The 139,137-nt window shown below is 41.0% G+C and overlaps 1 protein-coding gene across 1 annotated transcript; it reads right to left on the bottom strand.

Annotated features, from left to right (window-relative positions):
• Window positions 1-17,803: 17,803 nt before the first annotated feature.
• LOC140212248 (protein mono-ADP-ribosyltransferase PARP6) lies at window positions 17,804-129,421 on the bottom strand. Its single transcript, XM_072282969.1, has 23 exons — window positions 129,392-129,421; window positions 129,017-129,133; window positions 121,471-121,548; window positions 101,984-102,078; window positions 100,254-100,314; window positions 87,311-87,401; window positions 85,073-85,139; window positions 82,146-82,295; window positions 79,029-79,179; window positions 76,873-76,926; window positions 72,615-72,710; window positions 71,301-71,393; window positions 67,642-67,767; window positions 64,533-64,598; window positions 54,716-54,783; window positions 48,781-48,829; window positions 48,401-48,513; window positions 46,356-46,428; window positions 41,547-41,616; window positions 40,114-40,193; window positions 34,837-34,900; window positions 22,257-22,341; window positions 17,804-18,006 (listed from the first exon to the last, which is right to left on the bottom strand). The coding sequence occupies exons 1-23, from the start codon at window positions 129,419-129,421 to the stop codon at window positions 17,913-17,915; spliced, it is 1,971 nt and encodes a 656-aa protein (XP_072139070.1). The 3' UTR covers window positions 17,804-17,912.
• Between the last annotated feature and the right edge of the window lie 9,716 nt (window positions 129,422-139,137).

Here is a 139,137-nt window from a genome sequence, read left to right as displayed (position 1 = left end):
CTCCCAGAGTGTTCAAAACAATATATCTGGATCAATAACCCTAACTTAACCACTGCACAACCATACTCTATACTAATGAATTCTAGTCACTCTGACACAGGTCTTTAAACATAAGACTATAAGATATAGGGGTAGAATTATACCATTCGGTGCATCAAGTCTGTTCCGCCATTCTATCATGGCTGACATTATCATTCTCAACCCTACTGTCCTGCCTTCTCCCAGTAACTTTCGACATCCTTACTAATCAAGAATCTATCAACCTTTGCTTTAAGTATACCCAATGACTTGGCCTCTACAGCTGTCTGTGGCAATGAATTGCATGGGTTCACCACCCTCTGGCTAAAGAAATTCCTCCTCATTTCTGTTCTAAAGGGATGTCCCTCTATTCTGAGGCTGCGCTCTCTGAGTTAAATCTTAAAGCAGTGAGTATATTTTCATTATGAAAGTGTTCTGCTGGGACAGGTAGTTAGGGTTACTGAGTGGTCAAAATCATCTGCCATTTCGTTTAAGCTGTTTAACCAGGAATTGTGTTTTGAAGGCTTCCAGCTGGGTAAAAGTATAATCGATACCTGCACCTGTCTGGAAGCCTGTGGCAAGTTTGTTTGTCATATATGCCGGAAAGCACCAGATCCTTTTTGAAGGCTTCTGTGAGGTCTAAATCATCACTTTTTTTTTCTCATGGAATCCTTATGAGTACAATCAGATTTGTAATCTCCTTCCTGCAAAAAAAAATCTTTAAGAGCATGTACAAGAGATGGATGCAGGTACTCGTCACAGCCCCTCGATCCTAATTGGCATTCAGCAGGTCCAAATAAGAACCTGAGTATCACAGCTGCTTTTCAATCAGTACTCCAACAACTGGATTCACATTGAAGATAAAAATAGAAAATACTAGAAATACTCACTGGGCACCTTCAGTAAAAATCCTTATCCCACCAACAACCTGGGACAGTAGGAAATGGTTCTGACTGCTCTGGACACATTTCTTCTCTAGCAATTGACTCTCCGTTCCTCAGCTGATGGATGCATTGTCTCCAGATGATATCTGATGCAACTACCACTGTGTAGGAGAGTGGTTCAGTTCTGTCCTTAATCTCTCCAAAGAACCACTTTTGATCACCTCTGTAGTTCCTAGCCAGGACTGCTTGCCCAGGAGTGAAACGTCAGTCCTCCTTATCTGGGAAGCCCTCAGTTTGTCTCAACTGTTTGTCCTGCATACTCCTTATGAGAGTGGATTTGAGGAGATCCAAGCTTGAACGCAAGGGACAACCCAGGAACAGTATAGCTGATGAGTTGCTGGTCATGAAGTGTGCTACATTGTGATGTGCAAGGAAGAAATTGGCAAGCTTCTCATTCAGTGCTAAGTGTAGTCTGGTCTGCTGACACTGCTTGAGGTGCGTTCTTTAGATACTGGACAAACTTTTCCATAAAGCCATTGTAGCTGTTACTGTGCAGATGTACTAAGTCTTATTCCATTCATTTTCAGGAATGACTGAAACTGTTCCACAGCAAACTGTGGCTTATTGTCACTGACTAAGTGTTCTGAAATGCCAGTCCTTCAGAAGAAGCTTCTCAACACATCAACTGTGTGCGAGGCTGTAGTGCATGTTATTGGGAACACTTCTGGCCACTTTGTAGCTGCATCCACTACTATCAAGTAATTTGTGCCCGTGAATGGTTCAGCAAAATCCACATGAATCCTCTGCCAGGGCAATGCAGAGCATTCCCAAGGATGGAAAGGTGCTGCTCTTGGCATCTTTTGGAGATGTTGGCATCCTGAACACTGCATGGCAAGCTGCTTGATCTGCCAATCTATCCCACACTACCAGACAAAGCTCTGAGCCAACACTTTCATTTTAACCATGCCTAGTTGACTCCTCGAACATTTTAGCTGTCAGCTAGGATGATGCTCAGCTCTTAATTCCCTCATAAGACAACCCCTGTCAAGTCAAGTTCATCCCAGCACTGATAAAAATGTGGGAACTGAAATTTCTGCTGTATATTCCATCAAATTTGGGTTGCCATGTAGACCTGATACAGTGCAGGGCCTTTTCCGGTTTCCCTTTGGATCATCTCTGCCGTAATAAGGAGACTTCCAATTTGCATTAGGGAGAATACGTTGTGAGGAAATTTTGCAGGTAATTCCTTTTCCAAGGATAAATGGGACCATCCATCAGCATTCCATGAATAGTCATCCTCTTGAATTCAATTGTATAATTGTATCCTCCAAGAAACAGAGCCCATCTCTGCATTTGTGTTGCTACTGTTAGTGGAAACACGCTTATGTGAATTGAAAATGGACACTAGTGGTTGATGATCAGTAATGAAGGTAAAGCGTCTCCCATACAAGGACTGGTTGAAATGTTTCACACCCCAAACCAGACTCAAGGCCTCTCTGGAATTTCTTTTTCCTCTGCGGTAAGGGAACATGAGAAAAACTATGGGCATTCTCTTCCATGTGACATGTGACATGATTGTTCCTATACCATAAGGTGAGGCATAACAGGCAAGCTTTACTGGATGATGGGAGTCATAATGTTTGAGTGCAGTGTCTGATGTCACCATTTCCTCTGTCTTTTGGAAAGACTCCTCACATTATAGTAATTGACAAGTCCTCAAAAAGGCCACAACTGTGACATGTCCTTTGATTCTGGGGCATCCACCATGGCTTGAATTTTCTCAGCATTCTTGTGTAATTCATGCACATCAGTGATGCTTGGTTTAAAGAATTCACACTTGTCATATCGTGCTCTCAGCCTATAACCTTCTAATCTTTTTAACACTGTCTTGAGATTTTGAAGATGACCTCCCACCACAACAGTAACACAATTTGTGTGGACAGGCAGGATTCTGCTTAGATGTCACAATTTTGTTCACGCTGACTTCCATTCCTGAATGCAACTCAATTATGTCTCTAGCTGCTGTTTCCATTGATACAGCGATTTCAATTGTTTTTTTAATGTGACTTAGGCTTCAGTTAGGAGATATTTTTGACTGCTTTCTTGTAAGATTACAAAAACTAAATGATCATATGCCCATCACTAAAATGACAATCCTTGAATAATTTCTTCAATTCAGCCACATAAGCTGAAATGGACTCCCCTTCCTTTTGATTCTGCTTATGAGACCTAAAGTGTTCTATTATCATCAATGGTTTTGGTTCTGAATATTCCTGCATTATTTTCACAATATCAGCAAAACTCATTTCGGCTGGTTTGGTTGAAGTAGTTAAACTTCAATGCAAAGAGTATTCTTTTCCACCTATTGCATTCAGCAAAACTGTCACTCTTTTCTTATCAGTTATTCTATTTGCTTTAACATTGGCTCAATTTCTTCAGTATACATTCATCCAATAATATATTGTGCAATGGAATGCATCTATCTTTCCGATATAGCCAGCCATTTCTGCTTTTTTAATTTATTGTTTTCACCCAGTACCCGCTTTTTATGAAACTGTGAATTTTGTCCATTTTCTACCATTTTAACTCGTCCATCTCTCTCCCCCTCTGTAGAAACATGTGATGTGTTTTTTTTTAACTCATACGTTTCTCTCTTCCCCTTCCAAAATTTAAAAAAAAAACATGCTCCACTTCAGCAGATAGGTGATAGTCCGGAGTTTATTTTAAAGCAACCTCTATGCCACTATTATGTTGTGCAAGTAACTCCAGAAATTAATCAAAAGAAAAATGCAAGAACATGGGATAATATGTCTATTTGAGTTTACTTTAGTGAGGTGCTCAAATATCATGTGATGGCGTAACGATGTATGCCATTCACATACTTCTTACATACTGGATAATCGTAATGGATTACAAAGAATGCTTAATTGAACAATATATTTACAATATTACTTAAATATGACTGAAATATTAAACACACTACACTTCTGTTCCCCAGCGAGCTTCTTAATTGTTAGCTTATTTATTTTCTTCCCCCCCCCCCTCAATTTTTTTGGCTCCATGTGTCTTCCAGGCAAACCAGTGGCAAATAACAAGTCTAAGCAATCCTCTCTCAGCCTGCACTACCCTTAACTGTGTCACTTGGTCTTCATCCTATACAACCATTCCCTTTGTTCCTTCTACACACTCTCTACAGCTTTAAGCATGCTTAACTTCTCAGTCTACATTTTTATGAAAAGTCATAAACTTGATACTTTGTTTCTTGCTTCTTTTTCTGGCCAAAGTTCTTTGCATTTTAGTTTTGGGTCCATCACCGATTGGGATGAATTTACAGTGGCCAAATAATCGACCTACTCACGTGCGCTTGGGATGTGAGAGCAAACTGGAGCGCCCTGGAGAAATCCATGCAGTCACAGGGAGAATGTGCAAACTCCACACAGGCAGCACCAGATGCCAGGATTGAACCCAGGTCTCTGGTGCAGCTGTGTCACTGTGCCACTTTATTCAGAAATTGTCTCAGGATCTCTGTTTCAGAAAAGTACCTACTAATCAACTGAGTGTAAGTCTGTTCCTGTCAGATGCCATTAATATGGTGATTGGTAGACATGTAATTCTCTGATATATCCAAAGCAGGAGCCACAAAGCCTTTCAAATCCATTGTGACATCTTTTCCCAAGCACGCGGTCAAGTTCGTCTTCATGTAGTGGACTGATGAGCCTTCCGACTTCATGCACGCACACTTTTAGAGAATGCGCAATGTGCCATGGTAAATACATATCTTGCCTTACTGCACCACATAAGTAGGGGCGCCTCAGGGAAGCACACTGAGCCCCTGCCTGAATGCTATCCAGTTCAATTGTCTGCTCCAAGTCCTTCTCATACCTGATGCCTTTAGTGTCACCAGAGAGACAAACACTGAATGTAAAACAAAAATCCACAAACAAATAAACGTTGTTGGGAATGATATTGACATTGCCCTACTCAGCAATGGTACCTCTCATTTACAATATTGTTCTGTTGTATAAGAAATCTTACCCTCATAATGTTGCACTATCGTCTTAGAGAAGTTCTGCAGGAATGAAGCTGACTGAAGAAATGGAATTCTCGAGAAGATTTATCTCTATTTATCATCTTAGCTCCTTTGTACAGTGCACTGAGTCTCCTGTGATAACCCAAATTTCATATGACAAAATTGGCACTTTCTCATTCTGGAATTAGAAGTCAGATCACAATGAAACGTGTCCAAAATCGCAATCCTTAATAAAATTTGAACTGCAGTGACACTACAAGAACTGCTAATCGCCCACCCTCATCTGGAAAAGAAGGATTCACACATATCAATATTTAGTAGATTCATGCAAATGAAGAAGAGCAAACAAAATATAATTTGACCCAACATGGTTGCTCCATACAGCTGAGATACATTATGCATTACCTCAAGATGATCTTCCTTCCAGATCAAACTGCTAGCACAGTTTATCAATGGCAGAGTTTCAAGTAACAACTTCTAACTGCTGTGTTGTCTGTAAATTTGTTCTTTTAATGCCATGCTACCTTTAACTGAATTTGAAAAACATGATGATGAGAAGATTCTTGTTTATATCGAAGAATTCTCTAAATTCTGATGTGTAAATGCAACTCATAGAGAGTGCTGTAAATTTCCTTGCAAACTTGAACAAGTTTTTTATATCATTGTTCAATTCATTTTCTGATTGTCAGACCTGTTTTCCAATAAATGATGGAAGACCATGAAGAAGAATCCTTATCTAACATAGGCAACCTTTCTTTAGTAAACTTGTAGGCCAATTCTTCCATCAGAAGTCTGTTGCCTCCTGACAAACTTACAGAAGCCTCATTGTGATCTATTTCTTGGCATTTCAATGTTTGAACAACCAAAGGGCCACAACAAGGGAAAGTACAGAACAAGTGACTTAAAGCTTGTTCCCTTTCCAGCTTCTCAAGGTCTGCCTGCATTTGAATCTGCAGCCAAGCTAGATATGGATGCCAGATTTAAATTATAATAGTAAGAGGAGAATATACTGCCGATTATGTCTATGCCAACTAATATTGTTTTGGGTCAAGGTTACTTCTGTAATAACATGATAACTGTTACAATATTATAATCCATACAGTCCTGGACAATTCAATACACCAGGAGATCAGTCCTTTCCTATAACCATGGAATGAAATGTTCTTGTTGTTAAAGTCAATAGTTTTGTTCTGAAAGAGGTGGTGCCAGAAGATATCGTGTACTGTTATATCAGCACTCCTGAGGACCCACTGAGAATCCAACCCATTGAGTAATCAAGTGGGAGTCAAATAATCATTAACTTGTATTAAATCTGCGCTTTAAGATGTGAGGTATTAAAACAAATCTGATATAAGTTAGTTATACTTCTAATGCATTTATTAAGTGGCATATATATCATCATTACATTCCTTTTTAAAATCTTATACTTGCTGCCCGCATAACCTTTCCAATATACTTCTGCTCTTATTTGCTAATCTCCTTATAGATTCTTGTGTCCATTTTCAGAATGAAGAAGCATGTCAGTTTACAATTCTCAATGACAATCATGCTGTATTGTGTTGTGTTTGCACCTCTTAACTCCTCATTTACCCTGCAGACAAACTCCCTTGCACTTATCCATGCATATGCCTTTTGAATGAATTTGTGTCTCATACTTGATTTAACTACCCTGACCTTTAATCCCTTTTTGTCTGAAGGTCTGCATCAAAATAATCGACTGGGCTTTAGACCATACCTTTAACTCTCCTCCCAATATCATACAGTGCCAAGTACAAGTTAATAGTCTCTTATAAAACCTGAGAAATACCTCATATCAATCAATATTTCTCTTCTTACTTAACATAGTGGTGTTCTTGAGTAGGAAAAGTAGTCTAATGAATAAAAATGTAGCTTACTGATTGGTCTAGATAGCCAAAGCAAGTAATTTTGGATTATTTTAGAGGAACACTTTAAACAATTTCTCTCTTCTAATTGTAAAATATTACAACAGCTGATTTTGCTGAAAGGTTTTGCATTTGACCAAGAGTTCACAGAGGAAATTTAATTCTAAAATCCTTTGTCTTGCATTGGTTTTCTTCAAGAGCTGAGCAAAACATCCACTCCAGTGCTGGGCACTAACTTTAGCAAATTATAAATTGGTTGTTATATGGATTACTAACCAATTGTAGAATTCCGAAGTGTTTAATTATGCCTTGAGGCACTAGCTATGTGTGCCATTTCCCATTCTTTTTGCCCCAAGAGTCCTGATATAAAATTTAAAATTTGATCCAATCTGTCCCTTTACTAAATGAAAACACTGAAAATATCCTCAGCTTTCTGTGTGTGGTAAATTGACCCCAGAGATGTCCTTAAATCAAGTATCTGTTTTTGTGTGGAGTGTTCCTTTAAATTAATCCAAAATTAGCATTACAAAAAAAATCCACTATACATGGCAGATCAACAACCACTGTGATATTCTTCTAATTACATACGTTTACATAGGAGAAATAGCACAGAAGAGGCCATTTGGTCCAAACAGGCCATGCTAGTGTTTATACATTACTCCAACCTCTTCCCATCTTTCCTCAGCAAAACTATAATTGTAACCCATTAATCACTTTTTCTTTATACACTTGTCCAGCTTCTTCTTACATCCATTAATACTTTTCCCCACCTAGTTCCTATGTGATCAAGAGCCACATTTTCACTACATTTTGGTCAAAAACGTTCCTTTGGAGTTCTTCATTAGATTTTGTGGTGATTATCCTATACTTATGGCCTGTAGTTATGATTTTCCACACAAAATGGAACGCTCCCTCTTCATCTGCTTCATCAAGAACTTTCATAATTTTAAGTCTCTATTAAGTCACATCTCACTCTTTTCTCAAAGGAAAAGCGACCCACATTGTACACCTTTTTGGACATGCACACCCTCCCACTTCTCCAGTCATAGCTGCTAATCTCTGCACCTACCCCAGCACCACAATATACTTTATATAATATGGTTCCCATGTCTATGTACAATGCTGTATGTTAACATAACCAAGGATGTTTACATTACATTGACAGTCCTACTAATCAGTTCTGTCCCTCTAAAAATAAATCCTCATGTTTTCTTTGCAACTTTCTTGTCCTTACCCGATGAGAGATGATACCAGTACCAAACTGCCAGGGAAAAGCAACTTCAGATGCCCGGACATTGCTCTTAAGTGCACAAACCCTCTTATGGAAAACAGTAACCTGATTGTTTAAATTCACGAGATAAAGAAGTCCTGGTGAAGGTTTTCAACCCAAAATGTCGAAAAATCCTATCCCTCCTACTAATGCTGCTCAAACCCTCGAGTTCCTCAGCGGATTGCTCGTTGCTCCAGATTCTGACACCTGCAGTCTCTTGTGCCTGCAGAAAAGAATGCTATCTATTTGCTGAATGAGTGCTCATGACCAGTTAGTTTTACTTTCAAAGAAGGTTCGGATAGCTCAGGAGAAACAATTAGAAATGGAAGCACATGTAGAAATAATGGAAAACACTTGTTGCAATTTTACCACAGCTGCAATGTTTAGGAGGGATAAATAGGGCTGGTTACTGGGATTACAGTCCAGGTTCTGTTGATACACTGTTAGAAGTTATTTACTTAGAGATATAATGCAGAACATGCCCTCCCAGCCCTTCAAACCGAGCCACCCAGCAACCCACATTTTTAACCCTAGCCTAATCACAGGACCATGTACGATGACCAATTAATTTACTAACTGGTGCATCTTTGGACTGTGAGAGAAAACTGGAGCACCTGGAGGAAACCCACACACACACACACAGGAAGAACGTACAAACTTTCTTACTGAGGACAGCAGAACTGAATTCCAAACTCCAGTGCCCCAAGCTGTAATAGTGTCGCACTAACCCCTATGCTACCATTGTGCCCACAACCTTGAAAGATACTCCAGGTCAGGATGCCTACTACCCATCCCTTAAGATGCTTTTCTGAGTGTAAGGGCTAAAAGCCTTGAAACTCTTCTGAAACCCATAAGGAGAGCATAAAGAATATGTGGCACTTGCCTGTTGATATGACTACTATCTCTGGTCATGAGTATTCATTACTGAAATAGATAACATTTTTCTCTACTCAGTCCTGCTTAATCCTGATGCAAGGCTTTGATCCAAAGTATCGACAATTCATTTACACTTGCAAATGTTGCTTGATCCACTGAGTTCCTCCAACAGATTGTTTGCTGCTCCTGATTCCAGCACTTGCAGTCTCTTGTGTATAGCATTCGTATCTTTTTGATTTAAGCCATCCAGTTATTGCTTTTCATTTTATGAGGGTTGGTGCTTCCACGGTGACATTGAAACAGCAGCCTTCCTTTACCACGAGCCATTCTTGCACAATGTAAAAGTGAGAAGTGGGAATAAAAGCCAGACAGCCCATCAATTTTAGCCTTATTCTCCTGGATCTGGAGTGATTATGATCAGGCACCTCATCCCACCCCATTCCTAAAATCTTTATTTATTATTTTATTTAGAGATACAATGTGGAATAGGCCCTTCCAGCTAATGAGCTGCATCACACAGCAACGCACCTATATAGTACTAGCCCAATCACAGAACATTTTACAAAGGCTAGTGACCTACTAACTGGTAAGTCTTCGGACTGTGGCAGAAAACCAGAACACATGAAGGAAACCCATGTGGTCACGAGGAGAAAGTACATAGTCCTTACATATAGTGCCATATAGTGAACCCTGGAACGCACCGAGCTGTAATAGTGTCATGCTAACCACTACACTACTGCGGCATTCCCTCAGACTGCTCCTGAAGGTTTTGAGTTTATAATACCTGGATTGCTAATCCAGCAACCTGGCCACAAATTAATGTAGTGCACTAAAGCACATTAATTTGCCTCCTGCACTCCCCGGGTTGACCAAGTCATGAATGGAAGTTTAAGGGTAAGAAGTAGACACTACATTGCCTGAGAAACAAATAAGTTAGACCTTATTTTAGTCATTTTATATTATGAAGAAAGACAGTAGACAGCAGTAATGCATCAAAAGTCAGCTTCTTACGAGGAAGAATAACATATCTTACATTATCACCAACATTGGCAATGCCTTTGCTTCTGATCTCTGTGGACTTCAGAACAACTGAGGATGGTCCAAATAAAGGAGAACACATTTGCATTATGCCAGCAGAAGGATGCTTTAAGAGATAAAGAAGCATTTAATTAATAAATTCCTCTAGTTACAGGTACTGCAAACTAGCTACTAAGATATTGCTGCATTTGTACATATATTATAGCATATTTTTCTTTCTTTACCAATGGTTTTCTTTATAATACACAGAATAAAAATGGATTTAAGATTTTCAATGTTTTACCATAATATTAAATGAAATTTTAAAAACATAACAGGCCAAAGCAGATATTTGTGTGGTCTGCCTATTTAAGATCCGATATTTAAATAATTTATTATTTGCTATTTATGATCAGATTTAAGTACTTCGGATGACATTTGTTATCATCGTGCTTCTTGACTTATAAACATTTAGTTGTCATTACTGCTCTTATTTATTTTTGGGGGTGAAGAGGAGATTTTCTGCCACTTCACTTTTACTGCCAGAGATGTAATTTAAATTAGAGACTGTATAGACAAGCAGAACATGCCCTGTAATTCTGACAATTTAATGTAGTGTAAAACAATTGCAGTAGTTCTGTAGGTAATGCTATTCTGCTTCGACTGAAATAAAAGCACAGTCTAGTGGAAAGCTTAAACCTGTCTCATGTTTTTTTGCTTGAAGATGTTCTTGGCTCCAGTTCTTACTTTTCAGCATTGACAACACTGGTTTATGATTGACATTGTATCGATCCATGAAGTCCTAAGACATAGGAGCAGAATTAAGACATTCAGACCATTAAGTCTGCTCCACCATTCCATCAAGGTTGATTTATTATCCCTCTCAATCCCATTCTCCTGCCTTCTCCCCATAACCTTTGATGTCCTTACTAATCAAGAACCGATCAACCTCTGTTTTAAGTATACCCAATAACTTGGCCTCCATACTCATCTGTGGCAATGAATTGCACAGATTCACCACCGTCTGGATTAGAAATTCCTTTTCACGTCTGTTCTAAAAGGACGTCCTTCTATTCTGAGGTTGTGCCCTCTGTCCTGGGCTCCCCCACTACAGGAAACATCCTCTCCATGTCCACTCAGACGAGGCCTTTCAAGATTCGTTAAGGTTTCAGTGAGATCCCCATTCATTTTTCTAAACTCCAGTGATTACAGGACCATACGTTAACCCTTTCATTCCCTGGATCATTCTTGCAAAGCCATAGAATCATGCACAATCTTACTTAGTATAAAAACAGAAAATAATGGAAAAATTCAGCAAGTCAGTCAGCATCTGTGCAAAGATAACCTGAATTACTGCTTCATCAAAAAGGTGATTTCAGATTTCCACCATCTGCAGTTTTATTGTTGGATTTTAAGCTTTCTTTCGTTTGTCCAGTAGAGATGCCACAAGTCGATGGTCAAGCCAGGAAATCAGGTCTGGATAGGCATCACCACAATACTTCTACATCTGTCTGTCAGGCAGTGAGTTGTTGGGCTGGTTTGAGCTGGCTTCAGCAGGGGTCTGCCAGCTATCCAACACTTGCGATCCAGCTTGGATTCCATTTCCCTTCCCCTGTGCTCAACCTCCGAAGTCTGAAATGAGCTGGTGCAACTGATCTGTTGTTCCACTGTGGACTCACTGCTGAGCCCAGCTGCAGAGCACTGACCTGGGTACACTGCACTTTACTGCCTGTTCCTCAGCCTTAGGCAGAGAGGTTGTCCAGACAATCCCACCATTTAATTGTTTGGGGGGAACCAACACTGAGTCAAAAGGTAGGTACAGGTAAGTGGCTTAATTAATGTATAGTTTTAATGCTTTTCATTAATGTCAGTTATTTAAGCATTTTCAAAGAAATTATTTCTATTGTTTAATCTTTTAAGTAGTTTTTATTATTAATTGCTTAAGAAATGTAAAAGTTGACCTAGTTGTTCACCAAGGGCATTAGAGTCCTACAGTAACAGGTCCTTTGGCCCATTGTGTCTATGACGACCATCAAGTGCTGCCTATGCTAATCCCTTTTAATGACATTTGGTCCCCCATCTATAGTTCAGGCAAATAGCTAGAAGAATAGCTAGAAGCACTGTGTAAGGACCGGCCTCCACCACCTTCTCAGGCAAAATGTTCCAAATTCCAATTCCTTCTGGAGCAGGGTCTCAGTATCCACCACTTGAGGTTTAGCTGATTGATGTGGTCCACTCTCAACTTTGCGGGACACTATTGGAGGTATGGAGATTGGCCTTCTGTATTCAAATGGAGTTCGCACAGACAGGTGCAACTGTGGCAAAACTAAATTCAGAGTGATCCATTTCATTATAAAGTCTGTTTACTGATGACCACAGTTGAAGACAGGCAAAGTTCATATTCATGTATATTAGTATATGTCAGTTTACATGTATGTACAGTATACGTCACAGTCCAGTTGGCTTCACCATACCAGGCTGGTTCTTTGTGCCTCACTTCCAGATTTCCCAGCAATTACCAGTCCCCCACCACTTCAAAAAGTAACACCACAGATATTGCTGTCAGCAATGAGACCACATCCCAGTGTAGACTTCGACAAAATGGTAGGATTTCTTCCCAGATGAGAGCCACTTTGTCTCACTTTCCTGCAAACATGTCAACCACACCTGCAAAATCTGACAGAACCTCTAAATTTTACATATCACAGGCATTCAGAGTCACCATAGCCTTCACCATGACGCAAGTGGTCATTTGTGACTTTTTGATAGTTCAGTTTGGCTTTCCAAAATTTTACCAAAGTTATCCTGAGTTCAGAAAGGGCTGGGTAACTTCAGTCAAGGGTAATGGGAACTAGTGCATTCCTGGTAGGATAGGAAAGTGATTTTCTTTCATTACTATTCACAGATAGAAGCTGCAATGCATTGTAGAATTACCCCAGAAATATTCAAGGCCTCACGTCATATTGATTTCATTGGTTGCCTCATTATAGGAAAGATGTGGTAGCTTTGGAGAGGACGCAGAGGAGATTTAACAGAATCCTGTCTGGATGAGAGGGAATGTCTTATGAGGATAGGGCTTTTCTCTTGAGAACGAAGGAGGATGTGAAGTGACTTAGTAGAGGTGTACAAGATGATAAGAGGCATTGATCAAGTAGATAGCCAAGACTTTTTCCCAGGATGGAAATGGGTAATACAAAGGGGCATAATTTTAAGGTGATTAGAGGAAAGTACAGGGGTAAGTTCTTTACACAGAGAGTGGCGAGTGTATGGAACGTCCTGCCAGTGGTGGTCATAGAAGCAGATACATTAGTGGCACTTAAAAAAAAACTTTTAGATAGGCACATGGATGATAGAAAATTGGAATATTATGAAGGAGGGAAGGGTTAAATTTATCTTAGAGTAGGTTAAAATGTTGGCACAACATTGTGGTCTGTACTGTGTCTATGTTCTATGTTCTATTTCATCCAACTCTTAGCCCTTACTTAAATAAAAACTTGTTACATAAAATATGGTCACAGTTTAAGAGCAAGGGTGGAAGACTGGGCAGAATAAAGGCCATTATAAGTTTACAATCTGATGGGGTGCTCCGGTTAATAGAGCTTTGTTACTGATGTAGATAGAACAATGGATTATTCCAGCTTTATAGACCCAGAGTAATATCACACAGAAATGCCCTCATCCATACAGACCAAGATGCCCATCTAAGCTATTCATATTGGCCCACATTTGGCCCATATCCCTCTAAACACTTCTTATCCACATACCTACCCAAATGTCTGTTAAATGTTATTACTGTTCCTGCCTCAACTACTTTTTCTGGCAGTGCTTTGCCAGTGATATGAACCAGGGAGGGGCTGTGAAAAGAGCACAAATTGTCTGAAAGGGGATAGCGACAGATAAGGATAATGTTGGACCGAACTTTAAGTGGTGTGATATTTTAAGGTTACGAAGTTTGTGAAGAAATATGATTGGGCCAGGTAGCAAATGAACTGACCTGCAGTTGCCAAGTGGCCACCATTTTAACTATGCAGCCAGACTGGGCCTAAGTTCCTGCCATTGTCCATGGCCAAGGTAGAGAAACTGTGAACAGTAACTCAGTGAAACTAACTAAGTCCTCATTGAACTTTATTGCTGATTCTACACATTGCTGACCAGGTGCTGGGAAATCGGATTAGGGTAGGTAGGTACCAGATGGTCAGTATGGCTAAAATCAGTCAGAAAGGCCGAAAATAAATCTCAAGGTAGTATATGGCAACATATATATGCTTAGATAATAACTTATTTTGACTTTGACTTTCTGATCCCTAACTTTTATTAACAGTTGAAGAACAAACCGTATTGTGCAAAAAATCTTAGGCACATATATATACGTATATCCAGGGTGCCCAAGACTTTTACATAGTACTGTAGTAATTTAATGTATTGCATTGTACTGCGGCCACAAAAAAAAAACAAATTTCATGACGTGAGTAATGATAAACCTGATTCTAATATGGGTCTTTATTGTGGACTGAGAGTGGGAGGGGGTTCAGGGAGAGGGGAATCATGGTTGGGAAAAGAGGAAGAGAGGGGAGAGGAAGTGGGAAGCACCAGAGAGACATTCTGTAATGATCAATAAACTAATTGTTTGGAATCAAATGACTTTGCCTGGTGTCTCTGGGCTGGGTAAGTCGGCACCTGGCCCTAGCACACTTTCTTTGCCACCGGTCCCAAAACTCTTCCTGAGGTACTCCCCCCTCACCATTCCCAACATCCTCTGCTCCTGTTTAGATTTACAGACTTTATATTTGTGCCAAAAACTTTAATGAAGTATGACATATGCACTTTGGGAGATCAAATGTAAAGAGGAAATACTCTGTTTGTGGCAGGACCTTTAACAGTGTTGATCTACAGAGGGTCCTGATTTCCTGGGGTCCAAAACCATAGCTCCCTGAAAGTGGCCATGCAACCCAATAGAGTGATACAGAAGGCATATGACATGCTGGTCTTTATTAGTTGAGACATTGTGCTCAACAGCCAGGGAGTTATGTTGCAGCTTTATAAAACTCTGTTTAGGCTACATCTGAAGCATTAGATTCAGTTCTGGTCATTCTGTTATAGAATGAATGTTGAGGTTTTGAAGAGGTTTGCCGTGATGATGCCTGGGTTAGAAGGCATGTGCTATATGGAGAGGTTGGACTAACCAGTGTTATTTTCGCTTGAGTGGCAAAGGTTGAGGAGATACCTGATAGAAGTTATAACATTATGAGGTATATAGACAAGGTCGAGAAAATCTGCAGATGCTGGAAATCCAAAGCAACACACACACAAAGTGCATGAGGAACTAAGCAGGCAGGCAGCATCTATGGAAAAGAATAAATAGTTGCCATTTCAGGCCGAGGCTCTTCCTCAGGGTTATTGAAGGATTTCGGCCCAAAATATCGACTGTTTACTCTTTTCTATAGATGCAACCTGGCCTGCTGATCTCCTCCAGAATTCTGTGTGTGTTGTATTGACAAGATAGCTAGTATCCTTTTCCCAGAGAGAAAATATCGAATACTAGATTGCATGCATTTATGGCGAGAGGGGATCAGTTCAAAGATCTATGGAGCAGGTTTTTCTACACAGAGAGTGGTGGGTGCCTGGAATCCATTGTGGACTGAAAGGCCTGTTCCATGTTGTGTTGCTTTATATTCTAATTGAATAGTATTAATAAAAATAAAAAGAATATAAACAACAGGAATTCTGCAGATGCTGGAAATTCAAGCAACACACACAAAATTTGCTGGTGAACGCAGCAGGCCAGGCAGCATCTCTAGGAAGAGGTGCAGTCGACGTTTCAGGCCAAGACCCTTCGTCAGGACTAACTGAAGGAAGAGTGAGTAAGAGATTTGAAAGTTGGAGGGGGAGGGGGAGATCCAAAATGATAGGAGAAGACAGGAGGGGAAGGGATGGAGCCAAGAGCTGGACAGGTGATAGGCAAAAGGGCTACGAGAGGATCATGGGACAGGAGGTTCGGGAAGAAAGACGGGGGAGGGGGACCCAGAAGATGGGCAAGGGGTATATTCAGAGGGACAGAGGGAGAAAAAGGAGAGTGAGAGAAAGAATGTGTGTATAAAAATAAGTAACAGATAGGGTACGAGGGGGGGTTGGGGCATTAGCGGAAGTTAGAGAAGTCGATGTTCATGCCATCAGGTTGGAGGCTACCCAGACGGAATACCCAGACGTAAAAATGTGGCCACACATTTTAACTCCACATCCCATTCCCATTCTGACATGTCTATCCACGGCCTCCTCTACTGTAAAGATGAAGCCACACTCAGGTTGGAGGAACAACACCTTATATTCCGTCTGGGTAGCCTCATAATTGAACGTGTGTCTCTCGTGCTCTGAGGCAACAGTTCTAGTTGCTGAGCTGCCCACAGATAGTTCTCTCACAAACAGTTTTCTGTGGCACCCCCACCCACCCTTCCAGGATCACAATACTAGCCTCGTCACTCTGTATTTAGGACATAAGAGATTACCCCACCCACTCAACGATCTTGCACCCTCCATCCTAAACAGCCCCCTTCCTAACTTGTCACTCAACCCCTGAACTGTCAATTGCAGATCCCTCACTCCCACAGCTCCCAACTGCTAACCACAGGTTCCTAAATTTATTCTGGCCTCACTTCCAATCCACATCCTGACTCTCGGTCCCACCTCTCCCTCCCGCAGATCCTGATCTGGATTAGTAATTACCCATGTTCCTCTACCCTGTCCCACAGCCCAAGGAGCAGCCTTGTCCTTACTGAGATGAAGATCAATTTTTCCTCAGAAGGTTGCAAGACTTTGGAATTATTTCCGCCAAAGAACTGGGGAGGACGAGTCACTGAATCTTTTGATGGCTCATGCATGCAGTCTGGTCCCACTGTGCTTGCTTGGGGAGAGAAGACTTTAAGCTTGTTTATCTGCTCGTCCTTACCTGCTCTTTCCCTCTGAAATGCATCATCAGGGATGGATAATATAAATTTTGGATTTTCCAGTTACTTGTCAACAAGTAAATAGAAACAAAATTATCTACTTTGTTTTGGCTGTGACCTAATGGGCAACCTTGAAGGTTATAGTTTTGAGTCCCATTGCAGAGACGTGCATAATCAGGGCTTGCCTGCAGTGTTATGCTGCAGGGGACCCACACTGCAATACTGCAGGAGTGCATTTGTGCAATGCTGCACTTTTGAAGGGTTAAATGGAGGACCACCTGCTCTCCTGTGAAAGGTTTCGGGAAGGAGTCAGAATGATCTTCTTGGTGAACTGACGCCAGTCAAGACAATTGGGCATGAAATCTACTGGCACTTATCAGATGCACCAACCAGCCATAGCTTGCCATTGACATTTTTAGACTTGAAAATTCAGAATGATTATCATTCAATTTAAATAAGGAGAGCACAACTCTACATAGTACTTGAGGGTGCAATAATTAAAGCCCTGTAAAATTGCAGCAAGACTTCCACCTTCTGGCAATGAAGGCCAACATCCCAGTTACCTTGTCTCTAACATCCCAGGTTGTAGGTGTTCAAGATTGGAATTCGTTACTGAGTAACTAAAAATATAGTCACATATTCAGTCAAAATTGTGCAAAATATTTATTTTTTTCATACATATAATTTAATGAAACTGATGACATTTTCTTGTCAAACATACACAATACAGTCATACAAAAAGCACATTCTATATATATATTTAAATATATATACATATATCATAACACCATTACAGCACTGATGCATCGTTGGGGATAAACTAAGCTTGATTTTTCTCCTGTTTTGGCTTTAGAAACCTCTCCCGCCAAAAAAATTTAAAAGAATCCTTGCAAAAGCCAGGGCAAGAAGATTGGGAATGGTTAAGGTGGCTCTCAAGTCTGTGAGAAGAATCCTTTTGAATGATTTACCAGCGTTTTGCTGAGTTTGGCAAGTTTAAACCTGAGTGCCAATAACACGCATAATTTCCTTCTGGATTTTGGGGTCCTGAGTATTGATGTTGGCATCTCCAACTTGTCCGTCTTCATACCTGCAAAGAGTGATGGCATTAATGTTAACTAAGCATTTAAGGTTAATTCTCAAAGCATGGGACGTAGAGAGCAATACAGCACAGATACAGGCCCTTCTTGCTCAACTAGTCCATGCTGACCACATTGTCCACCCAGCTAGTCCCAAGTGCTTGCATTTGTCCCATATCCCTCCAAGCCCCACCTCTCCATGTACCTATCCAAGTGCCTCTTAAATAACATTGTACCTGCCTCAACCTCATCTTTCGGTAGCCCGTTCCATATATTTCACCACCCTCCATGTGAAAGAGTTGCCCTTCAGGTCCGTTTTAAATCTTATCCCTCTCACCCTGAACCTATGCCCACTAGTTTTGTACTCTTCTACCCAGGGGAATAAAAAACTGTTTCCATCCACATTATGATCTTGTGAGCTTTCAAAACTGCAAGCTGTTTTACAACAGAGCAGCAGAAATAAAAATGAGAAACCTGAGGAAATCAGTATAGCTGATGATATAGAACATAGGACAGTCCAGGCCTTTCAGCCCGCAATGCTGTGCTGATCTTCTAACCTACTTCAAGATCAACTCTTCCCTGCTACATAGTCCTCCATTTTTTTTATCCATCTGCCTATCTAAGAGTCTCTTAAATGTCCCTAATGCATCTGCCTCTGCCACCACCCTTAGCGGAGTGTTCCACACACCCACCATTTTCTGTGTGAAAAAGCTTCCTCTGATAGAGGTGTACAAAATTATGAGGGATATAGACAGGGTAAATGCAAGCAGGCTTTTTCCACGGAGGTTGGGTGAGACTGCAACTAGAGGTCATGGGTTAAGGGTGGAATGTGAAATGGTTGAGGGGAATGTGAGGGGAAATTTCCTAACTCAGAGGGTGGTGAGAGTGTGCAGTGGCAGTGGTGGATGCAATTTTGATTTCAGCATTTCAGAGACGTTTGGATAGATACATGGACGGGAGAATTATGGAGGGCTATGGTAATCACCTTAAAATTATGCTTTCTCATATTAGTCATTGCCACCTTGGGATTAAGGTCTTGGTTGTCCATTCTATCTATGCCTCTTATGTTATACATCTCTATCAAGTCATTTTCATCTTCCTTCAGTAGGAGAAAAGCTCTAGTTCACTCAACTTTTCCTGATAAGCCATACTCTCTAATCTAGGCAGCATCCTGGTAAGTCCCCTCTGCACTTTGTCTAAACTCTCCACATTCTTCCCAAAATGTTTTTGTGCAGATGGCCAGGATGTGCAAAGGGGGTTAATTCCATTAGTTTTAATCCAGATTGAAACTGAACCCTTTATGCGCTAGATCAGTCTCCAAATGGAAAGAGTCATGGACGATGTAAAAATGGAGGGATATGTAGGAGGGAAGGGTTAGATTGATCTCAGAGTAGGTTAAAATGTTAGTACAACATCGTGGGCTGAAGGGCCTGTACTGTGCTGTAGTGTTTTATATTCTACTCAAGGATACAGTGGGAATATAGGTTGAAGATCAGTTATATTCTTGTTAAATAGCAGGCATTCTAGAAAGGCTGAATGGCCAACTTCCTCTCCTATTCCTTACATTCTTATCTATAGCAACGTACTGAGAGACCAGAGTGAGCCTGGCCTCAGAGGTACATCACCAGGCTGATTCGTGATGGATATGAAGTTTGGATTTTCCCATGGAAACAAACATCTCAGAATCTGATTATTCTGGCTGTCGATGGCTGGGTGAACTGGTTCTCTCACCCAACAGATGTACCACAAGGAAGAATGAGCTCGAAGAGTTGACCCACCTTCCAACTGCACACCACCTAGTAACAGCTCACCCACTCTCAAAGGCTTTTGAGTTATTTGTACATGCTTCTGATAGTCAGAGGCATTTAAAAACAGTTGAACAATAGTTATATAAATAATTTAACAATACATAAAGTGCTGAATAGGATATGGAATGAAGTAAAATAACTTGAACACTTATCTTTGCTTACCTGATCCCATGGATTCAGTGTTCAGCTCATAAGGATGCCATGTGCAAAGGAACCTCCCTTCAGCGCAATGACTCTCTGTCACTGGGCAGGATTGTGTCCACCCTCTCTTCAGCACAGTAACACTCCACCAGTGGGCAGGGTTGTGTCCGTCACTGGGCAGAGTTGTGTCCACCCTCTCTTCAGCACAGTAACACTCCGCCACTGGGCAGGGTTGTGTCCGCCACTGGGCAGGGTTGTGTCCGTCACTGGGCAGAGTTGTGTCCGCCCTCTCTTCAGCACAGTAACACTCCACCAGTGGGCAGGGTTGTGTCCGTCACTAGGCAGAGTTGTGTCCACCCTCTCTTCAGCACAGTAACACTCCACCAGTGGGCAGGGTTGTGTCCGTCACTAGGCAGAGTTGTGTCCACCCTCTCTTCAGCACAGTAACACTCCACCAGTGGGCAGGGTTGTGTCTGTCACTGGGCAGAGTTGTATCCACCCTCTCTTCAGCACAACAACACTCCGCCAGTGGGCAGGGTTGTGTCCATCACTTGGCAGGGTTGTGTCCACCCTCTCTTCAGCACAACAACACTCCGCACTGGGCAGGGTTGTGTCCGTCACTGGGCAGGGTTGTGTCTACCCTCTCTTCAGCACAACAACACTCCGCACTGGGCAGGGTTGTGTCCGTCACTGGGCAGGGTTGTGTCCACCCTCTCTTCAGCACAACAACACTGCCAGTGAGCAGGGTTGTGTCCACCCACAAGGCAGAAGAAGGGATGTGCTGATACGTGACCTGTGGGTTGTTTCAGAGGTCTACATGCAGCAGATATGTCCTGAGGCAAACAGAGCTTGAACAAATTTGACACACACAAAATGCCAGAGGAACTCAGCAGGGCAGGCAGCATCTATGGAAAACAATACAGTTGTCGTTTTTGTCAGAGAACCTTCAGTAGGACTGGGGTTTCCAGCATCTGTGGATTCTCTGTTATTTGTGATTTGAACAGTTTTGATTTGGCCTAATGGGTGACAGTTTCCTCCACTGAATTACAATTGCATCTTTCCAACAAACCTGGCAACATCTGTTGTTATTTTATCTGATGCCAGCTTACTGACTACTGAGGAATGGAAATTATCTGGCACAGCTTGAGCCCTGAACTCACAACCCTAAAGGTTGCTGGTTCGGAACTGTAACATGCAGACCAACAGTATGGAAAACAGCCCTTCAACCAACTAACTTTACACTGGCCTGTGCAAATTGCACTCATTTCCACTAATCCCATTTTATTCTCTCCTCATTTCCTTCTGCTCTCCCCAAATTCCACCACCCAATCACAAAAATTACCACAATTAATTAATCTATGAAGTATAGTCACTTGTTCACAGCGAGAATGTGCACACTCTTCGCATTTCACTCCAAGTTCAGGATTCTCAGCACTGGAACTGTGATGTATTTGTCTGTTCCTATAGATCCTGTGAGCTAACTGCACTCCAACCTACTCTGGATAAAACTGAGAAAAGTATTGAGCCCTCTCCTCCATACAGCAGCTGTCCAACACCATTTTACCTTAAATTGGAACACCAGCTACGCCACTCATTTGACTCAAGTTTTGTATCTATTGTACAAATGGAAATGAAGACTTACTAGCTCTGGTGTCACATCTGAAACCATTTGACGTACAATATTTGACAGAAGATTATTGAAAAACGGTGCAGAGTATGTTCACCAAATTGATTCTGGAGATGAAGTCTATGTCTATCATTGAGTCTATGATGCAAGATTAAGTTGTCTGGAGCTATATTCACTGGAATTCAGAAGAATGAGAAGGGATCTCCCAGGGATATATACAATCATGAAATGGATAGATAAGATAGAGGTGGGAAAGTTGGTTCCACTGCTTGGTGAGAACAGAACTAGAGGAAATAGCCCTCACGATTCAGGGAAACAGATTTAGGACAGAGATGAGGAGGAGCTGTTTTTCAGAGAGAGTAGTGAATTTGTGGAATTTTCTGTCAATAAGGATTACATCATTAAATACATTTAAGAGACATTTCGATGGATTCTTGCATAATAGAAGAATTAAGGATTATGGGGAAAAGGCAGGTAGATGGAGCTGAGTAGGTGGATCAGTCATTATTGAATGTTGGAGCGGGCTTGATAGCCATCTGGCCTACTCCTGTTCCTAGTTGTTATGTTCTTCTGTTTCTCCCCAATCTACATTCCAAGCGGCAGAAGGTGATTGGCAACACACCCAGTCCTTACGAAGAATCAACACTGGTACATTGCAGCAAACTCTTGTACTCGTAATACTCACACAAAAAAGAAACGAGTGCAGACGTGATCCGAGACAGGGCAGACCCAAATGTTCCCATGTTTCTGGAGGTCTTTTGAAGTTATAACTAAGAGAAATAACATAAAGAGAGAGAGGTTAACAATCAACATCTCACTAAATCTCATCAGCATTTTGTTTCACTATTGATTTCAGCTAAGTGCAGTGGACGTTACTGGAAGACAGCCAGGTGATTCCCTCTGTTCAACTTTGTAGCCATCTGAATTGTTAAGAAAATGGAGGAGTTTGGCATAAAGTGGCAGAGCTTGACATAAAAATTATTTTACGCTACCCTCTGCCATTATAGACCAAACTCCAGAGATCAAAAAAAAAGTATGAAGCAGGTGTTCTTCAATCCTGATGTCTTTGAATTGATGGGTAGATTTATTTCTGCCAGTAGTTTCCAGAGGTCTGAATGGTCCAATCCTGCCCACTCCTGCAGTACTAACTTGCTCACCTATTAAGGCTTCTGTACGCTACAAAGATGTGCAACAGCTTACTGGTAGGTCGACAGCAAAGACATTAGATTAAAAGCGTTATTAGTAACACTTTTGTTGAAGTAAATTGTGGCAAACTATCACAGCAAACAATGAAGAGGAGAGGGAAGGCAAAGCGAATTTGCGAGATATGCCCTGCTGGTGCGCTGAAAAATCGACGCACTTAGACTTGGAGCCACGCTGGTTGGAGTGAACAATTCAGAGGGGAGAAGATGGGACTGAAGAGTTCTGATGCCCGTCCAGTGGCCCGGTGCGAGGGTGGAGTGCTGAGCTGATTTGGAGAGGTCAAAACAGCTTCTTCAGCAGTGAAATCCAGGTCCGAGGCGAATTACTGGGCGATGTGTTCTAAGCCCGGAGCAATTCACCATGGTGAGGCCCGGATCCTAATGTGAGGACGATCTAAATGTGGGCCCAGATAGACTGGAAGGCAGGGTGTCGGGCAAGGTTGGATCACTCTGGGCACTGAGCTAATTTTGGAGAGGCTGGGAATGGCTTCTCTGACAGCAAAATCCAGGCCTGGAGTGATTCGTCATGGTGCGGCCAGGTCCTAGTATAAGGTTCAGACAATTTAAACACCAAACCAGATAGACTGGGGGCTCCTCTCCCTACAAAGCTAAAGCTGTGAGACTGCCCCAGTTGCTGTGCTTTGCATCTGCAAACTGTGCAGTGATTTGCCCCGCTAATATGACGAACTGAATACCTAGGCTTTGGGCCTACTCTGGGCTACTCCAGAGATTTGGATCTAAGGACTCAGTTTGGTTGGGAAAGCTGTTGTTGTTCACTTCTATTGTTTAAGTGATTTGTTTTGTTTTTTTTTTCTTTCTCTGGGCCTACTGGGGGTTGGTCTTATTTTTTTTAAGTTGGGTTTTTTCTTGCACTGTGACCTGTAAGCAACCAGATCTCAAGGTTGTATAATTTATACATTATTTGATAATAAATGCACTTTGAATCTTTGAAAGCCATTGTTTTGTTTCTTAGATATTGATTTCAAAGTCCTCTTATTCCTATGACTGTTCCTCCATGGCTTTCCTCAGACTTACATTTACATCCCCCTAGAGCTCTATAGAAAGCACTTTTGATATTGTAGGATTTTGTGAATAAAACATGTGAGAGTCATTTTATGTGCTTAACAAAACCTTTTACTTCCATTGTGTACAAACCAAAAGCAATTGAATTACATTGCTGTCATTACGTCAGACACCGTCTCTTAAAGTGAACAACTCAATGACGGTGTTTGTGAATTGTGTCGAAAAAGTTTCTGTGGTAACTTCTACTTTGAAAAGGCACACTCGGCAACTTCATGCCCAAAGAAACAACTTTATCTCGAACGTCAAAACCGTTATGTATATACAGAGGCTTTCACAACCCGTACGGCATGGCAGGAACACTATATACAAAGCACCGGAAGTAAAAAAGAACGGAAGTAAAACCCCCCATCATCCTAATTAGTATTAACTTACTTTTAATAATGCTCATATTACAACACTTCTCCCCATTTAAAATCCAACATTCCCCAAAAGTAAAATACTAGGAAATAAAAACAGTGGTGTTATTAACTTGCGTACCCTTGAAAACTTGTACTAGTATCTCAGCAACAGTTTATCAATACAAAACATCTGAAAAACATGACAGATTCAACATTCAATCTAACAACAGCAAAAAAAAACTGTCCTGTCAAAGATTCAGTCTCTCGGTACGTTTACGAGTGCGCTGTGATCTGCACACTACCCCCGGTGACCCAGCAGGCACCGCTGGTGAGGGTGTTTTGGAGGCATGAGAGGGGTCTGTGTATCTGCGTGAAAATGTCTATCCTCTTCAGGGGACCCCGACCCCTCTGCCAGTGTCTCGCCCTCTGGCAAAGTCACTGGAAGATGTGCTTCCACCATAGTCTGTCTCACAAATGGAAACTCCATGGAACTGTCTGCCTCTGAGTCGGTATCATGATGCAGGCGCACATGGTCCTGATGTCTGTGGAAAATACGCCCATCAGTCAGCTTAACAACGTAGGAGACGGGACCACTCTGCTTAAGAATAACCCCAGGCAGCCATTGCTGATTGTTTCTCACATAGACATTGTCATCGGATTTTAACTGTCTCTCTCGCGCATGTTGATCATGTCCCTCCTTCTGCTTTTCCTGCTTTCTCTCCACTTTTGCCTTCATGTCCGGGCGCAGCAGGTCCAATCTTGACTTGAGCCTACGCCCCATCAGCATCTCTGCTGGAGTGCGGGCACTCGTAGTCTGTGGTGTGAGGCGGTATTTAAACAGGAAACGTGAAAGCCAAAAGCTAAGAGAGTCCCCTGTCATCTGCTTCAGGCCTTCCTTCACTGTCTGAACAGCCCACTCAGCCAAACTATTGGAGGCTGGGTGGAAAGGGGCAGTCCGAATGTGATGAATTCCATTCTGTTGCATAAACTCACTGAACAGCTCGCTGGTGAATGTCAGGCCATTATCAGTGACCAGAGTATCAGGCAACCTGCGGACTGCAAACACTTGCCTGAGTTTGTCTATGGTTGAAGGGGCTGTGATATTGCTCATGATGTGAGCTTCGATCCATTTAGAATACGCATCTACCCTTACAACAAACGCCTGCCCCATAAAAGGGCCAGCAAAGTCCAAACGTAGCCTACACCAGGGGTGGTCTGGCCACTCCCCATATATCCTCACCGTTTTGTCTGACTTCAAAACTGGAACAATGGGAGCCGCCCACCTTGAAAACTGGATGGGCTCAATAATGCCCAGCCTCTGTAAACGTTCCAGCTCCTCCTCAACTTTGCCTTTCATGGCATAGGGCACCAAACTGGGCTTAAGAAAACGTGGTGTAGCCTCAGGGTCGACATGGAATTTCACTGTCACACCCCTCAGTGTTCCTAGCTCATCTCTGAAAACGTCACTGTACTGCTGCAGAATGTCCTCCGTCGTGTGTGCATACTGAATCCAGGGAGCGCGAAGCGCAGAATCAAATATTACTGTGATGATTGTACACTCTAGTATCAATTGTTTGGCGACAATAAAGTAAAGTAAAGTAATTTCATGCCAGTTTAGCTGGATTTTGCGAAGCCAATCACGACCCAAAAGGCTGGGCCCCTTGCCCTTAGCTATCACTAGCCTGGCTTCAGCCTTCCGACTCCCTTCTTGAAAGTCAACGGTGGGGTTTCCCCTAACAGGTGGTGTTGTATGCCGTCATTATTAATGCCGTATACCAATCGATCATGGAGCATGTCTTCCAACACCGTTCCGAAATCACAATGCTCCAACAGCTGCCAAAGCTCAGCCACAGACTGACCAGGCTTCCTGAAACGGCTGTGAAACTTACACCATTGGACTATCACAGAAAGTTTCAGATTGTAGTGGTTTCCCACGATCTTGACTAGTTTGTCATATGGAATGTCCCCCGGTTTCTGCGGTGTGCCTAAATTCCTTATCAGCTTGTAAGTCTTTGCCCCACACACACTCAGGAGAATAGAGCACTTCTTAGCCTCCTCAGTAATTCCATTAGCACAGAAAAAGTGTCCCAACCTTTCCTCATACTCCGGCCAGTCCTCCATTAACTCCACAAAATCCACGATAGTCCCAAACGTAGCCATCCGAACGTGAGGCCCCTTATCGGTGCTGCTGCTCCCGTTCGAAACGTGCCAACATGTCCACAAAACCAGTTTACCTCATCACCAAAAATATTTGGTAAGTTCTACCTTGAAAAGGCACACTCAACAACTTCATGCCCAAAGAAACAACTTTATTTCGAACGTCAAAACAGTTATGTAGACACAGAGGCTTTCACAACCTGTACAGCATGGCAGGAACACTACATACAAAGCGCTGGAAGTAAAGAAGAATGGAAGGAAACCTCCCCCCCCCCCATTATCCTAATTAGTATTAACTTAATTTTAATAATGCTCACATTACAACACTTTCTATTATGGACGATATGTGTCATCTGTCACCCATTTCATTACTCTACACAGGCCGCCCAAGAATTCCCCAAAACCCGTAGTGTGAGTTTGTCTGGAGCTTGTATGAGCCCCTGGCTCAGGCACTATGTGCTTTGGTTGGAGTAACAGCAGTTACCTCTGGCTTGTTCATGTGTGTGCTGACATGCACGTGGTCATGTCGAGATGGAGAGGGTATGGCTGTGGAGCCATACAGGTCTTGGTGGGCCGGTTTAAGGCAATCTACAGAATACATTCAGGTTTACCCTTCCTATCTACAATAAAAGTCTTTTCACCCCATTTCAAATCACGGAACAGGCCATCATAAGGGGGTTTAAAGAGATGTTAATATACATCATGGCAGACAAGAATGAACAAGGTAGAACGTAGGTCAACAGGAACCCAAGAATACTGTATGCCATGATGGGAGGTAGGAATAGCTGAGACACTGACCAGGCAGTTGTGGCATCGGGAATAAAAATCACCCGGCACCCATAGCAGCTGCCCGTACAGCAACTCAGTTGTAGGTCCTCTTTTGGAGCCATACTGAGCCCTAGCAGGACCCATGGGAGATGATCACGCCAACACTCGTCTGCCAAGGAGGGCCTCAGAGCAGCCTTTAAGAAATGTTGAAACTGCTCGCACAGCCATTGGACTGTGGGTGATATGCCATGGTGCGATGCACTTTAACACCTAAAGGTCTGACATGAATTGGGGATTGCAGTCAGAATTAGTATTAGAGGGGTTGCCAAATCAAGCGATCTAGGTGTTTACGAACACCCAAGGCACATCTGCAGCTGTTGTCAATGCTAGAAGGACAACATCTGGCCATTTGGAGGCACATGTCCACATGGTAAGGAGATGTGGGAGAAACCATGGGAGATGGGTAGAGGATCACATGGACATGGTCAAACCGTTGCTCAGGTACCCTGTAAAGTGCCAATGGTGCCAGAACATGACAGTTATTTTTCACCTGTTGCAACACAGGCTACTCTTCAGTCTGACACGTCCTTCCTAGGGCTGTGCCACATGCACTTTAAAGCAACCAGTTTTTGTGAAAACTTCTACCCAGCTACAAAAGGGCATGAACAGAATTAAAAACAGTATGCGTCCAGTTTGCAGGCACTACGGGCGAAAGCAGCCAGGTAAGGTATTGCACAGAAGGGAAACTCCTGCATCCTCAAACTAGATGTTGGCCAACTGCAGGCCCGTGCTGTCCTGTAAGCCTGGATCTCTGGGTTGGTAGCTTGGCGGACTACCGTGCTGGCACTGTCATCCCAAAGGCGTTTAGCGTGAGAGGCAATCAGCCACAGCATTACTTTCCTCTCCAACGTGCCGTATGTCAGCTGTGAATTCCGAAATAAGGCCAGTTGGTGTTGCTGATGTGTAGTCCAAGCTTAATCTGACTCTTTGGCCATCTCATGCAGGAGGGGTTTGTGGTCAATGAACACTGTGAAATGCCAGCCCTCTGGTAGAAAATGAAAATGGTGGATGACCAGATAGAGACCAAGTAGCTTGCAGTCAGGTATGCTATACTTCCTCTCAGTGGGGGGTGTGGGGGGGGGGTGGAAACAGAGATGATGACTGAGGAAGGCGAGTTGCTTCCATACACACCCAACCAACAGTTCATTCACTGCACCCAGAGTCTAAGGTGTCAGTGGTGATGGCTAGAGGTGCGTTGAGGAGTGGGTGAGCCAGTAGTGTCATGTGTGAAGTAGCTCATTTGGTGTTGTCAAGTGCTCTCATCATGTCTGCTGACCACTCAAGCATATGGTTAGGGGCACTGCCTTTAAGGGCACTATACAAGAGGAGCATAAGTTCAGCTGCTCCTCGAATGAAACAGCGATAGAAATTCACCATACCCAAATTCTCTTATTGTGCTTTGGTAGTGCGAGGTAGTGGAAAGTCTATAATAGCAGTGACTTTTGAAGGCAGGGGTGTTGCACCTTCTGTGGAGATTAGGTGGCCAATAAAGTCAATCATGGACAAGCCAAACTGGAACTTAGCAGGGTTAATAATCAGCCCATGTTGTTTTAAGCACTTGAAAGGTATGCACAGATGTGATGTGTTTAGTTTTGAAAGCACTGGTGACAAGTATGTCATTCAGGTAAACCAAAAGAAAATGTAAGTCTTTTAACACAGAGCCCATTAGAAGCTGGAAAGTCTGTGATGCATTTTGCATCCCCAATGGTATATGTAGAAATTCAAATAGGCCAAATCAGATCGTAACTGCAGTTTTGGGAACATCCACAGGCACCCGTTGGTAGCCCCTGACTAAGTCCACTTTAGAAAAAAAGTATCTTTGGCTAAACATGCCGACAAGTCCTGAATACGCAGGACCAGGTAATGTTCAGGGGAGGTGGTAATTGCCACATGGCCGGCAACCACCATTGGGCTTAGGGACCACGAGGAGGGGTATAGCTCAAGCGCTATTCGACCTGCTTATAATGCCAAACATTTTAATGTTTACCAGGTCAGTCTTCACGGTGGCCAGCTTTTCTGAGTCCAGTCTATGTACACAGGCATGGTCCGGTGAGCCAGTTGTGGAAATATGGAGCTAGACCCCATGCGTTTGACTGTAGTTGAAAATGTGGACTTGGTGAGGTTTAGGAATTCACCCAGCAGGTGAGTGAATTCACATGTGGTGGTGCACATGCTAGACAGAGTCACTGTGGGGAATTCACTGGCATAGCAGGGTAATGACACAAAGTTCTTTGCATCCACAAGCTGACAGTGCTTAAGGTCTATTCACAGTCTTTTGGTGCACAGGAAATCTCCACCAAGCAGAGGTCTAGCAACTTTAGCCGAGACAAAGTAGCATGTGTAGTGTTGTCCACTGGGGCAGAACGTCACGTGTGATGTCCCTAAGTCTGGGTCCAGCTGCCATTGGCTGCCTCCAGTGAGGGCCCATCACTCTCTTTCTTAAAATCAATGGGTGATGCAGGCAGCACACTCACTTGAGCGCCCACGCTACACAGGAAGTGTCGCCCTGAAATGGTGTCTGTCATGAGCAGTAGATGACCCTGGCAGCTGGAACCCACAGTGTTCACAGACCTCTGATGTCCTGGTATGCTTGTCCTGTTGAAACTGCGAAACTGCATGGCAGCCAGCATGTCTTAGTGTTCATGCCAAAGATTACGTGGTAAAAACATAGACCTGGTGTTGTCTAGTTCTGAGCTGCAGGCATGAGTCTACTGGAGGCTCTGCAGACTAGACTTATTAAAATAGGGAAAGGAGGAGGAACGATGCACCTCTGTCTGGCTGAGTGTAGACTATTGGCCATTTCAGCGAACTCCCTGTCGTCCTTCATAGGTGTATTAGTGAGGGCTGTGTGAATTTGATCAGGCATTTGTTGTATAAAGAGTTTCTTAAAAGTAAAATGATGGTGATTGCCCAGGAGAGATACCATGCAGTCCATTAGCTCAGAAGACCTAGCTTCACTCATGTCGGGCAAGGAGAGCAACTGTTTGGCGTGCTCAGACTCAGGCAGTCCAGAAGTCTGTAATACGTGGGTTTTCAGAGTGACAGATCTATCATGAGCAGGAAAGTCTTCTAGTAGACTTATCACCCTGGCTGCAGTGGAACTAGTGCGCTGGATGTCATGTCGCAGTAAAATCTGGTATTGTCCACAGTTGCTTCTTGCAGTGCAAACTGGGTTTCTGCCTGTGCAAACCACGCGGTAGCATGCTGCCCAAAGGTCCAGCAGCTTCAAAGCAACTGTGTTGGTCAACATGTCGTTGAGTAACTCGGAATTGTCCAAAAGTGTCAGGGTCACTAATGTAGGATTTTGTGCATAAAGCATTTGAGTGTCATTTTATGTGCTTAACAAAAGCCACAGCTCTTTACCTCCATCGTGTACAAACCAAAAGCAGTCGCTTTACACTGACATCATTACGTCAGACACGATCTCTTCAAGTGAACAACTCAATGTTGGTGTTTGTGAATTATATAGAAGAGTTTCTATTTTAAACAATGTATGTCATCTGTCACCTTAATATTACTCTACAATATGACTGATTCCCATTGCACACAGTCCCTTCCTCAAAATCAGAATCAGGTTTATTAACACTGTCATACTGTGTAAATTTTTTTGTTTTGTGGCAGCAGTACAGTGCAATACATTTCTTATTATATATATATATACATATACATATATGTAGATAGATATAGATATGCATATATAGATAAGTATATATACATACATATAAATATGCATCCTGGGCAGAAAATTCCACAGATTCACCACTCTGAAAAGTAGTGTCTTCTCACCCCTGTCCAAAATCGACTCCCCTGAACCTTGAGGGCTATTTCCCCAGGTTCTATTCTCACCTAACAGTGGAAACAACTTTCCTGCCTCTATCTTATCTATTGTCTGCATAGTGCAAAAAGAGAGTAAATTATGAGTTAGTGCTCATAGGTTCATGGAACATTCAGAAATCTGATGAAAGAGGGGAAGAGGAGAAAGTCAAGCATCCTGATACAATCATTAGTGTTCATAAACATACTTTACTTTCTTGCATCTCCTACTTCCTATCCAAGTTCTCTTTAAAATCTTTCTCTTTAGCTACACTTCCAGTTATTTACCAGGTCTGTCACTTACACTTTATGAATCATTTTCCTCCTACTCTTCCCCTGCTGAGAGGCAGCACAGGATATTTCAGGAGGTTAAATGCACCATTTCATCCTTTAGTTACATTCATCATAACCAGTGACAAGCAGGGTAACTGTATTTACTGACACACTAGGAACTGGAGGATATGGCGAGAGAGATTGTAGAGTTAACAAACCAGTAAATAGGAATCCCACTGATCTCCTTCCTGGTACCTTTCCCTGCTATACCATCCCTTACATCTCTACCCTTGCCATCATTAAGGGCCCCAGGTGTGACTAAACTTTGCTTGCGAGTCAGTCAGGGTCATCTATTGTATCAATCTGTTGCTCCTGGTGCAGCCTCTTCTATATCGTTGAGACCTAATATAGATCCAGGGCTCATTCATCCAGCACCTTTGCTCTGTTTGCCGCAAAAGGCATACCGTCCTTGTTGCCGCACGCTTCAATTCAACTTCCAATGTCCATTCTAACATGTCTGCTCATGGCCTCCTCTACTGTCATGATGAGGCTATACTCAGGCTTGAGGCGCAACACCTCATATTCCATTTGGGCACAAACAGATTTCCCGAATTTCTGTAATATCTTGCCATCCCCCATCTTTTTTCATTCCCCATTCTGGTTCCTTTCTCACCCCTCTCTTCTCCTCACTTGCACATCACTTGTCTCCGGTGTCCCTCCTCCTTCCCTTTCTCTCATTGTTTTTGTCCTTACCTATTAGATTCATTCTTCTTCAGCCCGTTACTTCTTCCACCTATTTATTACCTCTCGGCTTCTTATTTCATTCTCCTCCCTCACCTTCTCACCTCCCCCCTCCACCTTCTTATTCTGGCTTTTGCTGCCTTCCTTTCCAGTCTTGATGAAGGGTCTTGACCAAAAGTGTTGACCGTTTAGTCATCTCCATTGAGGCTGTCTGAGCTGCTGATTTCCTTCAGCATTTTCTCTGTGTTGCACAGGATTTCCAGCATCTGCAGAATCTCCTCTGTTTATTTTATAGATGTATTTGTTCACGGGATGTTGAGATTGCTAACACTACCACCATCTATCTCTTACTGCTGTGGAACTGAGGAAACAATTAAGGGTCAATTGCTTGGTGTGTCTAGAGTCACATATAGGCCAAACTGGGTAAGAATGAGGAATTAGAGATACAGTACTTGGGATTCTACAGATGCTGGTAATCTTGAGCAACACACAGCAGGCAGCATTTTGACATTTTGGGCCAGCAACCCCTTCTTATTCTGGCTTCTGCCCCCTTCTTTTACATTCTTGATGAATGGCCATGGCTCGAAACATCAGATATTTCTTATGTTTCATAGATGCTGCCTGACCTGCTTAAGTTTCTCCAACACTTTATGTGTGTTACCTAGTGTCGGGAACTTCACTGAAGGGCTTGCCCATTCAGGACTGAAGGGATAAATCTTTGGAACCCTCCAGCAAAGCGACTCTGGAGCCTTGATTTTTGTATATATTAAAGATGAGGATGTGTTTTTGCACTAATGTCCTGCTCTGCGCATTTTTTTAATTGTTTTGTGTAATTTATATATTATTTATGTTCTGGGCATTGTTTTCTGGATCTACACCTTTGTGATGCAGTTTCTCACTGAACTTGTACATCACCATACGTGAGGATAAGGCAATAAGTTTGACTTGATAACTTAAAGGATATTAGCGTGCAGTTGAATCTATCAGTTTCCACGTTACCATTACTGGGGGTAATTTTAATTCCAGTAACTAAAAAAACTGCAGATGCCAGAAATCTAAAACAAAAGCAGAAAATACTGGAAACATTGAAACGAGACTGCCCATGAAGTGTCCCAGACATAAAATGTTAACTATTTCCCCTTCTACTGATGCTGCTGGCATGCTTTTAGTTTCAAGTATTTTCTATTTTAGTTTTAATTTTGGGTTTATCTAATTAACCGAACTTTGATTCCCCAAATACCAGGGTGGGGATCAAACTCATGCCGTGGGAGAAATGGTCCAGGGTTCTTGCTGTTAATTCAGAAAATTCACCACTGCATTCCATAAGAAGGTAAAGAATGGAGACAGAAGAGATTCTGCAGGTGGCAGCAGTCTAGAACAAAACATGTAAAATACTGGCAAAATTCAACAGTCCAGAAAGCATCTATGGATATCTCTTCGTCAGGACATCGCGGCAGAAAAGTCAACTGTACATTTCTCTCCACAGAGGCAAATTGTCCTGCTGAGTTCTCTCAGCAGTTTGTCTGTGTGGTTGAAGGTAAAGAACGGAAAATTTGGCTGCTTGCCTCCACCATGCCATATAGTAAAACCACATCTAACTTATTCTCTTACCTGTCTGTATTAACTTCATACTCTTTGATTTGATTAGCATCTATTCTTCAATATATCTACAGAAATCAAGCCTCCAGAGTTTCTTTGGTGGATAATTCCAATCATTTATCCCTTCTCATCTTGATCCTGAATGGGAAACCCTTATTTTAAGAATGTGATCCCTTGCTCTAGACTTCCCAGCCAAAATAAACATAATTCCTCCAATCCTCTGTTTTTTATTATTATTATTATGCTCCTGTATGATTTTCAAGTTCAAGTTTATCATTATGGACATTCCGGGGTATAAACAGCTTGACAATTATCTTTTTGTAGTAGCAGCACAGTACATTACAAGCATGACAAATATCAATTACATAAACTTCCGTTAACATAAACTACACAAAGAAATTAAACACAACAGCGTACAGGCCCAGAAGAGCCTCAATCCATACCAGATCTATGATGTTATGATCTTGCAAATTGTAAGGAGAAAACAACCAAGGAAGAGTCAAAGTGTTCTGTTCAAACAGAGTATCTGATCTGAAGCTTTGTGTTTCTCTCTCTCTACAGATACTGTCTAACCCACTGAGTGCTTCCAGAATCTCGCGTGTTTATTTCAGATTTCCGGCATCTGCAGTATACAGTATTTTGATTTTCATTCTGTTTTAGTGACTTTGAGTGCAGGGCAAGTGTAGGCCAGGCAAATAACTGGCTACAATGCAAACCAATATAGTATTTTGTGCCAAATTAGATTTACAATTTTGCCTACATTTGCAGATGATGTTGTTGAGTGAAAAAGAGAGATTAAATGTCAGAAATCTAGACCATCTTAGAAAAGGAGGGAACACACACACACACACACACACGCGCACACACACACGCGCACACACACACACCCACACACACGCACACACACACAATGCTGGAGGAATGCAACATATCAGGTAGCATCTATAGAAAGGAATAAACAGTCAGTGCTTTGGGCTGAGATATTCAATTAGACTCAACAGGAATGTTTATCCTCTAGATGTTGTTTCACCTGCTGAGTTCCTTCAGCATTTTGTATGTGTTATTCTGGATTTCCAGCATCTGCAGAATTTCTTGTGTTTAAAAAAAAGGTCACTTGATGTGGAATAATCAGGTAAAAGAAGATTATTTGTCAAATACAAATACAGTGCTGGTAATTCTCAGCACTCCAACAGTGGTATGAGGCTAACAAAAAAGCAATAGAGATTCCTACCTTCACAAAGTGCTATACAATTCAAGTTTCTACTCTGCAAGAATCTGGACTGAATGGGTCTCGTCTGTAGAGGGAACAAGTAGATTATTAGTCAGATGAAAGAGCAGGAAATTGCTGATTTATATGCCATAGGAAATTAAGAACTGAAAATGTTCTTTTTATGTTTCAATACACATTTTTTATGTGAAGGAGGAAGGATAAATAGATTTATGATAAAAAAAAAGTAGTAGCTCAAAAGGTACCCAACATCTTGGCTCTATGAAATTGTTTGCACATGTCCATGCGTGTGCACACACGCAATGATATGCACACATTCATCTCAAGGACAACTTTCTACTCTGCTCTTATCAGATCATTAAATGGTTCCCGAGTAGGATAAGATGGGTTCTTGTCTCACAACCTACCTCGTTATGATCCTGCACCTTATTGTTTACCTTCACTGCTCTTTCTCAATAACTGTTACACTTTATTCTACATTGTTATTGTTTTACCTTGTTCTATCTCAATGACTGTGTGACGATCTAATCTGTGCGAACAGCATGCAAGACAACCTTTTCGCTGTATCTTGGTACATGTGACAATAATAAACCAATTCCAATCCAAATTCAAATTCAAATTCAATCCCATATACAATGTACACGCACACACCCTTTACATATGCACAAACACAATTCCCATATGCATTTAAGCTCAAGAGAGTGTTAGAAAGATTCACAAGGGAGTTGCCAGAACTGGAGGGTGTAAGTTAAAAGTAATAATCGAATAGGTTGGGATTGTTTTCCCTGGAAGTGTAAAGGAATAAGGTAACCACATTGAGGTTTATAAGATTATGAGGGACACAAGGAGAACAGACAGTCATAATGTTCATTTTTTCAGCATAGGGTCGCTAAAATTAGAGGCTGCAGGTCTGAAGTGAGAGGGAAAAGATTTAAGGAGAATTAGACAAGTAAGATTTTCCTCACAGCATGGTAGGAATGAGCTTCCAGAGGAAGTGTTGGAGGTGGGTGCAATTATTAGTTGAAAATAACCCCATTTGAACAGGAACAAGGTTTAGAAGGATTTGGGCCAACTGGCAAATGGAATTGGCTTGGATGAGTTGGACATAAAGTTCTGTTTCATTCTGTATAACCATAACCATGCATAATCACCACAATACGTAACCACACCTAGAGCTGTGTGTCTCACTCTGCCATTGTTACTTAGCCAATGGATGAACCCCAGTTCAATAGGGAATGGAGAGGGGCATGCTGGGAGTAGAACCGCATGCACCTCTGAATGAAGTCTCAGTTCAATGAAGTTGCAAAATTGGATTACTACAGCAAAACAACTGAGAGGAAGATCTATCTCGACTTGCCTGTGAGATGGCCATTGTAACAGAAGCAAGGCTTCAGGCAATTTGATTGACTCAATGTAATATGGAGAAACAGCTGTAAGCATTGGATACACCAAAGGCTTTGTGATAAGACCATATCCTTGCTATAGGACTAAGGACTTGCCTTCCATAACTACCTGTACCTCCACCAATACAATTTCAACACTGGCATCGGCCAACGTGGATGGTTGGCCAAGTATATTCAATTCACATAAAGAAGAACAAATCCAATCTGTTTAATTATCACTCAGTGAATCCACTCTCCATCAACAACAAGGAGGTGCATTTGACAGTGCTACCAAGTAATAATCAGTCTGTATGTGGTTTTATCAAAACCATTTGGTCCATAGGGGAGTGTAGTGGTTAGAACAATGCTTTACATTGCCAACTGTAAGGCCGAGGTTCAATTCCCATTGCCGTCCGTAAGGAGCTTGTACATTCTCTCTGTGACTGCATGTATTTCCTCCAGGCATTCTGGTTTCTTCCCACACTTCAAAAGGCTTACAGTTAGGGTTAGTGAGTTGTGGGCATGCTATGTTAGTGCCAGAAGTATGGCAACATTTGTGGGCTGCCCGGCACAATCCTCACCGATTTGATTTGACACAAATGATGCATTTCACTGTATGTTTTGAATGTACGTGACAAAAAAAAAACAAAGTTTATCTTTATCTTTATCAAATAAGTACCAAAAATCTGAAATGCAGACGTGGGAGTGAGTGCCCTTAACATCAAGACAGAACTTGACCAAGTGTGACATCAAGTAATCCTGGTTAAAAGGCATCAAAACACAACAAACATTGGAGTTATTTTTCATACAAAGGAAAATGACAATGTCTGAAACCCAAACATTCTTAAATGTATTATCCGTAACCATCCTGGCATAGGATTGGTGGTAATATTTACCAACTTCACTATGATCAGTTCCTCAGCAAACGAAGCAGCCCATGCCACCACACAACAAGTTCCAGGCAACATCCAGACATCGTTTGACATCAATAATACCACACGGTGACAATCTGCAACATCATAGTGCCCAGCCATTGACATTCAAAGGCGTTGCTCTTGCTATTTTCCCAATAACAGCATACTGAAAATCACAGAGGCACAAAAGAACGCAGATGCTGATCCTGGCAGAATTAACATTGAATTCTCCAATTTCCAGTAACTGTTCCCTCTCTGTCCCTTTTCTCTTTTCTTCTGATCTACATTGCTGCATCATTCTGTCTCTTTTCCCTCCCCTACACCATCCATGTGACTGTCATCCTCACACTCCCCACTGCTCCCATCTGCCCTCCTCATTTCCATTTCCTTATTCCATCCGATCCCCTTAGAGTCATCTACTCCAGCCCATTTTCACTTCCATCTCTTCATCTCCCAGCTTCTGTTGCTATTCAAATGCAAAGTCAAGTTTATTGTTATATTTACAAGTACCTAAGACCATAGGGCATAGGAGCAGAATTAGGCCATTTGGCACATCTAATCTGTTCCATCATTCAACCTTGACTGATTTATTATCCTTCTCAACACTATTCCCCTACCTCTTCCCATAACCTTCGATTGCTTTACTAATCAAGAACCTGTCGACATATGTTCTAAAGATACCCAATAACATGGCATATACAGCTGTCAGTGGCAATGAATTTCTCAGATTCACCACCCACTGACTAAAGAAAATCCTTCTCATTTCTGTCCTAAAGGGACTTCCATCTATTCTGAGGCTGTGGCCTCTAGTCCTTGACTCCCATAATTGGAAACACCCTCTCCAGGTCCACTCGATCAAGGCCTTACAATATTTGGCAGGTTTCAAGTAGATCCCTCCCCCCCATTTTTCTAAACTACATAAGTAAAGGCCCAGAGACAGTAAATGTTCCCCAACCCAGTGTATGCACAGGTGCAATGAAAAAGATAACTTGTAGCAGCATCACAGGCACAAAACAGCATATAAATAAACATATTCCCATCCTATCCTCCACAGTTGGTCTTTCACACTCCCTCACCTGGATCCACCAATCACCTGCCAACTCTTGCTTCACTCTTTCCTCCACCTCTTTATATTGGCTACCTCTCCTCTTTCTTTCATTTGAAATGAAGGGTCTCAACCGAAAACATTGCCTGTCCATTTCCCTCCAAATATGCTGCCTGACCCACTGATGTTGCTGGACATTGAGAACTATTATCAACAGAACACTTCACATGAGCTAATCATTTACACAGAGTGGTAAATGGACTAAAGAATGCCTACAGTTCAAGGTAGTGCTTCAGCAGGAAGGAGCAGATATCCTGAAAGACTTACTTCTTAACACCCAAAGCCTTCCAATCATCTACAAGTTGTGTCAAGAATGCACCAGAGCAGCTCATTTGATTGGTTTACATTGACTATCCTGAAAATTTCTCCCCTCTACTACCAGGGAAGTTGGCACCATCTATAGTTAGTTACTTCTTAAACCTTCCACCTCTACAACCAACATCCTTCTTCAGCCCTTTATCGTCTCCCAGCTTCTCACTACATCCACCTTACCTCACCCATCCACTTTCATCTTTACCTGGCTTCATCTTTTAACCTTCCAGCTTACACTCCTTCCCCATCCTCCACCTCCTTATTCTGGCTTCTCCTCCCTTCCTTTCCAGTCCTGAAGAGAGGCCTCAGCCTGAAATGTCAACTCCTTATTCCTCTCCATTGATGCTGCCTGACTTGCCGGGTTCCTCCAGCATTTTGCGTGTGTTACTCTGGATTTCCAGCATCTGCAAAATTTGTGTTTACCTCTACCACCGAGAAGGACAAGGGCAACATAGACATGGAAACACCTTCATTTGCTGATTCTCCTCCAAGCTACACACAATCCTGTCAGGAGAATATATTAGTGACCTGTCAACATCCCTTCATCTATGTCCTGGAGCTCCCTCCCCTAATTCTTTGTAAATGCCCCTTCACCAATCAGACTGCAGTAGATCAAAAAAGACTCACCACTGCCTTCTTAGGGCCATTTAAAGATGGATAATAAGTTTCTTGTTTTTCTATTACAGAAGACAGTTAAGAATTAACCATGTTAACCAGATTCAAACTTATTCATCTTCATAAATGCCTGTCAGTCTTTTGTCATCATTATGGATGGCAACGTTTCATTCCATGTTCACTTAATTAACTCACTGAGTTAAAATTCCTCAGCTCCCAAGGTGAGATTTGAATGCTTCATTTCCAGCTTGGTAGCCCAGACCTCTGACTTGGTTCAGTATTTTAATTACTATTCCAGTCAGTACCAAAAATTAATCGCAAAGGTGGCAGTCAATTCTCTCAGAGACTTTATTTTCTTAGCTGGTTAAGGAGGTTCACTGAATACTCTATCAAACTTCTACAGATGTATTGTTCAAAGTATTTAGTCTCGTGGCATCATAGTCTGGTACAGTATTGCAATTCAAATATGCAGGAATGTAAGAAGTTGCTGAGATTAGTGGACTCAACTCATTACATCACGGGCACATCCCTCCCCACCACCGGTGGTACCTACAGAAAGAGCTGCCTCAAGAATGCAACATCCATCATCGAAGTTACCCACCATCCAAGCCATACCATGTTCTTGATGCTACCAATGTGCAGGAGGTACAGAAGCCTGAAGTCCCACACCACCAGGGTCCCTTCAACTATTTAGTCCATAACCAGTAAAACTAATCACTACAGTCTTATAACCACTTTGAGTACTTTGAGCTAATGAACTTGTTGTTTTTATTATGTTCTTTCTTGTAAAAATGTCTACAATTCATGTTTAATATATATTTTTCTTGAGAATGCTGCTTATATGATGCTATGTGCCTGATATTCATTGCACCTGTGCATACATGTACTTGTGCATAGAACACAAAGCTCAACTCAGTTTAACTTGACTAGGAAGGAAGTGTGCTACTAATACCTGGGGGATCGTGTTCATCCGGTTGTAGCGCAGAACCAGTTCATCCTTGGATGGCATGCGGTGCTGCCCTTTGCCCATTCCTACAAAGCAAACACTCACTTACTGTCCACTTTACATTACCAGGACGGTCATCTACTGACTGTCGATGGATAACAAACAGGTTCTATTTTTAGAGATGTCCATAAATCAATTTTGTTAGTAAGTCAGAAAATACACAAAAATCACTCAAGACTGTAACCATGCCTCCACAGTGTTATAATGAATGACATAAAAACAAATAAAATTGATTATAAAGAACTATTACTAAAAGTGTGGACAGAGGAGAAACTACTGTAATTCTGCTATCCATGGGAACAGATGTTTGAATGAACGTCAGACTTTAAAATTTAATAATATCATAGGAGCTCAGTTTTATGTAGAGATGTCCATAAGCTGGGCATTTGTATCCCCAGAGATGGCCTGTATTTCCTTCATAATTTAAAAAAAGACACCAAGAATTCCACAGGATAGAGACTGACTGAGGGGCTACTTTCAGATTGGCACTATTTGTGTACAGATGTTTGACGAACAAAACTAAATTCAACCAAAATCCTTATAAGCCTTAAGAAACATGTAGACTATTCAGGTGAAATTCTGTTCAAGTAGGCACCCTTGTGTTGTTTTACATCAATGAACTTTTGTGTCTGTTTTGTCATGTCATTTATGTGTAACTGATATATTTCCAGAACTCACATGTGTTAAAAGAGCTGCTTTGAACAATAATGCATCTTAATGTTGTCTCTCTTTGTCTACATCTCAGCTCTGTTTTAGTGTCTGATCCATACCACTCAATATCAATAAAAAAAGGTCTGGATAAGTTAATGTATTTAGCTGTAACAGCAACTTCTTTCATTCCGATGAATTTACAAAATCACAATAGTGACTGTTTGTTGGTTTTACAAGCTACATTTCATATTAAATGTATCAATATTTTCTGTAATGTGATGATGTCTCATTGAGTGAAATATCGATCAGGAAAATCCAGTCTCAGACACTGAGTTTGTTAATCTCAATTAAGATGGCAGTGCTGGCATTGAAGTTGGTCTTGGCATTTATGAGATTGGGTAAGGTAAAGCTAAATCAAACATGCAAACCTCCCAAATAACTTGACTTCTCAATTTCATCCAGTAATTATAAATGAAATCAAGGTTAAAATATATTGTGAAGATGGAATCACAATTGGATCTGATTAAGCCATTCCCTCTCCCAAACCCCTACTGAGCTGCACACTCACGGGTGAAAAGATACAAGGGAAAGAAGGTTTTTTTAAATGCAGAGAATAATAACTTGGAATTCACTGCCCATGAAGGTATCACAGTCAGGAGCTGGTGGAACATTGTTCTGTCAACATGCTTTGAAGTGGGTGGAGCAATGCATACATAGAGGTCACTTACCTGAGTAACCGAAAGAGATGCTGGAGATTGGGCTGAGATAGATTCCTTTGCCATAGGCTGCACCGTGCAGCTTGTAAGAGACAGCAGTGTGATCGTTATGACTATAGATGAGCAAATACTTGAACTGTAACCAAAGGCTTCAATATGTCACAATACTTACATGGAGAGCAAACGATATTATGTACGAAGGTTGCATTGGATGTTCTGTGAAGCTAAAAACCCTACATGGAGTTTGGAGAAATAACAATTTTTGGAGCATGTGAAAGATGGCACCTGCTGCTGTGGCCAGAGAATTTTACTGAGGTTTTCTGTGTTGTGGTTATGGATGGACTATGGACTTTCACTTCAGTCTTATAGTTTTTAAAATTCTGTTTTTTTTCACCCATTCTTTCTTGTTTTTTTGTACAGGGGAGGGAGATTTGGGGGTCAATGTTGTGCTTTGTGCAGTGGGAGTGAGATCTGGGGGTGAAAGTTCTTGTTGCATTTTATTTGTTAGTTTCTTCGTGTGGAGAGAGGAGAGATTTGGAGGCCGATGTTCTTTTTTGTGTTTTGTGCAATGGTGGGGTGGGTTAGGGGGGTGTTGATGTTCTTGTTACATTTTTGTCCGTTTTTTTGTGCAGGGAAAGCCGTATTCAGGGGCTGATGCTCTTGTTGCGTTTCATCTGGGGGTGAGGTATTTGAGGGTTGATGATGTTGCCGTTCTCTTTTTTTCTCTTGGTTTCATGGCTGTCTGGAGAAGAAGAATCTCAGAGTTGTATACTTTGTTAATAAATGAACCTTTGAATCCTTTGGGCAGTGGTGGGAAATTGTTTCGGCTGGGCAGTGGTGGGAAATTGTTTCTGTTAGGTGAACTTGGGGTGTAGGTGAGATGAGGAAATATTTTTGGACAGAGTGCAGACTTACGAGATAGTGCATGGATTAAATCAATGTTGTTTTCTCTGGTGGGGTGGTGGCTGTGGGGAGATATGACAGATGTTTACAAGCTGATGAGAGGCGTGGAAAGAGTAGATAGCTAGTATCATTCTCCCAGGATCAAAATATGTAATACTTCGCATTTGAGGTGAGAGGGCTAAGTTCAATGGAGATGTGCGAGGCAAGTATTTTTACACAGAGATCGAAGGGTGCATGGAATGCACAATCAGTGATGATAGAGGAGATAAATATGATAGAAATAATTAGAGTAGATAGGCACACGAATGTGCAAAGAATAGAGCGATAATGATCTTGTAAAGGATTAGTTACCAGTTTAATTAGTTTGGTACAGCATTGTGGGCCAAGTGGCCTGTTGCCGTGCTGTACTCTATGATCTATGTTCTAATTGAAGCTGGGCACATATCAAGGTGAGGATTTGCGTGATCTTAAATGCACACATTTTGATTAATTGGTACTGATCACTTGTTGAGTGTTGTATATTTAATATTTCAGTAATGTTTGAGTCATCTTGTATACATCTATATAGGTTGATTAAACATTCTTGCACATTTAAATAATTCATTACAGGTTATGTGTATAAATATGTAAATTGCATACATCATCACGCTACCATGCCTCGCTGAAATTAGACCTGCATTTCAGACTCCTGTGTCTTCCTTTGAAGTAGCTTTATGTTTTGAAGTTCCAAAACATAACATCTAGTATCAACACATTCTCCCTCTGACTCCCTGAGTGCTCTGGTTCAACAAGTTTGCTGGCCACTATCAATTTGTGTTGATGAGTGGCAGAGAGATTGCTGGGTATGTGGGGAGAATAAGGTTGGATTAATGTAAATTATTGGTTGCTGCTCATAATGGAGTCAGCAGGCCAAAGGATCTTTTTCCATGTAGAAACTGGGAAGGCAACTTTATGAGATACAAGTTTCCAAAGTAATGAATCAGTCACTTAATGAAAATTATGAACTAGAGGGCAAAGATTTAACATAAGAGGGGAGAGATTTAATAGGAGCTTAAATCATAAAACATAGGAGCAAAATTAGGCCTTCAAGCCCACTAACTCCACTCCACCATTTCATCACAGTTGATCCATCTCCCTCCCAATCCCATTCTCCTGTCTTCACCCCATAACCTTTCATGTCCTGACATATGAATAATATATCAATCTCCACCTTAAATACACTCAATGACCTGGCCTCCACAGCCGCGTGTAGAAACAAATTTCACAGATTTATCAACCTCTGGCTACAGAAATTCTTCCTCATCTCCATTCTAAATGGATGTCCCTCTATTCTGAGGTTGTCCTAGACTCCCCCACTACAGGAAACATCCTCTCCACATCCACGCTATCTAGGTCTTTCAACATTCAATAGGTTTCAATGAGATCCCTCCTCATTCTTCTAAATTCTAGAGTACAGGCTTGGAGCCATCAAGAGCTCCTCATATGATAAACCTTTCATTCCCAGAATCATTTTCATGAACCTCCTTTGAATGCTCTCCAATATCAGTACATCCTTTCCCAAAACTGCTCACAATACTCCAAGTGAGGCCTCACCTGTGCCTTATAAATCCTCAGCATAACATTCATGTTTTTCTATTCTAGTCCTCTCAAAATGAATGCTAACTTTGCATTTGCCTTTCTCACCACCAACTCAGTCTGCAAGTTACCTTTAGTGAATCCTGCATGAGAACTTCCAAAGTCCTTTTGCACTTTGGATTTTTGAATTTTCTCCCCGTTTAGAAAATAGCCTTTGCTTTTATTCCTTCTACCAAAGTGCATGACCCTACACTTCCCTGTATTGTATCTGCCACTTTTTTTGCACAGTCTCCTAATCTGTCTAAGTCATTCTGCAGCCTCTCTGTTTCCTCAACACTACCTAACTTAGAAAGGCAACTTTTTTTTAAAACATAGAGTGGCATGTATATGGAATGAACTGCCAGAGAAAGTGGCTGAGGCAGGTACAATAACCACATTTAAAAGACACTTGGACAGGCATATGGATAGTAGAGGTTTAGAGGGACAGTGGTAGAACACAGGCAAATGGGACTATTTTAGATGGACACCTTGTAGGCATGAATGAGTTGAGCCATAGGGTCTGTTTCCATATTGCATGCTAGAAAAAGTTTACAGAGATACTGTCTAATGGGGCCACTTAGACAGGCAGCTTGGTTAGCATGGAGCAGCCGGGCCAAATGGCCTGTTTCCATGCTGTATGACTCTCTGATTCTAAATAAGAAAAAAACATCCTAATTCACTTACTTGCTAACAGCTTTATACATGTCACAGCTTTCCCATAGTACTTAAATATTTTAACACTTTGTTTCTCTAAGAACTGGGACATTGAATGAGCCATGCAGTATGTTTACCAGCACTTCAGTTACAAAACAGGCATTAAATGTAAATCTGTTCAAAGTTTCCACTCTTTCATTTTTCTCAAGATATAACTGAATAACAAAGCCATACAGGGCAATCAGATATGAACCATTAAGTCCCAGTGCTGGACTGGCTTAGTGGGGAATTGCTGCATCATAATCTAGCAGTGGGGTCCTTTTAACACATCTCCACCAGATATAGAGATTGTATCTCAGAAGTCGCTATTCATTCATGCGGCAATGATGTTTCCCTGGGAACCAGGAGTCTGTCTCTCCAAGTGCTCAGCCATTCAGAACTGAGATAAGAAAAAGTTTCTTAACCCACGGTGTGCCGAATCATTGGAGTTCTCTACCCAGGAAACGTGGAGGCTCAGTCAGAGAAACTGATTTGCTTTGGGAAATTAAGGGAATCAAGGGATATAGGACTGGTAATGGAAAGTGGCCCAAAGATGGTATCAGCCATGATCTTACTGAAGCAGGCATGTGGGGCCAAGTGGCCTACTTATGCTCCTATTTCTTATGGTCCCGCTCCACTTAACCTGTGCTGCTCAGAATTCTGTTAGCGTTCCTTCTTCCAAATTATCAATCATCCTAATATTTTGCTTTTGCATTTCAAGTATTTTTCAATGTTCTGTTTCCAGAAAGGTATTCAGGAATAGGGGGTGGTTGTGCAGTGCCAGTAAACCTGGCTCATTTCCCACCACTGTCTGGAAGGAGATTGTACATTGTCCCCGTGACCACATGGAATTCCTCCAGATGCTCCGATTTCCTCTCACAGACCAAAGATGTACCGGTTAGCAGGTTCATCGGTCATTGTAAACTGTCCTGCAATTGGGTGAGGTTTGAATGGGTGGTTTGCTGGACAGAGCGATTCATTGGGTTGGAAGCTCATGTTCCATGCTACATCTCTAAATAAATATGTAAGTAAGTCAGTCAACCAATGAATGAATGAATGGACAAGCAAATAAATACATAAAACAAACAAACAAATACATGAATAGATAAATAGATAAATAAATAATTAAATGTATTATTAGTTGTTCACATGAATAGGTTCAGGAGCAGATTCCACCCACTGAATTCCCTCCTGGCCATTGTAACCCCGTCCCACCACTCACCTTAGCACTAAAATGAGAAGGAATTTCTTTAGCTGGAAGGTGCTGAATCTATGGATTTCATTGCCACAAACGGCATTGAGTATATTTAAAGCGGAGATTGATAGGTTTGTCATTAGTAAGGGGGTCAAGGGTTATGGGGAGAAGGCAGGAGAATGGGTTTGAGAGAGATAATAAATCAGCCATGGTGGAATGGCAGAGCAGACTCAATGGGTTGAATGGCCTAATTCTGCATCTATTTCTTATGTCCTAAAATCTGGGTATGTATCCATGACAACAAACTTGAACTTGAAACTGCAACAACTACACATTGAGAAAAGGTTCTGTTATATTTTTGATATAATTGCCAAAAGACTGACACTCTGTGGTGCCATTCATAAGGGAATACCTACTTGTAGTTTAGTATATGATGCATTGACCAGGCCATTTCTCAGAATGGAATGCCAGTTCTCAATGTGCGAACCACTGATAAAGGAAAGAATTGAGAGAACAATTAGCAGAAAATTGATAGTACGCAGATTTAACACCTTAAGAAATCACGTCAAGCCTTCTGTTTCACCAGTGGACCTATGTTGGGCCCAGTGAGAACAATGGTATACTGAACAAAGACTCCCAATCAACAAACCATCCAATCCATTCACGCTGTTACCTAAGACTACAGCAAGATTTACACTCAATAAACTTACACCTGTACACATATTCGTTAATGTAAATATCTAATTAGCCAATCACATAGCTGTAATTCAATGCATAAATTCATGCAAACATTGTCAAGAAATTCAGTTGTACAGGAAATTCAGACCATACATCAGAATAGGGAAGAAATGTGATCTAAGTGATTTTGATCATGGAATGATTGTTGGTGTCACACAGCGTGGTTTGAGTGTCTCAGAAACTACTAATCTTCTGGGATTTTCACATACAACCGTCTCTAGAGTTCACAGAAGATGAGGCAAAAACAAAAAAAGATCTAATGAGCAGCAGTTCTGTGGGTAAAATATCTTTTTAATTGCCTTGATAATCAAAAGGGTCAGAGGAGAATTTTCAGACTGGTTCAAGCTGACAGGAGGGGCCACAATAACTTAAATAACCAGGAGATACCTAATAAAGTGGCCACTATGTGTTGTTGTACTGGGGATGTGGGCCAAGGAATGGCAGATGGAATTTAAGTCAGATAAGTGTGTGGTGTTGCTTTTTTGTAAGTTAATCCAAGGCCACACTTACACAGTAAATAGTAAGGCCCTAGAAAGTAGGACAGAAACATCTATCTACCCATGTCATTACTTTCAGGGACTTATGTACAGGTACTTAGGTCCTTGAAAGTGGTGACACAGGTAGTAGGTTTAGTGCAGAAGACATCTGGCATGCTTGTCTTCATCAGTCAGGCATCTGAGTCCAGAAGTTGGGATGTTATATTTCAACTGTCCAAAATATTGGTGGGATCAGACTTGGAGTATCTTGAGCAGGTCTGGATACCCAGCTATAGGAAGGACATCATTCAGCTAGAAAGGGTGCAGAAAAAAATCACAAAGATGTTTCTCGGAAAGGAAGTCTTGAGTTAAAAGGAAATGCTGAATAATCTAAGATATTTTTCTCTCGGAAGCTAAAGAGACATAAAGATGCTGTATATGAATTTACGAAGGGCATAGATAAGGTGGATGGGTACAGTCTTTCTCCAGTGTAGGAAAGTCTAAAACCAGAGAACACAGGTTTAAGGTGAGAGGGGAAAGATTTACAGGGATCTGAGGGGTGACCTTTTCACACAAATTGGTGAGTACGTGGATGACCTGCCAGAGAATGGAACTACAATGTTTAAAACTCATTTGGACAGATACATGGATAGAAAAAGTTCAAAGGAGTATGGGCCAATTGCAGGTATGTAAAACTAGATCAGATAAGCATCTGTCAGCATAGACAAGTTGAGCCATTGGGCCTGTTTCAATGCACCATAACTCTATGACTCAATGGCTATTGTAAGAAACTTCACCCAACTTATTTGAGTCAGTTTGTTGACTGGGCAAAAAAAAAAGAACAAGCAATTGGATTATTTTATCTTCATATTTCCAATTACTTTCCAGTTCTCTAATGTGCTTCAAATTGAGGTTATTACTTTAAGTTTATTTTTCAAAATAATTTTTATTAAGTATTTGAGGCATCAAATTGACAAATGAGATATTCAAACAAGATTCAGAGACATTTGATAAAGGTCATTGGGCTTTCTGGGAAGTGAGACCATAGGATCCAGATGAAGACCAGTTGATGCTTGAATCCCAGTCAGCTGAACAGGAGCATGCTTTAGACTGGAGGGTCAGCTCGGTCTGCTTGTGTCTGGCTCAGGTGAGAATGGGTGGGACAGGCACCATGGTCATATGGTATATGAAGCTGAAGGAATATGAAGGAATCACCAATGGTGACAAGAGAAAGATCTGCAACTCACTGAAAGGCAAATGTGCTGCCATAGAGCTTCTTGGCCGTGCGGAACCTGGCTTCCTTGGCCGGTGGGCTGCTCAGTAGAAGGAACTGATGTGATGTGTGCATGAATTTCAACTGCTGTGAAAGATAAAAGACATGGCAGGTTCACGCAGTTATGGCAGCACCCACCATTAAACTATTTTTCCCACAACACTCCTGAGTAATGAGTCTGTAGCTGCACTTCCTACACTACTCCTTCACTTTAAGTTGCATAATTCCACCAATCATTGTACCATAATTTCAGGCACAGTAACTTTATTCTTTAACTTTGCTGAATGCTAAGCCCAAGTAATGTTATGGACTGAAAATACAGCCCAAGTAATGTTACAGAATGAAATCACTTACTCTACTGAGTGGAAGTTTCACGATGTGTGATCTGTTACTTGAGATAATCCTTGGAAATAAAGAAGAAAGCATTGTTATTTTTCTGTGCACTTACCCAGTCACATATCTCTCCTTCTCTATCCCTTCTATTCCAGTACCTGTTAACTAGTCAAACTTGCTGTGTATTTAATATTTCAATAATATTAAAATAATCTTGCATATATATTGTTTGAGTAGGCATTCTTGTTCATTTAAATAATTAATGTATTATATGTAAAAATATGTTAATTGCATACATCACGTTACCACATAATATGTGCGTGTAAAATAAACTCAAAGTATAGACCTACATTTCTAGACCCCTGTCTCTTCTTTGAATTAATTTAATGTTTTGAAGTTACAAAACATAACATTGGCGACAAAGATGGAATTAAAAAAAAAATGAACCCTACACAGATACCGACCTGTTAAAGTGCAGCGAGACACTTGAAATAAAATAAAACACAGTGAGGAATGGTCAAATTACAAAAGCACGTGTTCTTCGGAAGGGAAGACAAGGTCAAGTTTTTTAAAAAATGTCGTAAACAGAAGAATTCAGAGTTCATAAAGAGTGAATACCAAGTGATAATAATCATCAAAAATACCAGAAATGGCTAGCTACGTTGGAAAAGTTGATAAGTTTAATTACACAATGGGTAATTGGCTCATGTATACTGAACTATTGGAACAATATAGATAGATAGATACTTTATTGATCCCAAAGGAGATCAATTTTGAAGCAAATGAAATAACTAAATAGAAACGAGTGCCAATTTTGCTAAGTGCATAGGGTTTAAAGACAATAGAGTTTGCTTTGAAATTTGAAAGCTCTAATCAAACCTACAGAAATGTACTTTCCTGATATTGTCAAAGTAATACAGGAACATTTAGAACCGAAGCCATTGTTGACTGGAGAACACTCAGGTTTCATAAGTGGAATCAAAAGAAGGGGAGTCCGTTTCAGCATTCATGGCTGAATCAAGGTTGTTAGTTTGGTAATGAGCTTAATAATACAGTAAGAGATTGCTTAGTTTGTGGAATCTTACAAGAAAGCATTCAGAATCAGCAGTGGAAATCAGACAGAGACACAACTGAGATGCAGTCAGGAATAAAAGTGAGTGTGAACAAAATTGCAATGTCTAAACAACGCCTAGCCAAGGAAATTATGTTACCATTGTGGCAGGGACTCCCATACACCAAACAAATGCAGGTTTTAAGGCAAAACTTGCAAAAAATGCAACTAAGTAGGCCATATTCAAAAAGTATGTTGGGCAGACAGAAATAAACGGACCGCGCAAGGAAAAACGAACGCTAAAAAGTCAAGTTGCAGTTTCAAAAAGTGCACTAATCTGCATGCTGTTGATGAAAAAAAAACTGATAATGTTGAGAGACACAGGATTGTGCAGCCTTGAGTTTTACAGTGTGAAAATTAACAATAGATGAGCAATATGGCTTACGCCAGAAGCGAACAGCAAATTAATTCAACTGGAATTGGACATTTGTTCAGCTGTTTCAGTCATTCCACAAAATGAAATATTTCAATGAAACATTTCAAGGATACTAAACTGAAGGCTGCAGATGTCCAGCTAAGAACTTCTACTGGAGAATAGAAAACTTCTGTGGGAATGACATTAGTGACAGTGAAATACAACAACCAACAACCACATTAAGTTTGTATGTTGTAAAAACAGAAAGACCAGCATTGTGGGGGCATGACTGGCTGAGACAACAACAACTTGATTGGGGATCCATCCATCATTTGCATGCCACATCCTCTGCAATGAAGCCAATTGAAAGCGAATTAAGAAATATACTGGATGATGTCATAATTGTCTCCCCACCGACTACCATGAAACATTGCTCAGCACAGGACAGAGAGGCATTTGCTGCCAACCTCTATGCCTCTGGTTGGAAAGCATATTGGATCCAGGAAGGATCACGCTGTCAAAGGATTTGTGGAAGTGTCGAAAGCAGGGGTCTGACTGCAACTGTTTTTCTAGGCAACGTTTCTGAAAAAGCTTCTGATATGTTAATCAGGCAGTTGCTTGCAAAATGCAGCTTGGTTTTAAGCTTGAAGAGAGTCAAGGAACTTCGGGCAAGTTGAAAGCATTTGGCTTTTGTGAGTACAAAGAACCAGAATCTACTCTGCATGCATTAAGGTTATTACATGAACTTGAAATAGAAGACAAAAAGCTGCTTGTAAAAGTAGATACAAAGAACAAAGCCCAAATATAGGAACGGAAGGCCAAAAAGAAAGGAGTCAATGGAGATACAAAAACAGAGGATTTGTCAACTGATGTTGTGGATGAGGAAACCAAGAGGAGAGATCAGATCGTAAAGGGTGCAATAGAAGGATTAATAAGTCAATACTCCAGTGAATTATAGGCATCTTCCCAAGATTAAGCTGCACAAACTAGAAGAAGAAAAAGGAGGGAAGAGGTGGAGAGAACGAATGGTGAACAAGAAAGACAATGGTGTGAAAGAGAGAAGGAACACGAGAAAGAAAAAGAAAGGTTTCAAGACATAGCAAAGGAGAAGAAAGGTATTCAGAACTGTCAGAACCATTGCTTGCAGTCTCAGAGGCAACTCCGACAACCACCACGGAGGAGGCTGCAGAACCTGAGAATGTTTTCACAGCCACAAGTCTCACATGTGATACCCCCTTGTCAGCAAGCACCTTATCCCACAGAGTAAGAAAGCCTCCACAGTGATGAAATCTTTCGGCCTGAATGGGACAATGTAAAATTCATTATGCTGTAGATGTCTGTATGTAGTAGTTGTATTATACAGTATACTGTGTATATAGTTGAAATGTATTCTCTATTGAGTTGAGGTTCATAGATAAGCAGGGAGGAGTGTTGTGTATTTAATATTTCAGTAATATTTAAATAACCTGGTATGTATATATATTGTTTGGTAAAGCACTCTAGTTCATTTAAATAACTAACTGTGGGTTATATGTAAAAATATATTAATTGCATACATCATCATGCAACAATGTGATACGTGCGCACCTCAGCTAAAGTAAACTCAAAGTACAGACCCGCATTTCCAGACTCAGGTGTTTTCTTTGAATTAATTTAATGTCTTAAAGTTACAAAATATAATAAATCTCAACACCAAAAATGTTGAAGGAACTCAACAGCATCTATGGATAGAAATGATAGGCAGGTGAGCAGAAGAGAGGTGTGGGAGGGTGAACAGAATGAGAAGAAGGAAAGGGTAAAATGACTGGAAGTCATAGAATTTGATGTTCATGCCAAGAGGTTGGAGGCTACCAAGATGGCATGTGAATGAGTTTTGCCTCAGTGAAGCCTGCCATGGACAAAGATGTCAGAATGAGAATGGGTAGTTGAATTCGAATTGGGTAGCCATCAGGAGATCCTGCCTGTTGTGGTGAATAGAGCGAAAGTGCTCAATGAAATAGTTCCCCCAATCTGTGTCAGGTCTCACTGCACTGGGTACAATAAATAACTCTGACAGACTCACAGAACAAGTGCTGGTTCACCTGGAAGGACTGTTTAGGACCCTGAATGGTGGTAAGTGAGGAGGTATAGAGGCAGGTTCAGCACTTGTCACGGTTGCAGGGATACGTGCCAGGAGGGACAAGAGGACAAGGGAGTCATATGCTTAAAGTCAATGAGTAATTATACTGGAAATTTTCATTGAAGTTCATGTCAAAATTAGGAAGAGGTAGAAATTCATCCTCAATCCTTTGTAGCACACATGTCGTACATTGAGTCCCACTTCTGAACTCAATTCCACTGAACGTCAATGGAAGTAAATGATGGTGAAAAATTCAATGTAGACCCGTCATTATACTGTGTGTTTGTCATTGGAGACAATGGATTCAATTCTGTATACTTGTGGACTCCTACAATTGACCTATGACCCTTACTTAAGTTAGAAATAACATTCATTTACATGAGGAAAATAAAAAAAATGCAGTTTCTGGAATTCTGAAATAAAACAAAAGCTCTGTAAGTGAAATAAATTCTAGTCAAGATGGTGTTGAGCTGCAGTCTCCATTGAGATCATGGCTCATACTTAGCTTTTTTTTAGGTAGGGATGGTATTGGGGACAGAGGGGGGAATTAGGGGTCAGGTTAGGGTTAGAGACAGGGATATGAGGAAGTTAGAGGTCAGATCGGCAGCACAATGACTCAAACCTTCAGTTGACTGCAATACAGTTTTTCTAGGATTTTATAGAGACATACAGCATGCAAAACAATCCTGTCATCCCACCTTGTTCATGCTAACCATCAACCACCCATTTTTGGTAATCTTATCCTAATCCTATTTGATCTCTTTGCACTCCCAGAATGTCCTCTCCCCTCCTAAAACTCACCTACACTAGAGGAAATACAAAGTGGCCAGGTATCCGACCAGTCACCTGTGGCATATGGGAATTACCCCACATACATCGGGGAAACTCATATGGTCGCAGGTAGAACATGCAAACAGACAGCACCCGAGGTCAGGATTAAACCCAGGCTGCTTGAACTGAATGGGAGAAGTTCGTATGGTCTCCACTTGTCCAGGTCTATGATTGGAAGATTTGATTATAGGCACATAAAACATTAGAAAAAGGAACAGGAGTAGGTCATTAGACTTATAAAGCCTGCTCTACCATTCAAAAAGATAATGACTTATTGGGCTGTGGACTCAGCTCCATTGATTTGTTTTCCCCCAATAAACGATAATACCTCTGCTCTGCAAAAATGTATTTAACTATGTCTTAAAAATAATCTTAATGTTGTAGCTTCAAATGCTCCCCTAGGCAGAGAATTCCACAGACTCACAGCTCTCTGGGAAAACAGTTTCTCTTCATTTCCATCCAGAATCTACTCCCATGACTCTTGAGGCTACACCCCTAGTTCTAGACTCACTTTTCAGGGTGGAAGAAGCTCTGAGAAGCTTCTGAGGATTTCTACTCCTGACCATAGATGGTGATATCGCACTATCTGTGCTGAGTGCTACAGATGCAGTAACATAAGAGGCTTTGCACTCACAGAAAGGGTGGGTTCACTTGCCTGGAACACCCAAGAAACTGGCACCTGTTGGGATTTCTGTTGGATGGAAAATTGCCTGCTCAAATGTTGCAGTGCTTGTTTTTAAAGTTTAATTAAACAGGAAATAAGTCCATGGAAAAAATTTAATCTTTGTGACCAGAGACACTGACTTCAGGCAAATTCTCCCAAATTTTTTAAAGCAGTATATAGGGTTATACACTGTATCTAGTCTTTTATTGTTTAATAAAAGACTAGATAGAATATATAACCAATTACCTATCATTGGGCCAGGTGAGATAAAATATGAGTAAATATTGAAAGCAGATGTTTCTGATCTATGGAGAAATTGGTTCATTGGCATTTTTCAGGAATGGAACTTTCATATATTCCAGGGATGAACTGAATATGTATTTTTGCTTGTATTTATCGTTCTGGCTCTATTGATTTCCAAACAATTGATTAAAAACAGCCTGCTAACATGTTCTACACGTTAAGCTTCATCATACAGACACCTGCAACACAGCTAGATGCATCTAGATTCTGGAGTAGCTCAGCAGGTCAGGCAGGATCTGTAGAGGGAAATGGACAGTTGATATTTCAAGTCTGGACCTTTGGAGGGTCTCCGCCTGAAACACTGACTGCCTATTTCCCTATAAAGATGCTGCCTGACATGCTGAGTTCTTCAAGCAGATTGATATTCACTCCATATACTACATCTGCAGTCTCTTGTATCTTTGGAAGCATTCCCCATTCATTTAATGTTACTGGTACCATTCAAAACTTGAATCCTAGTGTCAACAATTTTCTCTGTACAAATGGATCATTCACTTTTTAAGCAGGGCATACATTATTAATAAATATGATAGCAGCATGCAGAAGACAGAACAACACAATGAACTGAGTTACCATTGCAACAATGGGTGAGCCAGAGGGTCCAGCTTGTCCATCTGTTTTTTGATTTCCAGGTATGATCCCTGTAATAGAAAGGAGGCAAGTGAAATACTGCTGGGAAATTTTTTTAACTTTTGCCTTAACTTGAAAGGAATAAATTTATTCAATCAAAAGGTAAAAGACAAGATGCAAGACTGGATCAATCATAATCTCAGTGTTTTGAGAGGCTGATTAGCCTGTTCCTATTCCTGTTTCTTTTTCTCTCATATTCATCTCATTGAACTATTCTGCTCTTCTGTTCCCACTTCTCGGACAATCACACTTTTCTGGGTAACCTTCCCTGACCCCGGCACATAGATGCATTCAGAAGAATGGAGTGTCATTGTCTTTACTTTCTTAAATGGTTAAGATGGTTTGGTCACTCTGCACAAGAGTGGACATTTTTGTCCTAATTGTGTTATTTCTTGAATAATTGTGTTTATGTTCTGATGAAGGGTCTTGGCCCTAAACATCAACTGCTGATTTCTCTCCGTAGATGCTGCCTGATCTGCTGAGTTATCAAGCATTTTGTGTGTATTGTTGTTATTATGTTTAATGAATTTTTTTCTTGTAAATTATGCTTTGTGTCTACCATGCTGCTACAAGTAAGTCTGACTTTGATAAATAAATTTGATTTTGACTTTAACTAATGTGGTAGCTAAAACTGTACATGGTTCAGAACACTAACAAACATATCTAGTGCACTACTTTCAGTCACCAAGAGACCAAGAGCACAGAAACAGGCCCTTTTGCACATTATGTTCTCACCAACCATAGACCAACCGTTTACAACTACTCTATATTATTTTCCTCATATATCCATTTAGCCCTCCAGATTCTACCACCCACCAGGGCAAATTTACAGTGGCCAGTTGACCTACCAACCATTCTGACAAAGAGTCTCAGATCTGAACCTATTTCTCTCCATGGATGCTGCCTGAAATCCTGAGCATTTCCAGCATTTTTAGTTTTTTGTTTCAGACTTCTAGCATCTGCAATTATTTTTGTTTTTGTTTTTTTATTTTTGTTTTTTTAAAGGAAACCAGAACATCTGGAGGAACCCTTTATAGTCACAGAGAAAACGTGCAAAACTCCACACAGGGTTTGTCATGCCTCACAATTCCAGGAATCCAGGCCTGATCCTGACCTGCGTATTCTCCCCTTGGGGTGTTTGGGTTTTCATTGTGACGGATCCTGATACCTGTGATCCTACAGTTCTTAAGAAGTCAAGAATGAGACATAAAACTCAATGCTTACAATCATTTTACTAAATGTTACAAGAGCGGAAAATGAACAAGAAATAGGAGTCGAGAGGACAAAAGAAAGATGAAGAAAAGGCAGTCCTGATTGTCTCATACTCAGACTAGATATAACTTCTAGTGATAAGAATTAACCTATAAAACAACCAGATTGAAGTGCTGTGACACCTGCTACTGAAAACTAAGAAGTTTGTAGAAAAATACACAAGCAATACATTGCTTGAAAATTCACTAAACTCACATAGAACATAGAATAATACATCGCAGTACAGGCCCTTCGGCCCACAATGTTGTGCCGACCCTCAAACCCTGCCTCCCATATAAGCCCCCACCTTAAATTCCTCCATATACCTGTCTAGTAGTCTCTTAAACTTCACTAGTGTATCTGCCTCCACCACTGACTCAGACAGTGCAGTCCACGCACCAACTACTCTCTGAGTAAAAAACCTTCCTCTAACATCCCCCTTGAACTTCCCACCCCTTACCTTAAAGCCATGTCCTCTTGTATTGAGCAGTGCTGCCCTGGGGAAGAGGCACTGGCTATCCACTCCATCTATTCCTCTTATTATCTTGTACACCTCTATCATGTCTCCTCTCATCCTCCTTCTCTCCAAAGAGTAAAGCCCTACCTCCCTTAATCTCTGATCATAATGCATACTTTCTAAACCAGGCAGCATTCTGGTAAATCTCCTCTGTACCCTTTCCAATGCTTCCACGTCCTTCCTATAGTAAGGTGACCAGAACTGGACACAGTACTCCAAGTGTGGCCTAACCAGAGTTTTATAGAGCTGCATCATTACATCGCGACTCTTAAACTCTATTCTTTGACTTATGAAAGCTAACACCCCATAAGCTTTCTTAACTACCTTATCCACCTGTGAGGCAACTTTCAGGGATCTGTGGACATGTACCCCAAGATCCCTCTGCTCCTCCACACTACCAAGTATCATGCCATTTACTTTGTACTCTGCCTTGGAGTTTGTCCTTCCAAAGTGTACCACCTCACACTTCTCCGGGTTGAACTCCATCTGCCACTTCTCAGCCCACTTCTGCATCCTATCAATGTCTCTCTGCAATCTTTAACAATCCTCTACACTATCTACAACACCACCAACCTTTGTGTCATCTGCAAACTTGCCAACCCACCCTTCTACCCCCACATCCAGGTCGTACATATTATATACACACACACACACACACACACACACACACACACACACACACACAGGTGATTATATAAAAATGAAAACAGGCATAGGAAAATTAAACTACAAGAAAAATAGCAATTCATTAGATAAATAACAATTCAATCAATAATAACTCCAATCCAACTATGGGGTGCACAGTTTATTTAAAGGTGTGCTTGGTGAATAATTTAATTGGCTGTTGCAATTACCACTTATGTAATAGGTAAATGGGAAAAGAACAAAGGGCACTCTGATGAGCACATGCCAAAGTGAATATCATAGTGATACAGGAGAATGAGACTGCATGGATCTGACAGATTGAATGGCCTCATTTTGCATTATAATGTTTTTATACGCCAAGTCTCCTAACCTATAATTTGTCTCATCAGCCTCCTTCAGTTTCACAGGTAAATTATTCCTTGGAGAGAAAATTGCCCTCAGCTAGGAGCAATTGCTACTGAATGAAACTGAAACGATTATAAGTTAAAGCAGTCAGATGAGCCTTCAATACCACCTCTTGAATTTGGTTGCTAAGGACAAATTTACCTTTGATGTCCATAAAAGTAGACGGAGCCCAGATACCAATGGAAAATTTCCAAAGAGGGAAATATCCCAACAAAAAGATTCCATGTACGATTGCAATATTCTCCTGGAGTTTCAGCAGCACAGATGTCTGTGGTGTAATAGGGCAAGTACAGCAGCAAAAAATAGGCTTAATTGTATTGAATGATCCAATATACCCAACACCAAATAATTGGTTCCATCATTCTTCATGGAGACAACTATATAACATGAAGTATAATTTGAGAGAAGGGTGGGGCAGTATGCCACCTATTTTGTTTTAAGTACAATGACATTCCCCAGAAGGAAAAAAAATTGCTGGGATATGATATCGTGGATTTCTTTGCATAACACACAAGTAATCTCCCACAGTCTTCCTCTCAGACAAAGACAGAAGGAACATTCTTGTATCAAATACATGTTTTCTTTTCTTGGGATAACGTTGCAACAATTACATCACGTAAAAATGTACATCTTATTGTGTTGGCAAAACATAGTGGTTAACTTTTTTACAGCAAGATCCCACAGCACGTTACCAAAAACTCTGACGAACTTCTATAGATGCACAGAGGAGGGCTGTATCATGGCCTGATATGGAAAATCCAATGTTTAGGTATGGAAAGGTCCATAGAAGGTGGTGGATACAGCCCAGTCTATTGAAGGTAAATCCTTCCGCACCATTGATCACATTCACAAGAGGTGCTGCCATAAGAAAGCCACATCCATTATCAAGGACTTCACCAATGAGGCCATAGTCTCTTCTTGCTACCTCCATGCGACAGGAGGTACAGGAGCATCAGGTTCCACACCACCAGGTTCAGGAACTCTGCAACCATCAGGATTCTGAACTGGTGTCAATAAATTCATTCACCTCAACTTTGAACTGATTCCACGACCTCACTTTCAAGGACTCGACAACTCATTTTGTCACAATTATTTATTTCTTTACTTCCACAATTTGTCTTCTTTTGCATATTGGTTGTTTGTCATTCTTTGTTTATATATAGTTTTTCATAAATTCTATTGTATTTCTTTTTGAAAAGTAATAAAATAAAATGCAGGCAAGAAAATAAATCTTAATGTCGTATATGGCAGTATTTGAATTTGACCTGGACAAACAGCACAGAGATAAATGAATTGTTACGCGTTGTTAGTTGCATAGTTTGCAAGACATGGTATTCAGTCACCAGTATCACCTTCCTGATCAGACACAGTTGTACCATGGGATCTCTTTGATCTCCAGATAGCATAGTCACAAGGCAGAACTCACTACTCAGAACTAGACTAAAGTTTCAAGCAAAATTGTCCATTTGAGGCCAGAACTGAATTCACATATCTATGGCACTGTTGTCACTGAAGTTAAGCCTGTAGGAGCCATATTTGCATTTGTATAACTCAAAATTAAGGAATGAGGGATGGCCATTCAGGGGTTGGGTAAATCAAACAGTTAAAGTTCTTTTTGTGAGTGTGGACCAATCCAAAGAGATCTGTGCCAAGAAGCAATGCTTAGCCAAGCGGAGAGAAAATGTAGAATATGGGTTTTAGTAATAATGGATGGAGAAACTTATTAGGAATGTGACAGAAACTGGGAGATGTTCCAGCAAGGAGCAGTACATGATATCAGGGATATAGTATTATCAGACTGAAAGCATCATAAGTACATAATCAAGGGATCAACTACAACCTATTTCTTTGCATTCTGTACACTTGATTTAGCCAAAATGCGGCACAGTGCTCTTTCATTAGGTTATCTGGTTTCTCCACAGGTAGACAGAATGAGTCAATCACAAACAGTAGATTATTAAGTTTTGTAACTCCAAAAACTATCTGAAAGAAAAACACGGAGCTGGGGATAATGTGTCTATTTCTTTTTACTTTAGAGACACTCACATATCTTATGGGGGCATAATGACATATGCTATTCATGTATTTTTACATATAAACAACAAAGAATGCTTAATTGAATATATTTACAATATTACTCAAATATTACCAAAATATTAAATTCACAACACTCCTCCCTGCTTAGCTATAAACTCCAACTTATATAGCATGCATCTCAACTTATATACATATATACAGAATAATACAACTACTATATAGACATCCACAGCACAGTAAATTTTAAGTTGTTCCATTCAGGCTTAAAGAGTCAACTGCTGCGGATGATTTCTTACTCTTGTGGGATAACGTCCTTCTTGACGGGGGGGGGCGGGGGGGGTTGGTTGGCACCCTACTTGGCAGGACAGACTTGTAGCTATAAAACAATCTCAGGTGTTCTGGTGCCTCCTCCGTGGAGGTTGTGAGAGTTGACTCTGGGACAGCAGGAAGTGGTTCTGATGGCTCTGGAGACCTTTCTTCTCTAACAATTAACTCTGCTCTGCTCAACTGATTGATGTGTTGTCCCCTGAATACATTGGATGCCACCTCCACTGTGTAGGAGACTGGTCCAGTTCTGTCCTTAATTTTCCAGGTACCCACTTTGGACATCTCTGTAGTCCCCTGCCGGGAATGTTGTCCAGGAGTGAAACATTGAATCTCCTTGTATGAGGAGCTGTCAACTTGTCTCAGCTGCTTGTCCTACATACACCTTCTGTGATTGGGTTCGAGCAGATCCAAGTGTGAGTGCAAGAAACAGCATAGCTGATAAGTTGTTGGTCGTGGAGTGTTTTGCATTGCAATATGCAAGGAGGAAGTTGTTGAGCTTCTGATTTAGTGTCAGTGTAGTGTGTTCTGCTGATGTTGCTCACAGTGTGTTCTTTAGACTCTGGGCAAACTTTTCTGCCAACACATTTGTAACTCTTGTTATCTTCTGAACATGTTGGCAAGCTGCATAACCTGTTGGTCTTTCAAAGCTTTGCACCAATACTTTCAATTTATCAATGCCTGGATGACCAGCATGGAGCTTCTCCAACAGTCTAGTCCACAACTTGGATGGTACAACAACTCTCAATCTCCACATAAGGAAACCTCTGTAAAGGGCAAATCCCTCCAGATACTGGTAAAAATGGGGGAACTGGAATCTCTGCAGCATATTCCAGCCATTTTGACTTGCCGTGTAGAATTGAGACAGTGTGGAGTCTTTTCTGGTTTTCCTTCGGATCACCTTTGCTGTAATAAGGAGATTTTTGATTTGCATTAGGGAGAAAACATCAAGAGGAGTAACCTCTTTCGTAAATCTTTTAGGTATTTCCTTTTCCAATGGAAAATGGGACAATCCATCAGCATTTCCATGACTAGTTGTCCTCCTGAATTTGATCTTGTAATTGTGTCCTCCAAGAAATAAAGCCAATCTCTTCATCCCTGCTGCTGCCGTTAGTGTAACATCCTTCTGTGGGTTGAAAATGGACACTAGTGTTTGATGATCAGTGACAAGGGTAATCTCCCTCCCATACGAATACTGGTTGAAATGCTTAGCACCCCAAACCAGATTCAAGGCCTCTTTGCAATCTGTGCAAATTTTTTCTCTGCAGCAGTAAGGGAACATGACATAAAGGCTACAAGGTGTTCACTTCCATCACTCCTAACATGTAACATGACAGCACCTATACTATAAAGCGAGGTACCACAAGCAAGCTTCACTGGATGTTATGGATCATAATGTGTGAGTACAGTGTCTGATGTCAACATTTCCTTTACCTTTTTGAAAGCCACCTCACACTGCTTTGACCATTGCCATTTCCTTCCGATCTGTAGTAATAAGTTCAAGGGATGGAGCACAGTAGCCAGGTTTAGCAGGAACCTGTTATGGTTAATGACAAATCCTGAAAAGGACCACAAGTGTGACACATCCTTTGGCTTTGGGGCATCCCCCACCGCTTGAATTTTCTCAGTACACTTGTGTAATTTTTGTGTGTCAATAGTGTGACCACAGTAAGTGATGCTTGGTTTGAAGAATTCACACTTGTTGCATCGTGCTCTGAGGTCATAATCTTCTAATCTCTTTAACACTGTCATGAGATTTGGAGATGTTCCTTGTCATCTTCCCCAGTAACAATGATGTTATCCTGGTCACACTGTGTGCCTGGTACATAGCTTTGCAGCGCATGGTCCTTACTTTTCTGCCAAAGTGCGGACACAGATGCTACATCAAAAATAACCCTATTGTAGTGATAAAGCCCTTTGTGAGCGTTTATGGAGAGAAGCACTTTAGACTCTCCTTCCATCTCCACATGTATGTTGGCCTCAGCAAAGTCCACTTTGCTGAAGAGTTTTCCTTCAAAAAGTTTTGCAAAGATGTTCTCTATCCTGGGCAGGGGGTACATCTACTTTCAGTACTGGGTTGATGGTGACTTTAAAATCACCACAGATCCTGACAGATCCATTCTTCTTGGCTACTGGGACCACTAACGTTGCCCGTGGGCTCCACTCAACTTTGGAAAGAATTCCTTCAGCCTCCATGCGTCAAGCTCATTGGCTACTTTATCACAGATAGTATAAGAAACAGGATGGCCTTTGTAAAACTTGTACGTGGCATTTTCATTTAATACTATTTCACCTTGATATGTTTGAGTTTTCCGATGCCATCCTTGAACACTGTTGTGGTATCATCCAATATCTTCCTTAATTCTAGTTGACTAATGCTGGGGATGTGGCATGCAAATTGTGGATGGATCTCCAATCACAGCCCCATAATGCCGGCCCTCCTGCTTTTACCACATACAAGCCCAATGTGATTTGTTCATTGTTGTATTTCACTGTTACAAATGTCATGCCCACAGGACCTATCTTTTCTGCAGTTCTTAGTTGGATATTTGTAGGCTTCATTTTAGTATCTTTGACATGCTGTTCACATTCGTTTTATATAATGACATGAAACATCTGAGCCAGTGTCCAATTCCATTTTAATTTATTCATTTTTCATTTCTGCTGTAAACATATTGATTGCCTCTTGTTAAGTTACACATTGTAAATCTCAAGGCTACACAGTCCTGTGTCACTCTCATCATTATCACATTTTTTATTTAAAGTATGCAGTTTAGTTTTCTTTTGGAAACTGCAACTTGACTTTTTATCTTTTTCTTTTCCTTGTGCAGTTCACTTATTTTTGTCTGCCTGACATGCTCTTCATATGTATTTCATTTTCTGTAAGGTTGGGCTTTAAGCCTGCATTGGCCTGGTGTATGTGATCTCCTGCCACAACGGTAACATGATTTGTTTGACAAGGTAGGTTTCTGTTCAGATGATGCAATTTTGTTCACTCTGACTTTTATTCCTGGCTGCAATTTCAATTGAGAGGATTTCAACTGTTCTATCAAGTCTGAGTTGTGCTTCAGTTTGGAGCTGTTTTGAATGCTTTCTTGTAAGATTCCACAAACTATAGGATCTCTCAGGGCACCATTAAATCTATCACTGAACTGTCAATGCTCGGACAATCTCTTCAATTCAGCCACGTAAACTGAAATGATCGCCTCCTCCTTTGGATTGTACTTATGAAACCTGAAGTGTTCTGTAATCAACAAAGATTTTGGTTCTAAATGTTCCTACATTACATTCATGAAATCAGTCCGGGTGTTTTGATTGGAGCAGTCACATTTCTTAGTAAACTGTATGCTTTTCCACCTATTACACTCAGCAAAACTGGCACGCGCTTTTCATTTGCTCAATTCATTTAGTATACATCACCCAGTTATTTGTTGTGCAAACTAACGCATCTATCTTTCTAATGAAGCCAGCATTTCTGCTTTATTTATTTATTATTATTATCACCCAGTACTCACTGTTTATGAACCTGTGAATTTCGTCCATTTTCTGCCTTTTATTTAACTCGATCGTCTTTCTCCCCTTGCAAAGAAAAAACATGCTGCGCTTCAACAGATAGGTAGTCGTCTAGGGTTCGTTTTAAAACCTCTTCGTCGGCACTGTTATGTTTTATAACTCGAAAAACTATACAAAAGAAAAACACCAGAGCTGGCGATAACGTGTTTGCCTCACTTTACTTTAGTGGGGGCTCACTTACGATGTGGTGGCATAATGACATGTTATTCATGTATTTTTACATACACTATACCCTATAATGAATTAAGTAAATGACAAAGAAAGTGTAACCAAACAATAAATTTACATAAATACTCAAATATCACTAAAATACTAAATACACAACATACATGAATTTTGCTGAAGGCAGCATAACGATTAGCATAATGAAATTACAGTGGCAGTGACATGGGTTCAATTCCCCCTTCTGTCTGTAAGAATTTATATGTTCCCTCTGTGACTACGTGGGTTTCCTCTGGGTGCTCTTGTTTCCTCCCACATTCCACAGACATATGGGCTAGTAAGTTAGTTGGTCACATTGGTGTAATTAGGCGGTGCAGAGTCATTGGGCCAGAAGTGCCTTTTACTGTGCTGTATCTCTAAATCCAAACATCAAAAAAACTCTAAATCTAAGTCTAAAATATCCATTTTTTCCCTCTTCCTTATGGTTTATTTCATGGCAAGAATCTTTGAACAACTCAGAAAGTCTGGATGTTATGGAAGAGCAGGATGCTCTTATTGGCTGTAGCTGGAACAGAAAGTTTTGATAGGATGTGAAGTGACACACAAAGGAAAATCTGTAGTTTTAAACCTGCCATTTGGTAGAAAGTGCCCAACTCTTACAAGTAACTAAAGGAGTTGCTAATTGATAATTATCTCTAAACGTGAAGCTATTGTGTGCTTTGTTGTTGCAAATCTAATAATGTGCAACTGTATTTTTGGATTTTAAGTCTTTGCCTGTTATCATTTCCAGATAAGGAGTTGTTAATAACATGATAACAGCCACATACTGTAGACACAGTCACATACCTGCGTCATTTCTCTGATTGACATTACACTGTCAAGGGCTTTCTGTAGTCGCTCATAATTCTTCTTCTAGAAACAATGAACAGGAAAATAATAATAAGGACAACAAGCTACAATAACAGTTCACAGTGGCTTAAACTACTAGCAATATCAAATATGGGGAGAAATTCCCTAACACAAGATCTGAAACCATTGAGGACACTAGAGACTGCAGATGGTGGACTCACTGACAAGCAAGATTATGGCTTTGTGGCTAAGTTTGCTGATGATACGAAGATAGGTGGAGGGCCGGTAGTGCTGAGGAAACGGAGAGTCTGCAGAGAGACTTGGATAGATTGGAATAATGGGCAGAGAAGTGGCAAATGAAGTACAATGTTGGAAAGTGTATGGTTATGCACTTTGGCAGAAAAAATAAACAGGCAGACTATTATTTAAATGGGGAAAGAATTCAAAGTTCTGAGATGCAACGGGACTTGGGAGTTCTCGTACAGGATACCCTTAAAGTTAACCTCCAGGTTGAGTCAGTGGTGAAGAACGCGAATGCACTGTTGGCATTCATTTCTAGAGGAATAGAGTATAGGAGCAGGGATGTGATGTTGAGGCTCTATAAGGCGCTGGTGAGACCTCACTTGGAGCACTGTGGGCAGTTTTGGTCTCCTTATTTAAGAAAGGATGTGCTGATGTTGGAGAGGGTACAGAGAAGATTCACTAGAATGATTCCGGGAATGAGAGGGTTAACATATGAGGAACGTTTGTCCGCTCTTGGACTGTATTCCTTGGAGTTTAGAAGAATGAGGGGAGACCTCATAGAAACATTTCGAATGTTAAAAGGCATGGACAGAGTGGATGTGGCAAAGTTGTTTCCCATGATGGGGGGAGTCTAGTACGAGAGGGCATGACTTAAGGATTGAAGGGCGCCCTTTCAGGACAGAAATGCGAAGAAATTTTTTTAGTCAGAGAGTGGTGAATCTATGGAATTTGTTGCCACGGGCAGCAGTGGAGGCCAAGTCATTGGGTGTATTTAAGGCAGAGATTGATAGGTTTTTGAGTAACCAGGGCATCAAAGGTTATGGTGAGAAGGCAGGGGAGTGGGACTAAATAGGAGAAAATGGATCAGCTCATGATAAAATGGCGGAGCAGACTCGATGGGCCGAATGGCCTACTTCTGCTCCTTTGTCTTATGGTCTTATGTTGAAGGATCTCAGGAGGTCAGGCAGCATCTAAATGGATAATCAAACACTGAGATGTGACCCTTCATCTGGAGATAAAGAGGTGAAGGGAAGGAGTAGAGCAAGCACTGGCCGGCGATAGGTAGATCCTGATGATGGGTGGATGGAGGAGGGAAGAGTGTAAATGGTGACAGAGGCTGGGAGGTGACAGGTGGCGGTGACAAAGGGCTGAAAATTATGAATCTTTTAGGACAGTGGTGCCACTTGGAATTAAATATGGAAGGAGGGTGGGCAGATGGGAATAGTGGAGCCGGGAAAGAAACCAGTAGGAGGATTGTGTGGGTGATGGGCAGATAGAGTGGGTAGAGGAAGAAAAATAAACAGGGCAATAGTGGGGAGGGGGCGAGTTGGAATATGTGCAGAAAGAACTGGGTTGATCAGGAGGAGAGAGAAAAGGGATTGATGGGGAAGAGGTTCACCTGTAATTGGAATACCTCAGTGACAATTATTAAAATTCCACTGCTTTAAGTAAAAACTCTTCCAATATTCCCAGATAAAAAACATGGTCACAGTGTACCTTTCTTCCTATCTATAGGGGTTGTCAATAATGGCATTGTGAACAAGAATGCAAATAGTCTCTGTGGTAATACATCAGAGTTTAAGGGTGAGATTAATATATATTTATTGATACTTGCTTAAAGGTTGAGCAGAGCTAGTAAAGCTGAAAGAGAGGTTTCACAAAGAAGTTTCATAAAGAACAGAAAGGAAAAGAAAAGAAAGATTAAGGAAATTCCAATTTCTAAATTTTAATGCTTTATTGTCAAGTGGTGCATCTCGTGATTTGACCAACTGACCTCAATGTAATAGTTCACCTTACTGAAAATGTTAATGTATTAACACCTTTAACAATTGTTCTCTCTTTTGCCTAAATTAAGAGGAAAGAATGGGGAAAAACACTGGATTAAAAGGGCTATTAACAAATTGGGAAGTAAAACTCCAAACTCTCCTGTCTACAGTGGCTCAAAAATTTACATGAGGTCAGAGAGGCAGCCATCAAGATGCAAGTAATCTATGGCTTGATCACTGAAAATTAATGCCATTCATTATTTGTAAATGCCTTTCTTTAAAGGTATGTTTATCTTCAAGAGTGTGGAAGCTATGCTGCAGCTTTGTAAAACTCTGGTTAGACCACATCTGGAGTTTGCATTCAATTCTAGTCACCTCATTATAGGAAGGACATAGAAGCTTTGGAGTGGGTGCAGAAGAGGCCTGATTAGACAGTATGTGCTACTAGAAGAGGTTGGACAGGCCAGGTTGTTTTCTCTGGAGTGGCGGAGTCTGAGGGATGATTTGATATAAGTTTAGAAGAGAGCGAGAAGCATAGATGGAGTAGACAATAGCTATCTTTTGCTAGGGACGAAGTATCTAGTCCTGGAGGGCATGCAGTTAAGGTGATAGGTGTACGTTCAAAGGAGATGTGTAGGACTTTTTAACCACAGTTTTTTATAACACTGAGAGTGGCACCTGCCTGGACAGTGCTGCCAGGGGTGATGGTGGAGGCAGTTAAGCCATAGGAGCAGAATTGGATCATTTGGTCCAGCAAGTCTGTTCCACCATCTTGATCATGGTGGATTCATTATCCTGCTCAACCCCACTCTCCTGCTGTCTAGCTGTAACCTTCAACTGACTAAGAACCAATCAACCCCCACTTTAAACACAATCAATGACTTGGCCTCCACAGCTCTGAATTCCACAGATTCGCCACCCTCTTGCTAAAGAAATCCCTCCTCATCTGCGTTCTAAAGGGACATCCTTGTATTCTGAGGTTGTGCCCTCTAGTCTCCCACTATAGGGAACATCTTCTCCACGTTCACTCTATCTAGGCCTTCCAATAGTTAGACGGAAGACTCATAGATAGGCACATAATTATGCAAGTGTCTTACCTTAGGATTGAAAGCAAGCGTCTTGGGATCACTTGGATCCACAACGGAAGGGTAAGGCTCAAAAATGATGCTTTTTCTCGGTGACTCCAGAGCAGCTCGGCACATTGCCACCAGCAGGTCCACCACCTAGAAGCAAAAACCCTTGGGATAGTTCTTTGCTTAGAATTCCCTACTTTTATTTTAAACTCAGCATTATTCTTAGCTTCAAACAACTTGACCCTCAGATTCTTCAGTGTGAAGGACTGTTTCCTGTGTACATGTTGGCTGCACAAGGTGTAGTAGGAAATCCACTTTAAGAGAAGAGAATACACAAAATTTCAGATTAGTGAAGCTAAGCTAGCCCCCAAGAAAGAATATCAGAGTTTGGGTATTGTAAAGTCCTGAAAAGATTTACAAGCCAGGACAAGGATTTCAAGTACGCTCAGTAGCCACAATATTAGGTACCTCCTGTACCTAATATAGTGGCCTCTGAGAGTATGTTCATAGTCTTCTGCTGCTGTAGCCTATTCACTTCAAGGTTTGACGTGTTGTGCATTCAGAGAAGCTTTTCTCACACCACTATTGTAACGCGTGGTTATTTGAGTTACTGTGGCATGAACCCATCTGGCCATTGTCTTCCGACCTCTCTCATTAACAAGGCATTTTCACCCACAGGGCGGCCACTCATTGGATGTTTTCTCTTTGTTTTTTGCTGCATTCCCTGTAAACTCTAGAGACTGTTGTGCATGAAAATATCAGGAGACCAACAGTTTCTGAGATACTCAAATCACCCCATCTGGAACCAATGAAGTCAAATAGATCACATATCTTCTCCAATTTAGTTTCTTGGCCTGAACAACAACTGAACCCCTTGACCATGTCTGCATGCTTTTATGCATTGACTTACTGCCACACGATTGGCTGATTAGATATTTGCATTAACAAGTAAGTAGGTGTGTACTGATGTACCTAATAAAGTGGCCACTGAGTGAAGGTTGACATGGTCCAAAGAATTTGGAAAGGCTTGAACCTCTTGTGATGAATGAAACGAGGTCTAACAGTAGGATTGGTGGGAGCATTTTGGCTTGTATAGAATGGGAGCCCTCAAGCAAGCAGGCAGAGAGAACAAACTAGGAGTTAACAAAATCATGCATTTACTATCATTTAGAATTACACTACTCTCCAAGGGGAACCCATTGTTCGGCAATCACCCAACCATTCAGTTCCAGTTTTCACTACCAGCCTTTCAGTCCAGAATATATATATTTAATCAATTTTAACTGCTTCTGCAATGGGCATTTGAACTCAGTGATGACTAGCCCTATAATAATAAATACCTTATCCACCTTTTGGAATGCACTGGATCTTAAAAATAATTGGACAAATGTTTGGTGAGCTGCTCAGTTTGTGGTAGATGCCAAGTATTTCACCGTAAAAACTTCACACTGGATGCCCCTTCAGCTGAAAATCTAAACCCTGACAAAATAATTCAGGCACAACAGCACTGCACAGATATTATAGGACTCCACCAGGTTATAAACGACTGACTTATAGACAGTCCTATGAACATTTGGGAGATCAGCGGGATGGATAGGGATGAATTTGCCAACTGCTCGGTGCGAACAAGGCAGCTTGGCACAGCATGGTAGCGTAGAGGATAACTTAACGTCATTACAGTATCAGCGATCCAGGTTCAATTCCCGTAGCTGTCTGTAGATAATTTGTATGTTCTCCCTGTGACTGCATGGGTTTACCCCTGATGCTCTTGTTTCCCCCCACATTCCAAAGATGTACAGGCTAATAGGTAAATCGGACACATGGGTGTAATTGGGAGATGTCGGATCATTGGGCCGCAGGGGCCTGTTACCGTGCTCTATCTCTAAATAAAAATTTTTGCTTGCCTTCTTTCCCACTTTCTCCTCTTTCAGACTGCAGCAATTGAGGGTTCAGTTGAGCCCGGCAGAGCCAGGAGCACTGAGCAGACTCACTCACTCACTCACTCACCGGGTCAGTGAGTCTGGCTGGCAGACTCCCTTCACATGCCTGCTCCCTATCCCATTACCGCTGTTTCTGCCACCCTCTCCTGCACACCAATGTTGTTCATTTCTAACTTACGAACAGTTTTGTTTGTATACAGTTCTCAAAGTTCTCTGGAATGGAAACCTCTTCTACTCTGGAGAATGCCGGCGCTGGAGTAGGTGATGTATGTGTTATCATTCTCATCCCAATTCATTGAAATGGATGGAGGTAACTTCCTTTAGAAACGTAGGTTTCATGACCCACTTATCTTGAAGTACAAGTATGTTGAAAGGAACACACCTGGATTTAAGTTTTCTAGTTGGCTTACGTTTTAATCTGTTGGTTGATGCAATAAATCGAAAAGCTTTCATTTTCTCAATTAAATGTGTTTATTTCCGTACAACTTTTAATTTCTCCCCATAAATCTTGGCTTGAAGAGATTGTGTCCCCTGCTGGGATCAGGCTCACTGGGAGTCAATAGTTGGATGCATCAGCAAGGGAGATGAGGCTGAGTACAGGGCTACGGTAGGAAACTTTGTCACATGGTGTGAACAGAATTATCTGCAGCTTAATGTGAAAAAGACTAAGGAGCTGGTGGTAGACCTGAGGAGAGCTAAGGTACTGGTATCTCCTGGCATAATTTACATATTACTATTTAACTATTTAAGGTTTTATTACTATTTAATTATTTATGGTGCAACTGTAACGAAAACCAATTTCCCCCGGGATCAATAAAGTATGACTATGACTATTACTATTGTCCTCTGGTCCCTTGGTTAGAAGACTAATGTCTGCACATGAGTGACCAGGTGAGCAACACTTTATCTGAGACTAATCAAATCCCAGCCTGTGGACCTCGATAAACTGGTCTCCAGACAGCTTTCAGACCCAGTCAGTTGAAAGAGCCACGAGAGACCGCAGGTGCTGGAATCTGGAGCAGAAACCAAACTTCCGGAGGATCTCAGCGGCTTGAGCAGAATTGGCGGAAGAAAATGAACCATCAATGCATTGGGTTGACACCCTTCATCTGGATTTTTCCTCCACAGATGTTGCCTCTACTCTTTCAGTCCAGATGAAGGTTCTCGACTCAAAATGTTGACTGCTCATTTCCCTCCATTAATGTTTTTTTTTACCATCAGATGATATTATTGGCCATCCAAAGTATGTACTATGGCTCATTGGGAGACTGATCTCTCTGGCTCAGGATGATGAGCTTAAGTTATGCTCTTTGGAGCGAAGGAGGATGAGAAGTGACTTAATAGAGGTGTACAAAACAATAAGAGGCATAGATCAAGTGGATAGCCAGAGACATTTTTCCCTGGTAGAAATGGCTAATATGAGGGGGCATAAAGGAAGAATAGAGAGATGTCAGAAGTAAGTATTTTACACAGAGAGTGGTGGGTGTGTAGAAAGTACTGCTTGTAATGGTGGTAGAGGCAGATACATTATGGACATTTAAGAAACTCTTGGGCACATGGATGTAAAATGGAAGTCTATGTAGGAGGTAGACTGATCTTAGAGTTGGTTAAAAGATAAGCACAACATGGTGGCTGAAGGGCCTGTACTGTGCTGTGCTATGTTCTATGTTTTAACTTAATGCAGAAGCAGAATAGCAGCTAAATGCTTCCAATTTCCAGATCAGCTCCAGCTGTTTCACCTACCTCTGCTCCAGTGGCCACCTCTTCTGCTGCTCCAGACATCACCCCCAGTGTATAGAATGAGAAAACGCAGAGCTCCCGTGTACAGACAGCAGGCTGGGGAATAGCAGAGCAAAGAAAGAAAATGGTCAAGTCTACTGCACGTCAACCTCCAGCCATCAGCGGGATTGTAATGTCTTGAAAGTGTCCAAGCATCAATTGTGGTGTGTACAGTGCATGCACAACTAGTCAGTAAATCAGGATAAGAACAGATGAAATATGAGCAGGAGTAGGCCATTCAGCCCCTTCATCCTCTTCTTTAATACAACAAGATCATGGCTGATCTACCTCAACACCTTTCTCCTCCAATGTCCCCCTTGTTTTTTCTAATATCTAGAAATCTATCAATTTCAGTTGTCAATGTAATGGGTGACAGGATGGAAAATTTATTGGAAACATTTTGGCATACATTTGCAGGATGCACTTGGAAATGAAATAATCAGGAAATTAGAAAAGTTTTGTGTTGTTCTGCTGAACATTATAGGCAGTCTATGTTGCCACTAGAATGTGCATGACAATTGGTTAACACAAATTACTCATTTCACTGTGATAAATAAATAAATTGGAATCTGAATCTGAACAGTTAGGAGATTATTGAGCCTATTAACATAAAGCGGACAAATTTGCAAGTAACTGAGCACAGATTGCTAAGATATGTATTGATGGAGACTGTGGACTTTGTTAAAATATCTCTGGGGTTCCAACTCCATCAAGAAATTATGTATGTGTGAGTGTGAGAACAAGCGCATGAGTGTTTGTTTCTGTCGGAATTGGAATTGGTTTATTAGTGTCATGTTACAGCGCTGCAGAGAAAATGCAGTCCAGGTAAACAATAAGGGGCAAGATCATAACAATGTAGATTGTGAGGTCAAGAGTCCATCTCTTATCATGTGTGTGTGATGTGTGTGTGTAAACCAAAAGTGAAATTATCTTTTTTCTTGTCATTTTACCTTTTCAGCAATTATTAAAACTCATTTGTCTCCATGTACTTTTAATGAAATTCTTTGTTCTTCTCTTTAATCAGAGGAAGCAAAAGTAAGGCTAAAGATGTGAACGTCTACTGGGTCAGATTCCTGAGCTAATGTGGAATAGTGTAGCCTCTGATCCTCCCTTCTCTGTGACAGGACACTATATATGTTCAGAACTCTAGCTAAGTTAACAAATTTGGTGAATGGGAAGATTCATCGCTCCATGACCCTGTATTGAGTCAAAATTGCCAAAGCACATTAATCCCCACTCCGTCTGTCGTTCTACAAAGACAGATTTAGACATGCTTACCTTCAGCATGGAGCCATTCTGGAAGACATGTTGTTCATCACACACAACACAGTATTCATTCAGTGTGGGGATCCTTTGCTCTGCATATTTCATTGTCTGAACACAAATGTGAAGGAAGATATAAATAAATAGCTCTCTAATTCAAGTGAATTAATCAAGATATGTAAAGGTTGTGATGCATTGAATTTCGGTAACACACAAGGGGGGAACACAGGAAAATGTATTTATTTGGAGATGCAAGAATCTGGAGTAACATACAATCTGCTGCAGGAACTTAGTGGGTTGAGCAGCATCTGTGGGGGGGAAAGGAACCACTGACATTTTGTGTCAAAATCTAGCATCAGGATCTTGACCCCAAACATTGACAACTCCTTACCTCCTACAGATGCTGCTTGACCCATTAATTACCCCCAGCTGATACTTTGCTGCTCCCTATTCACTTGGAGACTGCTAACAAAATTAGAAGTTCTGGAGACAATGTTGAGGGAGTAGACAATCATTTAAGGAACAAGAGAAAGATGCAAGAACAATGGGTTGTATGCTGTGATAGCATTAATCTATGGTGTTCCGGCAGGAATCTGGACAAGATCAGCAGCTGAGAATTTTCTATTTTGTTCATGGGATATAGACATTGGTAGCAGCATTTAATGCATATTCGTGATATCCCTTGACAAATGCTGGAGTATTTCAAAAATCAATTAAGAGTCAACCACACTAGTGTGGATCTGGAATCACTAATAGACCAGTCCAACCAAGCATGACAGCTTTCCTTCGTGATAGGACATCAGCAGACCTGGGCTTCAAAATTCATGTCTGGAGATGGTGTAAAATCAGCATATGGTGCACTCTGATATTCATTCCAGTGATTCCATGTACTGAGTTTCTGAATCAGAACACAGCATATTAACACCACTATTTCATTGGCAATCCAATATTAAGGGGGAGCACGCTTCAGATCAGGTCATTTCTGTAGGAAGAGAACATGATTGAACGTTTCAGGTCAAAGACCTTTCATCAGAACTGGGTTCCCACAGATGCAACCTGACACTACTGTACTGAACTTTTAGTATTAACAAACAAGAAAGCATTTCTTAGCACTGTTCCATAAACAACAAGCCAATAGCTACAGACAACAATTAAGTTTAAGTTGCAAATTTGCAGTGGTGGGATTTGAACTTGGGCCTCCGGAATCAGTTGGCCATAACATCAGAAGGTTTTGAACCTCAATTTACAGTGAAGTCAGTTGCAAGTTTCAAGTCTTCCAGGGCTACAGACTCTGCTGTGCTTTTCAAATTACATGAGCGGGCAGGAATAAGGGAGAACAGAATTGTGGAAACTGATAGAAAAGTAGAAGGCTATTTCACCCAACAACCCATGTTGACCCTCTAATCAATCAGTCAGTGTTCTGTTCTTTCCCTTAAACCTCTCATTGCTGCAGTTGGTATCTTCCAGCAGCTGATGAATGTGGCAGTCAAAGTCCAGGGGACATCAAATTCTTGCATCTAATATGTGTTTTTTTTTCTTCTATTGCCAGTCAATCCAGAATGTTAAAGCTCACCTACTTAAGATAGACTTGTTTCTGGGAGAACACAGGATGTCACCAGCAATGTTCACATACGTGAAACCATTGCTCAGTGCTCCTCTCCACTTCACGAACCGCAAGGAGATGGGAAAAATGTAAGATGAGGTGAACAGAACACAGAAAATTTGGAAAGAATTAATGGGCACCTCAGGCTACAGAGAGATAACTGTTAAGAGGCAGGGACTTCAATTACTTCTGTCTGGTCATTGCACTTAGCAATTCATTAAAATATTTAAAAACAAAATAACCTCCATTTTCCCACGTATTAAATTTAAATAAGGATATATCCTGGGCCCAGCATATTGATGCAATCATAAAGAAGTCCACCACCAGCTCTACTTAATTAGGAGTTTGACAAGATTTGGTATGTCACCAGAAACTCTCATAAATCTCTTAGATGTACTGCATGGTGGAGGCCATCACCTGTTCCAATACACAGGATCCAAAGAGATTTGTAGGCTCAGCCAGCTCCATAATGGGCACAAGTCTCCTCACATCTTCAAGAGGTGATGCCTCAAGAAGGTGGCATCCATCACTGAGGACTCTCACCATCCGTCACATGCCCTCTTCTCATTGCTAGCGCCAGGGAAGAGGTACAGAAGCCTGAAGACCCCACTCAATGTTTTAGGAATGGCTTCTTCCCCTCTGACAATAAATATCTGAATGGTCCATGAACTCCTGTACACTACCTTATTATTCCTTTATTTCCACGATTTTTTTGTAATTTATGCTATTTTTTATAAATCTTTGCACTGTACTGCTGCTGGAAAGCAACAAAATTCACATCCTACAAATCAGTGATAATAAACCTGATTCCCATTCTGAGTCTGAATTTTCCCCCTTCTCTGAGAAGTTTCATGTGCTACAGAGTTATTCCTTTTCTCTTGCGTGGCTACTCTTTCCCTGCAGCTGGTGAACGGAGGCAGTCTCCAGGGGACATTAAAAATTTTGCATCTAATACAATATTTTATTTTTGTCTGTCCCATTTACAGATGTCAGGTTTTGTTACAGATGCAGAACAAATGCCGCAATCACTAAGCTGCTGACCCAATGGGAATGGTGTGTACTTGTCAACATCCAGAGACCTGGAATAACAACTCAGAAGTACACACTAAAATATGACTGCAGCAACTGCGTATATAAGTTGATCTGATATTGGCGTATTAAAGTGCCAAATGTTATCAAAACCTATCAGTTTTGCTTGTGCTCTTTAAGCCTTAAAGAAATGCTGCTGAGCTCGCCTAGACTGGGCTATAAGTGACTCTAGACCCATGGTTGATTCTTTATTGCCCCTTGAGATGACCTAGTAAGCTCTTCTATTCAAAGGGATGATCAATATAGTTGGCCATCTCACATATCATGGATGTAATTTCCTAACATTTTAATGTTTTGATATTTTTATCTTTTTTAATGTATTTAAATTATATTTTTATTAAATATATTTAAATATTTAAAAATATTTTTTAAATGACCCTACATACGTTGCATTACCTCAATATTTATTCTTCTTGTTTTTGCACTAATAATTTAATTCAATTTTACCTGTATATCTCAGCATAATTTAGTTTTTTATTATGTATTACAATGTACTGCTGCTGTGAAACAACAAATTTCACGACATATGCCAGTGATATTAAACCTAATTCTGAACAAAACTAAATTTTTAAAACAATAATGCCTGCCAAACTCATCATGAAGTTCAAGACCTGGGTCTCTGTACCTGACTATGATCAACTTCCTCATTGGCAGATCTAAATGAGTAAGCATCAGTAACAATATCTCCTCCTTTGTAACCATTACCACAGGTGCATGTCGATGCTATGTGCTTTGCCCTGCTCTAATAGAGATAGATATATGAATCTGTGGCTCAGCATAGCTCCAATACCAAGCACAAATTTGCTGATGACACCACTGTTGTAGGACAAATCACAGGTGGCGATGAATCAGTATATCAGAATGAAATCGGTCACTATGTTGGGTGGTGCCACAACAACGATCTCTCACACCATGTCAGCAAAAGTAAAGAGCTGATTGTTGACTGAGAGATGAGAAGGAGGTACAGTAAATAATTTTTCATTGCACCTGTACATACATGTACTTAAACTCGATTTTGACTTTGAACTTTGTTAATTATTTTCAGTGTGGCAAGAACTCTTTCCCTTCCCTCCAACAGTCTGCCCTTAGTGGGTGCCAAAAGAGACTTTGAAGGGAAACTACAAGACCCAGACAGATTAAAGATGTTTGTCAATCACTCCTGCAGTCAACTCCCACTGTAGTTATCTGATTGATTCCTGATGTAATTTTTCACCATTTTATTTCTTCCAAGGGAAATAATCCTGCTATTATCAGAAGAATGTGTGTGGTTTTGTCACAAGTTTTGCTTGCCACAGTTTGGAGAGACTCTGCTTAAGTGGACGGTGTTCCATTTTTCAGAATAAACAGATTGTTTTAAGTTTTTCCATGCCTCAATTCATTGACTACAAAAATGATGCAACATTCACTTTATAATTGTGAGGTTTTTTTTCCACTCTTACAGCTCTTAGTTTCTTAATTTCTTATTCATTGATATAAGCCTCATAAATAAAAACCACAGAAGGCGTAGAAAGTTCAGAAAAAGGTAGGATAAGAATGACCACTGTGTTTGATTAAAGGTTTGCATGATTTATTTAAACTTACCTGTACAAGGAACCCATATTCTAATGTTGGAATGTTCTTACAGTGACTCCCAGCCTATGAATAAATTGCACAAGGAATGGATAATTAGTAAATGATAAATGAATACTCATCCCAGTGAACTGAGCAGTGAGTGCGATCAAGAGTAAATGTTTTTAATGAATACCACATCGCAGATCCAACCACTAAACTCACTGGTCTGCAACTACTTGAGAAGATATAGACTCCACTGAATTGATCAGCACAAGGAAAGTATGCCTATTTCAAGTGAAGGATTAATGACTCTCCAATTTATGGTGTAACAAAGTTCAAACTATTCCAGACAAGATAAGCAAATGCTCAGGAGGCTATTGCAAAAGTATAGTGAGGTGACACAGAGGTGCAGTTAGCAAAGCAGCTGCTTCCAGGCTGCAGTGACTTGCCTATTCCATACCCCTCCTACTTCTTGTCTGTATGAAGTTTGCATGTTCTCCATGTGACCAAGTGAGTTTCCTCCAGGTGCTCTGGTGTCCTCCCACACACTAGGGATGTGCTGGTTGATAGATTAATTGCCAGTATAAGCTGTTCTTTTAGGAGGCAGTGGAAACTTTAGGGCATTGATTGGAATGTGGGGAGAATCAGATACAAGGAAAATTAGTGGGGGGATGGAATTGCTCTGTCAGCTAGCATAGACTCAATGGACTTAATGGTCTCCTTCTGTGTGATAAAATCTGAGACATTCACTCCTATCTTTTTCTGACTTAGAGTCATACAGCACAGAAACAAGCCTTTCAGCCCACTGGGCCATGCTGATCAATATTACCGTCTAAACTAGACCCATTTGCCCATTGTTGGCCCGTATCCCTCTAAATCTTCCCTATTCATGTATATGTCCAAGTGCATTTTTAAATGTTGTTATTATATCTTCTTAACGACTTACTCCGACAACCCATTCCACATACTGACCACCTTCTGCATGAAACAAATACCCTTCAGATTCCTACAAAATCTCTTTCTTCTCATCCTAAACCTATGTCCTACAGCTCTTGATTCCCGAACCCTGGAAAAAGACTACTTACTATAGGTGCATTCACCATATCTATGCTACACATGATTTTATACACCTCTATAAAGTCACACTTTATTCACCTATCTTCCAATGAATGAAAAGTCCAAGCTCACTCAGCCTTTCTCCACATTCCATCCCTTGAGTGCCAGAATTCATTAGACTCCAGCTCTATAAAACTGTGGTCAGTGCACCCTTGGAATATTGTGTCCAGTTCTGGTTCCTTCATTACTGGAAGGATGTGGAAGCTTTAGAGAAGTTGCAGAGCAGATTTACAGGGATGTTGCCTGGATTAGCAGACACCAACAGAATCAACAGACTCATTCGTAAGGCCAGTGATGTTGTGGGGATGGAACTGGACTCTCTGACGGTGGTGTCTGAAAAGAGGATGCTGTCCAAGTTGCATGCCATCTTGGACAATGTCTCCCATCCACTACATAATGTACTGGTTGGGCACAGGAGTACATTCAGCCAGAGACTCATTCCACTGAGATGCAACAGAGAGTGTCATAGGAAATCATTCCTGCCTGTGGCCATCAAACTTCACAACTCCTCCCTTGGAAGGTCAGACGCCCTGAGCCAATAGGCTGGTCCTGGACTTATTTCCTGGCATAATTTACATATTACTATTTAACTTTTTATGGTTTTATTACTATTTAATTATTTATGGTGCAACTGTAACAAAAAACAATTTCCCCCGGGATCAATAAAGTATGACTATGACTATGACTATTAGAGATAATGCCTTAAGAGGATAGGTTGATGAGATAACCTTTTATGGGGCCCTGGGTTGCTGAAGAGAGCACAGGAACTAGAGTCTCGTGAACTAAAAAGGCATGCAGGAACCAGGGCCCCTGGTGTGGTGAAAGGGAGCAGAGGAAAGACAGTCTTGTGATTTGGAAGGAAGCTCAAGGCCTAAACCTCTAGGGGTTGAAAGGGAGTGCAGGATCTGGGACCCTGGCATGTCAGAAAAGGAACATGGGGCCTGGGACCCTAGGGGTCAGTGCACAGCAAGTGTTACCTAATGAAATAGAAGGTGAAACTTTGGGATTTTCAGGCTTTCCAATGATTCAGCAGATTAACAGAGTTTTACACTTCACAGGATGAAACTTGCCTGATTGGCGGTGGGGTACCCAAAGAGCTCTGGCTTAGGGGTTTTCATAGTGCAGGAGATGGAGCGGTTGATGATGCGATTGACTCGGAGATCTGGAACCCCAAGTTTGCTCTTTAATACAGAGTCCTGGATGAGGGGAAAGCTCGGAGATCTATAAAAAGAAACAGGGAGACATTTTCAGCTGTTAACGGACAAGGAAGTGACTCTTGTTTGGCATTATGTACACAATTAGATTTTAAATCCTGTGAGCACTATCTGTTTAAAGACCTGAAGATTCTGGTAACCCATGCTGATTACTTATTTATCTCAACAGGTGGACTATGGCTACAATTGAAGGATGGGATGATCATCCCAGGGAAACAGCAAAAACAACTTCAATCACCATAGGACACAATAGACTTTCTTTTTCTAGTATTAATGTCATCAAAAACGGCTTTCTTTTCTGATAGTGAAGTAATTGTCTTTTCTGGCTCATTTCATATCTCTATCAAATTACTATTGATGTACCGTAAGAGCCTTCTGACTGGCTGCCTCACTGTCAGATATAGAGAGGCCTATGCACAGGATTGGAAAATGCTGCAGAGGGCAGTGAATTCAGCCAGTTCCATCGTGGGCACTGGCCTCCCTATCATCATGACCATTTTCTAAAGGGCGTGCCTGAAAAAGGCAGCATCCATCGTTAGGGACCTCCATCACCCAGGACATGTCCTCTGCTCATCACTACCATCAGTGTAGGAACCTGAAAATACATACTGAACATTTCAGGAACAGTCCCTTCCTCTCCACCAACAGATTTCTAAATGAACCCACGTACACTACCTGACTATTCATATTCACATTCTTCATGACTTAATTTTTAAATAAATAAATTGATACATAGATATATAAAAACTAAATACATCTTATTATATTTTATATTTTACATATTGTACTGTACTGATGCTACCATGCTGCATTTATGAATACAATAAAATAACATTACACAGTTCCTTTGAATACTTACTTTTGTTAGTGATAAAACCAAGTGGTAACATTGGGGGAGGTGGGAACGAAGTTTATTTTTGTATTCATTTTTGTTTTTATTTAGAGAAACAGCATGGTAACCTTCTGGCCCATTGAGACCTTGGTATCTGATTATAGAACCTATATGTCTTTGGAATACATCAGGGAAGATGCGCACCCGGAGAAAACTCACATGGTGACAGGGAGAACATATAAAATCCTTACATAAGAACATAAGAAGTAGGAGCAGGAGTCGGCCATCCAGCCCATTGAGCCTGCTCCGCCATTCAATAAGATCGTGGATGATCTAACCATGGACTCAACTCCACCTACCTGCCTTTTCCCCATAACCCTTAATTCCCCAGCTAAACAAAAATCTATCCAACCTTGTCTTAAATATATCTACTGAGGTAGCCTTCACTCCTTCATTGGGCAGAGAATTCCACAGATTCATCACTCTTTGGGAAAAGCGGTTCCTCCTCATCTCCATCGTAAATCTACTCCCCCGAATCTTGAGGCTATGTCCTAGTCTCACCTACCAGTGGAAACAACATTCTTGCCTCTATCTTATATTTCCCTTTCATTATTTTGTATGTTTCTATAGGATCTCCTCTCATCCTTCTGAATTCCAGCGAGTACAGTCCCAGGCAACTCAATCTCTCCTCATAGTCTAGCCTCCTCATCTCTGGAATCAAACTGGTGAATCTCATTTGTACCGCCTCCAAAACCAGTATATCCTTCCTCAAGTAAGGAGACAAGAATTGCAGACAGTACTCCAGATATGGCCTCACCAGTACCCTATGCAGTTGCAGCATTACCTCACTGCTCTTAAATTCAATCCCTCTAGCAATGAAGGCCAACATTCCATTTGTCTTCTTGATAGTCTGCTGTACCTGCAAACTAACCTTTTGCGATTCATGCACAAGCACTCCCAAGTCCTTCTGCACAATAGCATGCTGCAATCTTTTACCATTAAAATAATAATTTGACCTGCCATTTTCCCTTCCAAAATGGATGACCTCATATTTACCAACATTGTATTGCATCTGCCAGACCCTTGCCTACTCACTTAACCTATCCGTATCTCTCTGCAGACTCCCCATATCCTCTGCACAATTTGCTTTTCCACTCAATTTAGTGTCATCAGCAAACTTAGATACACTGCACTCGGTCCCCTCTTCTAGATCGTTAATGTACACCGTGAACAGTTGTAGGCCCAGCACCGATCCCTGTGGCACACCACTTACTGCTAACCAGAGAAACACCCATGTATCCCTACTCTCTGCCTTCTATTGGTTAACCAATTCTCTCTCCATGCTCAAACGTCACCCCCAGCTCTATGCATCCTTATGGTTAAGTCTTTTATGTGACACCTTATCAAGTTCCTTACAGACAGCGGTGGAATTGATCCCAAGTCGCTGGCGCTGTAATAGCATTATGCTAACTGCTATGCTACATTCAAGTCCCTTTAAGATGTTCTTTGATCAGAAATAACATGAGAATGACCCCAGGAATGAAAGGGTCAACACCTCAGGAGCACTTGATGGCTCTGGGCCTGTACTGGCTGCAATTTAGAAGAACGAGGGAAGATCTCTTTGAAATCTGTCAAATATTGAGAGGCCTAGATAGAGTGGACAAGGAGAAGATGTTTCCTGAATTGAGACAGTCCAAGAGCAGAGGAAACAGCTTCAGAATACAAGGATGTCAATTTAAAACAGAGATGAAGAGGAATTTATTTAGCCAGAGGGTGGTGAATTTGTGGAATTCATTACCACAGAGAGTTGTGGAGGCTACATTATTGGATATATTTAAAACAGAGATTAATAGGTTCTTGATTAGTAAGGCCAGCAAAGGTTGTGGGGCAAAGGCAGGAGAATGGGGTTGAAAGGGGTAATAGAAATGCCGTGATAGAATGGTGGAGCAAACTCGATGGGCCAAATGGCTTAATTCTGGTCTTATGGACTTAAGGAATGATACTCATACTTGGGTGGTCATGCAATCAGACCTCCAGGGATAAGCTATTAAAGCCAGTACCCTTGCTTTGTTCTAGCCAAATTCTACCCTAGCCCTTGGCTCTTAACAAAAAACCACCACCAAGCTCCATGTGCCCTTTACTTTGGAATGGGAGAGAAGATGCTGAGCCCTGATCGGAATTTCTTCACTGCACCACTGGATTTGAACCAACTCTGCCTCTTCTCCTGCTGGTGTTTCAGGAAGTCATTGCTCAGGTGCTTCCACTGCTGAGAAGTAAACATTCCCAGAATCCTGTAAAACACAAAACGCAAGACATTGACCATTGTACACCACTCCTTTAAAATAGATTCATACAGCATGGAAGCCCACCAAATTTATGTTGACCACTGGGCAGCCATCTGCATTAATACCATCTTCTAGCACATGGACCAATATCAGTCTATGCCTAGGTGATTCAAGTGCTCATTTAGATTCTTCTTGAATGCTGTCAACAGCCTTGTTTCCAACTCCCTCTCTGGCAGTGCGGTCCAGGTACTCACCTCTCTCTGGGTGGATACATTCACCTCATATCCTTTCCAAATCCCTTACCCTTTACCCTAAATCTACACCCTCTAGTTTTGTTCGCCTCTAAAGGAAAATGACTCCTACAATCTAGAAATATAAAGTATGTAATTGCAGTTCCCTATTTATACAGTATGCGATATGAGGAGGGTATGATGGCTCAGGGCCTGTACTTACTAGAGTTTAGGAGAATGAGGAGGGATCTCATTAAAACCTATCAAATATTGAATGGCCTAGATAGAGCAGACTTGGGGTTAATGTTTCCAATAATGGGGGAGTCTAGGACTAGAGGACATAGCCTCAGAATACAAAGACATCCCTTTAGAACAGAAGATAGTGAATCTGTGAAATTCACTGCCACAGATGGCTGTGGAGGCCATGTCATTGAACATATTTAAAGTGGAAGTTGATAGGTTTTTGATTAGTAAGGATAGGAGGAAAAGGCAGGTGAATAGGTTTGAGAGGGATAATAAATCAAACATGATGGAATGGTAGAGCAGACTTGATGGGCTGAATGGACTAATTCTGCTCCTATGTCTCATGGTCTTATGGACTATATGGATCGATGCAATGTCAATCATAAGCCAATGTTGTCAATATTAAAAGCAAAGAACTAGAGCCAAGAACATCTTCAATCAATAAAGCATGAGACAGGTCTTATGATTTTATATACTTCAGTCATGTCCCCTCTGAACTCCCTCCACTTCAGGGAAAACAGACCCAGCCTCTCCAGTCTCTCTTCATAACTGTAACACTCCACCCTGGTGAACCTCCTCTCCAGCATTATCACATAATGGCCTGGTATGTCAATTCTAACACCCTGTAATGGCAATCGAGCAACAATGGAATATGATGGACCACCTCTTGTCCTATTATGGACTCATCTCTGTGTCTTTTTTATGAATGTAGTTCTTGTTTTTGTGCAGTCTCTCTCTCCCCCTCTCCCCCAGCACCTTCTATAATTTATGTTGTGTGATATCTGTACCTACGTGCCCATGTTGTATCTGTATCTAATCATACTTGTACACCTGACAATAAACACAACCTGGCATGACATCCTTCCTGTGGTGTGGTGACTAGAAATGCACTCGGTACTCCAGCAGACCAATGTTTTATAAAGTATATCCTCCTTTCTCTGCTATTTAAATCCCTGACTAATAACCTGACTGTCTGCACCCCCTCCACTTCAGAACCAACAAAGGCAAGTTATGATTGTCTTGGGATTATGGCACTAATAGTAAGAGTTGCCTCAAAGCTGCTCCCAACTGCCAAAAATTAGCAAGAAGAACATTGGGCAAATGACACATGAGTAAACTACTTACAATGGAGGAACCAAAAAGTCACCCCAAGGAAATTTAATGCCCTTAGAAAATATTCAGATGCATTATTGTATTCATAATAAGTTGTGAGATCAAGAGATTTACAGCAGAGATACATACCATTCAGCTCAATCAAAGCATGCTAGCCTTAAGCTCCATGAGCTTCCCTCATTACTTCCCACATCTGAAATGACCAACAAAAGTCTCTAATCCATTCACTCTACTTTGCTGGTCAAGCCTTCCCTTATGATAATCTATTCAATTCACTTCAACCATTTCCAGTGGAAACCATTTCCACACTCTCGCCCCTCTCCGGGTACAGATATTTTCTGATCCCAATTGAACTTAACATTGGTTATTTTGGTCATTTGAGTTATGAATAGGGCAAGAAGTATTACTGTTGGGAAACTGAATATTTTTCCATTGCACATCAGTATCAAATGCAACAAGGTCTGGTTGGTTAATTTTTGTCCAGCATACCATGGAAGACATATATTGGACAAATATCTTTGTATCTTTTACATCCAACTGGATTCATTTTAAGATTTGCTCCAATGTATCCCACCCCTGAGAGTATAGTGCTCACTCAATACTACCCACAAGAGTGATCCAACCTGGAGAGGTATAGCAGTCCCTCAGTAGCTAGACAGTTCAGATTTCATCCTTTGACTACTTATTAAGATTTGGGAAAATTCCTTTGCAGTGACAAGAAGACTATTAACACAATGACAACTGACACCACACCTTTTATCAAGTTTTAGACTGGTTAAGGAAACATTTTGTTCAGGACACATAATCTATTTGAAGTGTATGCTTCATAAATACAATCAAATGTCCACAGTAGTATTCTTCTGTGAAATGGAATTTATTAAAAGCTTTTTATTTAATTAAAAAATATAGTTGCATCAGATGTGATGGCAAACTACTTAAGCATACCTCTGAAAGGGAATCCATTTGATTTTCAAGACTTTCATTACATTGGGAACTTGTATTAAAAAATAAAAATAATCTTCTTTTAAAATGCAATAAAAAGAAAGTGTTGTGGGTACAATTTACAATAACCACGTAACATCAACTCAACAACCTTTTAATAAACTTGAATACTACAATGGAACTATATATACAGCTAGAATCGGTATGATTAAGACTGGCTTAGTAAAGTTTTTTAGTGGAGAATGTTACACTTACTTCTTTAGTTGGAGGCCAAGACCAAATCCTTCCTTGTTGGATGGCTGAAAAACATCTACTGACGGCTCTGTTGACAGATTAATAAATACCACCTATGAAGTCTTTGGTGTGCAATAGGGTGATGGAAGAACTTTCAACATTGCTTCTGAAATTCCATTCATAACATATATATGTTACAGTATGTAAGGAGGTAATTCAGCCTATTAAGGCCATACCAGGTCTGTGCAGAGAACTTCCTTCATTCTTATTCTACAGTACTTAGTGCCTTCTGAAATATTAATTGCCTCTGGTTGCACACAAAATCCCATGAGGCAATGAATTTCAAATCATCAGAACTCTCTACTGCTCTCACATCACTCTTGTGTCTGTTACCTGTCACCTTAACCTGAGTCCACTAATCCATGAACCATCTAATAAAGGAAACAGGTTCACTCTATCTACCCTGCCTAAATCAGTCATGATAGTGTACATCTCCACCCCTCAACTTTCTTTGCTCCAAGGAGAGCAACTGTAGCTTCTCCAGAATAATTTTGTTACTACAATCCTTGCTCCCATGGCAGCTAATCTTCCCTTTATGTTCCCAAGAACCCTCTCACGCTTCTTAGAATCCGATAGCAACACTCCCATTGCAGCTTCACCAATTCTTTATGTAGCTTTTACAAAACTTCATTGCTTTTGTAAAGGGAACAAATTTATATGCTGAAAATTCTATTGGATCATACTGGAGAAGCTCAATAAACAAAGCACGTATCTGAATACTTGGTGATTTGAGTCTGAATAGCTTGAAGATGGTGGAGGGAAGAAAGCTGCTTTTAAAATGTTGTGTGGGCATCTTCAGGATCCTGTACCTCCTCCCTGATAGTTGTAATGAGAAGAGGGCAAGTCCAAGATGGTGAGCATCTCCAATGAAGGATGCTGCCATAATGAGACCCCACTCTCCAACCTCTCCCTGCCCTCTAATACAGGCAACATCCTGGAAAGTCTCTTCTACACCCACTCAAAAGCCTCTACACCCTTCTTATAATGGGGGAGATCAGAAATACAAGTGGTATGCCAGATGCAGGCTAACCAGAACTCAGTACCTCAGATAATACACGTAAGCATGCCATGTGCCTTCTTTACCATCTTATCAACTTGTGTGGTCACTTTCCGGGAATTACGGACTTGGATCCCAAGGTCAACACCATTAAGGGTCTCGCTATTAACTGTGTTCAATCCCTTTACATTTGATAGCTCAAGGTGCAACACCTTGGCTAGAATTAAATCTGCCATCTTTCCACCTGTATCCGCAATTGATCTATAATCCCATGGTATTCTTTGGTGATCTTCAATATTGTCCACAAGGGCCAATTACCATTTTGTTCAGATGAAAGGGCTTGCATTTATATAGTGTCTTTACTGGCTTTGGGTTATCCCAATAGACCTTCAAACTAACAGAGGTACTTTTAGAAATCAGGTCCTGTTTATAATGCCAGAGACAGTTCCAAACTATTAATTAATTTTTGTGGCAGTTGGCGATACAGGTCCTCCCCTTTAATGTTGGTCAAACTGATTAGACAAGAACTTATCAGCTCCAGTTCTAGAGTGGAACTTAAAACATCTGGGTTAAGAAATTAGTGAAGACAAGTACTCCTAGTGCAGTCATTTTGAGACCTAACCTGTTTTAATTATTAAACAGCACTGAATCAACTTAAAATGAATCTAAGTTCAATTTTGTTGAGTATTATTAAGTGACTTCTCCAGTTGTTTTCAGACATGAAATGAGATAGTGGATATCAATTATGTTTGTGGTGTGGCTAGTTCGAGAATTCTTCAATTACATATTTTTTTTATTTCCACACCATAACACTGGAACAGAGATTAATGTTCTAACTATGTTCTTTCTTGTAATATTTGTGTAGATTTTATGTTCAATTTATGTTTTTCTTTTGAATATTACTTATCTGATACAATGTCCCAGATATGCTGCTGCAAGTACGGCTGCTATTGCATCTGTGCATAAATGTACTTGTGCATATGAGGATAAACTTGACATTGACCTTAACAAGAGAACGCAGTAGTCCATAACAGCAGCTCACAAACAAATTTTTAAGCACTCAAGGAATAAGTGATAAGCTCTGGTCTTGTTTAGTAACATTCAGATCCAAAACGTGAATCAAAAAGTTTTAAACAAAACTGACTGAATGGTGGGTGGTAGTTTCCAACAGAAGATGAGTGAAGTTCATGAATGGCACTTACCAGGTCCATCCAGGTATTGTGACAATGAGAATCTGAGTCTGAGTATAATGGGCTCTATCCTCACCACCTTCCAGGCTGTTGCAATCTCCTCCTATCAAGAAATTGCACCGATTACATAAGCAAGCCAGGGTTTGTCCTTGGACACAGTTCTAGTTAATAGTTTACATCTGATGCTATAACAGCCAAGAGTTACAATAGCACAAGAGATTCTGCAGATGCAGGAAACCCAGAGTAATACACATAAAACACTGGAGGTACTCAACAAACCAGGCAGCATCTATGGAAGGAAATAAAGAGTCGATGTTTCGGGCTGAGACCATTCAGCCTAACTCATGATTAATTCATGATAAAGGGTAGCAGGCCAAAATGTCGACTCCGTTCATAGATGCGCCTGACCTGCTGAGTTCCTCCAGCATTTTGTGTGTGTTACTTAATAGTTTTACCAAACTAGCTTACCTTTTATGTACTATGCAGTATATATCAAAGTTTTGTAGTCTTGGAAAAATGTTTTAATGAAAAATTGGGCAAAATACATTATGGGAATTTTGGTAGAATTTATTTCCAAATTCAGAAAGTTTCAAGCAATTCACTGTAATTAAAATTAGCAAATCATAAACACAAGAAAGTCTGCAGATGCTGGTAGTCCAAAGCAATACAGACAAAATGCTGCCCTCGGCCCGAAATGTTGACTATCTATTCATTTCCAAAGATGCTGCCTGACTGCTGATTTCCTCCAGAATTTTGTGTGAAACTAAAAGTAGCTTTCTATATTGAAGACATGTTTGTCAAAGAGTTAACGACAGGATGAAAAAAAAATTGTATATCAAGTATTCATAATCAAGGAGTGAAATACACAAAATATCTGTATATTTGTCAGTTTTCCTCTACTTCAAAGCCTAAAACTAAAGAACAAAATGTGGTCATTGAGTCTTAGAGTCATACATCTTTGAAAAAGGCCCTTCAGACAACTGGTCAAGATGGCGGTAACAAACAATTCCTTGGGTGACATCTTCCAGATAGTAAATCATTTTATTTCTTCTACGTCTTCTACTTATTCTTTTTTATCTTATTTTGTTCTTGAAACTGTTGGAGCCAGTGTCTTACAGTCTGTAGTTCCATCAAGTGAGCTAGCACTTTGTTGTCCGCGAGAAAACTCCAGGACTGAAATATGAGCATTATCTACCACAAGGAGAAGCTCAGAGACGAGACAAGGGGCCATGATTGAGTACATTTCTCCTCAATTAAAGCATTGAGGAAGATTGAAACATGGATGCAAATGCAGAGGAGAGTGAGTGGTTCTCAAAGACGCTGCTGGTTCAAGTCAGTGCCATTGGAAGAGCCACTGTTCCAAGTCGCTGTTGGTCTGAGTTGCTGCCCTCCGACAGCCACTAGTCCAAGTTGCTTCCCTTGGAGATGCCGATAGTTCGAGTTGCTGCCTTCAGAGGGTCCGCTGGTTCAAATCGCTGTCCTCGGAAGGGCCACTGCTCTGAGTCATTGCCTTCATTATGGCAGCTGCTTCGAGTCGTTGCCCTCGGAGGGGCCAATGATTCGAATTGCAGCCCTCAGAAAGACCATTTGGTCCTGATGTTCTTGGAGATGTTATCAAAATTCTGAGATTTACAGATTGGACTGTAGTTCACATTTTCCTCTTTCAGTTCTATCTTTTTTTGCATTCTCGCCCATTCTTTCTTGTTGCCAATTGGTGGGCTGAGCGTTTGGGATTTGATGATCTTGTTGCTGTCTCACCAGGTGGTCTGTTAGTTTTTGTATGAGGGAGGGGTTGGGGTGTTTGGGGTTTGTGAGTTTTTGTTCCTTTTTCTTTTTGTGCAGGGTAGAGGATTGATGTCTTTCTTTCAAATACTTCTGTGGTTTTCTGTACTCTATGGCTGTCTGGAAAAGACAAATCTCAGAGTTGCATTCTGCTTACATATTTTGATAATAAAATGAATCTGTGGAACTGTCCATTGCAACGAATACTCCCATCCAAGCTAGGCCCATTTGACCAAGTTTGGCCAAGTAATTTCTAAACCTTTCCTACTTATGTACGCATCCAAGTGTCTTTTAAATATTGTTAATCTACCTACCTCAGCCACCTGCTCTGAGAGCTCATTCCATACACTGACAGCCCTCTGGATGTTGAAGTTGCCCCTTTCAATTTAAACCTTTCTCCTCCAGTTCTTGATTCTCCAGCCCTGGGAAAAGGCCTGTATGCATTGTTCGTTCATTTGTTCATAGTATATTGGTGTCAGTGCAAAGGTAAGCATTTCTTGACCATTCCAATGAATACTAAAGCTGGAGACTGCAGATGTTGAAATAAAAACAGAAAATACTCAACACGTAAGGCAGCATATGTGGAGAGAGACGCAGGCTTAATGTTTTCAAATTAAATTAAAAATTGTTTTGTTTCTCCAGATGCTGTCTGATACATTGAATATCTGCAGAATATTCTGTTCTTCTTTTTGAACTGGGTGACTTGCCAAGCCATGTCAGAGGGCAGTCATAATGATGAGACTGGACATTTCAGACATACCCTTAATGGCCACATTATTAGGTACACATACTTATTAATGCAGTTATCTAATCAGCCAATTATGTGGCAGCAACTCAATACATAAAAGCTTGCAGCAATGGTCAAGGGGTTCAGTTGTTGTACAGACCAAGCATAAGAGTAGGGAAGAAATATGATCTAAGTGACTTTAATCATACCAAATGGTTTTGGCCCGAAATGTCAACTGTATTTTTTTCCATAGATGCTGCCTGTTGAGTTCCTCTAGCATTGTCCGTGTGTATGTGTGTGTGTGTGTGTGTGTGTGTGTGTGTGTTGCTCAGATTTCCAGCATTTGCAGATTTCCTCCTGGATGTTAATCATAGAATGATTGTTGTTGCAAGACAGGTTGGTTTGAGTTTCTCAGAAACTATGGATCTCCTGGGATTTTCATGACTAGCAGTCCCTAGAGCCCATAGAGAATGGTGCAAAAAACAAAAGGTAAAATCCAGTGGATGGCAATTCTGTGGGTGAAAATACCTTTTAATGAGAGAGGTCAGAAGAGAATTGCCAGATTGGTTCAAAGTGACAAGCAAGTGACAGTAACTCAGACAACCACACATTACAACAGTGGTGTACAGAAGAGCACCTCTGAATGCACGTCACATTAAAACTTAGAGTGGATGGACTATGAAGAAGACCATGAACATATAATTTAATGAACATCATTCCTTTGTAGATGAAATGAGACACATTTCCTCATCTGTATGGAAGAGACCAAGGAAGTGAAGAGTATTGCTATTAAATGTTAATCTAGCTCAGAATGAACTTCGTCATGGATAGTCCCAATCCTGGTTGCAAAAGGAGGAGGGGTGACATGGGGCCAGCAACCCCATCTCATAAAAACCCTGTGCTACAGAAATGTCACCTAAGGCTCCATAGACCTCATCCCTGGGAGAGGAAGGATCTTTGCCTAGAAGATGTATGAAGTCATGTGGTGAAAATCAAAGCCACAGGGCTGATCAGCCTTCTATTGGCCCAGGACGGAGGACTCTGGTCAGCTGCCCCAGTAGGGGTTATGGGCTTAAGAAGGAGAAACCCAAACTAGCAGTGAAGACACAAGAGACTGCAAATGATAGATTCAGGAATAACAATCTGCTGAAGTAACTCAGCATGTCAAGGAGCTTCTTCAGTGTGGGAAAAGAACTTGGAAGTCCTAGTGCGGGCTTCCCTAAAGGTTAACTTGCAGATTGATTCAATAGTAAAGAAGGTAAATGCAACGTTAGCATTCGATTCCAGAGGACTAGATAAAAGCAAAGTAATACTGAGCGTTTATAAGGCATTGGTCAGGACACATTTTGAGAACTGTGTGCAGTTTTGGGCTCCAGGTCTGTGAAATGGCGTGCTCGCATTAGAGAGGATGCAGAGGCTGTTTACAAGAATGATTCTGGGAATGAAAGAGTTAACATATGAAGAGTGTTTGATGGTTCTGAGCGTACACTCACTGGAGTTTAGAATGCAGAGAAGGTGAGGAAAATCTCATTGAAACCTGCTGAATATTGAAAGGCCCGGACAGCGTGGAAGTGGAGAGGATGCTACAAATAGAAATGGAATCAGAATCGGGTTTATTATCACTGACATAGGTCGTGAAATTTGTTGTTTTGTGGCAGCACTGATGGAGGAGGGGAAGAAGTTATTCCTAAAATGTTTAGAGGGTGGATTCAGGTTACTGTACCTCCTCCATGATGGTAGCAATGAGAAGGGGGTATGATCTGGATGGTGAAGGTCCTTAATGATAGATGCCACATTTTGAGGCATCACTTTTTGAAGATGTCCTTAATGGTGGGGAGGCTAGTGTCCATGATGGAGCTAGCTGAGTTTACAACCTTCTATAGCTTTTACCCAATCTTGTTCAGTAGTTCTCCATAACAGATGGTGATTCAACTAGTTAGCTCTCCACAGTACATGTGTAGCAATTTGCTAGAGTCTTTGGCAACATGCCAAATCTCCTCAAACTCCGAATGAAATATAGCCACTGGTTTACATTCTTTGTATTTGCATCAATGTTTGGCCCAGGATAGATCTTCAGAGATGTTGACATCCAAGAGAAGATAATGGGACAGTCCAGGACCAGAAGACATGGCCTCAGAATGGAAAGATGTCCCTTGAGAACAGAGGTAAGGAGGAATTTCTTTAACTAGAGGATGGAGAATCTGTGGAATTCATTGCCACAAATGGTATAGAGGTCAAGCAACTGGGTACATTAAAGTGGAAGTTGAGAGGCTCTTGATTGGCAAAGTCATCGAAGGCTACAGGGAGAAGGCAGGAGAATGGGGTTGAGAGGGAAAATATATGCCATGATTGAATGGCAGAGCAGACTCAATGGACCAAATGGACAAGTTCTACTGGTATGCTCTATGGTCTTACGGAATTGTCCACATTCTGTGTCAAAACCCTGCACCAAACTATCTCTGGCAGCTAGCCAAATGGTTCATCAGTCAACAAATCAACTGCAGTACATCTGTGTGCGAAGAAGAAATCACATTACAGAATTAACTGTGCCGGAATAAATTAACAGCAGTGTTCAGTCTGAATGGGAGAACAAAGTCGATCGTGTCAGGTAAGACTTATCTAGTAAGTAGCCCTGAAAATTAAACTCTCTGTAAGATGCCCAAGAGCACCACAGAGCCTGACTTTGGTCTTTTCTCCTTCCCCTATAGGCTTAAAGCAAATTATCACAGTTTGGAAAATAGTTGGAGAAATTCATGAAGGTTTTGTATCTGCTGTCGAATGTGAAGCAGCGTTTGTTACCATTTATTCTCTCACTTCCGCTTCCAGGCTTTGCCTTTCTCCAGCCTTCCGCCAGGAAGAGTAAGTTCCCGGTTAGTACGTTAACAACCAGCAGGTCCGTGAACAAACTGCACAAACCTAATCCAACAGTGGAACATGACGGAATAACCCTTGTACTAGCATGGACATATTGTACACTCAGTTGCCTGTTCATTAGGTACCTCCTGTACCTAATAAAGTGGCCATTGAGTGCAGGTTTTGTGTTCTTCTGCTGCGTGAAGGAACAATGGTGATTAAGTGTATGTTCATGGTCTTCTGCTGCTGTAGCCTACTCACTTCAAGGCTCGATGTGTTGTGTGTTCAGAGATGCTCTTCTGCACACCACTGTTGTAACGCACAATTTTTTTTTGAGTTACTGCCGTTTTGCTGTCAGCTTGAAGCATTCTGGCTATTCTGCTCTGACCTTTCTTGTTAACAAGGCTTTTTTGCCTACAGAACTGCCACTCATTGGATGTTTTTTGCACAACTTTCTTTAAGCTCTAGAGACTATTGTGCATGAAAATCCCAAAAGATCAACAGTTTCTGAGATACTCAAACCACCCCATCTGGCACTAGCAATAATTCTATGGACAAAGTCACTTAGTTCAAATTTCTTCCCCATTCTGATGTTTGCTGTGACTCAACTGAATGTCTTGACCAGATCTTCATGCTTTCATGCATTGTATTACTGTCACATGATAGACTGATTAGATATTTACATTGAGCAGGAAAACAGATGTACCTATTAAAATGGCCACTGAGTGTACTTTCTGATTGTCTTGATGTTTTTGCATTAAGCTCTTGCTTCTTTTTTCTTTCTCTTTACTACTTTGTATAATTTATGCTTTGTGTCTGTATCTACTATATATGCCTATGATGCTGTGGCAAGCAAGTTTTTTTATTGCATCTGTGCCTCACTGTAGTTGTGTACATGAAAATAAAGTCAAGTTGACTTAACCTCCACCCAAGAGAGTGCAGATTCTGCACAAGCTGACGAAATTGCAGGTCACTCACATAAAACTTAGATTACTCAGTGCAAAGGCAACAAATGAAACAAAAATCCTAGTCAACCCCAAACAAACTATGGATCATGCGAAGTTGGATCAATTACTTCTTTTTACACTTCCTCTGCTGACATGAACACATTGATCTTAATTCCTTTACCATGAACATTTTGGATTGGGGTGAACAATTGTTATTTTTCTTGTAGTTTAACTTTCCAATTCTTGCTTTTTTTTTATTATCACCTATATACATGTAATTATTCAGTGAATTTTCCAGTAATTTTAGTAAAGTTGCTTCACTATTTTTCTAGAAACTTCTTAGTTTTTAGTAGCAGATGCCACACCACATGAATCTAGTTAATTGTTATCAATGGAATATTGTTAATTCTAGCCTGAGTATCAGGAGACCAACGTCCCCTTTTCAGTCAGGTCGTTTCTTTGTTTTTCAATGTCTTTTCTTTTTCCTCTTTCTTCTTGTAACACTTAATAAAATGATTGTAAGCAACACGTTTTGTGCCTCATTCTTGACTTCTGAAGAACCTATGGATCGCAGAAGCACCAGGATCCCACAGGCACCAGATTTTGCGATGATTGCACTGTGGCTCGGTTACAACAGATGCTGCCTCTCTGTTCCAACAATCCAGGTTCAATCCTGACCCCTAATTCCATCTGTGCGGAGTTTGCACATTCTCCCTTTCAATGTGTGCGTTACTCCTGGGTGTTCCATTTTCCTCCTACATCCCACCAATATGCCGGTTGGTTGGTTGGTTAATTAAGAAAGTTGTAGGTGATTGGTAGAGCCTGGGGAGATGATATGAATGTTGGGACTATCATATGGGATTAGTGTAGAACTAGTGTAAATAGAGTCATAGAGCATGGAAATAGGTCCCTTCAGCCCAAATGGTTCAGGCTGACTCCTACAGATTCCCATTTAACCTAGCCCCAATTTTCCCATATTTGGCCTATATCCCTCTAAATCAGAGTTTCCCAACCTGGTGTCCATGGACCCCTTACTTAATGGTATTGGTCCATGGCATAAAAAAGGTTGGGAATCCCTGTCTTTCCTAACTATTTACCTGCCCAAGTGCCGTTTGAATAGTGTTAATGTACCTGCCTGAACCATTTCTGCTGGCATCTCCTTCCACGTGCTGACCACTCTCTAGGTGAAAAGGTTGCCCTTCAGGTTCCTACTAAATCTTTTCTGTTGCAGCCTAAATCTATGTCTTCTAGTTTTTGATTCCCAAACCATGGGAAACAGATGGTGCACATAAATAGGTGCTCAGGTTGAGAAAGTTGAGAACTTGAAGTTCTAGGAATGAACACCATCAATAGCCTGTCCTGGTCCAACCATGTTGACGCCATAGCCAAGCAAGCTCACCAAGCTCATCTACCTCTTCTGTAGATTAAAGAAATTTGCCATTGCCCCACCAAACCTTTCCACTTTTTATCAATGCAAAGTAAAAGGCGTACTATCTGAATGCATCACGGCTTAGTAATGGCAATTGCTCTGACCTATGACCACAATAAACCGTAGAGAGTTATAGGCACAGCTTAGTACATCATGGAAACCAACCTCTTCTCTATGGACTGTCTAGGCTTCTCGTTGCCTCAGTAAAGCAGGCAGCATAATGAATGACCTGACCTACCCGGACATTGTCTCTTCTCACCTCTTCGACTGGAAGAAGATACAAAAGCCTGAAGATTCAAGTACAATTCTATTTTACTCTATTATAAGAATACAAAGTACGATAAGATGGACTCTTGACCTCACAATCTACCTCATTGTGACACTGCGCCTTCTGTTTACCTTCACTGCACTTCATCCGTAACATAACACTTTATTCTTCATTCTGATATTGCTTAACCTTGTGCTACCTTGATGCACTGTGTAATGATTTCATCTGTATGAACAGCATGCAAGACAAGCTCTTCACTGAACTCGGTACATGTAACAATAGTAAACCAAATAGTAAGCCAATCCAAAGTTCAGCGTGGCCTTGCTAGGTCAGATAATCAGTTTTGTGCTGTATGACTCAATGATTCTCAGTGACATACGGTATTTCTGTAGTGGTTTTGTCATTTTAGTGATGATATTAGTCCTGTAGCATAAATGAGCAGGCTTGGCCAGAGAAGCGGCAGGTCTTACACTGACTGAGTCTCAGTCAGGAAGTCCAGTGACCCACCTAAGCTTCCAAAATGTTTCACTCAAACTGCCTTGATCTGATGTATTCATCTGTTTAGAGTGTTGTATATGCTCAGTCCAAACCCAAGAGTGGATCGGAGGATATTGAAGTCAGCTGCCTAAGTAAGTTCAGGGGACAGGACCACTTGAAATTTTCTTGAATGGTGGAGCAGATTAAAGAGCTTTATAGCTTCCATTTCTTAGCATGAATGATGTAATATGCTGAGAATATGTGTAAGTATGATGCAAAGTAATTGATATGTCTCACAATACAAGAAAACCTGTATAAAGTAGTGCATTCAATGTATCATTGAAGAAAAATTGGAGAAATTTAAAATAATCTCTCCTGCCCAGAAATTACTATTACTTGAGGCTTTGTTCTCACGGAACTTGATACTTAGATAATAGTAGTAATGAATAACAGACAAGCTTTTGCTGTGTTGGAACGAGATTTTCCCTTTACCCCCACAGTTTAAAAGCAACAAAGCATAGCAAATTCTTATAGATGTGCAGAAGCATGTAAGACTGGTTTCTATCTTTATCTCAGAGGCCAGATTAGGAAAATGATGAATGAGATTTGAGATTGTCTGAAAGGCAAACATCTTAGTCAATTTGTGGAATGTTGAATTATGTTGCAAATCTTTGTACACAAATCACTGAAAGTTATCACACAGCTACACCAAGCCATTAGGAAGGCGACAACATTTTGGCCTTTATTTCAGGAGGCTTTGAGTACAAGTGAAAAGTACATAGTACAATTATATTAAGCCTTGTTCAGACTACACATGGAAAATAAGGGGAGAAGTGTACAAAATTATGAGGGGTATAGAAAGGGTAAATACTTTTTGCTCTGCGGCTGGCTGAGACTAGAACTAGAGATTATGGGTTAAGGGTGAAAGGTGAAACATTTAAAGGAAACATGAAATGGAAACTCTCACTCAGAGGGTGGGTGAGAGTGTGGAACTAGCTGCTAGCAGAATTGGTGGATGTGGGTTTAATTTCAACCATTGAGAGAAGTTTGCATAAGTACACAGATGGGAGGGGTATGGTGAGCTATGGTGCAGCTGCATGCTGATGGCCTAGGTGGAATAATAGTTCAGCATAGACTAGATAGGATGAAGGGCTTGTTTCTATAACTAAACTGTGCACAGAGTCAAAGTGATGTGATGAAATACAGCTACCTTGCAATAGAGAAAGGCATTCAAACTGAATTTTAGATAGGGGAGGATTGGGGACTGCCCTGTAAAGAGAGATGTCTCATATTCATTTGAATTTGGAAGAATAAGAGGTAAACTCATTCATAGAAATCTACAGCACATTAAAGGCCTTCGACCCACAATGTTGTGCCGACTATGTAACCTACTCTAGAAACTGTCTCAAATTACCCTACCACATAGCCCTCTATTTTTCTAAGCTCCATGTACCTATCCAAGAGTCTCTTAAAAGACCCTACTGTATGTGCCTCTACCACTTCGCTGGCAGTGCATTCCATGAACCCACCACTCCCTGTGTAAAAAACTTATCTCTGACATCCCCCTTGTACCTACTTCCTCCTACATCCCCCTTGCACCAATTTTATATTGAAACAAATAAAATATACATGAGGCTTGCTGTGGTAAATCAGCAGTGATGTATTTCAAGCTGTGTGTTTGAAATCAAGGGTCACAGCCTTAAAATAGGCAATCAACTATTCAGTGCAGACATAAGAAGAAATTTCTCCAACTGAAGGGCAATAAATCTTAAGAGACACAAAAGACAACAGAAGCTGGGATCTGGAGCAATAAACAACCTGCTGGAGGAACTCAATAGGTCGAGCAGAATCTGTGGGAGAAATGGAATTGTTGACATTTCGGGTTGAAAGCCTGCTGCAACGATTTGAACCAAAACATTGACAATTCCTTTCCTTCCACAGATGTTCATCAATGCATGGCGTTCTTCCAGCAGATTATTCAGTTTCTACCCAAGAGGGTTGTGGGAGCTCAGTCAGTGAGTATATTCAAGACAGATCATTTGAAAACCAAAGTAGATAATATGGAGCTCAGGTAGATATGCTGGTGAAGGAGACATGTGGAATGCCTGCTTTCATCAGCTGTGGTACAAAGTATCAGGGCAGAGCTGACACGTTGCAGATCTATGGAATATTAGTTTTGGATTGGGATGAAAATGTTATTTTTCTTGAAGTTTAACTTTCCTATGACTGCTTGTATTTTTGTATACTCACCTACATACATGTAATTGCTCAGTGAATTTTCCAGTCATTATGGTACAATTGCCTCTGTATTTCTTAGTTTCAAAAATAGGTGGTACCACTACTTGAAACTGGCTATTTTATTGGCTAATTGTTATCAATGGAATTTCTGTAATCTCTAATCTGGTATGGGAAGACCATGACTACTTTTGATTCTGGTCTTTTCTTTGTCCCCTCGACATTTCTTCTTCTTTGCTCTTGTAACATTTAGTAGCTGTATACAACACGTTTTATGCCTCACTCTTGACTTCCGAAGGATCGTTGGATTGCAAAAGCACCGGCACCCAACACTGGTTAAGCCACACCTGGAATATTGTGTGCAGCTCTGCTGGTCAAAACATAGAAAGGATAAGATTGTGTTGGGGAGAGTGCAAAGGATTTGCACAATGATATTGTCTGGATTGGAGCATTTCAATTAATAGGATAGATTGGAATTCTGGGTTTATTTTCCCTGGCTGAAGAATGACTTCAACATTTTAAAGAGGTGGGGTTAGATAGATTAGATAGTAAAAATCTTTTTCCCACCATGAGGGTATCTAAAGCATGTAGGCATCAATATAAGATGAGAGGTGGAAGATTTAGAGGGTGTCTGAGGGGGAGTTTCCACACAGGGAGTGGATAGAATCTGAAAAGTCCTGCCTCAGGGGGGGATAGAGTAAGGTACTATCACAACAGTTAAGAACCACCGAGGCAAGCACTTAATCTGTCAAAGCATAGAAGTCAACAGACCTGACGTGGGTAAAGAGGATTAGTATAGATAGATACAACAGTCGGCATGACCCGTTTCTGTGCTGCATGTAGCTACGACTCTATACAAGGTCTGTGCAGAGAAGTGGACTGAGACAGAGAAACAAATCCAACTAAACTGCAATGTGTGTACAAGGGACCAAATCTGCTTCTATTTTCAGGTTCTTTTGATGTTCATGTGACAGAAACAAGAACATTTACTTTATTAACCCACATCCCTAATCATAGACAATAGAATGGTACAGCACAGGAGCAGGCCTTTCAGCCCATTTTGTCTAGGTCTATCATGATTCTATCCACCTGCACGTGGTCTGTATTCCCCTATTCCCAGCCTCTTTGTGCATCTGTCCAAATGCCTCTTAAACATTGCTACTGCATCTGCTTCCACCAACTCCCCTGGCAGCATATTCTTGACAGAACTATCTCAGAATCAGAGGGTGGGCTGTGTTATCACAGGAGGCTAAGTGTTAACAATGCGTGAAGGGAAAATTGCTACACGAAGCAAGGTTTGTACTTGCAGAAGTGCAAGACCTTGCAAATTAGACACATTTTCACCAAACCTCCATAAAAGAAATTTATATTTAAGCATGAAGCAACAAAAAATATGCTGGAGAAACTCAGCAGATCAGACAGCATCTGTTTAGGGAAATGGACAGTTGATATTTTGGGTTGAGATCCTTCCTCTAGACCAGCATTCCAGCAACTGCAGTCTCTTGTGTCTCCATTCTGATTGTCTACTGTGAAGTCTGTTCGAGGTACATCCACTTTCAAGAGATTTTCCTCAGTCCAAATGAAAGGTCTCGACCCAAAACATTTCCCTCCACAGATGCTGCCTGGCCCGTTGAGTACCTCGAGCACCTGGTGTGCTGCTCCAGATTCCTGCGCCTGCAGCCTCTTGTGTCTCTTTCTTACATTTCAGCTGTATTGTTATACGCATTTCAAATAGTTAAAATATTATAAGGAGGGATTATCTTTATTTGACTAGTGTACATCAGAACATCGAAACATGGAGTGAAATGCGTCATTTTTCGTCATTGCTTCTAATGTGCTGGAGGCAGCTTGCGAGTGTCGCCATGCTTCTGGTGCCAACATAGCATGCCCACATCTCATTAAATCTAACCATACATCTTTGGATTGTGGGAGAAAACCAGAGCACCCAGAGGAAACCCACGCAGTCACAGAGAGAATGTACAAATAGTGTATAGACAGTGGCAGGAATCAAAACCTGATCAGTGATTGCTAGCACTATTACCACTACACTATAGTACAGAATCTATAGTGTGGAATTTGTACAGAGCCAGAGTTGTCGGGCTGGAAGATTTTGCACATAGACCAATATAGTGTCACCATTTCTTTCCCAGCAGAACAACCAAGAATGATTACAAGTTAATCTTAAGGAAGAAAACAATGCAAAACTTAGGTCAAGTAACACTAGGGTCGTTACTTACATCAAGAAAACTCATATTAATATGGAGATCCACATCCACATCATCAATTGTTCCATATTCTCTATGGAAAGACATATTTAGAATAGATAAGTCACAGTCTATGGGATTTCTCAATTATAGTTATATGTTAACTTAGACAAATAGCTCTGAGTGTACTTCATCACTCAATTAGATTGTGGTTGATACACGTATTAACATCATCTAACATTCTTTGTTTCAAGTTCTTTTATATCGAAAACTGAGGTAAAAATCTATCAATGCCATACAGAGAAGATAGAACAGCTCTCATGGCAACTATCAAGACGAGCACTTCAATCCCCAATGTATGAAAAGTAATAGACGAATTGGTGAAAAATGGGAATAACATTAGCACTCGATGGGCACAATGAGAACCGAAGAAATACAAACAGAAGTAGGGCCTTTTGATCCCTGGTAACTGCACCACCATTCAACAAAATCAGCTGAGCTTTTACCTCAGCACCACTTTCCTGTATTGACCCCATACCCACGAATTTCCCTAATACCGGCACTTTTTGGGGAAACAAATAGGTTCCACTTTTACAGATGCCCTTAAGATAACTTTGTCCACGAGTCAAGAAATACAAATTAATTACTTTTTATGATAACCATAGTTCCACATTGAAGTGAATAACATCTGAAGTACATAAGATTGATAGGAAAGAATTACAAAAAGTGGAGAGAGGACACTAGTTCCACCATTCATAGGAAGGGACGTACAGTATGTACATACATCAGACTTCTGAATTTAATAGTTTTATAGGAGCTTTTTTGTATGTGGGAAGTGGGGGGGGAGGGTGGTTCCATAAATCAGTTGTTCATAACCTGGAGACATCTTGTGTCCAAAAAAATTGATGCATCTTTGCACTGAGCCTATGAGGAATAAAGATTACCTTACATTTGCCCAATTAACCACAGCTCAAAATATCTAGAAAAGCATTCACCAGGCCAATAAGACAATGAGAAGATGAAAAATATTGGGATGGAAGAGGGAGAGGTGATGAAATTTAGGGAGCATTGATTAGATGATCCTTATACTGAGCATAAGGATTAAAGTACATTGTTTCCGTTGGCAGATCAATGGCACTAACTTATTGCTTTATTTCTAACAGACCCGCACAAGTCAAACTCATGGTACAACATCTTTTAGAGGTACATGGTGCATTTTAAGAATACGCCTGTGTATTGCAAATGAGTAGTTGTAATCTAAAAAGAGAGTGCGAGTTGAACAGAGCAAAATGAACCAAGGTTTGAAAACAAAAGCTATAAACAACTTTGATTTAACTGGCCTAATGCAGATGAAAGTGTAGATTTGGGGCCTTTTTCAGAGGGTATAAGTTTGAGTCCAAGTTTGGCCAGATTCCTCACCTGCTGGTCTGTACGATTAGAGCACTCCATCTTTGGACAGAGGGAAAGGTAGTACTAACAGGAGCAGTTCCACACTGCAGTGGTAATTAGAAACAGCAACGAAGGCAGCACTGGGAAATTCAACATCCCAGACTATTTCATGCTTTGAGCAAATGGAATAAAACTTAGAAGCAAAGAGTGAGGAAAAATTGAGCTAAAAATGAATTAAGTCTTTTTTTTTGGAAGAATCCTATTCCCTAAAGAAACTCGTAAAATGACAAGCAAAATGTTAGACAGAAAATAACAGTAATAAAAATTGCCATCAGTTCTGCAACACTTGAAAAATTAGAACGCTGAAGACTTACCTGACAGAGACGGAATTTTCTCCATAAATTTCCTTGACTGCTTCGATGTCTGCATCGAGCTGTGGGTGCCGGTATAGATCAGCTGCACAGCTACCCTGTAAAAACAGACACACACTGTAATATATTGTTGGGCTTGCCTGCGAAAGAGCTGTCACTATAGGCACTGCTGCTGTTTTGGCTTTCTTAGAATCCAGGCCAGCTCATTCTCTCTTTCATTCTGTCTCTTGCTCTCTCCTTTGCCAACCCTGTTTCTTTCCCTCTCACTCTCTTCTTCTTCCTCTGTTTGTCTGTTTGTCTCTCTTGTTACTCAGTCTCTCCACATTTGTCTGTTGCTCTTCATTTTCTCTCTGCTTCTCTTTGCTCTGTTTCTCTATGCACCCTATTTTCCCTCCCTCCCTCTTCCTCTTGCTTTCTGTCACATACACACTCTTCTCTGTCTCTCTCTCTCTCTCCCCCCCCACCTCGCTGTCCTTCAGTGAGATGTAATACTTTGCATTCAGCTTTAAATTGGAAGGTCCTCACCGGAATTTGTACAGAGCCGGAGTTGTTCTGCTGGAAGATTTTGCGTGTAGACCAACATAGTGTCACCATTTCTCTCCCAACAGAACAAAAAGAATGACTAAGTTGCGTCAAAGATGTGTCTGCTGCTGTGCGAACTTCTCCTTCAGGAAAAAGTTAGTTTAACTTGAGAAACTTGTCTATTTCATGATTTTACCTTTATATTTTACTGAGTACTTCCAGTGCAGAAGCAAGCCATTTGGCCCATCTAGCCAGTGCTAATACTTATGCAGGACTCCTTCACTGATTCATCATATCCATCAGCAAAATTTGTTCTATTCTTCATTTAAGTTTCACAATCCTCAAGGAAATTACAAATCAGCTACACTACTGTGTACAAGTCTTAAGCACATACATATAGCTAGGGTGCCTAAGATTTTTGCACAGCAGTGCAGTAATTTTATGTATTGCTTTGTACTGCGGCTGCTTCAAAAAAAGCAAACTCCATGACATATGTGAGTGATGTTAAAACCTGATTCTGATACGGGTCTCTATTGTGGACTGAGAGTGGGAAAGGGACTGGAAGAGGGGAATCATGGTTGGGAAAAGGGGAAGATAGAGGGGAGAGAGTGGCAATCACCAGAGAGACATTCTGTAATAACCAATAATTTACTAAAAATCAAGATTTACTAGAATGTTACCGGGGTTTCATCTCCTAAGCTACAGAGAAAGGTTGAACAAGTTGGGTCTTTATTCTTTGGAGCGGAGAATGTTGAGGGGGACTTGATAGAGGTATTTAAGATTATGAGAGGGATAGATAGCGTTGACGTGGATAGGCTTTTTCCATTGAGAGTGGGGGAGATTCAAACAAGAGGACATGAGTTGAGAGTTAAAGGGCAAAAGTTTAGGGGTAACATGAGGGGGAACTTCTTTACTCAGAGAGTGGTAGCTGTGTGGAACGAGCTTCCAGCAGAAGTGGTTGAGGCAGGTTCAATGTTGTTATTTAAAGTTAAACTGGACAGCGATATGGACAGGAAAGGAATGAAGGATTATGGGCTGAGTGCAGGTCAGTAGGACTAGGTGAGAGTAAGAGTTCGGCACGGACTAGAAGGGCCGAGATGGCCTGTTTCCGTGCTGTCATTGTTATATGGTAAGAAACCAATTGCCTGGAATCAACTGACCTTGCCTGGTGTCTCATGGCTGGGTGTGTCTATACCCGCACCACCCCCCTCCCCTCAGCTGCCATTCCTTCAGTGACAGCTGTCCTACACCCTTTGCCATTCCCAGCATCCTTTGCTCCCAGCAGATTTGCAAACTCACTCTCCACTCCACGTTGACAAATACAGTACCGCATAAAAGTCTTATGCACCCCAGCTATATATATGTGCCTAAGACTTTTGCACGGTAGTGTGTTTGCCTCAACCAGTTCCTGTAGTTGTGCTCCATATCTGGACCACTCTCACAGTAAAAAAAAAGGTTTGCTCTGAATTCCACCCCCTTCCCCCATATCCCAATTTATTAGAGATTCTCCAATAACCTAGTATTTTGGACTCCTGTAAAAGAGAAAACTGCATTCCAGTTAATAGTATGTATTGCCAAAGCACAATTCATATTGTTAACACTTTCCACCGTATTCTCAAAATTAAGTCAATAAATGTAATTAAGTAGAACACACTGACTTCACTATGTTGAAAGATAGCTACTTTGGTTGTTGGAGGGGTGAACATCTTCACTTTGTTTTATCATACACTTCAGGATCCTTTCCTTAATCAGGGAGATCCTGCTTTCTATGCAATTGGATGTAACACAGCTTAAAAATCTGCCAAGTGTCACACAGAAATACTGCTTTGCAATCATAAATACCACTCCGTAGAAAATAATTCCTGATCTGTAGCATTAAACTTGGTGCATATTTGTACCTGGATTTTGTGGTTAGTCCCTGAACCAGATTATATCTAGCATATAGGAAGAAATCTATGCAGTTATTGAGAAAACGTGCAAACTCCACCCAGACAGCACCAGTATTAAGACCCAGAATACAGAATACAACAGCAGGGTGTTACGTACCCATGTTACAATTTATAATTATGTAATAATGTTACAATTCATATCTGAATACACACAGTACGTGGAATACGGTAGGTGATCTTGTTGCACAGTAAGAGATTGGCAGGTACAACGTTGTGGGCATCACTGAGATGTGGCTAAAAGAAGATCATAGTTGGGAGTCAACATCCAAGGATATACCTTGTATTGAAACGGCAGACAGGTAGGCAGAGGGGGTGGGGTGCCTCTGTAGGTAAAAAATGAAATCAAATACTCAGAAAGAGGTGACACAGGATCAGAAGATGTAGATACTTTAGGTAGAGTTAAGAAATTGCAAGGGTAAAAAGACCTTGATGGGGACTTATATACAGACTCTAGAACAGTAGACAGGATGTGGGATATAAATAAAAAAGGCATATAATAAGGGAAATGTTATGATAGTCATGGGAGATTTCTATATACAGGTACATTGGGAAAATCAGGTTGCTGCTGGATCCCAAGAGAGGAAATTTGTGGAATGCCTATGAGATGACTTTTTAGAGAAGGCTGTGGGATTTGGCAGGGATGATGATAGAAAAGCAATGGCTGGAGTTTCTGAAGGCAATTCTAGAGGTGCAGCATAAGATGCACCCCAAAGATGAATAAGTATTTTAAAGGGAGGATAAGGCAACCGTGGCTGCCAAGGGAAGTCAATGACTGCATAAAAGGAAAAGAGAGGGTATATAATATAGCAACATTAGTTGGAAGTTAGAGGATTGGGAAACTTTTCAAAACCAACGGAAGGCAACTTAAAAAATATATAAGGAGAGAAAAGATAAACTATGAAGGTAAACCAGCCAAAAATATCAAAGAGGATGCAAAAAGATTTTTCAGATATATAAAGAGGAAAAGAGAGGTGAGAGTGGATATCGGACCACTGGAGAATGAGGCTGGAGAGGTAGTAATGGTGGACAAAGAAATAGCGGATGAACTCAATAAGTATTTTGCGTCAGCCTTCCCTGTGCAAGACACAAGCAGTAAGCCAGAAATTGTCAGGGGGCAAGAATGAGCAGTTGCTATTACTGATGAGAAGGTGTTTGGTGTGAAGGTAGAAAAGTCAACTGGACCAGATGGACTATACCCCAAGGTTTTGAAGGAGGTAGCTGAAAGAGATATGGAGGCATTAGTAATGATCTTCAAAGAATCACTAGATTCCATGATGGTTCCAAAGGACTAGAAAATTGCAAATGTCTCTCCACTCTTAAGTGAGGGACGCAGAAGAAAGGAAATTATAGGTCAGTTAGCCTGGCTTCAGTGGTTGGAAAACTCTTCAAGGGTGAGGTTTCAAGGTACTTGGAGTACATGATAAAGTAGGCCAAAGTCAGCATGGTTTATTTAAGGGGAAATCTTGACTGACAAATCTGTTGGAATTCTTTGAGGAAATAACAGGCAGAATAGACAAGGGAGAGTCAGTGGATGTTGCTTGCTTTGATTTTCAGTAGGCCTTTGACAAGGTGCTGCCCATGAGGCTGCTAAACAAGAGCCTAGCATGAATGGAAGATTGGCGCACAGACAAGAAGCAAAGAGTAGGAATAAAGGAGACTTCTCTTGTTTGCTGCTGGTGATGAGTGATTTTCCACAAGGGTCAGTATTGGAACCACTGCTTTTCACATTATATGTCAATGATTTGGTTGTCAGAATTGGTGGCTCTGCGGCCAAAGTTGTAAATGATACAAAAAAAAACAGGTGGGGAAGGTAGTGTTGAGGAAGCAGGGGGCCTGCAGAAGGACTTGGACAGATTGGTAGAATTAGTGAAGAACTGACAGATGAAATATAGTTAGGGAAGTGTACAGTCATGCAATTTGGTAGATGGAATAAAGGTGTGGACTATTTTCTAAATAGGGAGAAAATTTAACTTTAGAGGTGCAAAGAGACTTGGTAATCCTTGTGCAGGACTCCCTAAAGGTTAGCCTGTTGGTTAAGTTGGTGGCAAGGAAAGAAATTGCAATGTTAGCATTCGTTTCGAGAGGACTAGAATATAACAGCAAGGATGTTATCTTGAGGTATAATAAGGAATTGGTCAGATCACACCTGGAGTATTGTGAGCGGTTTTGGGTCTCTTATCTAAGAAAAGATGTCCTAGTATTGGAGAGGGTCAAGAGGAAGTTTGTGAGAATGATTCCAGGGATGAAAAGGTTAACACATGAGTAGCATTTGATGGCTTTGGGCCTGCACTCAATGGAGTTTAGAAGAATGAGAGGGATCTCATTGAAAGCTATCAAATGTTGATAGGCCTAGATAGAGCAGATGTAGAGAAGATGTGTCCTATAGTGGGAGAGTCTAGGGTGAGAGGGCAAAACCACAGAATAGAGATGAAAAGGGTTTTCTTTAGCCAGAGGGTGATGAATCCATGGAATTCTGTGGAAGCCAAGTCATTGAGTATATTTAAAGCAAAGGTTAATAGATTCTTGGTTAGTCAGGCTATCAAAGGTTGTGGGGAGAAGGCAGAAGAATGGGGTTAAGAGGGATAATAAATCAGCCATGATGGAATGTCAGAGCAGACTTGATGGGCCAAGTGGCCTAATTCTTCTCCTAGGTCTTATAGCCTTATGGTCTAAGACAATGGTCAGGTCTCAGCTGGGGTACAGTGTGCTGTTTTGGTCACAACACTATAGGAAAAATATGGTGGTGCTGGAGGGGCTGCAGAGGAAATTCACATGATGTTGTTTGGGATGGAATGTTACAGTTATGAAAAGTGTCTGGAAAGGCTTTGTCTGTTTTTCCTGTAGTGGTGAAAAAAGGATGTGATTGAGTTAAATAAAATATGAGGGATATAGATAGGATAAACTGCAAGGAACTTGTCACTTATCAGAATAAAACTAAAGGATATATATTTGGGGTAAGGAGTAAGAGATTTAGAAGGGATCACAGGGATGATTTCTCACCCAGAGGGTGGTTAGCATCTGGAGCACATTGTTGCCAAGCGTGATGGAAAATGAGATGCTGATTGCAGGTAAGCAGCCTCTATGTAAGCACTTGACATACTTAGGCATTGGGCGGTCCGGTAGTGCAATGGTTAGCACAACACTTTACAGTACCAGCGACCTGAGTTCATTTCCCACCACTGTCTGGAAGCAGTTTGTACATTCTCTCCATGACCACATGGGTTTCCTCCAGGTGCTCTGGTTTCTTCCCACAGTCCAGAGATGTACCAATTGGTAGGTTAATTGAGCATTGTAAATTGTCCTGTGATTATGCTGGGATTAAACTGAGGGATTGCCGGGCGGCACAGCTCAAAGGGCTGGAAGGGCTTATTCCGTGCTACCCCTCAATAAATAAACAACATCTACACTAGTGTTTGACATAATTAGGCATTGAGGGCTACAGGCCAAGTAGCCAGGATGGGTGCCCATTGGTTAGTGTGGATATAATGGGAAATTTGACTTGTTTCCAAGCTGTATGTATGACTCCAGAATGGAAGGAGGGAGATGGCCACACGAATCATTGAGCCTCTGTGGCTGGAATTACATTGGTTCAGGTGAGATTCAGTCCACCCCATGGCTAGCTCTTGCAGCTTCCGTGAACCTAGTCAAGACATCGACAGTGTCGTGCTGGGGAATCAAGTCTGCACCCCAAGCTCTGCAGGAAGTGGCTATAGCTAATCAGCTGAAATTCTGTAAAAATATTCATCTCTGACTTGCATTAGATGGAGAAAGTCAACAAAAGTGCAGATTTTGTAAGAAGTCTGGAGACTATTAGACCAGAGAAAACATGATTCTTAAGTGGCTATTCTACTCCTTACTGTAAAGTGTTGATTTTGAATAAATTAACATAAAACAGTACAGAACAGTACAGGCTCTTCGGCCCTCAATGTTGTGCCAACATTTTAACCTACTTCAAAATCAATCTATTGCTTCCCTCCCACATATTTTTCATTCATGCATGTGCCTACTGTATCTAAGAGGTTTCTACAACAGTGTAATAGAATTAGGTTTGGTTATAGCCTACAGTTCCTTTCCCAAGGTGAGGAGCTGGAAGACGAAGACTAAGATGAAACTGCACCAGTATCAGTGGCTAGCTTATCGTCACATCACCAGGATACAATAAATTCCTTGCTCACATGAAGCACACAGAGTAAACAATATACACGGCAACAGTAAATACAGCAATGAGCTCAAAACAGCAAAAATGGTTCAAAGATTGCTGTGCGCCCTCTAGTAGAACAAAACAAATACTACATAATAAACACAAGGGATTCTGCAGATGCTGGAAATCCAGAGAAACAAACTCGAGGAACTCAGCAGGTCAGAAAGCATCTATGGAGAGGAATGTCCAGTCAAAGTTTTGGCTGAAATGTCAATGATGGAAGAAAGAGTTAGAATACCAGCACATGACAGCACTACCATGAAGGATGTGGGTAAAAGGTGATTGGTTCAATAACCCAATAGCAGTGGGGATGAAATTGTTATTATTCCTGGACTTCTTGGTTTTTATGTCCATGTATTCTCTTCCAGAGGTAAAAGAAAGAAAAGGGAATGGCCAGAATGGCAGGCATCCCTGACAATGCCACCAGCCTTCCTGATACAACTCATGATGAAGATGAATTGGACAGAAGGAAGTGATGAGCCTTAAACAGACTGGAAGTGTTTAGCACTCTCTTCAGGTTTAGTCAGTCAAAAGCTTAAGGGAGAACATGTAGTTGTAGTGCTTACATGGGCATAGCCCATTGTAAATATGGATACTGCATTTGCAAATGTTGATGTAAATGTTAGAGAGTCATAGAACACTACAGCCGAGAAACAAGCCTTTTGGTCCATCTAGCTTGTGTTGAACTATTAATCTGCCTAGTCCCATCCACCTGCATCCAGATCATTGCCCTCCATACCCCTCCCAACCAAGTACCTATCCAAATTTGTCTTAAATGTCGAAATAGAATCAGAATCCACCACTTCTGCTGGCAGCTCATTTCACATTCTCACCACCCTCTGAGAGAAGTAGTTCCCCCTCATGTCCCTCTTAAACATTTCACCTTTCACCCTTAACCCTGACCTCTTGGTCTAGTCCCACCAACCTCAGTGAAAAAAGCCTGTTTACATTTACCCGATCGATACCCCTCATAATTTTGTATACCTCTATCAAATCTCCGCTCATTCTCTTATGCTTCAGGGAATAAGTTCAACCTATATGACCATTCCCTATTACTCGGGTCCTCAAGTTCTGGCAACATTCTTGTAAATTTTCTCAGCACTCTTTCAATCTATTGACATACTTCCTGTGGATAGGTGACCAGAACTCTACACAGTACTCCAAATTAGGCCGCATCAATGTCTTATACAACTTCAACATAACATCTCAACTCCTGTACTCAGTACTTAAATTTGTGAAGGCCAAAGTACCAAAAGCTTTCTTTACAACCTTTCATTGCTACCTACATGTGATGAGACTTTCAAGTAATTATGGATCTGTAATTATGGATAGAACAGATTCCTTTGTTCTACCGCACTCCTTGGTGCTCTACCACTCACCAGGCAACTCCTACCCCAGTTTGTCTTCCCAAAGTGCAACTCCTCACACTTGGCTGCATTCAATTCTATCTTCCATATATCAGCTCATTTTTCCTTCTGGTCCAGATCCCACTGCAATCTTAAATAGCCTTTCCGGCTGTCCACGACACCCGCAATCTTGGTGTCATCTGCAAATTTCTTGAGCTGGTTTACTACATTATCATCCAGATCATTGATATAGATAACAAACAACAATGGACCTAGTGGCATAACTCTTGCCACAGGCCTCCAGTCAGAGAAGCCAAGAAATCCTGACGAAGGGTCTCGGCCTGGAACGTCGACTGTACCCCTCCCTATAGATGCTGCCTGGCCTGCTGCGTTCACCAGCATTTTTTATGTGTGTTGCTTGAATTTCCAGCATCTGCAGACTTCCTCATATCTACTATCACTCTTTGGCTTCTCCTACAAAGCATAATGTCTAATCAAAATTACTACCTCATTTTGAATGCCAAGTGACTGAATCTCTTTGACCTGCTCCCTTGAGGGACCTTGACAAAGGCCTTCCTTTGTAGGCCTTTGTCAAGGTCCTTATATGTAGACATGGACTTAAATCACATGGTGAAATGTTTCTACTGCTGGTCATCAAATCTCCATATGTTGTTTCTGTTGACCAAGAGCACCTGCAGGATATTTGAAACTGAAACTTCTTTAACCTTGACTCCTTCCCTTGACAAATACTGGATATTCATAGGGTTCTGACATAACAAGGCACAACATATTGATTTAAGTCGCTGGTGGAAGATTTTATTTACTGTTATAGACTGTGAGTTCTGGTATGATAAGTTGTACGCTTGACCTCACAATCTACCTCACTGTGATCTTGCACCTTATTGTTTATCTTGCTCGGTAGCTGTTAGACTTTATTCTACATTGTTTTTGTTTTACCTTGCTCTACTTTAATGCATAAACACAATAGATTCTGGAGATGCTGGAAATCCAGAGTAACACATGCAAAATGAACCCTGAACTCCAAAGTTCCGAGCTGTAATAGTGTCGTGCTAACTGCTATGCTACTTTGGTGGCCAAGTTTAGAACAACATCATTGTACCACTTAACACTGAATCACTCTGTCATTACATGGAAGCAAAATTTAATGTGGCTCATCTCTTTAAGCCACCAAGTGCAAGGTGAGTTGCTGCTGGTTAGACTAATGTCTAAATGATAGTTACTTGCGAATTTTTGTTTCAGGATACTACAGAGAAATTATGTGCCATCAATTGTTCAAGGATAAAGGATCAACTTTATTCACCATATATATTTGCATGTATTAGGAATTTGCTGTGGTGTATGGTCAGGATACAAACTGCAACAAAAAACTGCGACATTCAATAATTATAAAGAATAAAGGATTACTGTACATAAAAATAATTTTAAAATGTTAAATGACACTATGGAATAAAATGTACATAAATACATAAATATCAGCATTATTTACAATGTAAACAGCATTATATACAGTGTATAGCAGTTATGAGCTAACTAGGTTGGTTGATCAGATTGAGGGAGGTGGGGGGAAGAAATTTTAAGAATGTATGATGTTTTTGTTTTTCTGGCCTTATAGCACTTTCCAGAAGGGAGCTTTGGGAAAAGGGAGTTTGCGGGGTGGGTAGTGTCTACAATGTTTTTTTTTCTGCCTACTTCTTTGTCCTGGATACACGCAAGTCCCTTGGTGATTGTACATTGCGGCCAATGACCTTTCCAGGTGACCTGACAGTTGACTGTAGTTTTCTTATACCGTGGGAAGATGTTTCACCAAACCAGGAGTAACAGCTGATAGAAGGATGCTCTCTATGATGGCAGTGCAGTTTCCTTTACTTTACCAGTTTGTGGGCCATGCTGGAATACACAGGAGATGTAGAGGGCAGAGATCAGTGGATGTCTGGAATACACTGCCGGGGTGGTGGTGGAGGCAAATACAAGTAAGGAATCAAATCTCAAGGTTGTATGTAGTACACATACATCGTATTCTAAATGTAATTTGAACTTTTGAACTAGAGGTGTTTAAAAGGCTCATGTATAGTAGGGAATGGAGGGACATGGCCTTGTGTAGACAGAAGGAATTAGGTTATGTGCTTAATTACTAGTTAAGGTAGTTTGGCATAACAGTAGTGAATAAAGTCTATGTCTGTGCTGTTCTGTTTTCTGTTCTATGTTGTACACAACAAGTCAACCAGCATCTGTGGTAGAGAAAAATAGAATTAATGCATCATGGTGCTGACCTTCATCAGATGTTAATTCCATCAACATGAAACACAGTCTCTCTCCACAGATGGTGCCTAACTTGCTGGATAATCTTTGTATTCTCTGTTCTATTTCCAATTTCCCGCATTAGCAGTATTTTACTTTAGGCGGAACTTTTTCTACACATGAATGTTGTTTATTCTTGGCAGGAGTCAATGCGCATTCATATATCCATTCATCTCAGAATTTTCCTGGGAAAAAAAACATTTGGAGTTGCAGACAGTTCTTTGTATGTACTGACCTCAGCTTGATTGTATTGATTTTATGCATTCCATTCCTCTCGGGACTAACCCATAATCAGATGTAAATTGAAATATACAATGATGTGGACTGATTTTCCTTCCCAGTCATGTGGGATACGGGACTTCAGGATTGTCAAGGAGATGGTTCACTTCCCTATTGCTTCAGATGAATACTCATATCTTTCCAACAATATACACATGCAATGTCGACTTTCAAACGTACAAAGGACAAATCCTGTCTGCTATAATTATAATTGTATTTAAAACATGCTGCATTATAGTCTTACTGTCATAGTCATACAACTCTTCAACCTCCCTTCCTTCGACCACATTTACACTTACTACTGCCACAGTGAATAATCAAGCATCCCTCCCACACCGGCCATTCTCAATTCATAGTCATACTTTATTATTCTCACCCCTTCCATCAGGCAGAAGATACCAAAGCCTGAAATCTCATGCTTTCATCCATACCAGGCTCTTAATCAGGCTTCCAGTCAACTGCCTGACCAGAAGCTGAAGGTCAGGTTCTGCTCAGTCCCTGAATAGAGGTCTGTTCAAGAATGTACAGTGTTCTTATAAGATTCTTGAACGGACTTCTCATATCTAAAGAGCTGATCTCTCAATCTTACTCATTATGGCTCTTGCATTTTATTTGTCTCCCTACACTGCACTTTCTCTATAACTGTAACACTCTACTCTGCATTCTATTTTCTCTTTATTACTTTTAAGTATCTGTATTTGACATAGCCTGTCAGGATGACATGCGAACTAAAGTGCTTCACAAACACAAGAGATCTGTAGATACTGGAAATTCAGAGCAACACATAAAAAAATGCTGGAGGAACTCAGCAGGTCAGGCAGCCTCTGTGGAAATGATTAAACAGTTGATGGTTTGGGCTGAGACCCTTCCTCGTGACTCAAAAAGCTTCACTCTGTCTTGATATGTGACAATAATAAAATAATTCCATAAAACCATGAAAGATAGGCATTCAACCCAATCGAGTGTGCTCTGCCATTCAATCATGGCTGATCTATTTTCTCTCACAGCCCTATTCACCTTCTCCCCATAACCTTTGAAGTCCCTTACTAATTAATCAACCTCTGCTTTAATCTTACCCAATGGCTTGGCCTCCACAACAGTCTATGGCAATGAATTCCACAGATTCACCACAGTCTGGTTAAAGAAATTGCTGCTCATTTCTGCTCCACATCATATCTACTGGGTTTTTGGTTTCTGGGATGCCTGGGTGTGTGGCCCTAAGTCACTCTGTCCCTTAGTACATCCTACAGCCTGTCATTGTGTATACCCTGTCCAAAATATAACCGCATATTTTTGTCAGGATTAACTCCATCTGCCTTTTCTCTGTCGATCTTACCAACCAAAGGTTGTCACAACACTGCCAATCTCTGTATCGTTTGTAAATATACTAACCATAGCTCTTTCATTCACATCTAGGTTTCTAATTAATATAACAAACAGCAAACATCCATCTGGTCTCTTCAGTATACCACTAGTCACAAGCCTCTAGTCACAGTAAACAATCCCTCAACAATTTTCTTGTGGTGGACTGAAACAACGATGCTCCTGCATTGCCACGTTGAAGCCAGGCATAGATTGGAGAAGCAACACATCATACTCCAACTTCATACTCTCCAACCTGATGCCATGATCTTTGATTTCCGTAACTTCCGGTAACCGCTGCCTCTGTTTCAACACCACCTCCACCTAACCTCATGACCATGATCAGCCCATCACTTTCACCTTCTTCCCTCTTGTTCCCTGCCTCCTTCCCTTATTTCATGGTCTACAGTCCTCTCTTATCATATTCTCTCTTCTACAACCTTTGGCCTTCCCCACATTAACCTCCCAACTTCTCGCATTCTTCCTATTACTTGCCCTTCCCCGTACCCCTGCCTCTCTCTTAGCTGGATTCACCTGTCACCTACCAGCTCCTGCTCCTCCCCAACCCCTACTCTTTCATTCTGATTTCTTCCCCCTCCTTTCCAGTCCTGATAAAGTGTCTCAGCCTGAAAGGTTGACTGTTTATTTCTTTCCATAAATCCTGCTTGACCTGTTGAGCAACACTTTTTGTGCTGCTCAACAATCACCTGATACCTTCTGCCACCAAGCCAAATTTGGATCTTGCCAACCTGCCCTAGATTCCATGGGCTCTTAACCATCTGGACCAGTTTCTCTTGTGGGTTCTTCTTAAAGGCCTAACTGAAATCCCATGTGGATGACATCAACCGTCTAATCTCATCAACAGACTTAGTTAACTCCTCAAAAAACATTCAGTCAGTATAGGACCTCCCATTAATGAAGCCATGCCAACCTTATCTGACCAATCTCTGCTTTTCAAAATGCAGATTAACCTGTTCCACAGAATTTTTTCTAATACTTTTCACTTACTGATAATTGGACCTACAGTCAGCTTGGTTTACTCCTGTTTCCATTCTTGAATAAACATACCACATTTCTTTCTTCCAGTCACCCAGCACCATGTCAATATCCAGAGAAGTTTTCAGAATATCTGCCAGAGCCCCAGAAATCTCTTCCCTTGCCTATCATCCTGAGATACATACATATGGCACTATGAATTTATCTATAGAATTATAGTGATATATAGCACAGAAACATGCCCTTTGACCCAATTCACTAATATGGATCAAGATGACTTACTGATCTTAAAGCCCAGTAAGACATCTAATACTTCTTCCTTTCCAATGATAATTTCTTCTGGGATCCTGGTTCCCCACCTGAATCTCCCAACTACAATATCTTCTTCACAGTGGATACAGATGAGTATTCACTCAATACCTCACTAATGTCCTCCAAATTCATCTACAAATCATCACTTTGCTTCCTAATGGTGCCTACATTTTCTCCTGGTTATCCCTTTGCCCTAATGTAACTTAGTAAATATGTTGCAATAGTGTGTAGAATTACTATTTTTCCTGTAGCTTAACTTCCCTGTGCTTAGTTGTATTTTTATATAATCACTGATATAGTATGTGTAACTGTTCAGTGAATTTTCCAGCAATTGTAGTCTAGCAGCTTCTGCATTTTTTAGAAGCAGTTTTAAAAATGTTTCTGCAGTAGCAATCACACACTTGTATCCGGCTACTTAATAGGTTAATTGTTATTACAGGAATGTAGTTATTTTATATATACTATATATCTCAAGTTCTTTCTTAATTACAAAGTGAAAAGTCAAAGGCAGGTTTATTGTCATATGCACAAACACACATGTGCACAGATGAAATGAAAAACTTGCAGCAGCATCACAGGCACATTGTATCATATGCACAACATTCACCAGTTAAACATAAATTTAACACAAATTATACAACATCGTTACACAATTTGAACAATTATAAACCAAGTCTATTGTAGTGAAAAGTGCCCATAGTGTTACTACACAGAGGTAGTGTAGTTTGTACAGGTTAGTTCAAGAAGCAAATGGCTGAAGACATGCAACTGTTCCTGAACCTGGTGATATGGGACATCAGGCTTCTGTAGCTCCTGCAAGAAGGTGGCATAGTCTGAGTATTGAAGAAGTCTTTGATGACTGATGTTGGGACAAAATAGCATAAGTAGTGTTGGAAACCCTTGTTTATTTTTAATAATACTTTTTATAAGATTTGTAGTTTTTACAAATTCATGTAGTTTTACACTAACAGGCAGAAAGCAGTATAGCAGCTAAACTAACAGTTTATCACATTTCTCATTGTTCATTGACTAAATATTAGCACATTACCCAGGTGATGTAATTGTTTTAATTTTGTAGCCTATTAATTAATTCATTCCTATCTAAGGAATTTCTTTTATCTTTAGTAGTGATAGCTTTTTCTGAAGCACCATCTTTATTCCTTTGTCTTACACCCCTTAGCATTAATTCTTTCTTAGCATCATTTCTCCACTCTTTATTTGGTTTGCTTCATATTTGTACATTTGTTTGTACTCTGAAATAAATTCAAATATTGGAATTAAGACTGCTTGTCATTTTTGACTTCCGGAAGAACCCCAAGGATCAGAAAATAAATGGAAATCAACAGTAGGGAATGAGTATTGTAGCAAATTCCATCTCAGATCTGTACCACAAATGGATTATGTGAAAATGTAAATTTAACAGATTTTGGGTTTGAAGTATCCAGTCTATTTGCTTTTTTAAGAAAAAGTAATGTAGATTTGCATCAAATTATTTGAATATCACTTTTGGCTATGAGCTGAATATGCAAAAAGCAAAGATTTTTGATGACCTCTTATGATGAAGGATATCCCACTCTGTTATAGACAAATGAGAAATAAGCAAGTGCTCTGCAAATATAAAGCCAGTTTGGCATCACATCATCAATTATCCAACATCACACACACAATTAAACCTTAACCTCTGGACCGTCACAAAATAAAGCCTAGAATTTTACAATATTTCCATCTGTGGACTCCAGTATTTATCATCAAGCATGATAGCAGGTCATCAAAATCATCACACAGACATAAAAAGGGCCAGTTAAAAGCAACCAATATAACTGATCCATAACATTTCCAGTGTTCCTTAACACAAGTTTTTTTTTAAATGTATAACCCAAATTCCTTTCTCCCAAGGTGATTCTTGCTTCACTGAGCTCCTCCAGCAGATTTTAAAAGTCTCCAGGGTCCCTATAGAATCCTAATGAACACTATGTTCTCTAGTGGACAACTTTGTTTCTGTACATCGGTCTTTAAGCCCATGAAGAAATTCTAATGACAGCTTTTCCCAGGGTGGAAATGGCTAATACCATTGAAAGTCAGTGGAAGAAAGTTGAGGGGAGATGTCAGAGGTAGTTTTTTTTAACCCCAAGTGTGGTGTGTGTCTGGAATGCACTGCCAGGTGTGGTGACAGAGGTAGATACATTGGGCACATTTAAGACACTCTTAGTTAAGCACATGAATGAAATATAAATGAAGAGCTATGTGGGAGAGAAGGGCAAGATTGATTAAGGATTAGATTAAAAGAATGTCACAAATGAAGAGCCTGAACTGTGCTGTAGTGTTTTCTGTTCTATGTTCTATTTGATTTAAATTTCACAAACTTCCCAGCACGATTAGGACTGAAATTTGGAGTTACCAGTAATTTGTACATTATGCTACAATTCTAGATCAGTATGAGTAACATGCTATGGATCTTAAATCATCTACAGAATGTGGTCTCTTGCTACAATGCATTTGAAGTTTGCTCTTTTTTACTATTTTCTGCTATTTCATATTTCCTTCAGGTATGGAAGAAGCAATTCATCCCGTCGCATCTGTTGCAACTCTCAGAGCAATCCCATCAGAATCAGAATCTGGTTTAATGTTACCAGCATACGGTACATTGTGAAATTTGTTAACTTTACAGCAGCAGTACAATTAATTATATGATAAATATTTTTAAAAACTGAATTACAGTAAGTACAGTATTTGTCTATTAAATAGTTAAAATAAGTAGCCCAAAAAAAAGCAAAAATAATAAACTAGTGAGGTAGTGTTCATGGGTTCAATATCCATTTAGAAATCAGATGGCAGAGGGGAAAAAGCCATTTCTGAATCACTGAGTGAGTGCCTTCAGGTTTTTGTGCCTCCTACCTGATGTAAGCAATGAGAAGAGGGCATGTCCTAGGTGGTCGGAATCCTTAATGATGGACGTTGCCTTCCTAAGGCACCACTCCTAGAAGATGTCTTGGATACTATGGACTGTAGTACCCATGATGGGGCTGACTAATATTACAAGTGTCTGCAGCTTACTTTGATCTTTTGCAGTACCGCGCCCCCACCCCCATACCAGAGAGTGATGCAGCCAGTCAGAATACTCTTCATAGTATATTTGTAGAAGTTTTTGATTATTTCAATTGACAAACCAGATCTCCTCAAACTGAATGAAATATACCCACTGTCTTGCCTTCTTTATAGCTGCATCATACATTGCATCCAGGCTAGGTCCTCAGATATGTTGACATCCAGGAACTTGAAACTGCTCACTCTCTCCATTTCTGATCCCTCTATAAGGATTGGTTTTTGTTCCCTTGTCTTACCCTTCCTAAAATCCACAATCAGCTCTTTGGTCTCGCTGACATTGAGTGCAAGGTTGTTGCTGCAATGCCACTCAACCAGCTGGTACATCTCACCCCTGTGCGCCCTTTCATCACTCTCTGAAATTCTGCCAACAATTGTTGTATCATCAGCAGATTCATAGACGCCATTTGAGCTCTGCCTATCCACAGACATGGGTGTAGAGAGAGTAGAGCAGTGGGCTAAGTACACACCCCTGTGGTGCACCAGTATTAATTGTTGGCGAAGTGGAGATGTTATTTCCAATCTGCACAGATTGTGGTCTTCCAGTTAGGAAGTTGAGAATCCAGATGCAGGGAGGAACAGAGGCTTGGGTTCTGTAGCTTTTCAACCAGGACTGTAGGAATGATGGTGTTAAGTGCTGAGCTATAGTCAATAAATAGCATCCTGACATACAGTAGGTATTTGCATTGTCCAGGTGATCTAAGGCCCCATGGAGAGCCACTGAGATCACGTCTGCTGTAGATCTACTGTGGCGAAGGCAAATGGCAGTGGGTCCAAGTCCTTCCCAAGACAGATGTGGATTCTAGCCATGACCAACCTCTCAAAGCATTTCATCATCATAGATGTGAGTACTACTGGGCGATAGTCATTAAGGTAGCTCACACTGCTCTTCTTGGGCACTGGTATAATTGTTGCCCTTTTGAAGCAGCTGGAAACTTTCGACCATAGCAATGAGAGACTGAAGTAACAATGAGAGAATGAGTCTCGCTCCTCTATTTTTCTACTCTCTCAGCACTTATGACTACGACTTGGCGCAGCTCAAACACCATCTATAAATTTGCTGATGAAAACACTGTTGTTGGCAGAATCTCAGATGGCGATGATGCAGTGTACAGGAGCGAGATAGATTGGCTGGCTGAGTGGTCACAACAACAACCTTGCAAGACCAAGGCATCAATTGTGCACTTCATAAAGGGGAGATCAGGAGAAAACATACCAGTCTTCATCGAGGTGTCAGCAGTGGAAAGGATGAGCAGCTTCAAATCCCTGGACATCAATGTCTGAAAGGATCTATCCTGGCCCAACGTATTGAGGCAATCACTAAGAAGGCACACCAGCAGCTATACTTCATTAGGAGTTTGAGAAGGTTTGGCATGTTACCAAAGACTCTAGCAAATTTCTACAGCTGCAAAAGGGACTGCAGAAGATTGTAGATTCAGCCAGACCCATCACAGCACGCCTCACCAACATCAAGGACACTTTCAAAAGGTGGTGCCTCAAGAAGGCAGCATCCGTTAGAAAGGACCCTCAGCACCTAGAACATGCTGTCTTCTCATTATTAAAGGAGATGGTTCAGGAGCCAGAAGACCCACACTCACTGTTTCAGGAACAGCTTCTTGACCTCTGCCATCAGATTTTTGAATGGTCCACAAACACTACTGTATAATGCCCCTTTTGCACTATTTTATTTATTGTAACTTATCGTAATTTTTATGTTTTGCAGTGTATTTCAGCCACAAAACAAGTTTCATGACATATGCCAGTGTTAATAAACCTGATTCTGATTCAGAAATTTCCCCTTAAAAATTTATCAACTCACCCTCTGTATTAGGCTTAATTTAAGTAGGCTGTTAACCTATCAACCAGCAGATTATTGGGATGTGGGAGGAAAATGAAAACCATGGGGTCAAGAGAGAATGTGCAAACGCTGTGCTGACAGGATTGGAAGTCAGGATCCAATGCAGGTCACTGGAGCAGTGAGGCAGCGGTACTACCTGCTGCAGCACAGTGCGATTTCAAAATCATTGGTCGACTGTCTTTGCATTTGTCATAGCATCATACGTCACAGAACAGGATCTTCTGACTGATCATAGATCAACACAGTGGATGTTTCCCACAGCTGAAGAGATTACAAGCGGGGCTAAAGTCAGAAAAAGGGATTGGTCATTTAATACTACAATTCACTGAACTATTTCCATGTAGGGGATATAAATCTTTGGAATTCTCAACCTTAAAGGGTTATAGAGTTCCCATCACTGATTGCATTCAAACCAAAGATTAATACATTTTTGCATTTAAATGGAATCAAGAGATATGTTGTGGATAGTGCAGGAAAATTCAGATGGAAGATCAGCCATGATCTTAAGGAAGTTCAGAGCAGTCTTGAAGGACCAAGTGGCTATTCCTGCTCCTAGATCTTATGTTTTCATTACTCAGCTGGCTCACTGGGATCAACTCAACTAATTGAAGTTCTTTCTACAACAGTCTAGCAAAGACTTCCTTTGTACATTAAAAGCTAAAGTTTTGGTTAGACTGCATTTGGAGTATTGTGAGGTGATCTGGGCATGGATTGTTTTGGACAGAGTGGACATGGAAAGGATGTTTCCATTAGTAGGAGAGTCTAAGATCTGAGGGCACAACCTCTAAATAAAAGGGACATCTCATTAAAACTGAGCTGAGAAGGAATTTCTTCAGCTAGAGAGTGTTGAATCTGTGGAATTCATTGCCAGAGGACTATGGAGACCAAGTCATTATATGTATTTAAGGCAGAGATAATATGGTGCTTGATTGGTAAGGGGTTAAAAATTACAGCAGAGAAGAAGGGAGAATGTGGTTAAAAAAATATCAGCGATAATTGAATGACAGAGCAGACTCAGTGCGCCAAATTGTCTAATTCTGCTCCTATATCGTATGGTCTTATATATCTGATTTCCTTTTAAATTATTGAATAGATTTCCACCACCGGTGAAGATGAGTATTTTTAAAACATCCACCTCGCCATCTGTGAACCCAGTGCCTTTCCAATGATTAATTCACTTTAAGTGTTGTCAGCAGTACACTGCAGACTCATCATCACATGACCAGTGCCAAGGAATTACTTACCTGCACGCCATACAGAAATTCGTCAGAGTCATTGTCTCCATCAGAATCCTCATCGGTCCAGTACTGGCCTTTGATGTCCTGAAGGAAAGTCACAGATACATGAAGAATGTCTTATTGCACATAAACAATGAGAGTAAAGTGTCACCAAGCTCCAAAGACCAAGGAACATTAAAGTTCATGAGTGTGGAGTCACATTAAAGAGTGAAGCACCTGGAAATACTATTTGACCCTAGCATTTTGCCATTCCAAAGGACTAGTGATACATCAAGTGCATGGGAAGGTTAGTCTACTTCCCCAAATGGTGGGAATGAAATTAGAAATCATTAGAGAGAGAGAGAGACAAAGAGCACAGAGAAAGGTCCTTCAGCCCACTGACTCCTTGCTGACCACCAACCCCTTATTTACAATACTCCAATTTTATTTTCACTACACTCCCATCAACTTCCCTTCAATTTCACCACTTACCTACATTCTGAGGGCAAATTGCATTGGCCAATTAACCTACCAACCTGCAGGTTTTGCAATATGGGAGTAAACCAGATCACCCAATGAAAACCCATGTGGTTGCAAAATGTATAAACTCCAAATAGACAGCACCCAAACCTGGGTCTCTGGCACTGTGAAGCAGGAGCTCTACTGTGCCAACCTGTAAGGTTGGTTAATAAAAACATCAGGGCTCTTAGACCATAAGACAAAGGAGCAGAAATCGGCCATTCGGCCCATCGAGTCTGCTCCGCCATTTTATCATGAGCTGATCCATTCTCCCATTTAGTCGCACTCCCCCGCCTTCTCACCATAACTTTGATGCCCTGGCTACTCAGATACCTATCAATCTCTGCCTTAAATACACCCAATGACTTGGCCTCCACTGCCACCCGTGGGAACAAATTCCATAGATTCACCACCTCTGGCTAAAAAAATTTTTTTGCATCGCTGCTCTGAATGGGCGCCTTCAATCCTTAAGTCATACCCTCTCGTACTAGACTCTCCCATCATGGGAAACAACTTTGCCACATCCACTCTGTTCATGCCTTTCAACATTCAAAATGTTTCTATCAGGTCTCCCCTCATTCTTCTAAACTCCAAGGAATATAGTACAAGAGCGGACAAACGTTCCTCACATGTTAACCCTCTCATTCCCGGAATCATTCTAGTGAATCTTCTCTGTACCCTCTCCAATGTCAACACATCCTTTCTTAAATAAGGAGACCAAAACTGCCCACAGTACTCCAAGTGAGGTCTCACCAGCGCCTTATAGAGCCTCAACGTCACATCCCTGCTCCTATACTCTATTCCTCTAGAAATGAATGCCAACATTGCATTCACCTTCTTCACCACCAACTCAACCTGGAGGTTAACTTTAAGGGTATCCTGTACGAGGACTCCCAAGTCCCGTTGCTTCTCAGAACTTTGAATTCTCTCCCCATATAAATAATTGTCTGCCTGTTTACTTCTTCTGCCAAAGTGCATAACCATACACTTTCCAACATTGTACTTCATTTGCCACTTCTTTGTCCATTCTTCCAATCTATCCAAGTCTCTCTGCAGACTCTCTGTTTCCTCAGCACTACCGGCCCCTCCACCTATCTTCGTATCGTCAGCAAACCTAGCCATAAAGCCATTTATTCCATAATCCAAATCGTTGACGTACAATGTTAAAAGAAGCGACCCCAACACGGACCCCTGTGGAACACCACTGGTAACCGGCAGCCAACCAGAATAGGATCCCTTTATTCCCACTCTCTGTTTCCTGCCAATCAGCCAACGCTCTATCCACGTATTTAACCTTCCCGTAAGTCCATGGGCTCTTATCTTGTTAAGTAGCCTCATGTGTGGCACCTTGTCAAAGGCCTTCTGAAAATCCAAATATACAACATCTACTACATCTCCCTTGTCTAGCCTACTGGTAATTTCCTCAAAAAAATTGTAATAGGCTGCCAGGCAGGATTTTCCTTTAAAGAATCCATGCTGAGCTCTCTTCATTTAAAAAACACAACTGCACAACCAAGAAAGATAAAAGCACGGTATTGAATGCCTGGGCCAGATGTTTTTTTATATATTCAACTACTCAGTATCAAGAGGATAACACAAAAGAAGTGGGTTGCTTGAAATATAGCTTAGTATTTTGACCTTTTGCTATTGATTAGTCCTAGGTGTGTTCCCTTTCATCATGAGGCTGTTATGGCTAAATATTTAAAGGAAGTTGAATTCTCTTCTCAGAAATAAGAGTGCAAGAGTTAGAGACCTGAGGATAGTCATGTCCCAGGTTGCAGATGTTTCAACCAAAACTCTTGGTGAGTCACCACATTGAGTAACTTATCACAAGTAAGCGGAAAAGCTGGCAACCTCTGATACACAAGTCAAAGATCAGGAGATACAAGAGACTGCAGAAGCTGTAATCTGGAAGAACAAACACGATGCTAGAGGAACTCAGCAGGTCAGGCAGCATCAATGGAGGGAAATGAACACAAGTACTCTGCAGGTGCTGGAATTTTTGATCAACATACTGTGCATAAAATGCTGGAGGAATTCAGCAAATTAGGCAACATCTACGGAGGGAAATAAACAGTCAACATTTTGTGTCAAGACCTTTCATCACGACCGAAAATGAAGGGATGGAAACTAGATGAAAAGGTTGGAGAGTGGGGGATGGGGATGAGAAGTACAAGCTGTCAAGTGATAGGTAAGTTCAGGTGAGGTGGAAGGTAGGTAGGTGGGTGAGGAGAGGAGCTGGAGTAAGAAGCTGGTGGGGATAGGTGGAAGCAACAAAGGGCCGAAAAAGAACAAATCTAATAGAAGAGGACAATGAACCATGGTGGAAAAGAAAGTAGGAAGAAACCCATCATCTGGACTTGGATCTCCACCCAAACCAACAACTGTCTATTTCCCTCCATAGATGCTGCTTGCCCTGCAGAGTTCTTTCAGCACCTCGTGTGTTCACCTCATTGGCAATATGTGTGGCATCCATTAATAACTTAAATGTGCAGCTTATTACCTGTGTTTTTAACTCATAGTAAACAAGGAAACTATCCTATTCTAAGTTGCCAGGCACACATAAATTAAATATAGATATTTTACCCCCCGGTTTCAACTGACTGACTTGTCTGTCTATGTTGAGCAACCCATCACTCTAAACATCTTTGACTGCTGGTTTGTGGCCACTTAGAACATGGGTTCTCAAGTTTTTTTTTTATGCCATGGATCCTTACTATTAACCAAGGGAACCTTTGACTTAGAAGATGCACTTAAAGCAGTGGATAGAAGTGTGTGATATGGCAAAATGTGTATCTTCATCCATCACCCCTGCATGTTCCTATCTCCCCATGCCAGCCTTTAGAACATTTACAGTGAATATAAGGAGATTCAAGACTGACTCACTTTCCATGATCCTACACAGCATTGATATGATGGCAGATGTTAGAAGTTACACAGGCCATGAATAAATGATCCAAAAATTGGGCAAAAGCAGCCTAGTCACTTTTCAAAGGGGCACTTCAACTAATTTAACACCTGTTAGTGAGTTCCCTGATTTAGGATTAAGGCTGAATCTGCATGGTTATATTTCACTCTAAGTCTATCTTCAAGCTTGCAGATGATACCGTTGGAGGAGGCCGCATCTCTGATGAGTCATTGTACAGAAGGGAGATAGTGACGTGGTGATATGACAACCTTTCCCTCAACATCAACAAAACAAAAGAGCTGGTCATTGTCTTCAGAAAGGGAGGTGCTGCATATGTTCCTGTCTACATGAACAGGATATGTTCCTGAGTGTAAACACCACCGGTGGACTGACTTGAACCAACTATGTTGGTATCACGGCCATGTAAGCTCACCAATACCTTTACACTCTCAGGAGGCTAAAAAAAATCCTGCATGTCCCCAGCAATTCTTGCCAATTTTTCTTGATGCACCATAGAAAGTATCGTATCTGGATGCATAATGGCTTGGTATGGCAACTGCTCTGCCTGTGACCGCAAGAAACCGCAGAGAGTCATAGACACAGCTCCAGCATATCAGAGGAACCAGCCTCCCCTCTGTGCATTCCGTTTATACTTCTTGCTGCCTCAGTAAAGAAGCAAGCATAACAAAGACCCCACCTATCCCAGGCATTGCTTCTTCTCCTCCTCCCATTGGGCAGAAGATACAAAAGTCAGAAAGCACATACTAAGAAAGGATAATTTCAGTGCTACTGTCATCAGACCTTTGAATGGACCCCTAATGAAGAACAAAATGGATTCTTGGCCTGACAATCCAGGATCAATCTATGATCTTGCATTTTATAGTTTACCTGCACTGCACTTTCCCTGTAGCTTTTACACTTCATTCTCCATTGTTATTGCTTTACCTTATTCTAGTTCAATGTACTGTGTAATAATTTGATCTGCATGAACAGTATGCAAGATAAGAATTTCGCTGTATCTTGGAACATGTGACAATAATAAACTAATACTAACAAACAAGGTGCTAATTTAAAGTATTAAAAATTATGCAGAATCCAATTTCTAGGCTTTGGTTGGCTGTGGGCAAGCAGGATTTTGAAAAAGCAGCTAGTGAGATATTAATGACAGAACAGTTGTGTTATACCACAGCTAGTGATACAGAAAGAGGCTATTCAGCCCATCATACTTATTAATCATAAGACACCAATCCCCACAAGTCCATTCTCCCATTCCTTATTTCCCTGTGTGCCTGCAACCTTTTCTCTCAAATGCCCATCAACTTCCCTTCAATTCTTCTTGCCAACAACCTACCAAATATTGAACAGCTAAATAGAGTGGACATGGAGAGGACGTTTCCATTAGAGCAGAGTCTAGGATTAGAGGTCACAGACTCAGAATAGGAGAATGTCCCTTTAATACAGAAGGAGGAAGGATATCTTTAGCCAGCAGACGGTGAGTCTGTGGGATTCATTGCCACAGACAGTGGTGGAGGTCAAGTTATTGGGTATATTTAAAGCAGAGGTTGATAGGTTTTTAATTAGTAAGAGTTGCAAAGGTTATGGGGAGGAGACAGGGGAATGGGGTCATGGAGGAAAATAAACCAGCCATGATTAAATACCAGAGCACACCTAATGGGCCGAATGGATTAATTCTGCTGCAATGTCTGATGGTCTTATGGAATTGTTTTATTATTGTTGCAGATATCAAGACGGAATGAAGAGCTTTAGTTTGCATGTCATTTTGACAGACTGTGCCTCACATAAGTACTTTAGAGTAGTGAATGGAAAACAGAATGCAGAAGATACTTTTACAATTATAGAGGGAATATAAATCAGCCATGATTAAATGGCGGAGCAGACCTAACGGGCTGAGTGGCCTAAAGTTGCTCCTACATCTCACAATCTCATGGTCTTATACCAGGCACTTTACAGCAGCTAATTAACCTAGCAACCCAAATGATGTATGGAATCTGGGAAGAAACTGGAGTCTTATTTCAATGGTTGGTAAGTGTGAGTCTTACTTCAATGGTTGGTAAGTTGATGGAGAAGGTCCTGAGAGGCAGGATTTTTGAACATTTGGAGAGTCATAATATGATTATGAATAGTCAGCATGGCTTTGTCAAAGGCAGGTCATGCCTTACAAGCCTGATTAAATTTTTTGAGGATGTGACTAAACACATTGATGAAGATAGAGCAGTAGGTGTTGTGTATATGGATTTCAGCAAGGCATTTGATAAGGTATCCCATGCAAGACTTATTGAGAAAGGAAGGAGGCATGGGATCCAAGGGGACCTTGCTTTGTGGATTCAGAATTGGTTTGCTCACAGAAGGCAAAGAGTGGTTGTAGACGGGTCATATTCTGCATGGAGGTCGGTGACCAGTGGTGTGACTCAGGGATCCATTCTGGGACCCTTACTCTTAGTGATTTTTATAAGTAACCTGGTTGAGGAAGTGGAGGGATGGGTTAGTGACCTTGCTGATGACACAAAGGTTGGGGGTGTTGTGGATAGTGTGGAGGGCTGTCAGAGGTTACAACGGGACATTGATAGGATACAAAACTGGGCTGAGAAGTGGCAGATGAAATTCAACCCAGGTAAGTGTGAGGTGGTTCATTTTGGTAGGTCAAATATAGTATTAATGGTAATAATCTTGGCAGTGTGGAGGATCAGAGAGATCTTGGGGACCGAGTCCATAGGACACTCAATGCTGCTGCGCAGGTTGACTCTTTTGTTCAGAAAGCATATGATGCATTGACCTTCATCAGTCGTGGGATTGAGTTTAAGAGCTGAGAGGTAATGTTGCAGCTATATAGGACCCTGGTCAGACCCCACTTGGAGTACTGTGCTCAATTCTGGTCACCTCACTACAAGAAGGACATGGAAACCATAGAAGCGGAGCAGAGGATATTTACAAGGATGTTGCCTGTATTGAGGAGCATGCCTTATGAAAAAAGGTTGAGTGAACTCGGCCTTTTCTCCTTCGAATGATGGAGGATGAGAGGTGACCTGATAGACGTATACAAGATAATAAGAGGCATTGATCACATGGATAGTCAGAGGCTTTTCCGCAGGGCTGAAGTAGCTAGCACAAGAGGGCACAGTTTTAAGGTGCTCGGAAGTAGGTACAGAAGAGATGTCAGGGGTAAGTTGTTTTTTTTTTATGCAGAGTGGTTAGTGCGTGGAATGGACTGCTGGTGGCGGTGGTGGAGGCGGAAACTATAGGGTCTTTTAAGAGACTCCTGGATGGCTACATGGAGTTAGAAAAATAAAGGGCTATGGGTAAAGTAGTTCTAAGGTAGGAACATGCTCAGCACAGCTTTGTGGGCCGAAGGGCCTGTACTGTGCTGTATGTTTTCTATGTTTCTATCTGTGAGTTACATGGACAAAAGGATGCAAGTCCACGCAGCAAATGCCCAAGGTCACCATGGAACCAGGGTCCCTCTATCAGTAAGACACCTGCAGTTTAGTGCAACAGTGTTAAGCAAATTTTAACAAGAATCAAAATTTCCATGCAATAATGAGCAGCTTGGAGAGAGTTGCAGTTAGAACATAAAACATAGATTATAGAACAGTACAGCACAGGAAAAGGCCCTTCATCTGTTAATGTTGTGCTGAACTAACTAAATTGTAATCAAATGGCCAACTAATCTTTTCTGCCTACACAATGACCAAATCCTCCATTTGCTCTCATGCATGTGCCTATCCAAATGTCTCTTAAGTGTCCCCAATGTATCTGCATTACCATCACCCTAGGTAGTGCATTCCAGGCACACACAACTCTCTGTCTAAAAAACTTGCCCCTCACAATTCCTTTGAAATTACCTCCTCTCACCTTAAATTTAGTCTGAGGCATTTTAACCCTGGGAAAAAAAGATACTTTCCCTCTATTCTATCTATGCTTCTCATAATCTTATAAACCTCTATCAGATCACCTCTCAGCTTCCTCCAAACCAGAAAACAACAACCCATGTTTGTTCAATCTCCCTTTATGCTACACAGCCCTAAACCAGGAACAATCTTGACAAATCTCTTCTGCACCCTCGACAGCCTTCCTAGAATGGAGTGACTAGAACCGTATTAAATACTTCAGTTCTTGATAGGATCTCACCTGTTGACAGCCTTGGTTGCCACCTGACCATCCTTTTAGGCTTGAGTGAGGGAAATGCCAGACCACTGGGGAAAGCCTTGTGAGACACGATGCACCTCGTTCTGAACTGTTCCCAGCCTGAAGTGAAACCAGCAGAGATTTCAGAATACAAATACAAATACAACAAAATGGTATTAAAACATCAAGACCCAAAAATTGTTTATTGTCGGTCTTCATTCCGCAAGTGTAAAGGGAAATGAAATCCAGATCTGATGCAGTAAGAAAATGCAATAATCATAAAGAACACAATAAAAACATAATTAATATAAATACATATGCTTAGCTTATATACATAGACTGACTGTATGCATATAAAGTGACTTACGTTGAACTTACATTGGTATTGAAAGCAGGAATATGGTCCATTTTACCCAAAGTCTAGCACCATCTTTTTAACTACCTTGAAGAAGATGATGTACAATAGGTGAGATCATCCCTGAAGTGTTGTGTGCATTATTGCTCTCCTTACTAAAGGAAAGAGTATAAATACCTTTTAGGGAGTATGGTAAAGATTCATTAGTCTGATTTCTGGGATTGGACTGACTATGGAGACACAAGAGACTGCAGTTGCTGGACTCCAGAAAATTTTGGAAGAATGCAATGGGTTGGTAACATCTATGAAGGGAAAAGGACAGTCAACTTTTTGGATCAAGACCCTTCATCCAGTCAAGATGAAGAATCTCAAACTGAAGCATCCATGTTCCAATTCTACTGCCTGACTGACTGAGTTCATCCAGCATTTTGTTTGTTGTATTGAGTTGATACAACTCATGGAGAGAGCCGACGACGATGTCAGCACAAGGTGGAGTAGGGCTGATGTTGAACTGCAAGGCGAAGAAGGCACTGAGGGGCGTCGTCTCAGTCAGTGTCAGAATCCTTACTGCGGAATTCGACGGAAACCCGGCAACTTCTGTCATCATCTGTTACTCCCCGCACAACTGCAGCGAGGAGAAGGAGGTGGAGGCCTTCTACAGTAAACTTCACGAAGCTGTCACTTCAATACTGGCACATAACTTTCTGGCTGTGCTCCACGATTTTAATGCCCAGGTCAGACTGGAAAATATTCCATACTCATACCAAGACTTCACCAACAGAAATGGACAATATCTAGTTGATTTCATCCAGGAACAGAGTCTCATTGCCGCCAACACACAATTCAAGAAGCGAGCTGGTAAACTGTGGGCATATGAAAACAGAGTCTCCATCTACAGGAAACAGCTCGATTACATCCTCGTAAGAACAAAATGATGTAATTGTGTGATCAACACAGAAGCCTACAGCACCTTCAACTCGGTCAGTTCTGATCACAGAGTTGTGTCAATGCAAGTGAGACTGAGCCTGCGGCAACCCAAAGCCACAGGTCCCAAGGAGAAGATAGAGTGGAAGGCATTCTCCTCACAACCTGTTCTTCAAGCCCAGTACACAGTGGAGGTGAGAAATCGCTTCGGCACACTGGAAAGTGGGGGAAGAAGAGACTGCCACTGACCGCTACACGGCTCATAGACACACACACAGATGCAACAAAGAGTTTGCCTACTGTGAAGCGAATCACGAAGAGTCAGATCTCGAAACATCCTGACATCATTGCAGCAAGAAGTGTGGTCAATGCTTATCATGCCGAACTTAGAAGGAGCAAAACAAAAGAGCTAAGAGACAAGTTCAAGACAGCAAAGAAGAATCTCTTTGTCACCTATGACCGGCTAAGGGAAGAGGAACTAGCTGAGGGGATTAGAGAGATAGAAGCTGCTAATGAAGACATGCAGCATGGAGAAGCATGGCGCCTAGTCAATGAGATCAGTAGACGGAAGAAGCCCCCATCAGGTCAAACAAGTGGTAAAACAGCAGAGGACCGTGTCCTCACATGGTTTACCCACTTTAAGAACCCGCTGGGAAGCCCTCCAATGATCACGGAAGAAGAAAAGGACATACCCACGATACTAATACAAGTCGACATTGATGACGGCCCATTCACCATTGAGGAACTGAAGAAGGTCAAATATGCACTCAAACAGGGCAAGAGTGCTGGACCAGATGGGATACCACCAGATGTCCTGAAGAACTGCGTCCTGGACGACATCTTGCTGGACATATGTAATACGGCACTGATGAAAGGCGACAAACCAGAACAGTGGTCACTCTCAAACATTATCCCAGTCCCCAAGTCTGGATCCTTCACAAAGACAGATAACTACTGCGGTATCAGCTTCACCCGCATCTTAGCAAAGTTATACAATCAGATGATCTTGAACAGGATTCGCACCACCATTGACCCTAAGCTAAGATTCAATCAAAATGGTTTTCAGCAGAAGCGCACAGCAGTAATGCAAGTACTTGATCTGTAGGATCATTGAGGAAATCAAGAAGAACAACCTACCAGCCGTGCTTACTTACATCAATTTTCGCAAAGCTTTTGACTCCAATCACCGAGGGAAAAATGCTGAAGAACCTGAAAGCTCACGGAGTGCCAGGCCATCTACTGAGAGCAATAGAGTCCAGCTATACCAAAACCATGGCGAAAGTTGTATCACCAGATGGAGAAACAGCAGTGTTCGAGCTCCTAGCTGGTGTGCTGCAAGGAGACTCTCTGGCACCCTACATCTTTATAATCATCCTTGATTACGCTCTGCGTCAAGCTACCAAAGATCATGACAAGCTTGGTTTTACCATAAAACCAGGGTGAACCAGAAGGGTCAGACCAGTTACACTCACAGATCTCGATTTTGCAGAAGACATAGTCCTGCTCTCTGACCAGATGGAGGAAGCACAGTAGCTACTGACAAAACTGGAAATTGAGTGCAATAAAGTTGGACTTCACCTAAACGCTAAAAAGACAGAGTACATGGCCATTAACTGTGATGAAGGTACTCTCAAGACTGTACAAAATGATACCATTGAGGAAGTCTTTGACTACAAGCACCTCAGGTCAAGAATGATGAGTTCGGAGAAGGACATAAAGATACAGAAGGCGCTGGCGTGGAGGGCTATGAACGACATGAAGGAAATCTGGAAGTTGAACTTGACCAGAGGGCTTAAAAAGAGGATTTTCATAGCAGTCATAGAGTCCATTCTCACATACGGATGTGAGGCGTGGACACTCACCAAGACAATGTGAAAGTCTCTAGATGGTTGCTATACACAAATGCTCCGGATGGCTCTTGATTTGAGTTGGCAACAGCACATGACAAACTTCGAGCTCTATAACAACCTACCGATACTCACCACTAAAATCGAGGCGAGAAGACTGCAACTAGCGGGGCACTGTCTATGCCACCCCAAGCTACCTGCTAGCCTAGTCATCATATGGGAGCCCAAGCACAGGAGGATGAACCCTGGGCGCCCTCCCAAGACTATGGTCAACACGCTCCTAGAAGACAGCGGCGCGGCTAATGTAGATGAACTGAACACACTGATGAGGGAGAGGGAGAAGTGGAGAGTCCGTCATCGTGCCCGACTCTGCCCCCCCAGGCCTGAGTTGACGTAGTAGTAGTAGTATTGAGTTGATACAGTCTGTATTCAACCATGTGCAGAACAATGAGAGGTGATCTCACTGAAGTACCACGCCATGCACAGACAGATTGGATACAGGATGGATATTTCCTTTGGCTATGGTGGGGCAGAAGGGAAGAATCAAGAAAAGAGGATCATAATTTCAGGATATGGATCAGACATTTAGAATTGAATGGAGGAGAAATTACTTCAGTCATTGGATGGTGAGTCTACTGAATTGCCTACCACAGAAGGATATTGAGAACATGATCCTAATTTTTTTTAATTTAGAGATACAGCATTGTAATAGGCCTTTCACAACTCTATTATACCCACGTGACCAATTAACCTATTAACCTGTACGTCCTTGGAACGTGGGAGGAAACTGGAGCATTCTATATAAACCCACATAGTCATGGTCACATGCAAACTCCTTTCAGAAAGCAGCAGATTTCAACCTGAGTCACTGGCACTGTAATAATGTTACGATACCCCCTACACTACCGTGCCAGTCCTTCCAAAAAGAGTTAGATTTCTAGAAACAAAAGCTTCTAAGTATATGGAGACAGAACAGAAATATGGTGTTGAGATGAAGGACATGCCATGATCGTATTGATTATGGAGCATCGCAAGGGAGAATTCACCACCTCCAGCTTCTATTTTAGGTATTAGGACCATTCCAATACACTATATTCAGAAGACGACAACCCAATGTACAATCCATAAACATGATTAGATTAGATTAGATTATGAGGACACTCAGTCCTCGTTTATTGTCATTTAGAAATGCATGCGTTAAAAAAATGGTACAATGTTCCTCTGGTATGATATCACAGAAACACAAAACAGACCAAGACTAAAACTGACAAAAACCACATCATTATAACATATAGTTACAACAGTGCAAAGCAATACCGTAACTTGATAACAGCAGACCATGGGCACGGTAAAAAAAAAAGTCTCGAAGTCCCGATAGCCTCCACATCTCACCCAGACGGTAGAAGGGAGAAACTCTCCCTGCCATGAGCTTCCAGCGCCGCAAACTTGCCGATGCAGCATCCTGGAAGCATTGGACTACAGTCGGACTCTGAGTCTGTCCGAAAACTTCGAGCCTCCGACCAGCTCTCCGACACCGAGCATCATCTCTGCTGAGCGCTTCAACCCCAGCCCTGGCCACCAAGCAACAGGCAAAGCTGAGGACTCGGGGCCTTCCCCTCCAGAGATTTCGGATCACACAGTAGCAGTGGCAGCAAAACAGGCATTTCAGAAGTTTCACTAGATGTTCCTCCGTGCTTTCACGTCTGTCTCCATCAAATCAGAATTGTGCACGGCACCCTACTTGACAAATAACAGATATTCATCACAGGAGAGGCCGCACGTGCTGCGTCGTGCCACCATCTTCTCCTCCTCCCAAAGTAGTATCAAAGCAATAACGTTTGTTGGTCCAGGAGCAATTATTGGTTTCAATATCAAGGTGTAAGGTTATACCTATGATCCGTAATTAGACCAGACAACCGTAGGAAAGAGATCATTTGTCCAAAAGAAAATGTTATCGAAGGCATGAAGGTGAGAGGGGGAAAATTCAAAGATGTATGGGCCAAGACTTTTTGACACAGCAAGTGGTGGGTGCCTGAAATGTGTTGCAAACAAATGCAGTAGAGGTGATTAGGATAGGTACATGTATGTATAGGGAATGGACAGATGTGGACTTTGTGTAGGTAGAAGTGATTAGTTTAGTTAGGAATTTAATAACCAGTTTATTTAGTTAGGCACAGTATTGTACAAGGAAATGCCTTTTCCTGTGCTGTACTGTTCTATGGTGTCTGTTCTAGGTGGCTTTTAGTTGAGAAATGACACACAAATCTCAGCTGCTATTAGAATTATACCTAAAATTAGAACAGGGAGATTTTGATCTAATCAGCCAACCTGCCTTCCATTTAAGCAAATAATTCTCCCTTCAATGTTGACATAATTGATTCCTCAAAAGCTCTTAACTGAATCTGCACTTCTAAAACTGTAAAACGTTGTTGACGGAAGGTTGTTTTGATGGAGATTGGCGAGTTACTTGAGATTGCAACAATTCCAAGCCTATTGGCCATTGAGATATTCAGTCACATTGGAGAGAGGAGCATAATGATTGAATGTAAACTATAGAACAGTACAGTACAGGCCCTTTGGCCCATGCTATTGTCCCATCCTATATAAATCTACGCCACAAACAATCTAAACCTTCCCTCCTACACAACCCATAACCCTCTTTTTTTTCTTACAACCATGTCCTTACTCACAACTATGAACAACAACTTGCCTTAAGAAGTTGGCAACCATCTGGTTCATACTCTCACTCATTATTACCATCAGTAAGGAGATAAAGCTTGAAGACCCACACTCCATTTTGTAGGAACAGCTTCCTGACTCTATCATCAGATTTCTAAGAAGACTCCATGAACACTACTGTGCTGTTGCTCATTTGCAGTATTAAATTATTTATTTTTTTTGTAACTTATAGCAATTTTTATGCCTTACACTGTATTGCTGCCAAAAAAATGACAAATCTCATGACATATTTCACAATGAAGAAAATGAACCTTGGGGTTATATATGATGACATGCATGTACTTTGATAATAAATTTACTTTTGAACTTTGAACATATGTCAGTGATAAAAAACTTGATCCTGATTCGATACAAAACTCTTTTACATGTATGTACTTTTTGCATCACCCTCTACCAACACCCCTGGCAGTGCATTCCAAGCACCACTACTCTCTGTGTAAAGAACCTACAGTACTTCTGACATGTCCCCTAAAATTTATTAGCTGCTGTACGTAATAAAGTGGCCACAGAGTGCATGTTTGTAGTTATCTGTTGCTGAAGCCCATTCACTTCAACGTTTGACATGTTGTCCAGAGATGCTCTTCTGAACATCACTATTGTAACAGATGGTTATTTGAGTTACTGATCAGCTTGAGCTATTCTGGCCATTCTCCTCTAATCTCTCTCACTAACAGGTTATTTTTGTGCACAGAACTGCCACACACTGGATTTTTTTTGCTCTTTCTCATGCCATTCTCTGTAAACTCTAGAGATTGGTGTGCATATAAATCCCAGGAGATTAGTGGTTTCTGAGATACTCAAACCACCCCATCTGGCACCAACAATCAATCCATTAAAGTTACTTAATCACATTTTTTCCTTATTCTGATGTTTGGTCTGAACAACAACTGAACCTCTTGACCATGTCTGCATGCTGACATGCATTGAGTTATTCCCCTATGATTGACTGATTAGATATTTACATTAATATGCAGATTTACAGATGTGCTTAATAAAGTGGCTGCTGATTGTATGTAGGAAAAGACCAGTAAAGACAAATGTGGGACCCCTACAGAAAGAGATATATTCAAAGTGAAATTCAAATTTATTGTCATATGCAGAAGTCCATGTATGAACAGGTGCAATGAAAAATGTACCTGAAGCATGCATTGTAGACATGTATATAAGACATACTACATTCACAGGAAAGGCATAAATTAAATATAAATTTTACACAAGTTTTACAATTCAAAACAAAAAAAAAATCAAAGTTTCTTGGAGCAAAAAGTGATGGAAGTGGCTATAGTATTGCTACATGGAAGCTACATAAATTATATAAATTGACAGCTGTAGAGACAGTGAATGGATAGAACAAAGGGAATGTATCTGATAGGATGAGGGCAAGGTTTACCATGAGGATAAGTTATAGATATGGCATCTGGCTAGTAGATTAATGCAGGAAACTGCAGGAGTGAAAAATGCATAAAAAGTAAATCTTCTATAATAAATATGGAAGGAGTTCAGCAAGAGATGCTACCTCTTTCAAATGATAGAAGATCACACCATGATACTTAAAAGCAAATGTGAAGAGCTCTCCCAGACCTTCTTCCCAAAACATATCAAGCTCTGAAAACAGATAATATTGTTATCACATTGCTCATGAAGGGACTTGCCATTAAAAATGCCAGCAGTGTTTCCTATATTACTTTTGAAATATAATTATTGCATTGATTGGGTATAAATCCTAAGGAATATCCTAAGCTAATGAAAGCTGTCATATAAATTGAAGTCTTTATTTAAAAAAGAAATCTAATACAGGAAATCAAGGAAAAAGGAAAGTGAATTAACAAGATGAAATTCCCACAATTTAGTTGAAGTTTCTCTATCTGCTATTATCCTGTTCATTGGTTACAAAGTCCCACCTGTCACATTTTGACACATTTTAAATAAGTTCAAATACTGCAGATAGTCAATTATACCAATGCAGCAAGCAGTGCTTGGTAACGCACCTTACAATGGAACTGAACACAGACGTACCAGGAAACAGAAACTGTAACTCACAGTAACAACCACACACGACAGACCATGCATGATTAATGTGAAGATTTAAAGTTACGCAAGACATCACTGGCACAATTTTCTGCCTGCACCTATGAAAGGAAAATGAAATCATCAATTATTAATGTCCTCTTGCTCATCTCACGCAATCAATAAAATATAAGTGTGGTGGCAGGTCATGACACAAGATGCGAAAAGTGCTATCAGACAGCTTCAGGGACAGTGTGGGGCCTTGCAAGAAATTCCATGCAACTTGCTCACCATTTGCGCTGAAATTCAGAGATGTGTCCTGGTTGGGATTGGGTGCCGGCCCTCCATGCTGCCAGATGGGTTGTGGTGGGTGAAGGAGAGGCCTTCCAAGCAATCGTCAGCACCCACCGTCTCCTTGACAATGAGTGATCTTTGGGCCAATTCCTGTCGATAAAGAAAAGGCAGATCTGGGTAAACACTGGCTGTAACTTCTGAAGCAAACATAGACAAAACAAAACCATTTTTCAAGTATTATTCGGAATATGAAAAGGCAATAATTAAATGTTTGGATGCTTCATTTTCTTAGTGTGATAAAAGTGAGTCTATAGCTGAAATTCTAGGTGATGGATTAAACTATTTTCTTTCTCAGTCTCCTATTTTTGCTAAGCTCTTCTCCCTCTCTTTCACTCTCCCCACTCTTTCACTCCCACTCCCCACTCTCTCTCTCTCCATGTCTTCCTCTTCCTCTCTATTCTCTCTCAATATATAACTACATTCTACAAATTTAACAGAATAGCTCTCTCTCACCCTCTGATATGTTATCAGCTCTCCAGCTGTCCATTACTTGCCGATCCCTGACATTTTTCCCTTAGTCCTTCCTGCTTTCACACTTTCTAAACACACCTCACTTCTTTGCCAGTCCCAGCTCCCCAATTCCCTCCCGAACAATGCCCCTATAAAGAGTACCACTTAGTCTGGGCAGCTGCACACTGTACACCCAGGGGACAGGAGTTTAGCATTGCAAAGCTTGGAACATGTGTGTTTGGGGATACACAATGAAGAACAGATGTCACCAGAAGGACTGGAACCAGAGCTAGCTTGTGAAAGATGACTACAGGGATAATGGGGAGGCAGAAGACAGGTGAATGTGGCTGATGACTTTACACACACTGAGTGGTGACTCGACACTGGGAGAGAGACAGGACAGCTGCACTAGCAGCACAAGCTTGCACAAGTCTGTTGTGTATTTAATATTTCAATAAAATTTGCAAAATATCAGAAATATGTTGTTGATTGAGCATTCTTTAATTTGTTTAAATAATTCATTAAGGGTTATACATGAAAATACATAAAATGCATACATTATCACACTGCCTCGGGATACGTATGCACCTCATTTAAAGTAAAACACAAAGTTAGACTCATATTTTGGACTCCCATGTCTTCTTTTGAATTACTTTAGTGTTTTGAAGTTACAAAACATAACTTGGATGATGAGGTATTTTGAAAATGAATCCCAGATGGCTACCAAGCTGATGAAGCACAGCATGATGTCTGAGTTCAAAGAAAAATGCAGTGAGGAAAGGCAAGTGAAAAATCAGCTCCACATGGACAGAGTAAATGGAAGTATTCATGGGTTCATAAAGTAAAGAGTGAGTATAGTGTGATAATAATAATTTAAAAAGCAGAAATAGTGGGCTACATCGGAAAAATTGGTCTGTTTAATTCCACAGGAGATAACTGGCTCATGAACACTGAGCTAATTGAACATATTTAAAAACAAATGAATGGCCAAAGTGAAATGAGTACCAATTTTGCTGAGTGCATTAAGTTTAAAGGCATCCAGTTTGATCTGAAGATTGACTGCACAAACCAAACCAGCAGAAATGAGATTTCAAAATGCAGACACACGGAAATCTGCAGATGCTGGAAATTTAAGCAACACAGACAAAAAATGCTGGTGGAATGCAGCAGGTCAGGCAGCATCTATAGGAAGAGGTACGGTCAACATTTCGGGCCGAGACCCTTCGTCAGGACTAACTGAAAGAAGTGATAGTAAGAGATTTGAAAGTGGGAGGGGGAGAGGGAGATCTGAAATGATAGGAGAAGACAGGAGGGGAGGGGTGGATCTAAGAGCTGGAGAATGGAGAGGATCATGGGACAGGATGCCTGGGGAGAAAGAGAAGGGGAGAGGGGAGCCCAGAGGGTGGAGAGGAGTTATAATGTGAGGGACAGAGAGAGAAAAAAGAAAG

Source organism: Mobula birostris, chromosome 18 (assembly GCF_030028105.1).
Source record: "Mobula birostris isolate sMobBir1 chromosome 18, sMobBir1.hap1, whole genome shotgun sequence".
Lineage (NCBI taxonomy): Eukaryota > Metazoa > Chordata > Chondrichthyes > Myliobatiformes > Myliobatidae > Mobula > Mobula birostris.
The sequence above is the reverse complement of the archived record's forward strand: the minus strand, read 5'-3'. Positions and strand labels throughout refer to the sequence as shown.

What these genes read in the sequence shown, in the direction of transcription:
- LOC140212248 (XM_072282969.1), bottom strand. Translation starts at nt 129,421, where the DNA reads ATGGACCATATTCCTGCTTTCAATACCAAT. An exon ending in AATTTCTGTATGGCGTGCAG is followed by an intron (nt 102,079 to 121,470) that starts GTAAGTAATTCC and finishes CTGTTTTTACAG; the next exon opens with GGTAGCTGTGCAGCTGATCT. An exon ending in CTTGGCCTCCAACTAAAGAA is followed by an intron (nt 82,296 to 85,072) that starts GTAAGTGTAACA and finishes TGTGTTTTACAG; the next exon opens with GATTCTGGGAATGTTTACTT.